The sequence below is a fragment of the Trichosurus vulpecula genome, chromosome 4, assembly GCF_011100635.1.
Source record: "Trichosurus vulpecula isolate mTriVul1 chromosome 4, mTriVul1.pri, whole genome shotgun sequence".
In the NCBI taxonomy this organism is placed as follows: Eukaryota; Metazoa; Chordata; class Mammalia; order Diprotodontia; family Phalangeridae; genus Trichosurus; species Trichosurus vulpecula.
Window position 1 is genome coordinate 239,067,489 of NC_050576.1, and position 144,179 is coordinate 239,211,667.

Consider the following 144,179-nt stretch of genomic DNA (forward strand, 5'->3'; position numbering starts at 1 on the left):
ATCTATCTATCTATCTATCCATCTATCTAAAATTGTATTTGAACCACAATTCTGTGGAGTTGGTAAATGTTCTTTTTATAGGTGAGGAAAGTGAGGTTCAATAATTTTCAGTAACTTGCCCATGCTCAGACAGCATGTGTTAGGTAGTGGTTTTAGATCTAAATCTTCTTGCCTCTGACTATGGCAAGTCCAGCAAACACAATTAATATGAATGCTAATTTCCTGGGTGCTGATCACCCTCCCACTCTGGAATAGACAGGAGGGCCAGTTCCTTCACAGATAGTCTTAAATTGCTTATGTGGGCAACTCAGCTGGGATGGAAGGAGGACCCCACTGTTTTCTTGCCTCCTTCCTTGGACCATTAATGAAGCCTTATAATGCTAGTCTTCCTGAATCATAAATACCCTTCCCTCTGTCTCTCAGTGGTATCATCATCCAATCTGTAACAGTGGAAGGCAGCTGGAAAAATACCTATGACTTTTCCCCCTTCTCTTGAACTTTTAGACATTTTAACCTTAATCTGTGAACAGTGGGTATATTTCCTTTTTGTTGTCTTACTCATTGGTAACTGGAATAGTGCGACTCTTAGGTCAGACTGTAGAATCTTTAATTTGGCAAATCATAGCCAAATAGGTTTCTTAAGCACATGATTGGACTTTCAAGTAAATAATAGATTCCTGTAGAAAAAATAATGGATACAAGTGCTACCACTTCTATTAATTACCTTTTTGAACCTGAGCAAGCAATGTCATCTTTGATTCTCTGTTTATATATAAAAAGGTCATTAAACTTGGTCTTTTCTAGGACCTCTTCAAATTTTAACATTCTATGATCCTGTTGATATTAACGCATGCACATGTACACATTTGTGCATCTATATATGTGCATATATGTGTACATATAGAGACAGATAATCACAGAGAGACAGATAGAGAGACAGAGACAGATGGACAGAGAGAGATGAAAGATACCCAAGAGTCATGATTTCTTCACTTTTTGTCCTATCATTGCCTCCTGTGAACACTGGATAAAGCCTCCAGACCCCTTCTCAGAATAATATTTTTAAAGGCATAAAATACATAGGATTACAAAAGAAACCAATTATATCAAAATGAAGTTATAAAAATGTTTTTAAAAACAAGTTACAGACTCTGGCTTATAAATAGCCAATTTTTTTCCAACCTCCAAATAGTGCATTATAATAATTTGTGTATTAATTGTATTGCCCTCCTAGAGTAGAAGTGTGTGAAAATCAGAGATCAATAACATTTAAAATCTCTCTCTCTTTCCATATATACACATGCATGCATACATGTATATCTACATATGTGTGTATAATATATGTACTCATATATGTGTATATATGTGTGTACACAGATTTTTTCATACAAAGTGATCTGATTCATGAAAAGTAAACTAAAGATGAAAAAATGTCCTCTATAAATGCAAATAGTCAGCTCTTATGAAAATCTGTTTTTGCAAAACTCTTGTGACTGAGAAGGTAAATTACTTGCCTAGGGTTACACGGTTTCTATCAGAGGTGGTACTTGAAACCCAGTCCTGATTTTTAGACATGTTTTCTACACCATGCTGCCTTTTTTCTTTGAACATAGTTAATATTTAAGACTCCTTTGTTTAGCTGCTCAAGGAGCAAAATAAGGAACAAAAAAGTTATTTTTAATATGCAACATGTCTTTTCTAGTTCTAAAATTCTATGATTCCTTCTAAAATACAGGCAATATAATTAGAACACTGGAGGTTATAGTTGTATTTTTTAAACTATTATAGCCTTGCTGGTAAAACTTGCTCCTCTCAAGAATGAAGATGGGAATCTGCATTATTGAAACTTATGGCTAATCAAATTGAACTCATAACCATTTATTGACTGAAATCTTAGTATTTCCTCTTGTAAAATTATGTAGACTTTAGCACCTCAGATAGTTTGATGGTTTCTTCCTCTTCCGGGCCACTAAACACCATTCAGTTATTTGCATTAATTTACAAGGCTCTGCCACTGTGTGTGTGTGTGTGTGTGTGTGTGTCTGTGTCTGTGTGTGTGTGTCTGTGTGTGTGTTTCTGTGTGTATATATGTGTGTATGTAGGGAGAGTAAGAATGGAGAAGTTATACATATGTGTGTTTATATTTATATTTGTATATAAAACCAATCAATCTACAAAAAAACAGGTTGTTTCCTAGAAGTAGATACTCTGCTAAGCTCTGGGAATACACAAATAAAAGTGAAACAAGTCCCTACTCTCAAAAAATTGTATTCTAATGATTGGAAAACCCACATGTTATGTTGTGTTCTACCAGATATTAAAGGATCTAGATGATGATCTTTGGGACGCTGGAGAGGGAGCTCATTTAGAGAAGAGAATAGGTAAGAATCAAGAATTACAAAGGTTCGGAAGGCGTGTGTGGGTTGTGGTTTTGTCATTGTTCTGAGAACCCACAATAATAAAATTACAGTTCAAACAAAATAATGAGTAAATTTTGAAGGCTTAGGCTTTAATAACTTATTAAAAACAATAATCATTGTTGCTGGTATGATAATTGTGTGTATTCTAGTCTTTCAAAGATACTAGGAATTTGGCGGGGGAGGTGTTATCATTTTTTACTGGTTAACATCAAACAAATGACCAGATAAATTAGTCAGATAAAGGCATAATGATGTTGTAAAAAGAATGATACATTTGCAATAAAAATCATAGCTCCACTACTTTACTATTCCTGAGAACTAGGGTAAATATTTTCTTCTCTCTGGGCTTTAGCTTCTTCCACTGTAAAATGAGGTATTGTCCTAAATTATCTTTAAATTTCCTTCAATCTCTCAACCCTTTAAAAAGAGATTCTTGAAAGACAAGATCTAAATTTAGAGAGCTAATATAAAGTTGGACATGATTGTACATGCCTAGAGTCTTTACTGCTGTAGAAGCAGAGATTGCTGGGTAGTTGGAGCTTTGGAGTTCTGAGACTAAAGGAAATCTACACTAAGTCCACCACCAATATGACTCCATGGGTATTGGGAGAGGGCAACTGGCTGCTTAAGGAGGGGAAAAACAGCCCAGACAAAAAAAATAGAGCAGGTCAAAGTTTCTGTGCCAATCAGTAGTAGGATTGAAGTCTTGAGAGACCACTACTCTTCCAGCCTAGGCAAGACAGGGAGATGCAGTCTAAAAAAAGAAAAGTAAAAAAAAAACTAATAAAAATAAAATCAGTACTTTTCAGTATGGTAGAGAAATTTTTGTCAAAAGACTGCAAATGTAATTTCTAAAAAGTTTAAAAGGCTTTCGGGTAGAGGAATTTTAAATAGCTAAAGGTTGAAATTTGCCTACAAATTCATGGTCAAGCTTTAATGTGTACATTTCACTTTGGCCTGTCGAGTGGATTGTTTCCTGAAACAAAAGGTAAAGTATGAAGAGAAAATGTGAAGAATCAATACTGTCCTCTTGGCATTTGGGTTCAGCTATAAAACAGCTTCCTTTTGAGGCTCACAAGTAAGCTACCAGCCCATTTTCCTTGATCCACAGGAATAGGAACATTCCTGAAAGGCTAGGCCTATTAATTAGAGACCTGCACAGCTCTGCCTCTTGCTTGTATAATCATTAAATTGATTTCTCCAGTCCATCATATAACTGTTCCAGCGACGGAATCCTGCTTTCCATTCACGCTCGGCTTCATCAATATTTCCTGTAAAACATGAAATGGGTTGGATTAATCTACATTTGAATTGATAGTTACATTAATTGAAAAAAAATTTTCATTACAAATGCTATTTTCTCTAGTTACACTGCATGACAGATCCTTGTTTTGTTTATTTAGGGTTATTTCTTTCTTCTTCCCTTTAAGTTGTCAGTATTTCAACTTTTAAGATGTAACTTTTGCCTGGGAGTTTCTTTCAAAGAAAATGATCATCTTCAATAAGACAAATTTTACCTTTTAAAATTTTAAGGGAAACAAAAAGATTTTGTATTTTTGTTTTAAAAAAGTAAAGATAATGTTTAGAAATCCCCAGTCTTTCATTATCCTTAGATTCTTTAAAAGAAAAAAAATACATAAATATAACAAGTCTCTTCAATGGTGAAGGTATATAATTATAATTCTATATGGTTAATGTATAGGTTAAGTTAAAAGGAACTAAATGTTTTCAAGGATGGCTTCTTTTCTTATCAAGGATACATATTTATATGCCAAATCCTGAATTGTAATTAAAATTGTTACCTTTTAGTACTTCTGAGCATCCACAAAGATTCTCAGTTTATTGGCATAGACACATATAAAGATCTACATTAAAGTAGCCTTTATATTCATTCATTCAGTTCCTTCATCAAACATTTACTTACTTCCTAGTAGGTAGAGGACATTGTTCTAGATTCTGGGGATACATGGACAAAAGCAAACCATCCTGAACTTCAAAACATTTATGATCTATATCTTATTTTAAATAGTATATTATTTTTCACCACTTACATGTTAAGAAAATTTTTAGCATTCATTTTTACAAAATTTTGAGTTCCAAATTTTTTTCTTCTGCCTTCCCTCCCTTCCTCTCTTCTGAAAATGATAGGCAGTTTGATATAGTTTATACGTATGTCATTATGTGAAAATATTTCCATATTAGTCACAGATGTGAAAGAAGAAACATATCAGGAGAAAAAAAACAAGAAAAAATAAAGTAAGTGGAAAAAATTGCTTCAGTAAGCATCCGGAGTCGATCAGTCCTTTATCTGGATATAGATAGTATTTTCCTTCATGAGTTCTTTGTACTTATTTGTGATCACTGTGTTGCTGAGAAGAGTGGAGTCATGCATAGTTGATCATAACACAATGTTGCTGATACTGTGTACAATGTTTTCCTGGTTCTGCCCATTTCACTTTGCACCAGTTCATACAAGTCTTTCCAGGTTTTTCTGAAATCTGCCTGTTCATTTCCTATTGCACAATAGTATTCCATTACATTTATATACCACAGCTTATTTAGCCATTCCCCAATTGTTGGGCATCCACTCACTTTCCAATGTTTTGCCCCTGCAAAAAGGGCTTTTATGAATATTTTTGCACTTGTAGGTCCTTTTCCATTTTTAATGATCTCTTTGTGATACATATCTAGCAGTGGTATTACTGGATCAACAGTTTGGTTGCCCTTTGGGCATAGTCCCAAAATGCTCTCCAGAATGGTTGGATCAGCTCATAACTCTACCAACAGTGCATTAGTGTCACAGTTTTCCCACATCTTCTCCAACATTTATCATTTTCCTTTTCTGTCATATTAGCCAATCTGATAGATATGAGGTGATATTTTAGAGTTGTTTTCAATTGCATTTTTGTAATCACATGCCCATAGATAGCTTTGATTTCTTTTTCTGAAAATCACTTGTTCATATTCTTTGACCATTTATTAATTGGGGAATTGTAGGGAGTTAGTGCCGACCCAGGGGCTGCTCGGACCCAAGCACTTGGCCTGTTTCCTGGGTAAAACCAGACAGGCTCAGTAGGAGTTGGAACGGTAGGTGCCCAGAGGAAAGACCCCCTCCCACTCTGGTAGCCATCCTTTCTCATGCAGGCAGAGTCCATTCACCAAGGACTCACAAGCCCAGTAGGAGGAACCCAGCTGGCCATTACCTAATGCTCTTGAACCAGTGCCTAACACAACAATGCTTTGATACTTTACTTACTGCAACATCTTTGATACTTTACAAGGGCATCCTGCCTTGTGCCTCATATAGTTCATATCAGCTGGCTACATGCCTGAGCCTTCCCATGCCTCCATAGATACTGTAGGACAGCACCCTGCTTTGTTCCCATACTCCCATGGAAACTACCTTACTACAGCCCTAGTTTTTCCCATATGCTTGTAGGCAACATAGTTTACAATAATCCAGATTCTTCTCACCAGATATCGATCTTCCCATGCTCTCATCTCCTCACCTCTTGAACACCTGCTTCTGCTTATGTAGTGCAAAAACCTATAAAACTGGATAATGTCTGCCAATAAATCGGAGTTGCATCTTCCCTGACTCTCGCCTCATCATTGTGTACTGAGATAGGGATACTTGCTGGTCAAGGACCCCTAACAGGGAACGGTTCGCATTCTTGTGAATTTTACTCAGTTCTCTATACGTTTGAGAAATGAGGCCTTTATCAGAGATATTTGCTGAAAAATTGTTTCCCACATTTCTCCTTTACTTCTAATCTGGGTTGCATTGGTTTTGTTTGTACAAAAGTTTTTAATTTAATATAATCAAAATTATCTATTTTACATTTTGCAATGCTCTCTAGCTATTGTTCAGTCATGAATTTTCCCCTTCCTATAGATCTGTCAGGTAGACTATTCCTTGCTCTTCTAATTTGCTTATGGCATCACCCTTTATGTCTATATCATGACGAAGGTCTGTCATATTAAACTTTTCTAATACTCTATTTTTTCTCCTTAGTTTCTTTCTTGTTTATTTTTGACTGGATTTATCTGGTTTTGAGAGAGGACAGGTGAGGCTCCCTAGTAGTTTAGTTTTGCTGTCTATTTCTTCTTGTAACTCACTTAACTTCTCCTTTAAGATTTTGGATACTATACCACTTGGTCCGTATATGTTTAGTTTGGATATTGCTTCATTGTCTATGGTACATTTTAGCAAGATGTAGTTTCCTTCCTTACCTCTTTTAATTAGGTGTATTTTTTGTTTTTACTTTGAGATCTGGATTGCTCCCCCTGTTTTGTTTTCTTTTTTTTTTACTTCAGCTGAGGCATAATAGATTCTATTCTAGCCCCTTATCTTCGCTCTCTGTGTGTCTCTCTGCTTCAAGTGTGTTTCTTGTAAACAACATATTGTAGGATTCTGGTTTTTTATCTACTCTGCCATCCACTTCCATTTTTGTGGGAGAGTTCATCCCATTCACATTATAGTTATGTTTACTACCTGTGCATTTCCCTTCATCCTATTCTATCTCATGTCTGTCCTCTCTACCTTGAAACCTTTCCCTCCTCACCCATGCTTTGCTTCTGTTTATGACCTCCACTGATCTGCCCTCCATTCTGTTATGGTCTATCCTAATGAAATTCCATGTTGGGTTTTTGTTCTGCTTCAATTTATCTTAAATTTATAAAACAAAGCTATGGCTCATTTTAATGAATCAACAAAGTATCAAACATATGTCCAGTACCTATAGCACATGGTATTTATGGTTTTATCCACATAGACAGTTTTATAAGTCAAAGTTTGTTATTACAAATCTGGGACAATTTATATTTATTGAAGACAATTTCTGGAACCCTAACTGTGAATGTATATATGCATGCATATATATGTATATATAAACACATACCACACATATATATGTATGCCTGTTTTTGAAATGCTCCCTGCTCTCATCCAGGAGATCTTTCCTTTTTTTCTCTTTTTGCTGTATCCATACAACATTCTATTTATCCAAATATCTATCTACCTGTCTCTTACAAGAATCATTTTTGCAAGCTGGTGAAGCCTACGTACCACTTATCATAAGGATACTTGTCAAGGATAAAACAAAACTGATAGGATTATAAAGGAAATCAATTTTGGTGCAATAAATTTACCAAAATATTACCAAAATGATTTATAGCCCCCAAGTGAAGAATTCTTGCTCTAATCCAATTTTTCCTTTTAAAGATAGGGAAACTCAAATCTAGTGAATTTCAATGGCTTGGCCAAAGCCACAAATAGCATAGCAGGTATTCAAGCCCAGGACCTCAGAGTCCCCTTCTGGCTTACATTTTGTTTTGCTTTTCATTTGAGATGCTATTGTGTTTAACTTCTTTCCTTCAGAGTTGTATATTGTCCTTAAAGAAGACTGGCTAGAGCATCATGCTGGCTCCTATGATTCAATTCAATTCAAAAAACATTTTAATTGCCTCCTATACACTAGGTCCTGTGCTTCATGCTAGTTTTATAAAGTGTATTGGACTCAGGAAAAAGAACCAAAAAACCAAAATAAACAAAAACACCTCATGTAGGAGGTGATTTCTTGCTCTGAACCTTAGAAGTTTCTGAGATATATGGAGGGGAAGATGATATCAAGGACTGACCCTGAGCAAAATTATCAAAGCAAGAAAGGTAATATCATATATAGAAAATGTCAGGCAGGCCAGTTAGGCTCTACTGTGCAGTACGTGAGAAGTAACATGAACTCAATCTAGCAAGATAGACTTCAGAGAGATAATGAATGTTGAGAAATGCCAAGAACGTTGGTTTTTAGACTCACAGTGAACCATGAGAGCTTCAGGAAGAAGAGAATGATATTGTTTATCCTGTGCTTTAAGAATACGAATTTAGCACATATTCTGAGGGGAGAGTGAAGACAAGAAACTTAGAGGTAGGGAAACCAATTAGTGGGCTAACATAATGGTCCAGATAATAGATGATGAGTTCCTTAAAGTCCCAGCTAAAATCCCATTTCTCAGAGAACTCTTTCCCAATCCCTCTTAATTTTGTCTTTCCTCTTTCCTATTTATCAAGTACGTAGCTTATTTGTACATAAATTTGTTTGTTGTTTTCCCCCATTTGATTGTGAGCATCTTGAAGACAGGGATTACCTTTGGCCTCTTTTGAACATATTTAATCATATATACAGGCATATAACTTGCATGTGTACTATATATACTTGTAATTCATGTTATTATATGCTGCATATGTAGTATATGAGAACCAGCATGTTATAGTAGAGAGGAAACCTCAGGACCAGGAAGACCTGGGATTTAAGTCCTACCTCAGACACATACTTATTGTGTGATCCTGGGTGAGTCACTTGAACTCTGAGTTCTCCACTCAACTCTCTCAGACTGCAGGTTAATGGGAAGTTTTCTTTTCTAGGAGAAGCTCATACCAATACAATAGCAATGGGAGCAAAGGCTTACACCTTATTGTATGGCATCTTTCCATCTATAAACAGGAACAGATCTAGAAGTAGCTACTAAGGTTTCCTTTGTAAATATGTAGCTAGTGATCTCCATATAAGACGGATTGATAGGTAGGAAGAAAGAGACACAGAGAGATGGAGAGAGAGACACACATGCACAGGGAAAAAAAACAATATACTTAAGTAGTAAACCAAAGTATTAAAATTTCGAATGAGTCCTAGGTTATCAGACACCTAATTAAAATATGTTTGGGCATGAATGGGTATGAATGAAAAGACTTTTTAAAAATCCTTAGGATTTTCCATGTATTATGCTAAGCCCTGGAGATGCAAATTCCATAGTGTTCAACGTGAGGCAGTTACTACCTTCTAGCAGATTACATTCTAATAGAGGGAAATAATGAAGGTGGGGATTTCTGTCTGGGGAGTCACAGTGATGGTGATGTATAAAAATGTGTAGAGAAGATAAATGTCATGAATAATGGTAATCTTGAATTGCATTCCTGGTACATTTCTTCATAATGTTATTGCTGCTCAGTTAGATGTAGCTGGTTATCTCCCTGGCATAAGTATTTATCTCTCTGAATTACATATCCTAAGCCATACTCACTCCTTCTGGTGGAAGCACGTTCTTTTCAAACAGGAACTGTTTTTAGGGGAAGGGAGAAAAGAGTGGAATGAACAATTATATGGTACCTACTATGTGCCAGGCACTGTCCTAAAGGCTTTACAAACATTGTCTGATGTGACCCTCACAAGTAGGTGCTATTATTATCTGCATTTTGCAGTTGAGGAAATTGAGGCAAGCACAGGTCAACTGAAGTGTTCAAGGTTACAAAGCTAGTGTTTGAGGTCACATTTGAACACAGGTCTTCCTGACTCTAGGACAAGAATTCTAATCACTGTGTTACCTAGCTGCCTCTAGCTGTGTTTTGTATCTCCAGCATTGAGCACAATGTCTTATTTCTAGTAAACTCTTAATAAATGCTGATTTGATTATATAGAATGGAATGGAAATGATTGTGAGAAGTTTGGACATTAATAAACATTTTAGCAGGCCTAGCTATTCCATTACCTCCCCCATGAAATTATGGGGCTAAACTAGAATTACTAAATAGAATAATATTCCTGGCATACTTGCACAGTCCTTAGATTGGTAGTTGAGGATTTTCTTCAGATGTTATTCTTTGGAAAATCTCTTTGATGAATCAGAAATGTCAGGGGGATTTATTTGTTGCTTTGACTGCAATCAAGCTATACTCAAATTAGAATAGATTGGTTTAAAGCTGGTGTTGTTTAAATAATAAATAAATCATTTTTATATTTAATAAGTCTTCAGTTTTTAGTGTATTTAAAGTAGAAGCATTCAGTGTTAGTGGAACTGTGTACAAATATTTGAGGGTTGTTATACGATGGAGTTTTTTTTTTCCAGGGAGGAAGGCAAGGCAGTTAGGATCAAGTGACTTGCCCCAGGTAGCACAGTTAGTAAGTGTAAAGTGTCTGAGGCCAGATTTGAAATCAGGTCTTCCAGACTCCATGGCTGGCGCTCTACAAGGTCTTCCTAAAGTCTGGATATAGGCAATTGATGGCAATGTGGAATTATTGCATCGAAGTCACATGAGTCTTGCCAAGCGCATCAACCTTTGCATCACAAAATGATGGAAATCATATTGAAGATGTTATTTGTTAATATTCCAATTGAACAAAAATTTCATTTCTTGAAAATATGCATTTTGCCTATGTGTCCAGACTTTAGGAAAACCTTGTATTCATTGTATCACCTAGCTGCCCCTGCCCCCATGATGGACTTTCAAAAGAAGAAATTTGTTTGTACTTTATTAAAAATTCTGTTCTTTGCGAATGGTCAAGAAATATGCATATATTCCTCCAGAATGAATAAACATTGGGCTTACTGTTCCAGTTTGACTATCTCACCTGTGATACTTGAGTTTCATATGTCCCTTTAAGAAAAGCCTGAAATTAAGGCCTTGAAGAGAATAAAATCATTTGCCTCTTTGCCAAATGAGAGACAATTTGAGGATCTGGACCATGACTAGTATTATTTAGAAAGAAGGCACCTGGTTATGAATTCCTTTCCTTGACGTGATTATAGTTTAACAATCAGAGTCACTAATGCAATGATTCCTGATTAGCCGTTCAGGCAAGTGTTACATTTCCTCCTGGATGGCTCATATTCAGATGTTTATGAGCTCTAGTGCTTTGAAAGTAGGCCTTCCCAAATGTTTTATAAACCTGAGTTCTTCCTTTATCTATAAACGTCCACTCAAGAAGCCATTGATCTGTGTAATTAATTATGAAACGTTGAAATCCCAGCCAGTAAAGAAACCAAAGGAAGAAAACATGCAAGGGGACAATCAGAAATTTCAAAGTCACAGTAAATGAATAGAGACAGGAAAATAAGAGTTTGAGTACTGAGGAATGCATTTCTATTTATCTACATATGTCATATTATGTTACACTAGGTTTTATCACATATATGTATGTATGTATGTTTGTATATGTATGTACGTATATAGCAATTGCACGGCAGTGTGGGGTAGTGGATAGAGAACCAAGAAGACCTAGATTCTATTCCTGCTTCTGATATATTCTACCATGTGAGCCTGAGTAAGCTATTTAAAATTTTAGTGCTACAAGCAAAAATTCTAAGACCATATATTGCAGAAAAGGTGATAATCTGCTTTGGTAGGAGGAGGTTTTGTGTGTGTGTGTGTGTGTGTGTGTGTGTGTCCAAAAACACCTTAGAGAGGTACCTCATGAAATGTGTCAGTTGTCAAGCATGTGGCACATGATCAAGGCCTGAAAAATTCCTGAGTGCCTCAGAACTAGATTAAGAACGGAATTGGGAGATATTTGACAAAATAAATACAACCCAATACAACACATGATTTTCTAAGCTGATATGGGGGTGGTGGGATCATTATCTCAGTTTAGTAAGCTCTGTCTCTATTTGAGTTTGACAGCAGTAATCTATGCCTAGGGTACATGTGTTTAATTTTTTTCCTTACAAGTAGCTTTTGGCTGAGGAGAGGGTAGAGAGACTAGCCAGTCATTGCAGACCTCAGAGGAATGGAAGGGGTGGCACCAATGAAGACAGAGAATGATAAATGTATGCTTTGTCTGTTTCATAGTTTTAACTTGGGCTGGCTGTAAGCATTGCAACAGGTTCCTCTTGGATCTTTCCTATTTTTGAGAAGGTTTAGGGATAGAGGTGAGGGAGTGATAACTATATCATCTAGAAATGGTTTGCTTAATATACTAATTTAAGCTGTTAATATTAAATGATAATGTTAAAAATGCTAAACCATGTGAGGTATTTTCTCTACACAGGCATTAGAAGAGATCATGTTTTAGTCCAATTTGCTTAGAAATGTGAATCTCCAGAAGTATTTATTCCATTCTTTCAGAGAAATCAACACTATGCTTGAAGAGCCACAGAACAGAGGAATATTACTCTAGCCCATTAACCATGCTCCCTGGTAGGAATCATGGAATGGATGCTGTACACAGATAATTGTTATTTTGCGTTGGCAAGGAAAAAAAATCATCGTACAACCTCTGCTGGTCACTGGAACAATCTCCTCAACATATATCCTTGAAGGAACTGAAATCAGCTGAAGGAAGCTTAAAATTTAATATTGGGAAGATTCACCTCTTCTTCTGTGACTTCTTCATCTTCTATTATCTGGTACTATTTGTTCAGGTTGGTTGCAGTCTTGCCAAAGTCCTCATTTTTTAAGCAAATCAGTTTCAGCACCTAAGTCACATGCCTATATCCAAAACCATATGCATTGGTTTAATGCCCCCCCAAAAGAAAACTTGCCACCCCTCTCTATCTCCCTGTTTCTTTTGATTTTTATCTTATTCCTCAGGATGAAAATTAATATTCATTCTTGGCTGAAGTCATGGGCTGAAATCCTATCTTCTATGCACACTTAGCCGGGAGACTCTGGGCAAGTCACCAAATTATTCTTAGCTTCAATTTCCTCATTTGTAAAATGATGAGGATAGTGACTGTAGTATCTGACTTAAAGAAGGGTAATGATAATAAGTCTAAATTGAAATAACATCCATAAAGTACTTTGCTAGCCATAAAGTTCTTGATAAAATATTAGATATATTTGATGATGTGTGCCCCTGCTGGAATAGATAGCTATTTCTCTGAGGAAAGAGATAAGAGGAGAAATGATAGGCATATAATGAGTACTACATATCCACTAGCCTATCAAATGTGAAGGCAAAGGTCAAAGAGCAGCTATGGAGTATAGGAAAGAGAGGAAAATATTACACGGGACTCCAGGGAGTTTTCCTAAAGTACTCAAATTTCTGTATTTGGAATCAGTTTCCCATAGTGTGAATCGATTTCCCTTATTGGAAGTTAACCATTAATTAGGAGTTTAACAATAAGGGTTTGGTGGATAATGATTAGAGAATGATTCTGTCAATGGATATGATTCCATTATCACAAAAATAATAGAATGAAAATGTGTTAATTTTATTGACAGGCAAACATTGCAGTGATTTACAAAAATTAAAAACATGCACACCAGACAATTTATACATAATAGTCATTTAATTAATTTTATTTCACTAACATCTCCTTTGAAAGGAATACTTTGGGTAAATTATTTGGATGGATTGGTGATTGAAAAATATATTAAGGTTGAATTAAAAGAAGTTTAAATAATATGAGCTTATATAGTTAAAACAAATTCTGTCATCCATTGACACCTGGATGCATATTATCAAGTTTTAAGTTGCAGAACAATCTAAGTTGGATGAATAAATCACTTCCTGACTCTAAGGTTTCTTAAACATTGAAAGGAGATTCTATTTCAGAATAGATTGGATAGTTGAGAGAGTTGAGACACATACTACCTTTAAACATATGGCTTGTAGATCATCTTTCCTTCCTTTCCTTTGACAGATGTGAATCTGAGAGGTATTAGTATCTATTTATAGCTGACTCAGTTATCCAACAGTAGATTTATCTGCCTTCTATCTTATTGCTGGTGACTTGGAGCCTCTGGCCTACCATTTTTATAGGTAACATCAGCTTTGAGATGGGGGTGTTTAGGTCAAAAAGATGTCACTTGAGTATTTGTCTTACTTATTGCAATTGTTATATATTCATACTCTATGACTATCGATAAAGATATGGAAGTGACCTTAAAGGTCATCGAGTGCAACCCTCTCACCCTATAGCTTAGGAACCTGAGTCCTAGAGAGCTAAAATGATCGGATCAAAGTCAAATGAAGAATAAATGGCATCATCAGGTTTTGAATCCAAGATCCTCTGATTTCCAAAGCCACACTTACTCTCATGTTATGTTATGCTTTACCTAAATAAACCATCATTTACATGCATGATATTTAAGGGCAATTGATGCCAGTTCACATGGGGCTAGACAGAAGAGGACTCAAGAGTTTTATTCACCAGAAAACCCTGAATTTATCTATTTGAGATAAATGAGCATCCTTTCATCTCTCCATTCTTCCCCCAGCCAGAAGGGATAAAAATTAGAGTTGGAACTAAGAATCACAGCTCTCTATTCCTTTCTATCAAATTCACAAAACCTTTTTACAAAATTCCTGAATGGTCATAGAATCGTAGGACCACAGAAGTCGAATGGAGCTCAGAAGCCAGAAAGACTTGACCAAAACTCTGTTTCACATGTAAACAAACATGCACGCACATGCACACATGCCTATAAGATATTTTGTTAAAATAATTTCTCATATTCTGTGAGGTGTGGTAGTAACCTACTTGTTTACCTGTTGTAAGCCTGCTGTTTACCCTTTAGTAGCTATATTTCCAGGATAGAGATTAACACCAAAAATATGATACAAATGTCTATGTTTCTCTGAGACTCTTTTCCTATATTCTGAAGACATAGCACACATTTGTATCTTTAGTTTACCTTTTTACTACTTTTTTTGTGACAGATGAGAGATAACAGTCCTTGATGGACTAATGTTCTCCTAAATTAGGTGAATTATTTTTTTCTGTTTTCTAGCCATCCAAAATGAGTTGAGAATAATGAATATTTTTATGACATAAAGGCATACCTTTACTAAGCAGTCATAAAAGAAAATTGTCTGTCTAAGAAAAGGGAGTTTCCTTACCTTATAATTAACTATGTGCTATTCATTTGTATTTGTTCTCTCTATATTTCTTCTGTTTAAGCATATACATGAGCCCATGGTCTCCTCCTGCTGGAATATAAGCTCCTCATGAGTGAGGATTTTCATTCATTTTATTTGTATTCCCAACACTTAGCACAAGGTTTGGAACATAGCAGGCATTTAATAAAATACTTATTGATGGATCCATATATGTCTGCCTACCTCTGTATCTGTCTGGGTCTATCATCTATCAATCACTATCTCTCTATCATATATCTATGTTTGTATCTTCTATTGTAATGGTTGATTCAGAACAAGTGGTTAGTGATGCAATAAATGTCTCTACATCTCTTGGCAGGTCCAGTGCATTGCCTCATTGTTATTCATGCCCAGAAGACACACCAGGCAGGCCTGTTCTGCCAAGAGATGCAGCAGGCCATCTATTGATATCTACTATGTCACAGAACATTTGGTAACACTCAGTACACTTGTATATCAGAGACATTGCCCCAACAGATGGAGTACACAAATATAATTTTCATGAGTAATGCATGATGATCAAAAAGCATATTAATCAATAACATGTTGTTCTGAAATGTCCACATTTTGACTGAAATTGACCCAAATTTATTTATTTTAAAAAAAAATAATCTGCCACATTTGTGGAATCATCCACACAGTCAAACCATGACAGGGAATCATGACAAAAAGATGATGAAGACAAAGGTTGAAATTGAGGAAGCACTTGAGTATAGAAAGAAAACAGATTCTAGCAATGTCATTTTTTTGTAAGAATGCTGATGAGAGGCAACTTACATGGTGCAAACAGCTGGGTGACTTTAAAATCAGATGATAATCTTCATGGGAAAGTCATAATTCTCAAAGAATAGCAAAGCAAAATTTTATTAGTTTGACAATGAAAATAGAATAGGGGCACTTTCTCACTAATGATGGACATGTGACTAAAAATGATAACAAAAACCAACAACCAACCAAAATTTTATTGTATTAATCACCATGGTATTGGTTTAGTTACTTAATTAAATACTAAATAATTCACATGTTGGTAAAAGAGCCTTCCACTAAAGTCTTCCTGTGACCTCTCCTTGTTTCATGAGGTGCTATTATGTTCTCAAAAGCTATGCCAGTGAAGATTTGTTCTCAGTATAGACATGGCACAGGTATATCATAAAAGGACCAAATATATAGAGCTGCAATTAAATCAAAATTAAATTTGTCTTGTCCCCCCATTTTTCCCAGGTATGTTAACTGAATTGCTCAAGACCACTCTAGAAGATTCTACCAAACTGGAAGGGTTTTGAGGACAGGTCTGGTGCTATAACCAATATCTCTTGTTTTAGGACTAGACTAAGTAAGTTTCAAGAGGTTCAAAACCAGGTGAGCAGCACTGTGGCACATTTTTTGGACATAGAAACTATCAAGGACTCCTTGAGGGATCAGAACTGGTAGAGGGAAAACCAACAGTAGGAAAAACACACAGACTTGAAGTTTCTTTTATGTATTGAAAAATTCAATGTGTCTTTAATATAAACTAAAATCTATATATTCATTTATAAATTGGGACCCACATGCCAGGGTTTCAGGAAGGGTATATATCATTTCACATTAGATTTTTTTATGGAAGGCTGGATTTGTAAATTTCTGAAACAACAATGCTGTGTGCAATAGCATGGTCATCAAAATCAATTCTGAAAATATAGTCACATAAAAATGTATATTAAAATTGAATATCACATAACACATTGGTTGTTTTAGTAATGTATTTCATGAATTGAAAGTAAAATATCCCATTAATAGCAAGAAGTGAAATTTAATATCATAGAGTTAATAATGAGTAAACATGATTCCTCACCTGACATTTCCAAAACTTTGGGAAAAAATATTTTCCAGAAGCGGCATTGCTGGGCACGCAATTTTGCATATATTTTTGGTGATTCCGTGTTCAGTGTAAGATATTTTTGTTCTGTGGCACCAAAGACTGGCCATTTAGTTCCATTATTTTGAGTCCCATTTGGGTCTCTAAATAATAAAAGAGAGAGAATTATTTTAACAAAAGTATCTTTAGCAAGAACAATAAAGTTTCTATATTACATCAGAAAAAATAGTTCAAAGGGGAAAATACAGTTCTTTTGTCTACATTACTCAACATTGTCTACATTATCCAATGAAGAATTGCATAGATGATTTTACTCAACGGAAATGGAAGATTATATTGAGACATTACTAATATAATCTTAGCCAACTTTCATTCAAGTTGATAAAAAAAAACAAGAAAACATAAACAAGAATGTAATAAATATCTTATTTTAAAATTCATTTTCATCTGCATCTTTAAACTCTGTTTTTACCTAGCTATCATCTATCTAATCTACATATAAATTCATGAGAATCTTCTTCTCCATCCAACCATCTTTCTCTTCCTCTTTATCTTCATCATCATCATCATCATCATCATCATTATCATCATCATCATCATCAAAAATCTACTTGTACCTGTGTATGTGCATATCATTGAATCAAAATTATTTGGTAGCACCTCTCTTCCTACCACTATTTATTAGCGTTATATTCATTTACCTTCTCAATTTGACTTGGAATGACCTTTAGAGCTTTATCTCCCTCTACTTTACTTCATTCATTCTAAGTGGCCACCTGACTGGGCTATGCAGCTTATCCTCTCCTTCCCCAGCTGTTTCTTGTTTCTAGACTTTTATACTAGACAATTTCCAAGCTAAAAATGAGTTTCTCATTTATTCTGCCACTCATCCCTGATTCTTGAAATCTTTCTCTTTTTTAAAGCTCAGATCAGCTACAATCCATTCCCTATTTTTTTCTTGATTATTTCCCTTACTTCCACCTCCTGCTTCCCTACTAGAGCCCCAAATCCAAAATGGAAGTTATCTCTTCATGTCTCTTCTCTTAAAATTTTCCCATTCTTCTTTATACTTCCAATAATTCAAATTGTGTGATAGTTACAGGGGAAGTAGGATGGTAGCATAGATAAGCATCCTGAAAGCCAGGAAGACCTGGTTTCCAGTCCTGCCCCTCTCATGTACTTGATTATATACCTATATAAGTTGTTAACCTTGCAATGATCCAACCAACCGTATAATACTCTCTGTAGCAGAGAAATTATTGCATTGCATGGAAAGCATTTTCTACGGTTTCTTTTTCTTAATCTATACCATGAAATCTATGCCAGCCCATAACCCTGTTCTCTAGTATAACTATTTATGTATTTCTTTCACATTCCACATTAATTGATGCTGATAAAAGTAGCATAAAATGATACCAAATGATTACATCATAAAGATTTCAAAAAATTCTGTGCCCTCAGGATGCCAACTAGAGGAGTAGGACAAAAGCTCATAGTTATAATTATTTGAGTAGAGTGGAGAAACCAACATCTTGGAATTTATAAACAACAACAACTCAGATATGAATCCTGACTTTAAATTCATTAACTGACTGATCTCAGGCAAATTGCTTGATATGTTTGGGCCTCAGTTTGCTTAAGGTATTAGATCTAAAATCCTCCCCTATTCTTAAATTTGACTCAGTTACCAAACAATTACCAAGCAACCTCTATGTGTCAGGCCCTGTTGTAAGTTCTGGAACCACCATCAACATCCTCTTCCTCCTCCTCCTATTTTAGGGGGCAATTATGCTAAAAGTACTTCAGCAGAGAAGAAGATGGAATGAAGAAAAAAGTAATTTCAAATATTTGGAGCCAAAGGGATTTAGATGTCAATTAGTTTAGTCTCATTTTACAGATGAGGAAGGGATTAAGTGATCCTCCCTTCCCACCCCCCCACCCATGATCACAGAGGTAAATGGCAGGTCTGGGATTTGAACCTGGATCCTTTGATTCTAATTCCCTTTAGACCATACTAGCCAGTATCTTTCATGCCTGACTCTCAATAGAGAATTTTGTTACCAGCCATGAAAATTGGTCATTTTGAGTATCCTCATACTCAAATTCAGAAGATCCAACAGAGAAATAGCCCCTTGAAGGCCTGGTTGCTTTTCCATTGAGATTAGCTGATTTAATAGGAATTAATCACTCTTCTAACTGCAGCATTTGTAGCAAAGACAGTGTCATTCCAGGATAGAAACATTGTGCTTCAGGGTATGCCCTGATTACTACATTAGGTCAGAAAGAAAATTCCTCCCACCTGTCACAGACAACACCCTCATCTAGGTGAATTATATCTTCTTGTGCTTTCCTTTTTAAAGGCTCAGAAACCATTGAATGCAGCTGCTGGAAGCCGAGAATTATATCTGGAAGAACCATGGGCGAGATACACTGCAACGATTCTTATGGGCTTAAATTGCCCACCTTCATCCTAATTTCCCTCTAATTAACTTATGGTGCCACTTTCCCATAACATTCATTTGTGGATTCTGATAATGGTAATTTAAAGCAGAGTTGACTTGTGTTTCAGTTCAAGATCAGAGTGCTAATGGTGCTGTCAGTATTCATTTCACAAACATTGGGCTATGAATAACTCCTGACATTCCAAATTGTGGTCCTGAGATAAGAAAATGCCTCTGCCTACAGATGCAAATATAGATTTCAAATAAAATGGGAGGAGGGAGGTGAAGACACAATCAGAGCAATGGAGCATCTTGATTTACAACTTAGGGAAATCTCTAGAGAATTGAATGTCATACCCAGAAAAAAAATACTCTACTTATCAAGATCAATTAAAATTTATTGACATATAATTCAGCCCCCAGATAGATAATCCTAAAAGCCTACTCATAGTCTGAGAAATATAATGAGAACAGGCTACATCTGCTGATATATTTTATTTTCTTGAATCTTTTACTGTTCTTGTTGCAGGAGATTTCAGAATAACAATCCTTTTGTTTTGACCACTGAGTTCGATTTTCAACTCCATGGGATTATAAAGAAACTAGAAGCTAGAACATTCAAATGTTGATTTAGGCAGTCCTGAAAACTTTTAGGACACAACCAATCTAAATGCCACCTCACCAAATGGGCATTTTTCAATTCTCTATTTTAGAAAATCACTCACTCATTATTGAAGTCTTGCTGTCACATTTTCTTGTAAAATGAAGAAAAACTTTTCTTGTATTTGAGAGTGAGGATCACCCTGATTGCTGTTAAGGAAAAAGAACCTTTCAATTTATGCATCAGACCCAAGTTGGTGTCAGAACTTGGGAATGTGGCCACTAAATCTTGATTTCTTAAAAAAAAGTTCCTAGCAATGAGTGCTGGGAGTCTATCCCTTCTAGTGGATCATGTGAATTCCTGGTTAGGATTGAAAAAAACATTCAATTTGCCTCAAAGTTGTGACAAGGGAAAAGATATAGATAGTTTGAAAGCAAGAGTCAGACTACAACCCTTTCATGGCAATTTACTTGACTTTTTTGAACCACAGTCCTTTTATTTGTAATATGAAATAATTCTACCTATAATCCTTAATTTTGTTCAATTGTTATGAAATTTAGACAGTGAACAAGTAGTACATGTTAAGCTTCAATGTGCTTTCTCTCATTCCTCCTTCCCTCCCTCCTTCCCTCCTTCCCTCCTTCCCTCCTCCCTCCCTCCCTCCTTCTTCCTTCCTTCCTTCCTTCCTTCCTTCCTTCCTTCCTTCCTTCCTTCCTCCCTTCCTTTTTGATGATGGGAGAAACATTGGTTTATTTGTAGGCATTGGGAAAACAGTCAGTAGACAAAAAGACGTTGAAGATTAAGGAAAGGATAGGAATGATAGAGATGGAAATCTGCTGGAGAAAATCCTTTGGAATGTGATAATTTGCATATGTAGATGCAGAATAACTGTAATATACATACACATGTACAAGTATATGTACATATGTCTATATATACATATATATATATATATGTATATATGCCTTGCCATCATTAATGTACTATAACATACTGTTATGGTAAAGTAGAAAGTTTTTTTAAACCTTTAAATAGAGTAAAAAAATCTATCATTCAAGACAATAGACAACAGCAAATTTCACACTTTCAGAGAATGAGTTCCCAGTTTTTGTTAGAAAGTTGATTCTCCGCTTTGAGTACTAGGCCTTTCATTACAAGTATTTTTGCCTTAGTTTTGTGAGACTTGCCATTGGGGACTTTCAATATGTGCCTTGTAAATACTTCTCCATATTTCTAGAGTTTCTTATATATCAATGATGAGGAATATTATACTTTTTCTAATGTAGAGCTCATTTTCTACAGCAAAAATATATGATATATGTACATACATATCTGTAATATGGGAAAGAGGTATATACATATTATATACATGTAGACAGGTGATAATTTACACATACACACAAAACAAAGGAAGCATGGCATAATGGGTACAAATTTGGCCTTGGAATCAGGCAGGAAGGCCTGAGTTCATTCCTGTCTCTGATATATTTTAGCTGTGTGACTCTGGGGAAAGTCACTTACAATCTCAGCAACATAGGCAGATGGAAATCTTCATTGCTAGAGGGAATTTCCTCCTTTGTAGTTCTCACCCTAATGACATCACAGGTAGAGATAAATATATAGATTTGTGTTGGTGTGTATTAGCTACCACGGGTTCAATTGTTATATCTATACATCTGTCTTCAGAGTCTACATTTTGGGCCCATATCCTCTCTTGGTTATAGTTCAATGTCATCAATTATTAACTAAAAATATCCCTAGGGAGGCTTCTTAGGCATCTGGAACTCCTGTACAAAATGTAATACCTTACCTTTCCACCAAAAGCCACAGCTCATCTCTGCTTCTTTATGTCAGCCTCCCAGACATCTAGGATCACAATCTCAGAATCATCTTGGACTCTTCCTGCTCCTTAACCCTCATCCATATTGAATCAATTGTATGATGGTGGGAGGGAAGGAGTCCATATCAGAATCTCTTCAATCCTATTTCTACAGCTTCTCTCTCAATGTATTTCCTTCTCTTCCAGTCTAGGTTGTTATAATCTTTCCCTTAGACTATTGCCAGAGGTTCATAAGTTGTTTCCATGCCTTCAAATTCTCCCCTCTCCATTTCATTATCTACCTTAATGCCAAATCATTTCTGAAACATCATTTCCCTCACCGACTGAAGAATACAATTGGTTCTCTGTTGTTGCTAAATGACAATATGTGTTCCTGTCCTAGGACCTTCACAATGTGTCTTTCCAGACTTATATCCCATGATTCTCCAACCCCTACTATGATCCATCCAAAGTGGATTACTTGTCTTTTTCTTTCCCCTCAATCAATAAATATTCATTACATACATATAATGTGCCAGGCACTATACTACATACTGGGGATACAAAAAAGGGTTGAGACAGTCCCTGACTTCAAGAAGCTCACAATCTAATTGTATCATACTTAGTATATCTTTACCCAATTTTAGACTTTTACATGGGTGCTTTCCAACTCCTGGAATGCTCTCCCTCCTGACCTCTGCTTCTTAGAATCTCTAGCCACATTTTATATTCAGCTGCCAAAAGACTGGCTAGATTTCCTATTTCAAACTTCTCAGAAGTTGTGACAACCAGTCACACAAGATGGACCCACATGGATAGATTGTAATCTGCCTAATCTATTGAAAAAAAAAAACCATCAATGATATTAGAGTTGTATAAGTGAGTACTGCTTCAATGCAAATTCTTGCTATATGGCAAAATCAGAAATGAAAATTTTTATTAGAAAATTGAGGAGGCAGTATATGTGAAATTGTCCATGATCTCATCAGCCTATGGAAATGGAGTTCAAACATTGAGACTTTATGCTACTATAGAAATTCCCCGCCCTATCCTTGACTTAGTAAGTGAGGTCTTAGTTATTGCCTGAGGTAAACAGAGGTTAAGTCACATGCCCAGGGTCAGGAAGCTAGTAAGTATCTGAGGCTGTATTTGAATTTAGGTCTTCCTCACTTTGGGGCTCAGTCTTCTATCCACTAGACCATCTAGGTGCTTGTAGTAAGTCAGTCAAAATATTTCCAGTGCTTGTTAGAATCCAGGAACTGCACTAAGTGCTAGTGATGTAAAGAATGGAAGGAACAAACCAACCAATCAAAGCAGTCTCTAATGGAGCAAAAACTTATTGAGGGAAATTAAATATTCTCAAACTTCCTGGGATCTTTTGGAGTCTGTCCAACTGGGAGCTTTCTTAATTTAAATAATGATTACTGTCATTTAAATGGCCATTTAAGGATTGTGACATGCTTATAGATGTTAACTCATTTAAATATCACCACAACCATGTGAGGTAAGTTTTATTATGATTATCCTTGTCTTATAGATGAGGAATCTGAAGCTCAGAGTCTTGGAGTAAGTTGTAGTGGTGACACTGGGAAAAAAAATAAAAAAGAAAGTAAGATGCAGTATTTGAACCAATTTCTTCTTGACTCCAATGCCAGTACTGTACCCAGTATATAATGCTACTCTAAGATAAATGCTCTGATACCTTTGATTTTGCTTACACAGTCAGAAAAGGTGATATTGTTTGTTTTTAATTAAAACAGAAAGGGTAATTTGTGTGTGTGTGTGTGTGTGTGTGTGTGTGTGTATGTGTGTATAGGGGGAGGAATTGAACTCATTTTCTAGGTTTGGAAACATACTCCTGTGCACATGTCTTCTGTAATTTATAATATTAATTACTTGGGACCAGTGAAAATTTAAGTAACTGACCCAGGTGGCACAGTCATTATGAGTCAGAGGCTATATTTGTACCAAAGGCTTCCTTTCAATGCAATCCTTTTACCCCTCCCTAATCAATTTACTATCTCTCTCAACATGTGGCATCTGTCATCACAGAGGATTTTCCAAACTTTTGATCCATGCTCAACATTCCCATAGATTCCTATCTCTTCACTATCTCATCTGAGCACCTTACTCATATTGCACTATAAATATTGAGGCCATTCATGGAGTGTTATCTCTTCTTGCCTCCATGTCACCTCACACCAGTCAGATTGCTAGCCTATGTCCTCTTTCATTCCTGACTTTTAAGAACAGCCCTTTTCCTCACCAAGGCAAGTCCCGCTACAGGCACAAGTGATCCCATGTCATCCCATCTTCTCTAGCAGATTTCCCCTCTTTTATCCTCCTCTCTCATAAATAATCAGTCTTTCTTTGACTACCAAATATCCTCTGCTGCCTACAGTATGCCTATGTCTTCTCCTTCTGAAAAGCAAAAACAAAAATAAAAAATAAAACAAATTAGAAAGAAACCCTTCCACCACAACAAAACCCTGGCTAGGTGTTGTTACAGATCTCTCCCCCATTTGGTGAATAAAGTCTTTAAGAAGACCATCCATGATTGGTGCCTCTAATCCCTTTCTTTTCACTCATTTCTTAAATATTTGTAATTTTGCTACTAATCTTTGTCTTTTTACTGAAACTATTTTCCCTCAAAGTTCCCAACGTTCTCTTAATTACTAAATCTAGTGGATTTCTCTAAATACCTACTCTTCAACCTCTTCTCCTTTACACTCTTCTCTCTAGGTTTTCTAGGATACTGCTCTGTCCTGGCCTTCCAACTATTTGTCTGACTACTTCTCAGTCTCCTTTGCTGAATATTCATCTTGGCCAAAATCTTTAATTAAGACTTCTCCCAAAGGTCTGACCTGGGACCACTTATGTTCTCCCTTTATACCATCTCAGTTATCAGTCTCATCAACTCTGATAGATTCGATTACTATCTCTCTGCTGATGATCCTCAGATCTATTTACTCAGCCTTAATCAGTCTTATGATCTCTGGTCTTAAATCACCAAATGCCTATTAGACACCTCAAACTCATCCTTCTAAAGATATCTGAATCTCAACAGTCCAAAACTAAACTCTATCTTTTCCCCAAAACCCTCCCCTCTCCCTACCTTTTGAATTGTTCTTGAAATTACTACCATCCTCCCAGTCATCAGATGCTGAACATCGGTGTCATCCTTGACTACTCAATTTCTTCCAATTATATTTTCATAGCAGCATTTGTATATGTCAATATTTCTTTTCTTTGACATTGCTACCACCCTAATACAGTGCCTCATAATCTCATGCCTTGATTATTGTGGTAGCCTTCTGATGGGTCTCCCCATTCAAGACTCAACTACCCTAAAATATCTTCTATTCTGTCAGATTCTTCTTCCTGAACTGCAGATTCACCAAGTCACTTCCCACTCCTCTTAATGAATGCAAGTGCTTCTGTATTACCTCTGGGATAAAACATAAAAGCTCTTTATTATTTAAAGCACTCAATAACCTGTCCCCTTCTATTTTCCATCATCTTACATCTTATTCTACTCTTGGTACTTTATGATCCAGTGACATTGACCTCTGTGCTGTTCCTACTACAAGACATTCCATCTCTTTTGTCCATGCCTTTTCAGTGTCTTTCCTCTATACCTGAAATAGGCACCTTTAACATCATCTCTGCTTCCTAGCTTCCCCGGCTTTCTGCAAGTCTCAGCTAAAGTTTCACATTTGCTGGTCTCCTTCAATGTCAGTAGTACCTTCCTTCTGCTATTACCTCAAATTTGCATTTTATGTAATCATTTGCATGCTGTTTCCCTCCTTAGAATGTTAGTTCATATGGATAGTTGTATTTCTTTTTTTTTTTTGCTTTTCTTTGTAACCCTAACACTTAACACAGTGACTGGTACATAGTATGTGCTTCATAAATGCTTTGGATTGACTCCTTGATTCCCGCTTCCCAGAGCAGCCCTCTTTCGAGTCTGCCATGTAGCCTCCCTAGAGAAGCAGAGCACAGAGATATCGACTCTGGTTTTATTTGCAAATCACTGTCTAAAGTTTGATTGATTACTTTTTTGAAACTTCTCATACTGAAATTTAACATTTTTTCACTAACTTTTAAGATGAATCTTCAGAGATGTATGAAATGACTTTTTTTCAGAAATAATTGAATATATGGCTCTCCCCCAACTCTCTTTTCCCAGATTCTTTTATGAAACATAAATATCCATGTGACATCATATGCTCAAGATCTTGAGTGTTTGCATTCCCCAAATCATTGGGATCCAATATTATTTACATCAGGCTTTCATTTATCTCAGAAGAGCAATCTTCTAAAGCTCACTGTAAAAGTGCCATGTTGGATGGATATCTTTCAATATTATGCTTGTTTCAAATCATTTCAGTGTGCATTGTGCTGTGCAAGGTTTTACTGCATTAGAACAGAGGGAATTAATGGCGGGGTTTTATTTCCCCTCCTTCCTTTTAAGATGTAAAACACAGAAAACAAATGTCTCACTGCCAAAGTTTCAGAATGCTGAATGTATGAGCTACTTACATAAAGTGAGTTAGGAAGGGAAATGAAACAAGCATTTATATAGGACCTCCAATGTGTCAAACACTGTGCTAAGCACTACACATACACACATGTGTGTATGTGTGTATATACATGTATGTATGTATCATTTGATCCACACAACAATCCAGGGAGGTAGGTGTTATTATTATTCTTATTTTATAATTGAGGAAAGGGAGGCAAATAGAGCTTAACTGAATTGCCTGAGGTCAGACACTGACTCCAGGCTCAGAGCTATGTGCTGTCTGTATATTTGAAGAAATTTTATTAGTTCTTTGGGGATTTGATTTAAAGCTCTGATGTAGTAATTGAGAAAACCCACAAAGTCACTGATATTTACTACAGCATCCCAGCCTTCATTTCATCCAATCTAAAATAGTTTGACTACCCAGTCTGTCATTTGCTACTTAAGTATCCTTGGAAAAATCACTTTACTTTTTGTGCATTATTTTCCTCATTTGTAAAACAAGGCTGTTTAACTTGGTAGTCTGAGTTCTCTCCTGGATCTTAATCTAGAGTTATATGTTTCCGTGAATAACAGCACAACCCTGTACCCAATCTAAAAATGCCCTCCTTCAGAGTAGAGGTGATTTCATCCTGTGTCTGTATTACTAGTGCCTATCACCATTTCTTCTACACAACATAGTAGACCTGTTGAATTGGTTTGCATCTTAACTCTATCTTCAGTGTAGCCCTTAGGAATATATTTGTGAAAAATTCCCCTTATATTAGAAAGATGGAATTACATAACTATGGAACCCAGGAAAAAGATAAATATAATTCTACACAGAGTCTTGCCTTGTAAGTTACTTATTAGCAATTCTGATATTATTTGATGCAAGGCCCTTAATACGAAATGTTCACCAGTACGCCTTGATCTTCTCTTGGCATTTATACCATGTGGAGGAAGGAAGAAAGACTAGTATAGAGGGGTAGAGAAAGGGAGGGAGGGGAGTAAAGGGAGAGAATTATAATTACAGTTAATTTTCTTGTATTCCTACATGCTGAAAAATACCTCCATGACATCTTTTACTTAATCAACATTTTTTCCCTAGGCAATAATCCACTGTCACTGACTAATAGAAGTTCTAAGATTTCACTGGCTGCACCATCCTGTCATTCAAAAAAATCACTGGAGATGACTTTATTGGATTCAGAAAGAAATCATGTGTGAGCCAAGTCCGTATAGGAGTAAAGGAACCAGTTTTCATGATTTCATACCTCCTAGATGAGGTCAGTATAGGTAGAAAAATCCCTGACTTCCTAGGGGAATATATTTTATCCAAAATTCAATTTTGAATCATACTGAATGCAGAAGAGGATTTGTAAGTAAGTTAGACAAGTACATGTAAAGTTTGAGCTCAGAAGAATTGAAACCTGTGCTCTCTTCTGACCTTCATTTGATTAAGAGTAAAACCAAATGGGGACATCAATGGCTAACTCATAGCAGAGGAGAAAAAAAAATGAAACAAGACATTTTTGCCAAGTAAGGACAAGCAGATTTTATTTCAGTTAAATGCTCAAAGAATGAGGGAATAGATTTCCCTGCCAACTATTATCTAACTTTAAAAAAAGACTGGAAACCATATTTATAGGAAGCATGAAGACTATGGAATAACATTATAGGATGAGCACCCAGAAAAGGGCATTTATGCTAAATTATAATTAGAAATGCCACTATGGAAAACAAAAGCCCCAACATGATGAATATATGGCTGGTTGAAGGCATAGCATAAATACCTGAAATTCCCCTAATGTTAAAGGAAACCTTTAACCAGTAAATGCACCATGCTCACAGAACGAGGCCTTAGATGAAGGAAATGATAATCATGTGGAATATATGGCGGTATTTGTTGACAAAGATAAAACTTTCAGGGTGTTTTCTCCTCTTTTGGGTTCCTCATTGGAGGCAAGCTCAACATATTCCTGAAATACTTATCAGGCAGACAATATATTCAAGGCATTTTACTAAGCACAGGAGATTCTAAAATAAACACACAGAGTTGTAATCTTATCAATGTGCTTGCTTCTTGAAATAATGCGGATTGCTCCCCATCCAAGCCTGCCCATCCTGTTTAACTCAAATCCATGGCTTCCTCCAAGTTCATTACAAAATACCAACTCATTATGTTAGTGTCACTGGTCTGACTGCACAGTGGAAGCTGCATCATGAAATACTTTCCAATCATCAATGAATTGCTTTGAGTCTGCTAAAATATAACTGTGTGTGTGCATGTATGCGTGTGCGTGTGCGTGTGTGTGTGTGTGTGTGTGTGTGTCTTTGTAAGGGCAGATAGGCCTTTTTGTATGCATTATTATTTAGTGCTCATGCATACATCATTTTGCTATTCTTTCAATGAAAGCCTTATTAATACATAGCCCTGAGGGTTCTTTAGAGTCTTTGTATAGTTTCATTCTTTACTATTGATTCTTACTCACTACCATATCATCATCTTTTTCCCAACTTAGCATTGAAATCATGGAGTGGAATAAGTTGATTTAATCTAAATAGTTTTGTTCAAAAGCTTTTCCTTTTCTTTTCCTTTTTCAAATATCTCTACTTTTTCATGAACTATAGCAGATGCTGGTGAATGAGCAAGCATGGTGTCTTTTTGTAAATACTTAGCACACAATATGAAACGATCAAACCTCCAATGCAACATTTTTTTTCCTGATTTGGGACACACAGAAAAAAGCAAATCTCTAGCTCTTTTTTTTCTCTTCCAAGAAAACATGCATTTTATCCTTTAATTTTCCTGTAACTTTCTTCTTTCTTCTGGTTGGAAATATGGCTTCTGATATCAATTTGTACTACTATTATCAAATGATAGAGTTGATAATGGATATCGTTGTACTATGCCTGATCTTAGTGGAAATTATTCTAGTTTACTCAGACAAATGTAATTATAACCCTTAATTTTAGATATAAACAATTTTTCATGCTAATGAAGTCCTACATATTCATATATTTCCTGGTGTTTTTAAGAGAGATGGGTGATTTATCAAACAACTTTTCTACTATAGATATATCATATGACTTTTGTCATTCCAATTATGAATATGGTTATATATTACATATGTTTACATGTATATATGTATATTTTTATTAATATTAATCCTACTTTGTATTCCTGGTATAAATGAATAAGTGTTTAAATATCTGCTGTGCATCAAGCATAATTGTGTTTTTTATAAATATTATTTAATAGTCATAACCTGAAAAATAGAAGTTGTTATATCCCCATTATATATTTAATGAAACTGAGGTCATCAAAAGCTAATTTGTATAGGTCAAACAGCTAGTCAGTGTCTGAAACCAGATTTGAATTTCTGTTTTTCTGACTTCAGTCCCAGCACTCCACTTGTGGTTCCACCTAGATTTCTCAAAGCAAGATAAATCATTGTCAAATATTGTTATTGCCTCTTTATTAATAATTTATTATAAATGTGGGCATCATTGTTCATTAGGGATACTCAATTATAGTCTTCTTTCCCTCTTTTAGAAAACAAAATTACGTCTTTGTCATAGCAATAATTTGGTGCAATCTGATATTTTCTTATTTTGGCAAATAGTTTGCACAATAGGAATTAATTCTTTTGTGAATGTTTCATAGAATTCACTTGCAAATCTATCTGATCTTAGTGCTTTATTCTTTGGGAATCAATGCATAGCTCATTCTATTTCTCTTTTTTTCCCCTGAGACTGGCAGTTTAAATTTGCTATTTCTGATTCTGTTATTCCTGATATTTTGTTCTTAAGTATCCAATTCATTGTTCTTAAGTATCCAATTCATTTAATTACAATGAACTCTTTACTGGTTACAGAAAAGAATGATCTTTTGTTTAAACCCTTTGACCTCTCGGAAGTATTTGGCAATTTTAGCCAGCTATTCCTCTTGGATTTTCTCTTCTCTTTTACACTTTTCTTTCTTGGTTCTCTTACAACTTATATGACCATGCTTGATTCTCTTTTTACAAAAGATTCATATTATTACCTCTAAATGTGAGTGTTCCCTAAGGATTTTTTTTGTCTTTCTCTCATTCACTCCCCCCCACATTCACACACATAAACACATATATGCACATATTCTCTTGTTGACATCTTCAGTTCACATGCACTTATAGCTCTATGCAGATGTCTGTCAGATCTATATTTCCAACTTTATTCTTTTTTGAGCTTCCTGTTTCACCAAGTATCAGAAAAATCCAACTGAATGTCCTGTATATAACCCACAATTAAAACACCCACAACTGAATTTACTCTCCTTCCCAAAATCCTTCCTTTTCTGAATTTTTCTGTTACTGTTAGGGTACTACAATCCCTTAAGGTACTCAGATTTTGACCTTGGGGCCATCCTCACATCCTCACTCTCACTCACTACGCATATTTAATCATTTGACAAATTTGGTATTTTTTCCTCCATATCCTCTTTTGCTTTGGTCCCCTTCTATCTACTTACCTAGGCACTACTTTCATTCAGACTCATGACCTCTTAATGGGACAGTTGAAATAGGTCCCTGAATAATCCTCATGCATCAAGTATTTTGCCATTCCAATTCATTTCCCATATAGGTACCAAAGTGATTTTCCCAAAGTGTAGGTCACCCTCCTACACAACACATGGCAAGGTTTCCCTATTATTTCTATGTACCAAAAAACCCCAAACAACTCATTTTGCCATTTAAAGACATTTATGACACTTCCCCATTCCACCTTTCCAGCTTTATTATACATTATTCTTTCATGTACCCTACAATGCAGCGAAACTGACATCTTAATGTTTCTCTCCAGACCCTGTTTATCCCTATATCTTTACACTGGATATCCCAAATCCCTGGAATTCACTCTTACTTTAACTCCTTTTATTAGATTCTTTAGTTTCTTTCAAGGTTTAGCTCAAATTCTATCCTCTACCTGAGGCCTTTCCTGATTGTTGCTACTAGCCACCAGTGTCATTTCTCCATTCAAATTATCTATCTATCTATCTATGTGTTTATGTGAAGGACGTAGCTGCATATATACATTTCCCTTTCCCTAGTTAACTTATAATTACCTTCAACATATGGTTTCTTTTTCTCTGTTGTTGTTGTTTTTCTTTGAATCTCTAAGACATAACACAGTGCTTAATTGTTAAGTGCTAATGGTTGATTTTCTTTTTTTGCAAGCATATCATGATTGCCATGATTCAATGTCATTACTTGTATGACTTCTTACTGCTTTTGAAACAAGATCCTCTGAGTGTAAGAACCAACAACTAAGTTAATATCTGTAGATCTAAATTTTTTGAGGGTTTTATTAAAATCTTTTTTGCTATCTGTTAAAATTTAAGGACCTCTCAGAATAATGTTTTTACATCTATAAAACATATCAGATTACAAAGGAAACCAATTGAAGTGTAGTTATGAAAATATATTTTTCAAAGTCATGAGTACCCAGAAATCTATTCAGGGAGAGGTCTGTCTATCCCAGATAAAGAAAGCCACTGGTAGATGTTCTTGGAACTCTGTGAGTCTTAGCATACTTTGACCCATTTTCTACCACTCTGGTATCACAAGAAAAGTGGGATAGAGCAACATAGGACAGAGGAACATTTTGTATTTTGCTTTGTTTCATGAATTGCCATAGACCATTGGTGTTGAGTAAGGAGCCTTTCCAAACCTAGGTTATCCTTGTAAAGTCAACAGAATGTGTGTCTGGGCCAATATTAGAGGCATTTTCAAAATGTTAAGATTTGCCAAAGGTTGCCCTGTAAAGCCATAGCATTTAATAACTCAGGGGTAATATCATACCACTATAAGGAGTCATTGTAGGATGTTATGGATGATACAAAGTCACAAAAAGGATTACATGCCATCTTGAGGTTGACATAGTATTGATTTTTCCCAAAGAAATTCCTTTTATTTCTTAACAAGACAAAATTCATTCTTGTAAGAATCTTTAAAGATTCATTAGTGTTTGGACTTTTTTTTTGTTAAAGAATTCTCTTAGATACATGAGCAGAAGTGTTGGATGTAACCAGAAGAACATATTATTCCTCTGTAAACAATTTCCATTTAATAATTAAATTAACCTAGAACATTATCCCTTGTCCCTCATGCTGAAATGGTATAGATGTGACAAATAAAGGTTCTTTTTACGTTTATGAGAAACAAAAATAAATGATAGCTTTTTGCATTAAGTAGTACCTATAATGCTTTCCTCTGTTCTTTTTTTTTTTGAGAGGGAGACCTTTATTAACAGGAGAGTGAAGTGTAGCACCTAACATTTTCATAATATTTAAAAAGTAACAAACTGGGTTAGACACTAAACCACTTCAGCGTATGGTATGAAATATTTTGGTGTTTTTGCATTAGTCAGGCAAACACATCCAGATGTCTCCCATAATTTCTAAAGGCCACGATGCATTATGTGTATACCTATTTTAATTTTTCTAGTCACAGCACAGTAACTGCCAGCAATTGGATGGAAGTGTGTGATTCCCAGAGGGCCTCCCACCTCACAGTGAATAGGAAGATATAAATGAATCTCTGCCATGATGCTGCTGGGGCATTTATTTTAATAAGTGGCAGATTTGCCATTAACTATTGATTAAGGAAAGCTTCCCAAACTAAAACTATTGGGCTCCTTTCCAAATTCTTCTAAACTCTAGTAGCCTTACACTTTTTTCTTGTAAACCTCACTATTTGGTGCCATAAGGTTGATGGCAGGAAGCCCTTTGCTTCAGGAATGAGATATTTGAATGCCAAGGAAAACAGTCCTGGAAATCCTTTTATAGCAGCAGGCAAAACAACTAAAAATAGAATGTTTTAGCATACACTTTGAAATGAGAAAAGAATCAGGAAAACAAATAAAAGAGAGAATGGCAACTGACTCAAAGGATTGTCTATGTATCTCAAGGGTGCGTGTTGACATCTCATTTGTTTATATTTCTTTGCTATCACAGAGAGAATGAGCTGAATTATAAAAAAAACATTAGTTTTCTAGGTACTATCTTCAACTTATGCTTTTGTAGATTGTAACACAGCATACCAGTTTAAATCAGGTTTTTGACATAAGCTTATACTAGGGTTGCTTGCTCTGACACTATCTTCTAATAGTGTAGACATTTAAGTAGCTCTGGGAGACATTTAAGCAGCTTTCATTCTTCATGCCACAAAACTATCCAGCAGTGGAATGTACTCCCTCAGCAGATAGTGGGGTTTCATTTACTTAGAGCTTTGATGACAATTTATTAGGAATGTTTAAAAAGAGATCCTTGGACATGTATAGGTTAGTATATAAGGAACTCCCCTGTTTTTAAAAAAAAAAGTCTCTTTGTCAATGAAGGCTGTCATTGAAACGAGTATGATTGCCTAAGTCACATACCGAGACCTTATGGCTCAAAGGTTGGGGAAGGAGGAGGGAAGGTTTAATCACGATATTCTTGGGCTTGAGGCTGGCTTTCTATCTAATTTGTTATAGTGCATCCTATGTAGATGCTTAATAAACACTTATTGATTTCCATTGAAAGTGAAAACAGAGGATGTGGTATGTGAAAACACTATTCTATTATATTAAAATAGCTGCAAAATTTAGGGGTAGAGCCAAATATTAGTTTCCCATAGTAATCCCTTATTGATGGATACTTCAAGAATTCATCCAAACCAGGGATGAGGAACCTGTGGCCTCAAGGCCACATGTGACTCTCTAGTTCCTCAAGTGCAGCCCTTTGACTGAATCCTTAAAGTTTGGATTCATTCAAAGGGCCACACTTTGGGACCCAGAGGGCCACATGTGGCCTTGAAGCTGCAGGTTCCCCACCCCTGATCCAAACCTTCTTTATACTTTACTATATTTTTGATCATGTAACATTTTATAAAGGTGGGGCAAGTAATGTTATGTAGACTGTCCATTGTATACATTTGATGATTACTACCCAATCCATAAAGTTAAACTTTTATTTATCCTCAAACAATTTGAAAAACAAATGGGTGGGGGGAGTGAGTCCTTAGCTCTAATTATACTTTTAGATGTTATGGTAACTGTTCACATTCCATTTCAATCACCTCTCCATTCAAGTTTGACATTTCTATATTGAAAAAATGATCTTCTTGGAAGAAACCTGATCCATCCTTTTAAGCAGTTGGATTCTTTCTTCTCTGAGTCTTTCTCTTTGTGCTTTTATCTTTCATATATCATCTGAATTATGAGTGGACCACAAGTGTATACAAGCATAGGATTTATATGCTTTCTATTTGACTTGTTACATATTCATGGCAATGACTATTAATGTGTTTGCCATATGTGGTCATTGTCTTTAGAGAATAGTCTACAAAATCCTACATAACTTTTAATAGGAAAATCTTTGAATATCCTACAGTCATTTAAAAATTACTCTTGACTCTTGATTTAAAAAAAAGTAACAGTGAAACTCTGGGATACTGAAAACGGACTTTTCTGTTTTTTCTTGGATAAAATCTTGCTAACTTTTAAAACATTGACAGAAAACCAAGAAGACCTACCTGACTGAACTTGATAGTCCTCACAGAAGCCAAATCTAGTCCAGGTAACTCCATCCAGATTCCTTGTTGTTGACAACACTTACATTTATAGCATTCGAATGAGAGACTTATTATAATGAAGTAAATTATTAGATTCTACTTCATTTATTTCTAAGGTTCCTTTCAGCTTTAGAATTGTATGATTCTTTTTGAAGTCATAAGTAAAATTGACTAAAATATATATGTGTGCATAATTCAGGGGACAATATAAAGCAACAATATTTAGTACTTCCCATAAATGAACTATTTGGAAGACAGTGTGTGAAATAATAAATAAATGAGATAGTAAGTAGCTCACACTGATGAAACTTCACACTGAACTTCCTTCTAATTTCAAAGTTAAATATTAAACCAAAAAAATCAAAAACCTTATTTCTTAACCCAGGGAATATTTGATAGCAAATGTATACATCTGATAAAAAAATGCACATTTTAATTGTAACTTTGGTAAACTGCAGGTTAAACATATGAAACTAATCAATACCCCAACAAACATGACAGTGCTCAAAACCCTACAGTATTTAATGAAGACATACTCTTCCTTTTTTCTTCTTCTTAATATCAGGACATTTATTTATTGCTAATCCTTTGGCACTTCTTCAATGTTTGTTATTCTTTCAAAGATACTGAAAATGGCCCAATAGTTGCATAGGCTATATCTACAAACTAGAACTAGTTTTTAAAGGGCTGAATCTGTATGCAAGAAAACCTGGGTTCAAATCTGAATCTGATACAATCCATGTGACCATGTATAATTCTTTTAAGCTCTCTCAGGCTAATTTCATCACTGATAAAATGAGGATACAAACACTTACAGAAGTCTTGTTTTGTGGTTCAAATTTCATATATATATATTTCTATACAAATATGTGTGTACATACACCTATGTATGCACCCACATATACATATTTCCTTGCAGAGGCTAAAGTGTTAAAAGACTATTGTTGTTATTATTACAAAGCATGTAGGTTACACAATTTTTTTTTAAGATACACTGAATCAAAGCAGATCATCAATGGAATGTGATGAAGCCCTGAGTCACCATGAAAGTCATTTTATGTTAAAATCTATTTTAAATAATAATTGTGGAACTTTACTTCAAGTTTTAATATTTATGGAACACTTTACATATATTATCCCAGGAGGCTTAATGTATGGAGTAGTGAGTTTACAATCAGAGAGATTTCACTCCTCATCTTGAATCACTTACTAGCTGTGTCACCCTTGCTAAGTCACCTACCCTCTCTCAGACTCATTTTCCTCATCTGTAAAATGTGGAAAACAATAGCATCTAAATCCTATGTTTATTATGAGGATCAAATGAGATAACATACATTTCTTTGCTAACCTGAAAGTAGTATGTAAACGCTAACTATTATTATTATCTGTTGACTATTTTATGGAAAGGAGTGATGAAGACAGTAAACTGTTCAAGATGTATGTAGGGGTACACCAATATTCATCTACTTGAGCCTTGGGAAGACAATCCAAATACATTTTTGTGATAGCTTCCAAAAAAAGAGGAATTAATAAATTCAGACCAAAGTGTCTTGTTATCTCTGTCTCTGTCTCCCTGTCTCTCTCTCTCTCTCTCTCTCTCTCTCTCTCTCTCTCTCTCTCTCTCTCTCTCTCTCTCTCTCAAATTGTAGAATAGGTAGTCATTTTTTAAAAAATTTCTTTCCTTCAAATGTCCCCATGAGTGGGATTTTTGCTTTGCCTTGGCCAATGTGTTCTCTGCCCCTTGTGGGTATTGGGAGGATATAATGGAGCTTTTTCATTTGCTGTAGGGGGAAGAAAATTAAGAGAAAAAATTGTGTGAGAGTACCTCCCTCTTAGGGTGATCCTCCTCTTCTTAAACAAGTTTCTTTCCACCACTTAAAACTGTGTACATGGCTCAGACTTTTTTATAGTCATGGATCTGGAGTTGCTTATTATTTTCTCAGCTTTAGGGGAACTAGGAAATGAGCATCAAAAAAAATCTCTTTGGTTCATCTTGAGTTCCTAGCTACAGGAAATTCCTCTAGTAAAGAGTATATACTGCTGCTGCAAGAATCTGTTTCTTTCCATTAGTTAACTACTCTACCATTTTGTTCCCCTCCCACAGAAAGGAACATACACACACACACACACACACACACACACACACACACACACACACACATCCACGATACAATGAATAAACACGCTAGTTTGGAGAAACCGATTTTTTTAAAAACAAGTGGCAAGAATAACAAAACCAAACATATCTTTACTTTTTCTTTTCTTTTTTTGAGGGGGGAAGGCAGGGCAATTGGGGTTAAGTGACTTGCCCAAGGTCACACAGCTAGTAAATCTCAAGTGTCTGAGGCTGGATTTGAACTCAGGTTCTCCTGCCTCAAGGGCTGGTGCTCTACTCACTGCACCATTGCTGTCCCCCAAATACATCTTTAAAAGAAATAAGGATGGGAAGTAAGTTCAAGGTGAGAGAATAACAAGAAGGTAGGAGACAGAAGGAATAAATTGTCTTTCTTCAGCAAAAAGGGACAGCTAAGTCACTTCAAGGGATATTACCCACAATCCAGGAAAAGGCAGCAGTGGGGCATAGATGGACCCAAGAGCTCTCCCCATTTCTCTCAATCAGGTCTTGCACAAGCTAAATATTATCCATCCTCTGGTTGCCCAGGTGATGGAAGCCACTTGGTCTTCATGGTCTTGGCAGAAGAGGCTATGGCTCCCCAGATAGTACACCTCCTATCTTGCCCTTTGTTAGTCAATCCCTCTTCTCTGCTCTTAGCAGATGGGAAGGTGAGCGTTCCATAATAGTCTCTCTAAGGCTCAGTTAGTTAAATATTGATGATACAACACTATTACAAAAGTGAAAGATAATGCAAGAAAAAAATCAGAATCAAAATTGAGAGGCAGTCAATAAAGAAAAAGCACAAAATAAAGATCAATGGATTCATATAGTTCAACGGTTAGAACTAACCCTAGAAAAATTAATCTCTCAATATCCCCAGCTTTATCTCTCTCTCTCTCTCTCTCTCTCTCTCTCTCTCTCTCTCTCTCTCATACACACACACACACACACACACACACACACACACACACACACTAGGAGGAAATTGATGCAAATAGTTAGAATAAGTAATGACCATTTGAGGCTGATGAGGAAATATTTACACACCATGAAGTTTTCCTTGAGAATTTTCACTCACACAATTTTCATGTATGCTCTTTTTCCCACCATTTTCCTTTGCTCTTCTAAGCAAAGGAAATGAATAATCCTTCAGGGAGCAGAGTTGCACAAAGTGCTAAGTATTTCTAGCATCTGATTTTAGGGAATTGTGAGGAGTATAAGGCAAATAATTAGTTCAGGATTTACATTCACACTTTGTTATTTTTTTCATCTATTTGAATTCTATCAGATGTTACCTTTGACGAGAGATTCATGGCTATCAAAACCAACTGTAGCTGTGCATATCATGGCTCCAAATGAATGTGTCCTATTGAGAAATAGCTTCCATAAATTAAGACTCAATATATTTACATATGTTCAAAATAAATGCCAATAGATTTTTACTAAGAGTCATTCCCAAGGTATTGAAGTGGGATCTGCTTAATCTAAATCCTCCCTGACACACAATGAGAACTTGAAAAAATACTTATTAGTTGACTGTATTAAGCTTTTCTCAAGTTAAATTTCCTGTAGTTATTGTACTTCAAGAGTGAAAAAGATTCAGGGACCATTCAGATCTACCCCTGTTTGGGCAAGAACACATACCATTTGTGTAGCATTTTACATGTATTATATAAATAAGCAAACTGATGAGTTCAAATGTTCCTTCCTGCTCCAAATCTGCAATTCAAAGTCTCATTTGAGCCTCACATAATGAACTGAAGCAATCTATATTTATCAAATTAATAAAAGAGACTCAAAGTCATAAAGTGACGTTCATTATGACACGCAACATGTATCAGAGACAGGATTTGAACGCATTTCTTGACTCCATTTCTATCATCCTACTGGTAAATGATCCACATGAGGCCTTCCTTATCCATACCAATATTGATAACTCTTCTCTCTCTAGGAGTCTTGCTCTATTTAATGCCTTGGATGCTTATAAGAAGCTTATTTAATGTTGTTTTATGTTGTTATCATTATATTATAAATGTCCCAACAAAATTATAAAGTCCCTGATGGAAGGAATTAAGTCTTTGAATTTGTGATAGCAGTGTACAACCTCTTCTACCTGGGATAGGGACTAGATGTGTAAATTCATTGGTATACAGAACTTCTGCATGAAGAAAATCCATATATGAATGCAGATTTTCACTTTTTCTGCACTTATCATCTTACAGATTTGTGTGGACCATTGAGAGGTTAAGTGACTTGCCCGTCATCAGATAATCTTTATGTGTCTGAGGTAAGATTCAACCTAATTCTTCCTGGATATGAGGGAAGCAATATATCTATTATCTCATCTTGCCACTTTCTACATGACAAACTTTCAAATATTCATAGCTATAATATTCTTTCTAACCATTTTCATTTCTAGGCTTGACATCCTTCTAATGACACCTTTATGGAATGATCTTGAGTCCCTTCACATGATCTGCCTCAGTTATTGGTATTCTGATAATGCTGAACTAACTATATATTTGCTTTATATATACTGAGGTTTTACTTCTCTTTGAATATATTGTTTCCCTGTAGCACTATGTATGCTCCTAGAGGAAAAGAACTATTTTGTTTGTGTCTTCGTATCTCTAGCACCTAACACAGTGCCTGGTCCTTAGCAGGCAGAGAGAGACAAAGTATTGGTGAATTGTATGAAATGGAATATAATGATATAAATCTGTAGGATGTCAAGCCAGCCTTGACCCCCTCATCCCCATGGTGAAATAGGCCCACAAGAAATAATATCACTACTTTTTGGGAAACTATTTAAAACTCCTTTAGACGATCTATTTGTATTTGTCATTTTAAAATGTCATCTTCTTTAGAAGACACAAAGTAGAAAGGACTTTCCATAAGCATTCATATCATTGTATTAGAGAGATCAACATGATGATTGAATCAGAAATTCAAATAATGAGGTAATTGATTGTGTTTAGCTCATAATAATTGCAGTTTATTCTCATTTATGTCTGAAGACAAGTTGAAAGATTGGGTGATTCATAATTTTCATCTGTTTCAGTGATTAATTTGTACCCTCTTTATGACCATCCTGATTGATTACAAAAACACATGGTCATTAAGATGGCAATAAAACAAAAAGCTCAAACTAATTTGACTGAAATGGTGTCAATTTATATAGAATCAACTATAGAATATGAAGAAAAATGCTAGAGACAAAAGGACTAGAAAAGAAAACATTTATTCCCTTAAAATACCATTTCTTTTGTATTTTCATCATTATCATGGGGAGTTGAGGAGGGGAGTATCTGAATTCAATCGGATGAGTGTCCCAATTAATCTGATGAGCCTCACATAGCCAAGGATGAGATTAAGGATCCAGAATCTGGAGAAATATTGAGTACCAATCCCCATGGAGGAGTGTATGTCCACTGGCACCATGATTAAAGGATATAGAAAACTCTGGTAACTGGAGCTATCTTGTAAGGCATTGATTGCTTGGGACTTGGGGAGGAGGGAATCAAAGTCAAAGAATAGCTCTCTCCATGGTCCTTAAAAGTATACTATTAGTCCAGTTTGTCTCTTGCTTTCTTGTTCAGAGGTCAGATCAGTGTACCCCTGAGTGGAATTGCATTGAGAAATAGGATAGGAAAGTAAATTTAGACCCATCAACAGTTTTCTCTCCTACGGTTCATGTTCTTTATGCTTGGGGTGAAATCGTGTGGCAGACTTAGATGTTCTTGACAAAAGACCAATACATGTTCAATGTTTATGAAGCACAGATGCCTGGATCTCAGAGAAGTCAGAGAAGAGTGAATTCCAATGCTTCTCTTTTCTTGCAAAGTCACTCCTAGATTAAGAGTTTCCAAGTTTGAAAGTATGGGGACCTGACCTCAAAGAGAACACAGAAGAGTTCTTCTACAGGGTCCTCTTGAAAAAAGGAATTAAGCAGATAATTCTTTCCCTACATGGAGAACACTGACAACTCTAAAAGTTACTTAGAGACCACAGCACTAATCAGAAGGGTTTTGCTTGTTCAGTAGCCCCCAAAGTATATTTACTTTCCATCACAGTCTAAACCATCTAGGTGGTACAGTAGATAGACTCTTTTACTTCAAATTAGCAGGAGCTGAGTTCAAATCCAGCCTCAGATATACACTTGTTGAGAGATTCTGGGTAAGTTATATAACAACTTCAAGCCTTAGTTTCCTCATAAGTAAAATAGAGAAAATAATTACCTCTTTCTCATGTGGTTGTTGTGAGTATCAAATGAAAATACATATGTATAGTGCTTCCCCAAATGCAAAAGCAGTATATAAATGTTGCCTTCCTCCTCCTCCTCCTCTTCCTCCTCATTATGCCACAGGATGGTACAAATAATTTGAAGAACATTGTATAGGACTCATAGGGAAGAAAGTCAGACCAGCACCTCAAAACTTTACCTGGCTCATAAGCACAAATTTAGTTCACTTTTGAAGGTAGCTGCTGGGCAAACTGAGTGCTTCATTGAGTCATGGGACCCATTTAATATATCTGGAGCTATCTAAACATGAAATATAAAAAGTATGCAATAGAAAATATTTCTGGAGCAAATCTCAGTGGAGGCAATGAATCAGAGAGAAAACCACCCTCTTGGAGTCATCCAAATCTATATCAATATTAATTTGAATAAGCCCCAAATTTAGGGACACTGCATACCATGGATTACACACATCGACTTTTTTCCTTAGTGTGAGGGGAATTAGCAAGCTTAGAGTATACTATTGAAATCTGTTTTCTTTTTAGTGAAATGATGCCGAGCTATAAATTATGCATTATTTCCAAATTTAAATCTGTAAATAATGGGTCTGTGTTAACTCCACTCCTCAAAAAGCTCTAGTGACTGCTTATTGCTTTTATGATAGAATGTGTATGGGAACCTCCATACCCAGGATTACTTTCCAAGTCCAACTCACATTAGTGGTGCCAATCCCCAGCATACATTCATTCCCACGCACGCACACATACACACACACACACACACACACACACAATTTGTCAGTCATTTTTTGGTCATATTCAACTCTTTCTGATCCCATTTAAGGTATTCTTCAGAAAAATAAAGGAATGATTTGTCATTTCCTTCTTAAACTCATTTTCCATATGTGGAAACTGAGGCAAACAGGGTTAAGTGACTTTCCCAGGGTCACACAGCTAATAAATGTCTGAGGCTAGATTTGAACTCAGGAAGGAGAATCTTCCTTATTCCATGTCCAACACTCTGTCCACCTCACCCCCCCCCCCACAAGTTTTTTCAACAAATCCTAATACTTTGAATTATATAATTTCACCCAATTTCAATTCCTCACTCTATGGTTAGCAATCTTGCTGTCATCTAGTTCAGGGCGTCTCAAAACATTTTTAACTCTTGACCCCTTCAGGGCTTCTTAAACTGTAGCTCATGACACCACATGGAGTTGTATAGTTTATGCTTTTGATTGAGTTAATAGAGAAAGCAAGCAAAAGTCTCTGATTGGTTGATGTCACATATATTGGTATAGGTTGAATCAAAAGCCTATTCTCACCTAATAAAGGTATTAGGTTGTAAAGTATGTGGTTAATTAGAGATATTATGTATTTATGTAAATATGTATGTATGCATGTATGTAGGTATGCATGCATGTATGTATTTCTTCCCTCCTATATGTAAACTCAACTATTTCACATTTAAATTCCTTCATAATCTAGTTCCAGTTAATCTTATCTTGTTCCTCCTCATTCAATCATTCCAGCTAAATCTCTATACAGTTGCATCTTATATGACATAACATTTCTTTTTTCCATGCCTTTGTCCTGGATTATCTGCCATGCCTCAACTCTTCGCTTCCAACACTTTGACTTAGAATACAAAATTTCCTAAAGGCAAATGGAAATCACTATCAATCTTATAGCCACTTAGATGATGCAGTGGATAGAGCACCAGGCTGGAAGTCATGAACACCTGAATTCAAATCTGATCTCAGACAACTATTAGTTGTGTGACCATGGGAAAGTCACTTAACACTGCCTCAGCTTCCTCATCGATAAATTGACCAGAAGAAGGAATTGTCAAATTTCATTACCTTTGTGAATAAAAACCCAAATGGAGTCACAAAATGTCAGACACTACTAAAATTTGACTGAACAACAGCAATCTCTCCTATACAAATGACTGAAGGTCAAAGTGGAAAGAACCCTGGATTTGGAGTCCTAGGATGTGCATTCAAATCTTGCCTCTATCATTTGCTCTGTGAACCTCTTGGAGTCTTAGTTTCCTAAGCTGGAAAATAAATGAGTTGAAATGTGCCCTTCTAGATATAATTATATGTCTGGATGTCTCTTCAAACATCCAGATGCTCACGCCTTACACTTATGACCCAACTGACTTTTTCTTTTTTTTGCTTACTTATTTGTGTATACACACACACACATGTTTATATATGTATATATATGTATATATATATATATATATATACATACACACACACACACACACACACGCACACACACACACACACACTATATACACACTATTTTTCTCCTAGAGACTCCAAGTTCCTGAAGGGTAGGAATCATTCTTCGCATGCCTGTGTGTGTGTGTGTGTGTGTGCGCGCACGCGTCCTTAGTCCCAGCACAATGTCTAAGTAATATCAAATAAATCCTTATTGACTAAATTAATAAATATTATAATACTATATTTTTAAAAAATCTAGTGAATTATGGAAGGTATTCAGGTGCCTCTCACTGTAAGGAAAATCAATAGAGATAAAAGTCCTCCCCTAATACTAAGCATATGTTTATTGTTTGTTTGTTTCCCCTGCATCTGCAGCTACCATTCTCAATAAAGTCCATGTACTTTGTTTCTGCCAACTTGAATAGATTCTTAATTTCATACTAAGATAAAATTCATTTGCGTATAGAAAACTTGGTCCAATTTCAGCTTAAACAGGGTCCACAGTGGTGTTTGGATACATTTAGAAGATGGCTTCTGATTCACTGCCACAACCAAACAGTACCATTGTGTAGTAAGACATGGATTACTAAGTGGAGACTCAGAAGCTGAAGGTATGACAAATTCTGATGACAAAACTTATATTTTCTATTCCTAAATTATCCAGTGAATTCTTCAAATTTGTATTTGACTATCAATTTTAAAACAGCACAGATTTTTGGTTAAGAAATATAAAATATGGATTATGCTACAGGATCTGGTTGCCTTTAGGAAATTTTGTGGAGTTTTTTACATTCCCTTATTTGTTGCAATGATCTGCTTCCTTTTAAAATGAACTATAGCCTTGCCCTTAATTTGGATATATATATTTTAAAATATTCAATTAAGATTTTCTAGAATTAAGAGAGACACAATTTCTTACTGTATTTTTTCTAGCATATGAGATAACTGATAATAAGCCACACCCAGGGAATTACTGAATACATTTCCAAAATGTCATTTAAATGTGCTCTCAAATATATCAGACACATCAAATACGGAGTGTGGAAGGGTAATCAGTACCATTTTAAAGAGCATTTTAGAAATAGGCCAAAGATAACTAAGGAAAACAAAATATGATTTTTTTTCTGGTGATAAAGTTAGTAAAAGGAAGCATATGCATTCTAAATAAAATCTTCTTAAATTAATGTGACCATGTATAATGGAGACAAATAACTGGCTTTAGCTTGAGAATGAAGGACAAATGTTGCCTGTTCTAACTTTCCTCCTTCAAGTTTGCTAATTGCCTCCATGAGGCTTGCTGAACCTCTGAGGTATTTTGCATGATGTTGGTGTTACCTGCCAAGGATATGATGGGAGTTGAAATGAATTCCTCAGAACTCCCCTGACACTGCTTGCAGCTTAATGCTAGGGACATGAAATTATCTTGCTCCCATCATGCATGTGTCTCTAGCACAAGATCCATATCAAAATTAGCATAACATTTTACCTAACCACAAAGAAGTATTAGCCAATCCTGGAGGGCTTGTGCTCATTGTGTTTCATGTTTGTACTGATTAGTCTTTTTGTAACGTCAGGTATAATGGTTGAACTCAGCAATTAAGAATAATCTAATGATTTGTTCTCTTGGTTCAGCAAACATGAAATTTTCAATATAAAAAGAAGAAAAGAATAGATGAATAAATAGGAGAAATTTAAAATGTATTCCTTCATCCATTGGACTTGTGATTTTATCAGCACTGGGAAATTCCAGTGAAAAAACCCCTTCTAATGCCAATCAGCAACTCTTCTGTAATTTGTAATCTTCAATTTGTGACTTGGAGTGATGACAGATTGAGTTACTAACTCAGGATTATAGAGATTGAGTTACTACCTCAGCATTACAGAGCTCTAACTCAGATTAGAAGAAGTATATGAACCAACATGTCTTCAAAGTTATTGTTCAATGCAGTGTCTTTCAACCTTGAAAATTATATTTAACAAATTTTAAGTGTCTAGAAATATGACAGGGAAGGGATGGGCCCCTTGTATAATCAATTTATATGTGTTTAGATAGTTCAATCCATGTCTCCAAGGAAGACAAAACTTCTGTGGTCTCCTGATTTTTCTACAATGAAAAAATAACTGGCACTTTTTCCCCCTATGACATTAAGCTAATATAAACAATCATGCATTGGATGCCAGTACAAGAAAAGCAGCCGCACCAAATCTCTGTACATGTTCCATTTTCAGTCTCTATGACAGCTTGTCAGTTTGTGAGCCAGGACCTCAAACATGTGCCAAGTGTGTGTATTGAGATACCAACTTCTTATGTAATGTACCAGTTCTCAGTTTAAAATACCTGCTAGATACTGATCATTATTTGGTAATATAACAATGAGTGATGGACACATATTTGTCTTTGCAACAATCAATCACCAAAATGACTATCATTATAGATAGACTTGTAGGGCATCTAGGTGGCATAGTGGTGACACAGGCATTACAGGGCTGGGCTTGGAGTCAGGAAGACTCATCTTCCTGAGTTCATATGTGGCCTCAGACACTTACTAGCTGTGTGATCCTGGGCAAGTCACTTAATCGTGTTTGCCTCAATTTCCTTATCTATAAAATGAGGTAGAAAAGGAAATGGCAAACTGTTCCAGTATCTTTGCCAAGAAACCGCCAAATGGGGTTACAATGAATTGGACAGGGCTGAAATGACTGAACAACAACAATATAGAGACATAAAAAACCCAACAAATGAACTAGGATATATGTATTCATGTATGTGTGTGTGTGTATGTGTGCGTGTACATGCACACACACATATATATGTATATGTATAACTACAGATATGCATGAATTAATGAAAACAGCTACAATATATGAAGAACAATATCCTAAGCACTGATGACACTAACTGAAAATTATTTGCATCCATCTTCTCAAAGAGCTTACCTTCTTGTAGGGGTGATAATATATATAGGAGGTTTCCATTTCAGATCAACAACTCAGAATCCTGAAAAGCCTTAGGCATAGTTGTTGTTGTGTTTGTCCTTCATTTTTGAAGAGGACCATGACATCAGGGGAATGATGACATTACTTGCAGTTGACTTGGATTTGAGTGAGGGAGAATTATGCAAGGTCACCAGCCTCACCTTCTTGTACAGAGCCATCTGGATCCAGTGACCTGATATTCAACAGGATGACTGGAGGTGACCCAGGATGCAATGGGAGACCCTGGCCCTTTTAAGGCACAGACCTTTTCATGTACTCACTTAACATGAGGTAGTGCCCAGTAAACCACCAGATACTGCAGTCCTCATTTAAAGGAGAAATAGTTTTGGTGAAATACACCACCCTTGTCATCACTGCAACTGCTCACCATGTGCCAGCAAAAGGCATGAAAGCCCTAGGAATGATAGCACCCACCAGATGCCCAGTCTGATTTCCATGCGCTGATCATCATAAATGTGAGTTGAGAAGTAGTAGTCAACATGATGACAATGGTTTTATTTTCCTGGGATGTACTGTCTTGTTATCCTATATTCAGGGTGCCTTGCTGCATCAGCTAGGATGGCTTACTTGCATAAAAGGAGAAGGTTGTTGCCAGTTGATAGGGATGGCTGGACCATTGTCCATAGGAATTGCTTCCCAGGTTGATGACTTGAAAAGGGGGAATATGGGATAGCCAGTGGTTTAGGGCATGCCACGATTTACAGGATTTTAAGAACTAGCTGCCTATTTGGTGGAAATTAGTCAGCGGTTGCTGTTTTAGTTGTGAGGAAGGTAGACTTTCTACATAGTGATTGCTGTTAGGCCCTGGCCTATAGGAAGGACAAGGACAATGCTCATGCTCTCTCTCTCTCTCTCTCTCTCTCTCTCTCTCTCTCTCTCTCTCTCTCTCTCTCTCCCCCTCCACACACACACACACACACATACACACACACATCTGAATACATCACCTCCTCTGCTTGCCATTCAAAACACTTCATAACCTAGACCTTTTCAGTCTTCTTACATCTTACTTCCCAAATACTCTTCCATCCATTGACATTGGCTTCTTGGCCATATCTTGAAAATAAGGTACTCCATCTCTTGGCTATGGGTATTTTCTCTGACTGTACCTCCTGCCTTAATTCTCTCCTTCTTCTGCTCTGAATACTGACCACCCTGGCTTCCATTATGTTCCAACTAAAATGCTGTCTTCTACAGGAAGCCTTCCCTAACTCCTCTTAATTCCAGGTCTTTCCCTCTTAATTATTTCCTATTTACCCTGTACATACCACTCTTTGTCTATTTGCTTACATGTTGTCTTTCCCATCAGACTATTAGGTTCTTGAGGGAAGATTGTCTTTTGCCTCTTTTTGTGTCCTCAGAGTACACACTTAATAAATATTTAATGAGTTTAATTGAATTGAAAAGATAGCAGGTACCTGTTAGATTTTTATATACAAGTTGATGGCTAAAATACTTAAACTCATATCTGCCTTTGTTCAAACATGTGATTTCATATTTAGGTAAATTCTAGTAAAGTAACTTCTATCACTGTTGATCAATAATGATCACCAACATTTCTAAAACCAATAGGAGTACAGAGAGGTTGAGTTACTTGTCCACAGTCACACAACCAGTATCAGAGGAAAGACTTGAACTCAGATCATTCTGACTCTAACATCATCTTTTATCCACTATGTTACATTCACTCTCATCTTATCTATGCTTACATATATATGTATGCATACATGTGTAATACAAACACACATGTATATGTGTGTATATACATATATATGTATATATGTATGTATGTATGTATATGTATATGTGCATATGTGTGTGTGTATACATATATGCATTTTGGGAGAAAGTATTCATACCATTGCCAACTGTGATATCAGGATAGTTTTATGTAATCAAGACCAGTATTGAACTCTACATTCTCCATGAGTATCAAGATGCAAGATAGAATTTTACTAGAATATCTAACCATGCCAACTAGACAATAACAAAATTTCAATATGTCTTGAGGTCACAATATAATCCAATTGTTTGCCATAGAACATAAAATAATATGTAAGACAACATTAAGATTTATTCACTGATTGAAAAGAAGAAAAATGTCCCTAAGAGATCTGACCACAGCTAGTCAGTAATGATGTGTAGCCACAGCCTAAAACTCTTCTGTTATCATAGGGTATGATACATGTCTGTTGATAGTCACCCATCTGACTTATCTCCTATGGAGAAAGCAATGTTGAATGGAAACCAAATGTTCTTTTGCATTCAAAATCTGATGAAAAGTCCACCTACCACCCACACCCAAACACTCACACCCACACACACAGACACACACACAGACTTAGGAGTTACAGACATGATTCCCACATTCTGAAGAGAGATGTTTCTGGTTTTTTTAATATTCAATATTTTTAAAATTTTGAAAGTATCTTTATTTCAACTATTTGTTGTGAAAATTTGTTTCATTGACTCTGCTTCATAGTTGGTCTCAAAATGAGCTATGGGGAAATAATTAGAGAGAAGTCTAGATTTGATCTAACAATAGAGTTGATTGCTCAGAGAGTACATCATGCATCTGAGATCCCTTGAACTTTGCTCATTATCTCTATAAGGGGAAAAAGAGCCTAACTTGGCATGGCTTATGGAGTTTGAATCCAAAGTGTTAATATTCTTTCAGGAAAGAATGCAGTGTTTGTAAATCACAGGTTTTGTTTCTTTGTTTTCTTCTGTTTTTCACTCTGCCTAGTTTCATGGGTTGTAAAACAATGAGGAAAAATGTATGAATCAAGAAATAAAGTTTCAAACCATCCATGAGTTAGTGGAGAGATGGAGAGTAGGTACAAGTGGGTTGTAGCATATCACTAGTAAAAAAAATATACTTAGAAAAATCATAAAAAAATGTTGTTCAAATAAAACAGTGGCTATACAAGGAAGCAGGGCAGACAGACAACAAAGGAAATCCTGTGTGATTCATTGGAACTTACACAATATCCAGAGATCACAGAATCTTAGCTGTGGAGCTGGAAGGTACGTCCAAGCTCATTAAGCCCAATCCCATTTATACTTTTATTGTTTTTTTTTTTTAAATAAAGAATCTGGCTTATTCAGAGTAACTTTCCCAAGGTCCCATAACTTGTTTGTGGCCAATGCAGGATCTCAAAGTAGGTCCTAGAATTGTCGATTCTCAGTGGAGGAATTACAGGAGGATATAAACATGAATCAAACTGGATAAAAAGAAGTATATAAGTTGTGATCTGGAAGGAATAACCTCATTAGTGAGGTCAAAGGTCACTTGATGCATGAAAGTATCTTGTTTTTTTATTGATAGATACCCCTGAATTTTTTTAAAAGTATAGGTAAAAGATCCAACTCCAATCTGTGATCACAGTGATGTGGGCATCCCCTTTAGTGATGCAGAAACAGATATTAACCTTTCTGTTCTCCCCCTGTCCTGTTTGAGGACAAAGCAAATTAGTGAAGCTTCCAGAACACTAAATGTTGATAGCATATGTTAAATATCATAGGACATTTTAACTAATTAACATCTGGACTAATTACTGCTTAACATAGTGGAGATTTTCCCTGGCTTCTCTGAATGTCTCAAGTATACTAATCAGTTATTCAAAACAAAACAGAAACCACAAAACTATACCCTAATGGGCATAGTGAAAACAGGATGAGACAATAACCCTCATCAAACTCTCCAGGAGAATGGGTTCAAATTCCAGAGAGACTAGGACCTACGGGCTCAGTTCTTTGTCCTGTTGTAATTCTGTCAGTACTTTTATTATAAATAAGCCATGATTGGACATGTTAGTATATTATTTATTGGTAGAACTCGATATAGTCAAATGCATTTCAAAGTCCTAAATAGTAGCATGAGGAAATTAGGTAGGATAAAACCAGAGCTAGAGCAGAATGGAACATATGAACCAGTTTTATAGTAGTACAATTCTGATTGAAACACATGACACAAGTGGACCTTCCTTTCTGTTTTGTTTTGTATTGTTTTTGTTTTGTTCTTTTAACATCTTGAAAATGCCATTCTAGCTTGGTTAGAACAAACTTCAATATGTCAAGGACTGTTCATTTCAAAGATGAATGCATTCCCCCCAATGATGTAGAAAGTCTTTCAGAATTGTTATATCAGAAAAATGCCCACCCCACCCCTTCAACAAACAAAGATTGAAAGAGTGTGTTTAAAGTCAATTAGGATAAAACTTGAATGATAGACATAGAGAAAATCACCAGGAATGTCTATGAATCCCCCTAATTTCAGCAGATTGACCAGAGTTTGCAAGGGGTCTAGCATCATCATTAATCCAACTATTTTGAAGAATGATTTTGAACTATGCCCAAATGGCTGTAAAGGGCTTTGACCCAATAAAGGAACTGCTAGGTCTATACATCAAAGAGGTCAAAGAAAAAGGGAAAGGATCCATATATACAAAGCAAGTTATAGCAGCCCTTTTTGTGGTGGCAAAGAATCAGCAACTGAGAGAATGCCTATCAAATGATGAATGGTTGCATGAGTTATGGTATATGATTGTGATAGGATTCTATTATATTGTAAGAAATGAAGAAGAGAATGATTTCAGAAAAACCTGAGAAGACACGTGAAATGAATAAAAGTAAAGAGAGTAGAACCAAAGGAACAATGTACTCACTAACAAAAGTTATCCATAATAGTTCAAAGGACTTATGTTTTGCTATCTGCCTCCAGAAAGAGAAATGATGAGCTCACTGTAGAGTGAAACATATTTTTTCTCTTTTTTTATTTTTCTTGGATCTTTTCCCCCCACAACATAGATTGTGTAGAAGTATGTATTATATAATTTCTTATGTATAATGGATGTAATATTTCTTGCTTTATCAATGCGGTAGAGAAAAGCAGAAAAATTGGAACTGAAAACTTTAGAAAATATTTTTTAATTTAAATGAACCTACGATCTCTTTAACATTAAAATGAAGCAACAGATAATAATTGTTTGTATATTAGATAAAGGTATAGTTTAAAAATATGCATTTTGTAGTTCTGTACGTAACTTGAATTTTTTAAATATGTAGGGCATCTATTTCTCTAAATCAAGTTGCTTTATTTAACAAAATCACACAGATAAAAATGGTTCGTTTACGGATTTGTTATCCGATCTCTTTTGTATATCCAAGGATCTCATTGAGAACACCTTATTGTGTTCAGGAATTAAATGCAAAGTAAATAACATCATGGTGAGACACACAAAGCATCTATCTAGCAATAAACATTTCTCTTCTTTCTTGGATTTTGTGTAGATCATTCTCCATGACAGCTTTGAATGAATTTTGAGAACGTTTGTCTCCATGTTTTATGCTTTAATTGTTATCACTAAAGAGAGGATTGTTGAAAAAAAATATAGATTTGTTGAGTCTATCAAAGAATCTATTGTGAATTTAGAATATATTGGAGGAGGAGAGCCTTTAAGATATATCATGTGATTGTAAGGGCTTCAAACTGAACTATTGGAACATCTAAAAGACTTTTAACAATGTGAAGTAGGTAAAAAATAAAGACTTTGATAATTGTTTCATTTCTTAGAAAGCTCTGACAGATGTAAAGCAATTATCAGAAGATGGAAACCAAATGCACCCAAAGACCATTTAAATTATTTGATGTTTGACTGCACTGCTGAACATCAAAACATATCAGCCAAGATTAATACAACATTAGAATATAATCTTATTTGTAAAACATTATAGAGAAGTATATTAGAACAAAACAAAGCCAAAAAAAAAAACAAACAACCAAAAAAACCCTAACATCTTGAAAAAACATGATAAGCCTTCAGAAATTTTACTTGTGACACATCTAAATCAGATAACATTCAGAATATTTGTAGATAAACCTAGAAGGAGATTTTGGAATTGGGGGTCTTTACATTATAGAATGATAAATGTACTGAGTCATGATAACTATTTTAAGTATTTAAAGGTCAGTGGTCCAAAATAGATGGAACTTGGACTAAGAGAATACTGTTAAGACCATATAGTAACGGCTGAAAAAGAGACAAATCTAGTCTTAATGGAAGAGAAGTGGGGACTACCTCAGTTAGAGTTATCCAAAAGTGGAAAGGTATGCCTTTGGAATTAGCTATTTCTCTCTTAATCCATCCATGACTGGATGGTAATTTGAGCTTGTGTTAAAGAATTATTCTTGTGGCATGTTTTAACTAGATGCCTACTGAGGCCTCTTCCAACTCTCTCATTCTAAAATGCTGTGTTGTCAAAGCACTGTGAAATAAGATAGATCTTTCCAGTTTATTTTAAATAAACTAGATTTATTATTTATTACAATGAAGCTATCATATATAGATGTTATTCTGAGGAAATGGAAATGACGCTAAGAACAATGAATTTAAAAAGGGTGGCTGGGTATAACCAAAAACAGACAAACAATCAATGTTGTTGGTGGTGTGATTTCCAGGGTCCTCAGGAAATGTGATTTCAAGATATCTCAAAGGGGAGATTTGAAAAGAATGGACAATATCATGAACAGTATTGTCTCAAGGTGACCATGAAGAAAGCAGTAGCTACTAACTCATACCTCTGTGTGTGTATCTGTGTGTGTGTGTGCGTGTGTGTGCGTATGTGTGTGTGTGTGTGTGTGTGTGTGTGTGTGTGTGTATTTCTTATCTTTGTACAAGGGTGTGGTGAAGAAAGAACAGGATTTGTAATAAGAAGAAATGAGTTCAAACCCTTCCTCTGGAATTGCAAATTTTTGTAACCATCGGAGGAAAATTGTAGACTTCTTGGGTGTCAATTTCCTAATTTGTTATATTGGATAGCAGTGTGTCATAGGGAGTAAGCAGGAATCTGGCAACATGACCCTGAATAGGTCATTTTACCTGTCAGTGCCCCATGAAACTAAGGGTATGATTTTTCCCTGCCTTAGAAGAGGAAGTTCCTCATTGGAAATTCCATAAATCAATGTAATGGGGGGGTGAAGAGAGAGAGAAAGAGAGAGAGAGAGAGAGAGAGAGAGAGAGAGAGAGAGAGAGAGAGATGCATGCATTTTTTTGGGTGGGGCACAATGCTATAGTAGAAAGTGTTGGAGTCAGGATAGCTATCCTGACTCCAAATCCGATCTTTTTTTTCTTTAACTTACACCTTAAATTCTTAATCTTCAAAATAATAATGGTAGTGCATATTCCACAGAGTTTAGGGGGGACATTCACATGTCAGAAAGGCAAGGAAATCTCATCCTATTAGTTTCCTTTTCTGGTTTGCATTTGCTTTAGATAACCATGGGAGTTGTCTACTAAATTTATCAGAGTACATATGCCCTGGGATTTATTTTATTCTATTAATTTATTTTACTCTTTTTCTACATTTAAAAAAACATAATTAAATTGACTGGATTAGAAGATCACTAAATTCCTTTCTAGTTCTTAGTTTATGTTCTCATGATGGCAATACATTCATTCATTAAAATTTCCATGTAAATGTCAGCTATTATCATGCATCATACCTACCTCATATTTCTACATAATTTTTGAATTTGCAAAGCACTTTCCTCATACCAAGCTTGCTACTTAAATAGGAATAGTGAACAGACCTGAGATTTCACTGATATAAGATGCTCATTGATAAGGAAAGTCCATTTCCTAATGCTGGGTGTCACCTTCTCTCTACCTTAGACATTTAGTTGCTTAGAGCACAGAGTTGCTTGCCCAGGACCCCTCAGCCAATGTATATAAGAAGGAGACCTTGAATCTGTGTCATCCTTTTTCTAAAGCCATCCCCCTCTACCACTACTTCTTATTATGTAAGAATAGTTACAGATGGGGAAATCAAGGTTCAGAGAGGTTCTGTGATTTGCTAATGGTCACATAGCTAGTAAGTATCAGAGGCAGGATTTGTACTTCAATTTCTCAAACAAAAACAAAAAAAATGAAATCAAATGTTGTGTGTCTAATACACTACACACACTGATCTAGCTGCTGGTGATAAAAAGAAAAGAATGAAACGAACATTACTTTCCATTAAACTGCCATGATATCCCCATTATAAGTACAGACACTGCTCTAAAGAAATAAATAAAATGATGTTAATGACAATATGTCAGCATTCTGCAAATACCACAATCCCATCTTAGAAATTTATACTTTATGCATTTCCAGTGTGATTAGCAACATCCAAAGCCAAAGTATCAGCTTGGCTACTAGGGCATTTCATGTCCTTGAAGTTATTGACATTTTCATAATCCCTGTCTTGCTCTGCTGATTAGTGAATGGTGTTTCTGAAGTAAATGTGTGACACCTCTGTTGTTCTAGGGACCAAGATATATTTTTTCTTTATTTTTCAGTAACCTCTATCAGAAGGGATGATTAATTCACAAAATCCTAATATAATAGAGTCAGACACAGAAGGGACCATAAAAGTCGTCTGATCCAAACCTTTCATTTTCCCAGTTCAACAAACTGCAAGCCAGAAAGGTCGGAACTTGTCAAAAATTTACAGCTGAGATTGAAACAGGATTTGGCCTCTATTTCTCTGACTCTAGATCTGGGACTGGGGTACTGAGGTGAGTTGGTAGAGACATGATAATTGTAAAGCATCTTTTTCAGTTATAAGTATCTTGAAATGAAATTTGTGATAGCAAAGAACAAAATGGAAACATAAAATTCATTTGAGGATTTATGTAAATAAAATTTTTTCTAGGTATTATTGCTTAAAAAAACAAAGTTCCTCCACCTTTCCCTTACAGTAATGTCTTTAATCTCATACACAAGTACAGATTTCTGAGCTTAAATTTTTCTAAAGTATTTAACTCTCAGAGGTTTCCTTTAAAAGGAAACTAAACTCCCAATTCATAAACAAAGAGAGCTTGCCAAAGAAGGAGGAAGCCTCTGGCACATAAAAACAGTATTGAAGTTGCCAGTATTTGAGTCTGGGAAAGTCCCTTTGAATACCTAAGGGAATTGACATTGTGCTTTCTACTTTTAAAATGATTTTTTCAACATCCACTACCTATCATATTTTCAGGACTCCTCTTCTTCCAACAGTTTCGAACCTCAACTATTAAATTGTGAGTTCCCAGAGGGCCATTCTTGGCCAAAGGAAGAATTTAATAAATGCTAGTTGACTGACTGACGACAAGGCACAGCAATAGCTAGGAGCTTTGAGTCGTATGAAGAAGTAGAGAATATTATCTAAGGAATGAAAGATCATATGATCTAAAAGAGAAAAAAAAGAATATAATGGGGGGGGGGGAAGTTATCCACAATCCTTTATTAGATATAAGAGTTGAATCAAGGAGCTATAAAAACCTGTAGAAAAATTGAAGACACTTAGGTAACTGAAAATTTCTGCCTTATATAATTTCCATTATTTCATTTCTAGTAATGAAACAGATGACAAACATTGAGAATTCAAAAGATTATGAAAAGGAAATGGTCATTTAAAGACAGGAATTTGGGAAAAGACCTTTTTGTGTTTGATAGAATGAATCCAACAAGAAGATACTTATACTAAGACAAGCCATATATTTTTAATGTCATTCATTATGACCATCCTAACAAATGTATCTAACTCCAACAGTATCTAACAGAAAGTACAAAAAGTTTTCAGGACCTACCTAAAAGTGGATACACAGAAGTTTTTGTCATAGTTAAATATCACAATAGGAAATAGCTCTATTGAGGGATATCCATGAGCACAAGTATTAAACACCACCATGGCAGAAACAAGTAAAAATAGCTATCAATGAATGTCTGCCAAAGTATTAAAACATCACACACATATGTGTTACACACACATGTGCTTGTGTATACAGTCTACACTTTTGCAGTGGAAAAAAATAAATGTTAAATTGACTGATCAAAAAGAACACATGCATAAGTATGTCTCTGTGTGCGTGAGTATACACGCATATACATACACATGTATAAAGATATCTTGAAAGTTAAAGTATACGATAAATTCTAGATGACTTTAATCAGAAATATAAAACAAAAGTACATTGTAAAAAAGAGAATCAAGGGATAAGAAAAAGACAAATTCATCAACAATCCAAAACTTTCCAAAAGAGGATTGAGAGGTAAAGAAAACAGAGATGAGAGCAAACCAGGAAGGATGGCCTCTCCCTCTCTGCCACTTGGCTCTTCCATTGTCTACCTATCTGTCTAACATGGCATAATGACATTGCCTCTGGATTCAGAGGACCTGGGTTCAAATTTCGCCTCTGCCTTATACTATGTTTGTGACCTCAAGCAAGTCACTGGACCTGCCTAGGCTTTAGTTTCTTCATCTTTAAAATGACAGGATTAGAGTAAATGGTCATTGAGGACATTTCCAGCACTAGGTCAATGAGTCATCCTAATCACTCGTAATCTGGGAAATCAGCAAAGTAAGTGTATTAGAAATATGTATAAATTAATAATCAATAGTTCCATATTATACGGCAAGAGATGCCTCTCATCACTCACAAAGGGAACTTTATTTCAGGAATTCAGATATTTTCTGCTTATATTTTCATTCTTGTAGATTGATAGAGAGCTTGGAAGGGAGGAATAGCATGGCATCTAATCAAATTCCTTCATTTTGCATATTGGTAAAATAATGTCCAGGGGCAGCTAGGTGGCACAGCGCGTAGGGTTCTGGGCCTGGAATCCAGAAGACTTATCTTCCTGAGTTTAAATCTGTCCTCAGACACTTAGTACCTAAGAAACTCTGGAATAGTCACCTAATCCTATTTGCCTCGATTTTCTCATTTGTAAAATGAACTGGAGAAAGAAATGGCCACTTTCGTCTTTGCCATGAAAACCCCAAACGGTTACAAAAAATCAGACTTCACTGAAACAACCGAACAGCAACAATACCACAAAATGAAGCCCAAAGCTGGCAAATGAATGTGCCACAATGTTTCTAAGTGACTTAGAGATAGAAATTATGTATCATGATCCAAAGTCAAGATCTGCTACTATATTTTACTGTCTTTCATAGATAAGATCGATCTGCAATACTTTGTTGCATCTCAGCTGCTGCTTGTGCTAAATTTGGCCTAACAATTAACGCCAAGAAAACGCAGGTGCTCGATCATTTAGCACCACAGCATCCATATGTGGAACCATCGAATTACAGCAAGTGGAGAAGTTCGGAATGCTGTAGATAAATTCACTTACCTTGGTAGTATAATTTCCAGAGATGTACATATTGATAATGAAGTTGACACATACATTTCCACAGCTAGCTCAGTGTTTGGGAGGCTCCGAAGGAAAGTATGTGAGAGAAGAGGTATTAGATTGACTATTAAACTGAAGAGAGGCTGTACTAACCTCATTGTTACATGCCTGTAAAACCTGAGCAGTGTACCAGCCCCGTGCCAGGAAACTGAATGTCTTCCATTTGAATTGTCTTAGGAAGATCCTGAAGATCTTCTGGCAGGATAAGATACCAGACACTGAGTTACTTTCTCGAACTAAACTGACAAGCATTCAAATTCCTCTTCAGAGAGTGCAACTCTGATGGGCTGGCCGTGCTGTTTGAATACAAAATGTATGCTTGCCAAAAAGACTATTTTGTAGGGAACTCACTCAGGGCAAGCGTTCACATGGTGGTCAGAAGAAACAATACAAGGAAATGCTCAAGGACTCGCTTAGGAACTTTGGAATTGATTGTGTGACATGGTAGACCCTGGCACAGGACCATTGAGCATGGCATGCCCTTATCAGAGAAGGTTCCCTGCTCTATGAGCAAAGCAGAATTGAAACAGCTCAAAGGAAATGCAGGATGAGGAATTTTAGAGAACCCACCCCAAATGTTCACAAGGACTATTTGTGCCTGACCTGTGGAAGAGCATTCCGAGCTCATACTGGTCTGATCAGCCACAGTCTGACACACTGAAACTTGACTCTAGCATAGAGACATCATTTTGGTCCTCTTAGAGAATGAAGGACAACAACCAATTATCCAACCAATCTGTCAAAAGCTAATCAGTCAACATGCATTTAATTAGCACCTACTATGTCCCAGGCTTTATGTGATTTTGCATCTGGGATATAAAATCAAAAGTGGAAAAGTGTCTCCTTGCAAGGAGTTTATATTCTGTCAGGGGAGACAATGAAAATAAATAGAAGAGACAGACAGAGATAGGGAGAGAGGAGGAGAAAAGAGAGGGAGAGGAGAGAGACAACGAGAAGAAAAATGGAAAGGGAGAGTAGGGAGGCAGCAAAGAAGGCAGGGAGAGAGAGAAAGAGAGGCAAAGAGGAAAAAAGAGGGAGAGAGAGAGGAGAGAGAGGAAGCAGAGAAGGGAAAGAGGGGAAGAGACAGAGAGAGAAGACATGCAGAAAAAAGACACAGAAACAGACAAAAAGAGACAGAGAAAGAGAGAAGAGAGACAGAGAAAAGACAGAGATCGAAAGAGAGACAGAGATTAGAAATGAAGATGGGGCAGCTAGGTGGTGCAGTGAGTAGAGCACCGGCCCTGGAGTCAGGAGGACCTGAGTTCAAATCCGACCTCAGATACTTGACACATTTACTAGCTGTGCGACCTTGGGCAAGTCACTTAACCCCAATTGCCCTGCCTTCTCTCCTCCAAAAAAAAAAAAAAAAAGAAATGAAGATAAACATAGATGGCATATAGCTCTATATCTACAATATATCTATCTATATATGTATGTATACATATATATGTTATCTCTCTCCACACACATATGTATGTATATGTGTGCATATATATGCATGTATATATATATGTATATATACATATATATTCCATTTAACTGAACCTTTCATAATCCAACTCTCTTCCCTCTTCTTAACTTAATCTTGTATTACATAATAAGCTTCTGTAAAGTCAAGTTGATTTGATTCTTTCTCTTTTCTAAATGACATCATATACAAGAGTCATAAGTACACATAATGGACTTTGAGGCTGTCTATACCTTGCTGATTTATTAATTTTGGCCAATTCATATTTATCTCTAGTCTTGGAGCAAAGATAATTACAAATATAACTCCTTACTGGCTACTTATCTAAATAACAGTTTAAACTCTAAAGGTAAGTGAATTTCCCAGTATGGGGAATTTATTATCCTTTACTTAGTGGATATATTTGTCTATGCGTAAACTAATAATGCTAGTCCCTTTACAATAAATCTGCAAAAAAGATTGTGACAGCTTTATTGTCTCTATTATGTTAAAAACAGAAGGATGGGCCAAAGGTGCTGATGTTCAGAAAGAGGAAGAACACTTTTCTGTATTTTATATTTGATAGGAGTTGATTTTTTAATAGAAGGTACTTGGATAGAAATGACCCCTTAACTGATAAACTTGAGCAAGTAAATATTTCTTTTAACCTTGATAATGTAATGATTTGTATAATTTGATTAAATATACTTTTATTGTCAAATCCATCATGGAGGTGATTTGACATTTGATTACAGAAGTTTTTATTGATATAGCGGTCCATAGCCACAGAACTAGAAGAATCCTTAAAGATTATATGACCAAACCCTGTTTTTAATCAAATGATGAAACAAAAATTCTGAAAGGGAAGGGGCTGGTCTAAGGTCACTCAAGTAGGAGGTTTAAGACCTGCATGTTCTGATGTCATATTTCATTCCATGGCTCAGCATCTACTATGACTTTGGCAGTATTGATTCCGAAGTGAATAGTTTTTATTTTAGGGTTGAAAATTAATTTTAAATGCAGTAAATAGACTGTGACACTTTATGGGGTTAGCATAAAGAAGCAAAGCTAGAAGTATGCAATATCAGTCCATACCTTAGAGGAATATGTTGTGAAAGAGCTGAGCAGGTAAATCTCCAAATTATCTTCAAATAAATAGCAAATCACATGAATACATTCTGTTTGTGCTGTCCTAGTGTGCTTCTCATCTGTGATAGCCTAATTTTGTTACTTCCTGTTTTACAATAATGGGCATTAGAATTTAAGATCAAATACACACTGGGGTATTTTATCTTCCTCAAGAGAGATAGTATCACTTAGTGTAGAGACCGTAGTATATATTTGGTATCACTAAGATCTGACTCTTCATATCAGAATGATTATAGGTAAATCACTTAACCTCCCAGCCTCAGTTTACTTCTCCATTAAATGGAGGTAATGCATCTTGTAACTACTTCAAAATACTGTTTTGAAGCTCAAATGAGATGATGGATAAATAAGTAGGTAGGTAAATAAATAGAAAGATAGATAGCTGGATAGTTAGATAATCTACATCTAAACCTAATCTTTCCTCTGTATGTATATTTATATATCACTTTGTAAACTATAAGTGCTAAATAGCTCTTTCTCTAATTCTGCAGCCTTGGGAAAGTTCATCGAACTTTCAGTTTTCACACTCCTCATCTGTAAAGTGAGGGGGTCTGAGACTGGACTGATAACCTCCAAGGACTTGTCTGTCTCTGAATCTGTGACGTTATCATCATAAAGTGAAATATCAATTCTTACCATTCTTCCTCGTTTTTATCTTTGGGGGCTCCAATTTTCTCATCTCTTTCTACAGTGATTTAGGTAAAAAAATCAGCATTTCTCAGCAGCATGAAATGCCAATATGTATTGGTGTATATATGTGTACACACACACACACACACACATATATATATATACATACATATATACACATATACATATACATACATATACATATATATATACACATATACATATGTACAGTAGACATTTTCTGTGTCTATTCCCCTAAAAAGAACTAGCCTAGCTACTTTCTGTTGATCGTGAATTATCCTCTGATGTTATTCTAACTTTCAGCCCAATATCACTAACAGACACCCATTGTCTTCCTTCTTTTTTTGTCTTTGTTCATGTTAAATTAGGAAAAAAGGATACTGATTTCATTATGGTCACTGAATTAATTCCAAAGGGTATTTTTCCATGCTTGACCCTCATCCAAAGGATTCAGATTTTCCAGTTAAGTTAATAAGCATGAGGCATAGAATCAGAGAGTAAGAGATTTTTTTCCCTTTACTATGGAAACTACTTGAAATATTATCTGACAGATAACCTAATTATAGTCCTGATAATAATTAGACTTGATGTCCAGATGACAATCGTTCACAAGCTCCAACTTGCCCATAGACCTCTCATTTTCTAATTTTAGCCTGACTATACTTTGCTCTTTGTAGCTTCTGCACATATGATTTCAAGCATTCTAAAATTACCAACATGGAAGTCAATCTATTTCCTAAGCATCCAGTTTAAAAATTGCTGGGTAAACAATGCATAAAAATATCATGTCCTTATGAACTGGAGCTATCATTGGGGTGGAGCCTCACTGTAGCTGAAGCCATCTTACAGAGAGTTCCCATGAAATGGAATGATTCAAGGATTTAGCATTTATTAAATGTGCAAGACAAATTCAAAAGTGAGACAGCCTTCAAGGAGCACACATTCTAAAGGAGGGTATAATACATATAGAGAAAGGGTGATTAGGGAATTTAGTTTGGATATATGGAGTCATTAAGATGCTGAATGAAGCCATATAGCATTCAATTCTTTTTATAGTGTGAGAGCAAGAGGTAGAGAGGGGAGGGATAATTATGCATGCAACAGAAGGGAGGATGGTAACATGCTGAGGTAGGGCATGGTTTCTGGGTAGATGCTAAGATATTCCATGAGGGCAGGGGCTGGCAAGATATAAAGGGTTAGGTGAATTTTACACTCAGCTACCAATCAGGACAGTTGAGCCCCAGCAGCTGAGTTGTTATGTGAATAACCCTACAAAAAGGATTTCTAAAACATATTCTTTTTTTTCTTTTTATATTTTTATATGAACTTTTATATTTAATTTATTTAATATATTTAGTTTTCAGCATTGATTTTCACAAGAGTTTGAATTACAAATATTCTCCCCCTTTCTACCCTCCTGCCCACTCCAAGATGGCATATACTCTGTTTGCCCCGTTCCTCAGTCAGCCCTCCCATCTGTCACCCCACTCCCCTCCCATCCCCCTTTCCCTTCTTCTCTTGTAGGGCAAGATAAATTTCTATGCCCCATTGCCTGTGTATCTTATTTCCTAGTTGCATACAAAAACTTTTTTTTGTTGTTTTTGAAAGTCTGTTTTTAAAACTTTGAGTTCCAAATTCTCTCCCCTCTTCCCTCCCTGCCCACCCTCCCTAAGAAGGCAAGCAATTCAACATAGGCCACATGTGTATCATTATGTAAAACCCTTCCACAATACTCATGTTGTGAAAGATTAACTATGTTTTGCTCCTTCCTAACCAATCCTCGTTTATTGAATTTTCTCCCTTGACCCTGTCCCTTTTCGAAAGTGTTTGTTTTTGATTACCTCCTCCCCCATCTGCCCTCCCTTCTATCATCCCCCTTTTTTATCTTCTTCAACCTTCTTTCCTGTGGGGTAAGATACCCAATTGAATGTGTATGGTATTCCCTCCTCAGGTCAAATCCAATGAGAGCAAGATTTACTCATTCCTCCTCACCTGCCCCTTCTTCCCTTCTTATAGAACCGCTTTTTCTTGCCACTTTTATGTGAGATAATTCGCGCTTTCTATCTCTCCCTTTCTCCCTCTCTCAATATATTCCTCTCTTATCCCTTAATTTGATTTTATTTTTTTTAGATATCATCCCTTCATATTCAACTCTCCCTGTGCCCTCTGTGTGTGTGTATATTTATATGTATATACATATATACCTACATAGACACACATATATGTATATATATATGCATACATACATACATATATATGTATGTATATTCCTTTCAGCTACCCTAATACATGTATGTGTATATATATATATATATAAACACACACACATACACACACACACATATATATATGTATATCTATATGTCTCTCTCTGTGTGTGTGTATAGATAGATAGATAGATAGATAGATAGATAGATAGATATATGCATATTCCATTCAGCTACCCTAATACTGAGGTCTCATGAATTACACACTACAACTTTCTATGTAGGAATATAAACAAAACAGTTCAACTTTGGCAAGTCCCTTATGATTTCTCTTTCTTCTGCACCTTTTCGTACTTCTCTTGATTCTTGTGTTTGGAAGTCAAATTTTCTTTTCAGCTCTGGTCTTTCACTGAGAAAGCTTGCAAGTCCTCTATTTTATTGAAAATCCATATTTTGCCTTGGAGCATGATACCCAGTTTTGCTGGGTAGGTGATTCTTGGTTTTAATCCTAGCTCCATTGACCTCCAGGATATTGTATGCCAAGCCCTTCGATCCCTTAATGTAGAAGTTGCTAGATCTTGTATTATTCTGATTGTTTTTCCACAATACTCAAATTGTTTCTTTCTGGCTGCTTGCAGTATTTTCTCCTTGATCTGGGAGCTCTGGAATGTGGCAACAATATTGGTAGGAGTTTTCTTTTTGGGATCTTTTTGAGGAGGCAATAGGTGGATTCTTTCAATTTCTATTTTACCCTCTGGCTCTAGAATATCAGGGCTGTTCTCCTTGATAATTTCTTGCAAGATGATATCTAGGCTCTTTTTTTGATCATGGCTTTTAGGTAGTCTAATAATTTTTAAAATGTCTCTCCTGGATCTATTTTCCAGGTCAGTGGTTTTTCTAATGAGATATTTGACATTGTCTTCCACTTTTTCATTCCTTTGGTTCTGTTTGATAATATCTTGATTTCTCATAAAGTCACTAGCTTCCACTTGCTCCAATCTAATTTTTAAAGTAGTATTTTCTTCAGTGGTCTTTTGGACCTCCTTTTCCATTTGGCTAATTCTGCCTTTCAAGGCATTCTTTTCCTCATTGGCTTTTTGGAGCTCTTTTGGCATTTGAGTTAGTCCATTTTTTAAGGTGTTGTTTTGTTCAGTATTTTTTGGGTCTCCTTTAGCAAGTCATTGACTTGTTTTTCATTGTTTTCTCCCTTCATTCTCATTTCTCTTCCAAATTTTTCCTCTACTTCTTTAACTTGCTTTTCCAAATCCTTTTTGACCTCTGCCATGGCCTGAGACCAGTTCATGATTTTCTTGGAGGCTTTTGATGTAGGCTCTTTGACTTTGTTGACTTCTTCTGGCTGTATATTTTGGTCTTCTTTGTCACCAAAGAAAGATTCTGAAGTGTGAGTGTGAATCTGAGTCTGTTTTCGCTTCATGGCCATGTTCCCAGACAACTTACTTGACCCTTGAGTTTTTTGTCGGGCTATGACTGCTTGTAAAGAGTACTTTGTCCCAAGCTTGAGGGGCTGTGCTGTTGTTTTCAGAGCTATTTCTATACAGCCAGCTCTGCCACACCATCACTCCTCCTTCCCCAAGCATCGCCAGCCCGGACCTGACTCAGATCTTAAGCAGGTTCAGCACTCCTGCTCTGATCTGCCATTTAATTCCTCCCACCAGGTGGTCCTGGGGCCAGAAGCAACTGCAGCTGTAGTTCTGTAGCTGCACCATCCCTATTGCCTCTGGGGAGGTGGTTGAACTGCGAACTCCTATCACTCTGTCCCCTTCAGCTTTTTCCACTAACCTTCTCTGTTGGCTTTGGTGTTTGTGGTTTGAGAAGTCTGGTAACTGCCACAGCTCACTGATTCAGGGTGCTAGGGCCCACTCCACTGGCTCCTGGTCTGGTTGGTCCTGCCGCAGCCCACACTGGGTTCTGCTCCCCTCTGCTCCCAGCTCTGTTCGTGATAGACCTTACCCAGAGATCATCCATGCTGTCTTGGGGTGGAGCTCTGCTTCCCTCTACTATTTCGTGCGTTTTTCCAGTCTTCTCTGTTGTCTTTGGTGTTTGTGGGTTGAGAAGTCTGGTAAGTGCCACAACTCACTGATTCATGGCACTAGGGCCCTCTCCACCTGGCTCCAGGTCTGGTTGGTCCTGCTGCCACCCACGCTGAGTTCTGCTCCACTCAGCTCCCAGCTCTGTGCATGATAGACTTTACCCTGCAACCATCCGGGCTGTCCTGGGCTGCAGCCCTGATTCCCTCTGCTATTTTGTGGGTTCTGCAGTTCTAGAGTTTGTTCAGAGCCATTTTTTATATCAAAGGCAGTTCTCAGGGGAAGTTTTATATCTCTAAATAATTACATGAATAAAATAGATAAAAAGGATATCAACGAATTGGGCACACAACTTAAAAAGCTAGAAAAAGAACAAATTGAAAATCCCCAATTAAATATCAAATTAGAAATGTTGAAAATCAAAGGAGAGATTAATACAATTGAAATCAAGAAAACTATAAAATTAACAAATAAACTAAGATCTGGTTTTATGGAAAAACCAATTAAATTGATAAATCTTTGGTCAATTTGATTTTAAAAAAGGAAGAAGGAAACCAAATTACCATTATCAAAAATGAAAATGGAGAAGTCACCTCTAATAAAAAGGAAATAAAAAAAATAATTAGGAATTATTTTGCCCAATTGTATACCCATAAATTTGACAACTGTAGGGAAATGGATGAATATTTACAAAAATATAAACTGCCCAGATTAACAGAAGAGGAAATAAAATGCCTAAAATCCTCATCTCACAAAACAAAATTGAGCAAGCCATCAATGTACTGCCTAGGAAAAAATCTTCAGGGCCAGATGGTTTTACATGTGAATCCTATCAAAGATTTAAAGAAAAATTAATTTCCATACTTTATAGACTGGGAAAATAGGTGAAGAAAGAGTTCTACCAAATTCTTTTTATGACACAAATTTGGTACTACTACCCAAACCAGGAAGAGTCAAAACAGAGAAAGAAAATTATAGACCAATTTCCCTAATGAATATTGATAAAAAATTTTAAATGAAATATTAGCAAAAAGATTGCAGCAACTTATCATGATTATAATACACTATGATTGGTAGGATTTATTCCAGGAATGCAAGGCTGGTTCAATATTAGGAAAACTATCAGCGTAATTGTGTATATCAACAACAAAATAAGCCTAAATCATATGATCATCTCAATATACGTACATAAAACCTTTGAGAAAATACAACACCCATTCCTATTAAAAACAATAGAAAGCATAGGAATGAACAGAGCCTTCCTTAGAATTATAAATAGTATCTACGTAAAACCATCAAGCAGAATTATATGTAATGGGGATAAGTTAGATGCATTTCCAATAAGGTCAGGGGTGAAAAAAGGCTATCCATTATCACCCCTATTATTAAATTTGGTACTAGAAATGTTAGCTGTAGCAATAAGAGAAGAAAAAGAAATTGAAGGAATTAGAACAGGCAACGAAGAAACTAAATTATCACTTTTTGCAGATGATATGATGATTTATGTAGAGAATCCTAGAGAATCAAGTGAAAAACTACTTGAAACAACAAACCATTTTAGTGAAGTCGCAGGATATAAAATAAACCCACATAAATCCTCGGCATTCCTATACATTACTAACAAAACCCAACAGCAAGAGATAGAAAGAGAAATTCCATTTAATGTTACCATAGATGCTATAAAATATTTGGGATTCAACCTGCCAAGACAAACCCAGGGCTTAAATGAACATAATTATGAAACACTTCTCACAAAAATAAAGTCAGATCTAAATAAATGGAAAAAAAGTCAGATGCTCATGGTTAGGCCGAGCTAATATAATAAAATCAACAATTGTACCTAAATTAATTTACTTATTAAGTGCTATACCAATCCAACTACCAAATATTATTTTATGGAGCTGAATAAATAATAACAAAATTCATCTGGAAGAACAAGAGTTCCAGAATACCTAGGGAATTAATGAAAATAAATGCTAGGGAAGGTGACCTAGTCATACCAGATATTAAACTGTACTATAAAGCAGCATTCATCAAAACTACTTGGTACTGGCTAAGAAACAGAGTGGTAGATCAGTGGAATAGGGTAGGTACATGATACGCAGTAGTCAATGGCTATAGCAATCTACTCTTTGATAAACCCAAATAATCCAGCATCTAGGCTAAGAATTCACTATTTCACAAAAACTGCTGGGGAAATTGGAAAATGATAGGGCAGAAACTGGGCATAGACCAATATCTTACACCGTATATGAAAAATAAAAAGTTCAAATGGGTTCATGATCTAGGAATAAAGACTGATACTATAAGCAATTTGGGAGAACAAAAAATAGTTTATCTACCAGATTTTTGGGAAAGCATTCATAACACAACAAGAGATAAAGAGCATTACCAAATCCTAAATGGATAATTTTGATTATGTTAAATTGAAAAGTTTTTGTATAAAAAAAACAATGCAGCAAAAATTAGGAGGGAAGTAGAAAAGTAGGAGAAAATCTTTACAATCAGTGTCTCTGATAAAATCCTCCTCTCTAAAATATACAGGGAATTGAGCCAAATTTATAGGAATAAAAGTCATTCCCCAATTGAAAAATGGTCAAAGGATATGAACACACAGTTTTCAGAGGAAGAAATTAAAGATATTTATAGGTATATGAAAAAAATGTTCTAAATCACTATTGATTAGAGAAATGCAAATCAACAAACTCTTAGGTACCACATCTCTCCTGTCAGATTGGCTAACATGACAAAGTAGGAAAATGATAAATGCTGGAGAGGATGTGGGAAAATTGGAACACTGTTACATTGTTGGTGGAGTTGTGAACTGATCCAGCAATTCCGGAACACAATTTGGAACTATGCCCAAAGGGCTATAAAAGTGTGAATAACCTTAGTCCCAGCAATACCACTTATAGGGCTGTATCCCAAAGAGATCACACAATTGGGAAAGGGATCCTTATGTACAAAAACATTTATAGCAGCCCTTTTTGTGGTAGCAAAGAATTGGAAATCAAGGGGATGCCCATCAACTGTGAAATGGCTGAACAAGTTGTGGTATATGAATATAATGGAATACTATTGTGCTATAAGAAATGGGGAAGATACAGACTTCATAAAAATCTGGAAAGACCTACATCATATGATGATGATTGAGCAGAGCAGAACCAGACGAACATTGTACACAACCACAGATATATTCATTCTGTGATGACTAACTTTGATAATCTTGGCTTTTCTCAGCACTACAAGGTTCAAAAGACTCCAAAAGACTCATGATGGAAAGAGCTATCTACATCCAGAAAAAGAACTACAGAGTCTGAATGCAGATTGAGGGAAACTATTTGCTCTCTCTCTTTTTTTCTTTTTTCTTTTGTTTTGTTTCTTCTTTCTCATGATTCCTTCCATTTGTCATAATTCTCCTTTACAACTTGACTATTGTGTAAATAGGTTTAATCCGAAGGTATATGTAGGAGATATATCAGATTCCATGCTGTCTTGGGAGGGGGAGGGAGGAGCCAGGGGAGGGAGGGGAAGAAAATCTGGAACTCAAAAACCTGCAGAACTGAGTGTTGTAAAGTAAAAACAAAAAAAATCTTAATTAAAAAGTTCTTTAATAAAAAAGTTTTCTATGCCAGTGGAATCCAAGGTCCAAGCTCTATTCCTAAATTCAATTATTTCTTGAGCAACAATATTTTGGGCATTGGTACAATTGAGAGAAGAAAGGCCTTCTAGTCTAAAAGCTTCACATCAAGCCTTTCAAGTAATTGGAATTATTAGGAAACCATCTCAGTGCTAAGACCAGAGTTCCACTGACATTTTCTCTCTTTTCTGCTACTTAAGAAAACTATCTGATTTTAAATTACTTAGGAGAGACCTCTCCAAAAAGAAAAGAAAAGATGGTGAATTAATGCATTCTGATTTCAAGGGCTTAACAGTATACATAAAATCAAGTGATGAATTTGCAGGGAATGGAAACCATGTCTGGCTGCTAAATATCAAATCTCATTTCCATTTAAACATGCCAATATATTTATCAATATTTTGGTAAGTTTATTTTTACACTTATAAACATTGAATCTATTATTTCACTTGCAACACTATGGGAAAATAAAAATTTGCCCTTATGACTCATAATAGTTTTCCTAGAAATTCAAGACATTGCTTTCTCTTTGGAAAAGTTCTAAGGACTTTATATTCAGATTTTTCAGGGTTATATACCGTTACCTGAAAAGGTCAGACTTTTAGAAATTAGTATTCTGTATTTCTGGCTCTTGGAAATAATATAGTGAATGGATGTGATTACTTTATACATGGCACACATTTTTAAAGTTTCCATCTGACTCGGCCTCAGAGATATTTGGAAAAGGAAGTCATGGCAATAGAGGTTATCTAGCCCAGGGGTGGGGAACCTGTGTCCTCAAGGCCCACATGTGGCCTTCTAGGTCCTCAGGCGAGGCCTTTTGACTGAGTTCAAGTTTTACAGAACAAATCTCTTTTATTAAGGGGATTTGTTCTGTGAAGTTCGTATTCAATCAAAGGGCCTCACTTGTGCACTTAGAGGGTCACGTGTGACCTTGTGGCTGCAGGTTCCCCACCCCTAGTGTAGTATAATCAAATCTGAACAAAAATAAATCCTTTAAAACAACCCCAATAAATGGTCGTCTAGCCTTTGTTTTATGATCTCCATGGAGGGAGAAGTAACTTTTTCTCAAGATAGTACATTCTACTTTGGGATAAAATTGTTAAAAACTCATGGGTTACATCAACTTGAAATGTTCCAGTTTGCAACTTCTATTCATTGTTCCTAGATCTCTCTCCCACAGCTAAGCACAAATAGTCAAATCCCTCTTTCCAATGATACCTGGTTGTCCTTCTCTGGCCATTCTCCCTCTTATTAATGTCTGTTCTATGATTTGGCAACCAAAATGGAAAATGATACTCAAGAGCTTGTCTGAGCAGGATAGAATAGTGTGGGATAATCATTTTCTTATTCCTGGCTGGTACTTTTTTACATAGTTGAAATTCCCATTTTCTTTTAGGGAAGAGCTATGCCATGGTTGATTCATACTGAGTTTGCTGTTCCTAAAATTCCTAGATTCTTTTAGACAAACTGCTGTGTAGCCTTGCCTCCCAAGTCCTATACTGGTGAAGCTGATATTGTGCATTAAAATATGAGACTTTATATCTATCCTATTTTCATTTGATGTTACTCAATTTGGCCTAGTGTTATCACCTGTCAAGAAAAAGTGGAATCCTGATTTTGTTTTCTAATATTTAGCTATGCATATGAAGTAATAGCTTATTAGTGGCATATTATCTTGCTATTGATCCTCAGCAGCTAAATAAATGATAGGTGTCCTTATTTTATGATAAAGATGACTTACATTAAAATCTGGGAATGTTAGTCACAATTTTTTTTTACTTTATAAATTTTGTCCATCCTGATAAAATTCTTTGGCAAATTAAGGAAATACAAAGGAAACATTATGTGTATACACACATATATGTATGTGTACATATATACACACATATATGTATGTGTACATATATACACACATACGCATGCACAGGTGCACATGTTTATATATATATATATATATCCATGTGTACACACACACACACATATATATATATATATACACATATATACATATACTTATATATGTCTGTGTTTGTGTGTATGGAAGCAATATTTATCATCATATAACAAGACTCTCTAGAATAGAGAGTTTGTTTATAAACTGTTAAAGAGATTCCAAACTACAGATGATGAAGAAGAATACCCACTCCATAATACAGAGGGGATAGATTATATGTAGAAAGAGACAAACATTTTTGACCATGGTTAACACGGACATTTATTTTGCCTGATAATCCTTCTTGTTAAAAGCCTTTTTTGTTAGGCTCTCCCCCAAGGTGGGGGTTGAAGAAGTGGGATACAGAAAATATTAAAAGCTTATTAATTTTAAAAAATAGAGTCTTATGGGACATAACATAGAACAGTGGAATATTGAACTTGGAGGAAGAAGGCCTACAATGGAATCCTAACGAAAAGTTTCTTCATATATTTCGGGGCTTTGGTTTTCTTATGTGAAAAATGAGGGTCCTAGGATTGATGATTTGCAAGGTGTATTCCAACTCTAAACTCATGATCTTCTGACAGGCTAATATGTTTGCTATCATGTAATGATGTTCTGATATTCAGAGAAAAAAAAGATCCCTTGAACAAAGTTTGACCCAACATAGTTATCAAATATATTGTTCTGGTACTAGATTGTGGCACTTCATTGATTTCACAGACTTTAACAATATTATTGTGCTCTAGGTTACAGTTGGACCTTGTAAATTTTCACTCACAATGCTTGGCTTATAACATGGATGTGGAATTTGGAATAGATAGATGGCTGGGTCAGGAGTCAGGAAGACCTGAGTTCTAGTTTGACTTCATACACTTACTAGTTGTTTCACCCTTGGCAAGTCATTTAACTTTGGTTTGCTTCAGTTTATTCAACTCTAAAATAGGATTAATAACATTACCTTTTTTACAGGGTTGTTATGAGAGTCAAATAGGAAAATGTTTATCATATTTATAATAATATTTATATAAATATAGGTATTTATATACACGTTTATTTCCTTCCCTTCCATACTTCATACTTTACAGCTGAGTTTCTTCCTATCATGCAATAGCCAATGAAATAACACATCCTCCATGAAACCTAAGGCAACCCTAATTCATGTAGAGAGAGACCTGCCCACAGACAGGCCAAGAAGAACTATGCATCATCCTACATCCTTAATTGTACTGTATACCACAATTAAAGAGTTAGTATGGTGCAGTGGAAAGAAAGCTGGGTCTGGTGCAAAGTATATGGTTTTGAATCACAATTCTGCCAGTCACTGTCTGTGTGACCAAGGTCAGAAGACTTGAGTTCTGTTGTCTTCAGTTTCATTATATCTAATGCAGAAAACATGATTTAATGTGAATGGAAAAAAATAATTTTAATAATGAATGTATGATACTAATACTGACCAAGCTTGCCTCAAGAGACAAGAAAATACACAGTGGGTAGAAAGGTATAGGTATGGAACAAGTGTATACTGCCAGTTTTAGGTGATATATTGGTTGGTTTTACTGCAGTGTTTCATTGATACACAAACATATATGTGTGTGTGTATATATATATATATATATTATACACACATATATGTGTGTGTGTATGTATATGTATATGTGTGTATATATATATATATATGCATATATATATTTATTTATTCATTTATTTATTTGTTAATTTCTTATATGGGGACGGGTTTCTGGATAGGGGAGTAGGGAGGGATATATCTTGAGATAAATGTGATATATAAACTTTATTTTAAATGCAAGCATTAGATTAGAAAGCTTTTAGTTTTCATCATTAAATCCATGATTAGTGTTATTCAGTCATTTCAGTCATGTCCAACTTTTTGTGATCCCATTTGGAGTTTTCTTGGCAAAGATACTGGAGTGGTTTACCATTTCCTTCTTCAGCTCATTTGACAGATGAAGAACTGAGGCAGTTAAGTGACTTGGCCAGGGTCACACGAATAAGTGTCTGGGGACACATTTGAACTCAAGTCTTTCTGATTCCAAGGATGAAGTTTTATTTACTGCATCACTCGATATTATTAGCTTGTTTTTAGTATTCTCAGTTGCATAAGAAATTTGAGCCACTCTACATTTTTGAGTATTATATCTTTTTTTAAGCTAGCCTTTATAAATTGCTATGGATAAAGTTGTCCAAATGTCCTGGGGCATGAGAATGGCATATCTTGGATATAGGTAGGCAAAACCTTGGCTGTTAGGACATTAACCATGAATTGCAACACTGAGAGGACACTGCAGTTTAGTGAAACTGTGAAGTATTTAGAGTAATGAGATATTTACAATCAGCTCCTTCCTCAGACACATGCTGGGGGTTTGTTCCTGGGCAAAAATGATTTAAGATCTGAGTTAGGAAATGAGGCTAATAATTGCACCAACCTCACAGAGTTGCTGTGAGACCCAAATAAAATGTTAAAAATGCTTGGTGATCCTTCAAATTCTATTCCAGTGTCAGTTGCTCTTGTTAGTAGGAGTAGATCTTGTTTCACAAAAGACTAAGTTGAATTAATTAACTTAGGAACGGTATGACCCCCAATCATAAACAGGTGTATTGGCAACCAAGATGAGCTTTTAGCATTTATTCAACCAAGCGCCCTTGAAGAGTTTGGCAATTGTTTCTTTGGTTAAAGTAGGAGTCCTTTATGACCTCCTTGCATCAAGGGAAAGCCTAGTTTACATGGGTTTGAGTGACATGTTTGTGACATCAGAGGCTTTTAGACCACATTGGTTTAAGTCGTATTTTTGTGATGCTTTTACGACATGTGGGTGAGTGGCATGTATGACTCACCTTTGACCCTGAACAAGATATATAAACTCAGAGGTTGGCTTTCTCCTTTGGAGCTCTGAGTCATAGCAGGAGTGGTGCATGACTCTGGGCCAGCCATTGTTATGAGCTCCCCGGCTTTGGAGAAAACTCAGATGTTGATGCTTCTCCAGTAACTGTATATTGTGATTTTGTCAGACTGATATCTATCTGTTGATTCATGTCTATTTGCTCTGTAGCTCAGGGTGCTGGTTTTTCCTCCTGAGCTGAGTGAATGATATTTGCATGTTGGATTAAAAGAATATTGTTAACCCCCTTAATGCTACTTTCCTTAGTAAAGCAGATCAAAAGAACCTGTGCTTGCAGCGTTCTTGTTGCTGGGTTCTGTTGGTTTTTCACCCCCATAGCAATTGCTACCTGACTTGTTGCACCAACAGGGTAGGCAATTGCCTACTTGGAGTGAGTCTAAGCATACCAGTGAGATTCTGATTGCAAGAAAAAGATTCCTGACCATAACAGTGCAGGCTCTGGGACCACTCAAGCACAGTTACCTAAGTTCCCCTAGGCAAAATTATAAAGAGAATTAAAAGAGTCAGTAAAGACAGCTTTGCCCTATGAAAGCTAGATTGTAGAAGATGGAGGCTGGAAAGCAGGGACTTGCATAGGGCTCTCCCCCAGCACCCTCCAAACACCAATAAAAATGGCTCTGAACAAATTCAAGAACTGTAGAATCCAGGAAATACCAGAGGGAAGCAGGGCTCCAGCACAGGACAGCCTGGATGGTCGCTGAGTAAGCTCTATCACACATGGAGCTCAGAGCAGAGTAGAGAAGAGCCCAGAGTGGGCTGTGTCTGGACCAATCAGATTGGGAGTCAGGCACAACAGGCCCTAGCATCCTGAATCAGATAGCTGTGGCACTTATCAGACTTCTCAACCCACAAACACCAGAGACAAGAGAGAAGGGTAGTGGGAAAAGCTGTGGGGACAGAGTTAAAGGAGTTCATGGTTCAGCCACTGCACCATGGGCAACAGGGGTGGTACAGCTACAGAACTACAGCTGCAGTTGCTTCTGGCCCCAGGTCCATCTGGTGGGAGGAATTAAGTGGCGGATCTGAGAGAGAGTGCAGCACTGGTCCAGGTTGGCAGTTATTGGGGGAGGAGGAGTGCTGGTGTGGCAGAGCTTGCTGTGTAGAAATAGCTCTGAAAACAACAGTGCAGACCCTCAAGCTTGGAACAAAGTACTCTCTACTCTGCAAGCAGTCATAGCCCAACAAAAATTCAAGGGTCAGGTAAGTTGGCTGGGAACATGGCCATGAAGCGAAAATAGACTCAGATTCACACTCACACTTCAGAATCTTTCTTTGGTGACAAAGAAGACCAAAAAATACAGCCAGAAAAAATCAACAAAGTCAAAGAGCCTACATCAAAAACCTCCAAGAAAAACATGAACTAGTCTTAGGACATGGCAGAGCTCAAAAAGGATTTGGAAAAGCAAGTTAGAGAAGTAGAGGAAAAATTTGGAAGAGAAATGAGAATGATGTGAGAAAACCATGAAAAACACATCAATGACTTGCTAATACTGAAGAAAATAACACCTTGAAAAAAGACTAACTCAAATGGCAAAAGAGCTCCAAAAAGCCAATGAGGAGAAGAATGCCTTGTAAGGCAGAATTAGCCAAATGGAAAAGGAGGTCCAAAAGACCACTGAGGAAAATACTACCTTAAAAATTAGATTGGAGCAAGTGGAAGCCAGTGACTTTATGAGAAATCAAGATATTATAAAACAGACCAAAGGAATGAAAAAGTGAAAGACAATGTCAAATATCTCATTGGAAAAACCACTGACCTGGAAAATAGATCTTGGGGAGATAATTTGAAAATTATTGGACTACCTTAAAGCTGTGATCAAAAAAAGAGCCTAGATAACATCTTTCAAGAAATTATCAAGGAGAACTGCCCTGATATTCTAGAGCCAGAGGGTAAAACAGAAATTGAAAGAATCCACACATTGCCTCCTCAAAATGATCTCAAAAAGAAAACTCCCAGGAATATTGTTGCCAAATTCTAGAGCTCCCAGATCAAGGAGAAAATACTGCAAGCAGCTAGAAAGAAACAATTTGAGTATTGTGGAAACACAATCAGGATAACACAAGATCTAGCAGCTTCTACATTAAGGGATCGAAGGGCTTGGAATATGATATTCTGGAGGTCAATGGAGCTAGGATTAAAACCTAGAATCACCTACCCAGAAAAACTGAGTATCATGCTCCAAGGCAAAATATGGATTTTCAATAAAATAGAGGACTTTCAAGCTTTCTCTGTGAAAAGACCAGAGCTGAATAGAAAATTTAACTTTCAAACACAAGAATCAAGAGAAGCATGAAAAGGTAAACAAGAAAGAGAAATCATAAGGGACTTACTAAAGTTGAACTGTTTTGTTTACATTCCTACATGGAAAGATGATGTGTATAATTCGTGAGACCTCAGTATTAGGGTAGCTGAAGGGAATATACATATACATACATACATATATATCTATCTATCTATCTATCTACATATATATATATACATACATATATCTATATATCTATATCTATCTATCTACATATATATATATATATATATATATATATATATATATATATATATATATATATATATATATATACATATATATATATACAGAGGGCACAGGGTGAGTTGAATATGAAGGGATGATACCTAAAAACATAAAATAAAATTAAGGGATGAGAGAGGAATATATTGAGAGAAGGAGAAAGGGAGAGATAGAATGGGGTAAATTATCTCACATAAAAGTGGCAAGAAAAATCAGTTCTTCTGGGAGGGAACAGGGGGTAGGTGAGGGGGAATGAGTGAATCTTGCTCTCATCAGATTTGACCTGAGGAGGGAATACCATACACACTCAATTGGGTATCTTACCCCACAGGAAAGAAGGATGAAGAAGATAAAAAAGGCAGGGGGAAGATAGAAAGGAAGGCAGATAGGTGGAGGAGGCAATCAAAAGTAAACACTTTTGAAGAGGGAAAAGGTCAAGGGAGAAAATTGGATAAAGCAGGATAGGATAGGAAGGAGCAAAATATAGTTAGTCTTTCACAACATGAGTGTTGTGGAAGGGTTTTACCTAATGATACACATGTGGCCTATGTTGAATTGCTTGCCTTCTTAGGGAGGGTGGGTGGGGAGGGAAGAAGGGAGAGAATTTGGAACTCAGAGTTTTAAAAGAAGATGTTAAAAAATGTTTTTGCATAAAACTAGGAAATAAGATGTATAGGCAATGAGGCATAAGCATCTATCTTGCCCTACAAGAAAGTAAGGAAAAAGAGGATGGGAGGGTAGTGGGGTGACAGAAGGGAGGGCTGACTGGGGAATGGGACAATCAGGATACATGCCATTTTAGAGGGTGGGAGGGTAGAAATGGGGAGAAAATTTGTAATTCAAACTCTTGTGAAAATTAATGCTGAAAACTAAAAATATTAAATAAATAAATAATGATTTGAAAAAAATAAAAAAAAGAAAGCTATAGTGCAAAGATAAGGAGAAGTCCTCAGCAGGCAGACATGTTAGCAGAATCGGTATCTCAGAAGAGAGGCACCACAGGGTAGAGGGAAAGGCTAGATTGGGAATCAGGGGAATTGAGATTCCCAGCTCTGTCTCTTCACTTTGGAGTAATCCTGGGTAAGTCACTTCCCTACTTGGGACCTCAGGTCCTCATGTATAAAATGAAAGCATTCAGTTTGGTGGCCTCACAAGTTCTAAATCTATGATAGTGTGAAGGACAGAAGTAGGGTTAAGTGAACCACAAAGATGACAGTAGCAAAGGGACCAGGGTGTGCATGGAGGGGATTAAATTGATTGTAATTTATATGCAAACACATAAAGAATATATCCGTCAGACACCCTTGCAATTATCACTCAACATCCCTGAAGGGTGGAGTTGGTCTGACCCTCTAACAGTTGGGCCTGGAATTCTGCAAACTCTACCAAAGTTTTTCAAGCTTCGTGGAACTCACAGGGCCTCTGACCATAATCACTGTTCCATGCGTTTGGTGCAGATGTCTCAAAATTATTATATGTTACATTATATAGCCTACTTTGGTATATAACATAGTTATATACATACATTCTAATATTTCAAAAGATCCATTATTTCCTCAGCATGGATATTTAGAATAAGCTCCCTATTATGGTGGAAAGAGCAGTGATTCTGGAGGCTGAGACTACAAGTGCTACTTAATGTTCATTACTTTGGGCAAGTCATTGAACCATTTTGGGTCACAACTTCTTCACATGGAAATCGAGAGGAGTAAATATTCTCCTGAGTGTGGCATGCCATCTCCCATTTCAACCCATTTGCAAAGATCTCATTAGCTAGGTTAAACTTCTCAGTCCCTTCTGCCTTTGAAAGCTTTCTCTTCTTCCAAAACTCAAGTCTAGGGGCCAGCTTTTTTTTCACAAGCTCTCCCTGACTCCTCTAGTCATATCTGTTCCCTCCTATATCAAATTTTCCTTGAGAAATTTTATCAAATCTCCTTTTCCATCCTTCATCCTAGAGTAGTTTATGTATGTTCATAATTACAGTATACATGAGTAATACATGAGTCCATGTATATGTTATCTCTCTGTTCCTATTGAATGCAAATCCTTGATGGAATTAGGTATATATATATATATATATATATATATATATATATATATATATATATATACACACACACACATATATATACATACACACACATACATACATATATATACACACACATCATATACACATATATATACACATACACACATTTATACATCTATACACGTATATGTGGGTTTGTACACATATATTCATATATATATACGCACATAAATGCATAAATATGTGCACCCAGTACCTTGCATATAATAATAGCTATATTTATATAGCAGTTTAAGGTTACCAAATTACAACAATTATCTCAGTTCATGAATACAACAACACTGTAAAAATAATATTGTTATTACTCATATTTTGCAGATAGACAAATTGAGGCTTGAAAGGTCTAAAGAAGAGGCATTTGATAGTACTGATGTATTCTGCCTTTGACAGGGCTCATCTCCAGTATTATTTTATGCTCTGTTGACCACAGCTTAAAAATATTGATAAACTGGAGAATATCTAGAGGAAGGTAGCCAGTAAGGTGAAGTGACTTCAGTTATGTTACATGAAGATTGGTTTAAAGACTTGGTGAAGAGAAGACTCACAGGAGGAGGTATTGGCATCATAGCTGTCTCCAAGCATTTGAAGTATTCTCTTTTTTGGCAGAGAACAGAACCAAGAGAAAGAGGTGAAAGTTACAAAGTGGCTACCTTAGCCCTGATGCAAAAAAGTTCTACCAATTAGAGCTCTCCAAAGGTGGAAGAATTTGTTCAGAGGTGGCAGGCTCCTCTCTCCTTTGGTCAACTTCCAGCAGAGGTTAGATGACCACTTGGTACATATATTATAGTAGATATTCCTTTTGTACACAGTTGAAATAGATGGATGCAAAAGTCCCTTATCCCTCTCAAAAACTGACATTGTGACAATGCTTGGCATATAATAGGCACAGAATAAAAGATTTTTTGATTTAATTAAATTTCAACTTGATTGAATAGATTGGATTGATAGATAAGATCGCTTCCAGTTCTAAAAGCTATACTGCTTTCAAAAGTGGTATAACTACCTTAGACACAGCTAAGATCACACTGTCTCCTAAATGGATTTGGGGGGGGGGGTGGTGAGAGAGGGAGGAGGAGAGAGGAAAAGAGAGAAGGAGGAGGGAGGGGGAAGAGGGGAGAGAGAGAAAGATATATAGAGAGAAACACACACAGAGAGAGAGAGAGAGAGAGAGAGAGAGAGAGAGAGAGAGAGAGAGAGAGAGAGAGAGAGAATGAGAATATTTGTGTATTAGGGCAAGAGGAACAGGGACTTCATAATCATGAGGTTTCTTGGCCAGGTAATAACTTTGGCAGAAACAGAGACTTTGCACTGAACCTTGGGAGATCTGCACAGAAATTTCCAAGTTTAGATTCCATTTAACATTTTCCAAAAATGACTTCCCTGCTAAGGAAAGCATCTTTAAAAGCTTAGAAGGCTTCTTGGACATGGACCAGTTCCTACAAAAGCAATAGTCAGTATAAATGAATGAGAAACACAAGGATTAAGATCCCTCTAAAAATACATGAATTTAAAGCTTAAAGAGAACAAAAACCCAAGTAAAAATGTTGCTCTCAGCAGTGTTCGAAAATTCTTCATTTTTTCCTAAATAAAGAAGACTAGCTACTTTTTGTCCCTATTACTATTTGCTGACTGTGAGGCCATATCAGATTTTGTGATGTGGTTACTGCTATAAAACTCACTTATCTGGGAAAACTTCATTATTATGTCATGGCTCAAGGGCCTTTGTCATGTCACAAGATTCTGTGGGCCATAATGAGTTGAAAGGTGGCCTCAAAATCAGGAAGACCTATTTCAGATCTCACCTTGGGACACATTTAACTCTGGGAAAAATCACTTAAACTTTCTGGGCTCTAGGTCTAGGCCCCTCTCTGAACTGGGGTGGGGAACCTGAGGCCTTGAGGCCACATGTGGCCTTCTAGGTCCTTGGGTGCAGTCTATCGACTTAGTCAAAATTTTACAGAACAAGTCCTTTTATTAAGGGGATTTGTCCTGAGAAGTTTGGATTCAGTCAAAGGGCCACATTTAAGGGCCTAGAGGGCCACAGTTTCCCTACCCCTGCAAGACCATAAATTGCCAAAAAAAAACCACACCAAAGAAAGAAAGGTAAAGGTCAAGAGTCATCCATATCCCCTTAAGGAATTTACAGCAACACTATTATTATTGATATAGAATTTATCAAAATTACTTCCCATATATTTTACTCTATTAAACATTTTGGTGAAAAACCTATCACGACAATGCTAATTATTTTTCTTCTCTAACTCTGACACTTTATGCAACAGAAAGTACAGAAGATTAAAATCAGACAACAAGGGTCCAGGCCTGATTCTTCACTCAGTGTCATGTTCATGACTCTCAGTTTCTGAATACATACAATGGGGATAATAACCCCTCTCTATCTCCAGGGGTTGTTCTGAGCACCAAATGAAAATATAAGTGAAAATGAGTCCAGACAAGATATTGGCAACTTGGGAGAAATGAATAAGCTTATGACTTGAAAACAGAAGGCCCAAGTTTCAGGTTCCTCATTTGTAAAAAGATAATATTTAATTCTCTGCTGTCCTGGGATAATATGAGGAGAGTAACATGTAAATGCTATATAAATTTAAATTATTATTATCATCATTTTCTGCTTAATTCCTTTGTAAACAACAGAGACAGATCAACATTATAGACAGTTTAATAATATGAACTGAGTAAGTACTGGTCCCTTGTCAGTGGGGATATAAATTATTATTCTTAATTGACTGGACTCATTACTTTATACTTAGTGCCTAAAATATAAATCTTATTTTCCAACCTGCTTAGAAAGCACCTAAATATTGATCAGGGGCGGAGCCAAGATGGCAGCTGGAAAGCAGGGACTAGCATGAGCTCCCTGCCTAGTCCCTCCAAAAACCTATAAAAATGGCTCTGAACCAATTCTAGAACTGCAGAACCCACAAAACAGCAGAGGGAAGCAGGGCTCCAGCCCAGGACAGCCTGGATGGTCTCTGGGTGGGGTCTATCCCACACGGAGCTGGGAGCTGGGAGCAGAGCAGAGCCGAGCGTGAGCAGCGTGGACCAACCAGACCAGGAGCCTGGCAGAGCGGGCCCTAGCGCCCTGAATCAGTGAGCTGCAGCAGTTACCAGCCTTCTCAACCCACAAACACCAAAGACAACAGAGAAGGTTAGTGGTAAAAGCTGCGGAAGTGGAAGGAGTTCAAGGTTTGGCCACCGCCCCGGGGGCAGTGGAGGTGGGGCATCTACAGAAGTACAGCTGCAGTTGCTTCTGGCCCCAGGCCCACCTGGTAGGAGGAATCAAGTGGCAGATCAGAGCGGGAGTGCACAGCCTGCTGAAGATCTAAGCCGAGTCCAGGTTGGGAGTTCCTGGGGAAGGAGGAGTGCTGGTGTGACAGAGCTGACGCATCCCCCCCAAACATGGAACATAGAACTTTACAAGCAGTCATACCCCGCTGAAAAACTCAAGGGTCAAGTTAATTGGTTGGGAATATGGCCAGACAGCGAAAACACACCCAGATTCAGTCTCAGACTTTGGATTCTTTCTTTGGTGACAAAGAAGACCAAAACATACAACCTAAAGAAGTCAATAAAGTGCAAGAGCCTACACCAAAAGCCTCCAAGAAAAACATGAACTGGTCCCAGGCCAAGGAAGAGCTCAAAAAGGATTTGGAAAAGCAAGTTAGAGAAGGAGAGGAAAAATCGGGAAGAGAAATGAGAAGGATGTGAGAAAACCATGAAAAACAAGTCAATGACTTGCTAAAGGAGACCCAAAAATATACTGAAAAATACACTGAAGAAAACAATACCATAAAAAATAGACTAACTCAAATGGCAAAAGAGCTCCAAAAAGCCAATGAGGAGAAGAATGCCTTGAAAGGCAGAATTGGCCAAATGAAAAAGGAGGTCCAACGGACCACTGAAGAAAATACTACCTTAAAAATGAGATTGGAGCAAGTGGAAGCCAGTGACTTTATGAGAAATCAAGATATTATCAAACAGAACCAAAGGAATGAAAAAATGGAAGACAATGTGAAATACCTCATTGGAAAAACCATTGACCTGGAAAATAGATCCAGGAGAAATAATTTAAAAATTATTGGACTACATGAAAGCCATGATCAAAAAAAGAGCCTAGATATCATCTTTCAAGAAATTATCAAGGAGAACTGCCCTGATATTCTAGAGCCACAGGGGAAAATAGAAATTGAAAGAATCCATCGATTGCCTCCTCAAATAGATCCCAAAAAGAAATCTCCTAGGAATATTGTTGCCAAATTCCAGAGCTCCCAGATCAAGAAGAAAATACTGCAAGCAGCCAGAAAGAAACAATTTGAGTATTGTGGAAACCCAATCAGAATAACCCAAGATCTGGCAGCTTCTACATTAAGAGATCGAAGGGCTTTGTAATACGATATTCCGGAGGTCAATGGAGCTAGCATTAAAACCTAGAATCACCTACCCAGCAAAACTGAGTATCATGCTCCGAGGCAAAATATGGATTTTCAATAAAATAGAGGACATTCAAGCTTTCTCAGTGAAAAGACCACAGCTGAAAAGAAAATTTGACTTTCAAACACAAGAATCAAGAGAAGTACGAAAAGGTAATCAAGAAAAAGAACAAGAAAAAGAAATTGCAAGGGACTTACTAAAGTTGAACTGTTTTGTTTACATTCCTACATGGAAAGATGATGTGTATGATTCATGAGACCTCAGTATTAGGGTAGCTGAAGGGAATATTCATGTATGTATGTATGTATATATATATATATATATATATATATATATATATATATATATATGAACATATATGTGTGTGTGTGTGTGCATATATATATAAAGAGAGAGAGAGGAGGGAGGGAGGGAGGGAGACACAGGGTGAGTTGAGGATGAAGGGAAGATAACGAAAAGAAATAAAATCAAATTAAGGGATGAGAGAGGAATATATTGAGAAAGGGAGATAGGGAGAGAGAATGGGGTGGATTATCTCGCATAAAGGTGGCAAGAGGAAGCAGTTCTGTGGGAGGAGGGGAGAGGGCAGTTGAGGGGGGAATGAGTGAATCTTGCTCTCATCAAATTTGGCCCGAGAAGGGAATACCTTACATACTCAATTGGGTATCTTACCCCACAGGAAAGAAGAGGGAAGAAGATAAAAATAGGGGGGGATGATGGAGGGGAGGGCAGATGTGGGTGGAGGGAATTAAAAACAAACACTTTGCAAAGGGGACAGGGTCAAGGGAGAAAATACAATAAGGGGGGATGGGTTGGAAAGGAGCAAAATATAGTTAGTCTTTTACAACATGAGTATTGTGGATGGGTTATACATAATGATACACATGTGGCCTATGTTGAATTACTTAACTTCTTAGGGAGGGTGGGTGGGAAGGGAAGAGGGGAGAGAATTTGGAACTCAAAGTTTTAAAAACAGATGTTCAAAAACAACAAAAAAAAGTTTTTGCACACAACTAGAAAATAAGATACACAGGCAATGCGCATTGAAATTTATCTTGCCCTACAAGAAAGGAAGGGAAAAGTGGATGGGAGGGGAGTGGGGTGACAGAAGGAAGGGCTGAATGGGGAACAGGGCAAACAGAATATATGTCATCTTGGAGTGGGTGGGAGGGTAGAAATGGGGAGAAAATTTATAATTCAAACTCTTGTGAAAATCAATGCTGAAAAGTAAATGTGTTAAATAAATAAATTTAATAAAAAAAAGAAAGCACTTAAATATAACTTCAAGTAATAAGGAATGAATAAATGACTGTAAAAGAAAACCATGGGACAAAACAATCTAGTGTAAATAGCAGGCATCTTGGAGAAACAAGTTGACTCTCTGGCTATATTTTTTCTTTTCATTCCAATAAGAAAGGAGGAGGAACCAAACCCTTCTAGATCATATCATCCCTTCTGGTTAAAGGTCTCTCTTCTGAATATCCTTCCCTCTTAAGGGTAAGGGCAAAGACTTGCTGACTCTGGGTAGTACTTTGAGCTCTCCTCTTGGCTTCCCTCCACTTTTCTTCTTGGTAGTAAGAGATTGGAGATATCAGCCACTCCCCAGTACAAAGATCTGGCCCTCAAACCTTTGTCTCCCATGAGACACACCCAAAATTATAGGAGTAAAAGATCATGGGTTTGTTTAACCAGATGGGCAGAAAAAAGTCCCTAGATATGGAAAGACTCCTTCCCATGCTCTTTAGAGTAAGTCATCAGATTTTTAATAAAATGAAAGGTAAATAATTTAGCTCATACGATTAGATAAGAAATTTCTCTCCTCTTCATGTTGGAAAGAGCCTGGGATCTCTGCCCTAAAACAGAAATAAAACTTCTTAGCCAGGTTTCTTAAGAAGAACTATAGAAGCCCAAACTATTCCCCCTGCTCCTACTCTCAGACCTTCAACAAAATATATGAAAAGAGATGCATCCTTATGATTAGACTAATCTTGTTTTGTGTAAAATCAGGATACTGATGAATGAAACCAATCATAACATAAGAAAAGATGCCTTAAGAGATGCCAGTTTACCAACCTGCAAGTGTGTGTGTGGTGGGGTGGGGATGGGGGTGGGGGTGGGGTTAGAGAGAAGCTTTTTACAAACTCCCTCCAGAGAAATTCCAGAGGAATAATCAGAATTCCTTGTTAGGAAGAGTAGCATAAGTACACTGCCGTAAGCCCAGAGGTTTAGTCCAAAGCCCTGATGTCCAATTGTAATTTTGTGAATTACCCTGGCTTCTTGGTGATCTTTCCCAGTTCTATTCCCAGGATTGGGGTCAAGAAAAACCCAGTAAGCTAGTGTTGCTCAGCATTCACATTTAAGATTTTTGAGATATTCTGTAACCTTGTATAGTCTGGTCCCCAAATGGATACACATTCCTCACATCTATTTTAGGGCTAGAAAAGTACCAATAATGACGATACAGATTACCACTCTTGCTCATGGCAGAGATAGAATATGTTCCAATAGGATGCAATAGTTGAAAGAAAAAAAAAATTAAAAAAATGAGGATTAAGTTCCAATGCTTCAAATCAGAAACTAACATTCATTTAGATACATACTGCATTCCAAAGAAGAATGGGAAAAGCTATCAACAGGTATATACCACTGGGCTTATTCATTATTCCTGAGTATAGTTTAATCAAAAGAGCATAAAATCATACAAGGTCAGAAAACACATGAATTCAAGCAACAATTTTTGGACCAAAAAAAAGATGAAGCAGTTTGATGACTCATGCAAATGTGTGCTTAGAAACAGAGAAGTTTGCAATAGTTAGTTAGCATTATGTCAATGCTACCAGAAATCTTGGAAAGTTTTTTAAGGATCCCCGATTTAGAGACATGTATAAATTCTGCAAAGAAAAGGTTGAAACTGTGTGACATATCACTGACAGCTGCAAACATTTAGCACCTACCAGAAATGTAGCATGAAATTAAACTTCATAAGAAAATAGAAGACAAACCCCTGTACTTAAAGAACACAAAATATCTTTGAGAATTTGATAAGAAAATTGTACTAGAATCAAGTCATTATCGTAGAGAAAATGTGAAATGGAATGAAGTGTATTCAAAATTTAGGGTTCAAGAGGAAGAAGTAAAATCAGGTAACAACAGGCTTATATATCATATCTATCACTATTTATGACTATATCTATATCTAGGTAGAAATACGATGGATGGATGGATAGGTGAGAGAGAGAGAAATAGTTTAGGTAGATATCCTTTCCCCATTGTCTAAACTAATACTGAAGTTTTACTAAAGATGCTGTCAGTGAGCTCAGTGAAAATAAGTTAATATCCCAACATTTTTATTCAATTACATAATGTGGTTATTGTATACACCTGTGAAATAGTCAGGTCAGAAGAACACAGCAGGATAGTGATTTTTTTCCTAGGACTGTTTCTGTCAGAATACAATGAAAAATTTGAGAAATGTAAGATGAATACTGAGTATAACAATAATTTGTTACTAAATGATTAGATTATTAATAGATTTTATATATATATATATATGTATATATATATATATATATATACAGAGAGATGAATAGATAGATAGCTAGATAGATAGGTACATGGATAGCTGATAAATAAATTAAGACAGTGCAAATGACAAAAAAGAACAAATACTTTCAGTATTTGTTGAGCCAAAATGAACAGTCCGTATAATAAGGCCTATCCAAGTACAAAGATAGGATGCATCAGGGTAGATAGATAACATTGTGCTTGAACCTACTCCTCTCCCTTTCCTTCCTCCAAGTCTAGTCTTCTTTCTACTCTTCCACACTGCATTTCAGGTCCTTTCCAACTCTTAGATACTGTTACTCTAAGCCTTTCCTCTTGTTTTCATGGTGCCTGTGACTTTGATGTGTGCTTCCAGAATGCCAAACATATTGTAACGGATAAGCATTTATTCAAGTACCTTGGAAGGATCTTAAACTAAGGGCTGGAATGATGAAATAACTTCCTGACTGATTCCTCTGATTCCAGATCACTCAATCGCCTTACCACAGAATAAAGTCCTCTTTGCAGGGCGAGACAGCACAAGACAAAGAGTAGAAGCAGGAATATCTTTGGAAGACAGTGAGAAAAATGGAGGGTTTCTCTTGAGTGATAGTGGGATGTAAATTTAGATGGATGTCCTGGGGATAGTTTGTTGATGGTCCTGGATGCCAGGCTATGGAATTTGTGTCATAACCTTTGGGCTCTGGGCAATGGCTAAAGATGACTTTATGTCTTCCAAAGTCATGAAAGGAAAACAATTAGAAAGGATCATGGACTCTTAGAGATATATGGGACCTTAGAATCTTTCTAGTCCAACTCATATCCAAACAAATATTCTTTTAACGTGTAAAAGTCCTTTATGATCTTAATCTATGATCCTATGAACTACACCTTCAACAAGGGACCATTCAGCATTTGTCTGAAGAGCTTCAATGAAGAGGAACTCATAGGAAGTATTTTATTGTTAAGAGGTGTTTTGTGATATGAAGTCTAAATTTGCACTTTCTAACCATTCTCCTTATTCTGTCTTATGGAGGCAAGTGGAAGAAGCCTGACCCTTCTTCTCCAATACAGCCTCTAAAATATTTAAGACAAGTTTCAGTCTCTGTCTCCCCAACTCCCATACATTTTCTTTTCTAAGCTGAACATCTCTAGTTTTGTCAACTGATACTTATATAGGCAAGAATTGTTTCCTGTTCATTATCTATTCTATGCCATTTTCCTCTTGACACTTTCCAAGTTATCCAACTCTTTTCTGAAATGTGATATCGAGGGTAGAACACAGTTCTCCATATTTATCTGAGGATCATCTCCCAAGTCCTAGGTTCTGTACCTTTCTTAATGAAGTCTAAGCATTTTTAGCTTTTTTGGCTTCTATACTACTTGGTCAATTAATCTTGAGCTTTCTTCCGTCTACATATTTCTAATTTCTCTACTTAATTCCTTCACATGTCTGTGTCAAGATGAAAATCCCATCTGTTTCAAATGCAGATCCCTGTAACCATTGACTGATGGAAGTTTCCAAATGCCCAAAGTATCTTCTTTCACTTTGCGATTATAAGGTGGCAATGGCAGAATCCATGGGACCTGAAAAACAAGACAAGGAACCCTACCCTTACCCATTCCACTACTTGGCAGGCCCACAAACAGATCTGTGGCTACTCTGGAGGAAAAAAAGGAGGAGGAAAAGATGAAAAAGATGGAGGAAGAGGAGGAGGAGGAGGGAGAGACTTACCCATATTTTGCAAAACTGGCCCAGTTCTTCATAATGGAGCGACTCAGAATTTCCTCTGCTTTAGTGTAATTAATTCTTCTTTCCAGAGGTAAGCCAAAGACAAATTCAATTTCATAACCATGCATGACTCCCATCCATTCAGGCCATGCAGTTTTGGATGACCGATGCTCGAAGTAGTAGAAAAAAGCTTTATTCCCTAGTTCAGAGACTCTTTTGGTAAACTCCAAAGCAGGACATATAATATTATAATCTCCAATGATATCATCCATGGCATCACGAAAATTATCAGCAGTCTGGTTATCTGACCAACCAGTGTAGTGAAACTCTATGGATTCCACTGCCAGTTCACTCACTCCTGGGAAAAACTCTTTTATCCCCTCTTGGAATTCCTTTTGACTTATCATACTACTGTTATCTTTGCTGAAACCTGGAGCCCCATAGACCAAAAAGTATGTCCCTTCATCTTTGTTAACTCCCACTAATATCTGTGTTTGTTTAAAATGACCCTGCTGTATGAGGCTGTCTGGCACGTCTGTGAGAAAATCACCATCCACAGTTGGGCAAAAGTTGATTTTTAGGAGAGAACCAGAGGAGAAAGTGAGATTCACATGACCCAGTATTTCCTGAGGATTTTTATTTCGAAGACATTTAATTAGCTCAGTCTCATTTTCTCTAAAACAACTAAGGGATTTTGCCAAATCCAATGTTCTGTTCCTGGCCTCTGAAGGAGACATTACTGCCCATGGGGCATTAGCAGACCCACTTTGAAGAATGGCTCTTGTAAATAATGAGTGACTTTTAGGAGAAAGAATATGAAAACTGACTGAAGCAGCCCCTGCACTCTCTCCAAACAGAGTTACACTTTTAGAATTCCCACCAAAATTTGCTATATTTTCCTGGACCCACTGAAGAGCTAATTGTTGATCGAATAATCCCATGTTTCCTGGGGCCTCTGAATTCCCTGGTAAAGCCAAAAATCCAAGGGCACCCACCCTATAGTTCATTGAAACCACAATTACTCTTTCAACCCTAGCCAGAAACTTGCCATCATAAACTGGTAAAGATGATGTCCCAGACTGAAAACTGCCCCCATAGATCCAGACCATGACTGTAGCATTTTTGGGTTTGGGAGCTGGAACCCAAACATTAAGATACAAACAGTCTTCACTAAGTTCAGTGTTTGGATTCCACATCTCAGATCCTGGAAACCCAGGAAAACTATCATCAATGTTTTGATAGCAAGAGTTGGAATATTTGGTGGCATCCCAAATATGAGACCATTTGCTCCGGGGATGTGGTTTTTGGAATCGAAGATGACCAATGGGAGGCTCTCCATAGGGAATACCAAGAAATGCTGTCACTGTGCCCCCAAGAACTGGGAGTTGCAGTCCTTTGATTTTACCTTTCTTGGTTGTAATAATGATATTTTCTTCAGTCTCAAACATCTTGATAAATGTGCAGAGTAGAAGAAAACAAAGAAGAAATGAGAGGGGTACACTGGGTCCATTGCTGTTCATCCTGATGTCTGAAATGCAATAAATAAAACATTTATTAAATTATTTAAATTAAAAGAAGAGATTAACATATTTCTGTTTGTTATTTATTGGGAACATGACATAAACTAGATACCTATGATCCAACTAAAATCCTCCTCAGTAAATTAGTTGGGCAGCAAGAGTTTTCTTACTCCCTACTGCACAAAAGCTCTGAATGATTACAGTTGATAAAAGGTGAAATGGGCTGCCTATGAATTGAGTTTAAAATAAAACTACACATTAATGTAGATTTAGAACTGGATATTAAAAGAGGGAATTGTGGTTTAGGTAAGGGGAAGAATATATGGTATCTTTAATCTATTTCAAATTTGGAATTCTGATTCAAATTTTTGTCCTCTGGTAGTAGATTTTGCATATATGGTGTGTGTGTATGTGTGTGTGAAACTGGCTAGTTGTTGAGGAGGAAAGGCTGGCCTTTTTCCTACTCTTTTCCGAAAATATCCATGTACAGAATTAATTTCTAAATCCTGTGAGAAGTGAGGTGAGAGTTTAGGGAAAGGGTTTCTGGGAACGCAATGGAATAAACCAAAATAAGAAGCTGCCCCTCCCAATGTGCTTTCTGAAACTTGGACTGTCCTACTGCTAATTTTGTAGGACCAGCAAAAGGCAAAATTGTGGAATGATAACAAGGAGGAAGAAGAAGAGGAAGACTAAGATGAGGAGCACAAGGAAGAGAAGGATGAAAACTTATCATTCAAATGGTACCTTCAGGTTTACGAAATGTTTACATTCCAAACTTCACTGGAACTTCACCACAAAGTAGTGAAATAGTTACTGTAGGCATTATCATTCCCATTAAATGTGGAAACTGAGACACAGAGAAGTTAAGTGATAAACTTATTCTCTGAACTAGCAAATGTAAGCAAACGACTACCTTGAAGTGCCAACAATCTTTCTTTTTTTGTGTCTGTTTCTCTCTACTCATCCTACTTAAGTACTCAGTGTTTCATCCCCCTTTCACAAAAAGCTGCTAAGAAAGGACTGAATAAATTAAATCACATTAGGGACATCCTAGTGCTTAACACTATGCTTCCTCAAAGCTTCAATCATTATGCCAGGTGCTAAATTAGCTCATGTTACTGGTTTATTTATCACAGGATAAGGAATTGAGACAGGCTATTACTCTAAAAGGCATTGGAATTTTCATGGAAGAAAATAACCTCAAGAAAAAGTAAGACATCTGTCCATTTTTCCAGTACAAGGGCCCAAAGACTTTTGGAGGGGCTGGTTGAACTGGAGGTGTTTCTGAAAGTTCACCATGTAGGCAAAAAGTTACTTTTCCCATGGGTAAGCTTTCATATCAACATATAAGGGCTAGAAATGCACTTCAGTCAGAAATTATTCTCAAAGATCATTAGAGAGGCAGGATGTCCTGGTGAATTGGTGTTATGTATAAAGATCCAAAGGGCAGCTAGGTTGCTCAGTGAATAGAGCCTTGGAATCATGAAGACTAATCTACCTGAGTTCAAATCTGGACTCACACACTTCCTAGCCGTGTGCCTCTGGGCAAGTTACTTAACCCTGTTTGCCTCAGTTCTTAATCTGTAAAGTAGGCTGGAGAAAGAAATGGCAAACCACTCTAGTATACTTGCCGAGAAAACTCCAATAGAGGTTACAAAGAGTCAGACAACAACAATACAAAGATCACAACAGAAGTTATAAATGGAGGAAAAGTCTTTGCTAAAAAATATATTTAGAAAAGCCTTGAGTGTTCAGTCAAAAAAATAACAAATGAAGACAGAAAACCTTAATGATAAAAGTTGTGAATGAGAAAGAAGAAATACCAACTAGCTCTAAGACACATACTTTAAGTCACACTCCCCTAAATTCTCAAGGTGAGGAGAAAAATAGCAATGTATAAATTCAATAAATCTCTTAGAGAGAGCCAATATGACGTAGTTGATAAAGTTCCAGACTTTCACTCAGGAAGTCCTGGGTTCAAGCCTGACTATACCACATACTAAATGTGTGGCCAACATCAAGTGTGCCCAAAATTAAATTCCCCATGACCTATATTTTAGGAGTTAAACTAAAGAATACAAAAAAGAAAAAAAAATAAAGAGAACAAATAAAACTCATCACCCCAAGATGGAACAAGCCTGAAGTATGGGAGAAAAAAAACAAACTTACAACTATTTTTCTCTAGTAAGTGCTTAAGGAGAGTAAAAAAAATCTAGTAGTAACAATTTTTGAGAAAATTCAGTAATATAAAATAATCTCACTTACTATAAAATAAACTGATAAAAACTTTCCTTGATTTAAAAAGTCTAAATTCAAGAATAGAAATATGTATCAAGAAATCTGGACAAGATTTAGAAAGTGAATAACAAACTATGCCCCATCTGCCCCTCAAAATTAAGAAGGTGTGTTTGTATGTGATAAATTAGGTTAGTGTCACATATATATATATATATATATATATATATACTATATATATATATATATATATATACACACACACATATATATGTCTCTGTATATATTTAAAATTTTTATTTTTGACTTCTTTAAAAATCATATAAATTTCCTTCCCCTCCTCCTACTCAGAGAATGATGCTTTTTATAAGATGGTCATTTAATAATCTGACAGATACAATTATATGTGATCCCTATGGTAAAAGGTAACATTAGATTTTACTGGGGATCCTAGCACCACAACAAGGCAGGCATTCCTTTGCATATATTATGTCTGATTTAGACTGTTATAGAGTCAGGCCTCAGACAATGTCTTCACTGCCATGATTTCATTAAATAAGTCCTGTTTAATTCAATGGTGTGATTCTTTTCCATTCTTTAAGAGAAGGGCTGTGTATGTGTGTGGAGGTGGGGGATAAATAATGGAAGTTATACCTCTGAGAAAGCCACTTATATGCACTTTTGTGAATTTGATTAATCTTTTTTTTGGGGGGGGGAGGGAGATTAAGTCCTATTTCTAATAGAAACCTACATTTAATTTTGCAAAGGATTGTAGAAGTCATAAAATCTAATTTCTGTATTTTCTAGAAGAAAAAAAATTAAGGTTGCAGAAATTATATATATATATATATATATATATATATATATATATATGTATATATATATGTGTATATATATGTATATATATGTATGTATATTCCCTTCAGCTACCCTAATACTGTGGTCTCATGAATTACACACATCATTCCATGTAGGAATGTAAACAAAACAGTTCAACTTTAGTAAGTTCCTTATGATTTCTCTTTCTGGTTTACCTTTTCATGCTTCTCTTGATTCCTGTGTTTGAAAATCAAATTTTCTATTCAGCTCTGGTCTTTTCCCTGAGAAAGCTTGAAAGTCCTCCATTTTATGGAAAGTCCATAATTTGCCTTGAAGCATTTTGTTCAGTTTTGCTGGGTAGGTGATTCTTGGTTTTAATCCTAGCTCCATTGGCCTCCAGAATATCATATTCCAAGCCCATCAATACGTTAACATGGAAGCAGCTACATCTTGTATTATCCTGATTCTGTTTCCACAATACTCAAATTGTTTCTTTCTGGCTGCTTGCAGTATTTTCTCCTTGATCTGGGAGCTCTGGAATTTGGTGACAATATTCCTAGGAGTTTTCTTTTGGGGATCTTTTTGAGGAGGCAATCGATGGATTCTTTCAATTTCTATTTTACCCTGTGGCTCTAGAATATCAGGGCAGTTCTCCTTGATAATTTCTTGAAAGATGATATCTAGGCTCTTTTTTGATCATGGCTTTCATGTAGTCCAATAATTTTTAAATTGTCTCTCCTGGATCTATTTTCCAGGTCAGTGGTTTTTCTAATGAGATATTTGACATTGTCTTCCACTTTTTAATTCCTTTGGTTCTGTTTTATAATATCTTGATTTCTCATAAAGTCACTAGCTTCCACTTGCTCCAATCTAATTTTTTAGGTAGTATTTTCTTCTGTGGTCTTTTGGACCTCCTTTTCCATTTGGCTAATTCTGCCTTGCAAGGCATTTTTCTCCTCATTGGCTTTTTCGAGCTCTTTTGCCATTTGAGATAGTCTATTTAAGGTGTTATTTTCTTCAGCATTTTTTGGGTCTCCTTTAGCAAGTCATTGACTTGTTTTTCATGATTTTCTTGCATTGCTCTCATTTCTCTTCCCAATTTTTCCTCTACTTCTCTTACTTGCTTTTCCAAATCCTTTTTGAGCTCTTCCTTGGCCTGAGACCAATTCATATTTTTCTTGGAGGCTTTTGATGTAGGCTCTTTGACTTTGTTGACTTCTTCTGGCTGTATGTTTTGGTCTTCTTTATCACCAAAAAAAGATTACAAAATGTGAGTCTGAATCTGGGTCTGTTTTCACTGCCTGGCCGTGTTCCCAGCTAACTACTTTCCCCTTGAGCTTTTTGTAAAGGTATGACTGCTTGTAGAGAGTACTTTGTCCCAAGGTTTAGCGGCCTTGTGCTACTGTTTTCAGAGCTATTTCTACACAGCAAGCTCTGCTACAACAGTGCTCCTCCTCCCCCTAGAACCGCCAATCCAGACCACGATTCAGATCCAAACAGGCTCTGCAGTGCTGCTCTGATCTGCCACTTAATTTCTTCCTCCTGTTCGTCCTGGGGCCAGAAGTAACTGCATCTGGAAGCAGCCCCAGATCTGCACCACTTCTGTACCCCTGGGGCCAGGGCCAACTGTTCACTCCTTTCACTCTGTCCTAGCAGGTTTTCCCATTAACCTTCTCTGTTGTGTTTGGCATTTGTGGGTTGAGAAGTCAGGTAACTGCCACAGCTCAATTATTCAGGGTCCTGTGGCCCATACAGGGCCTGTTCTGCCCTGCTCCTGTTATGGTTGGTCCTGGCACAGGCTATGCTGGGCTCTGCTCTGTTTCACTCCCAGCTCCGTGTGATAGACCCTTCCCCGTGACCATGCAGGCTTTCCTGGGCTACAGCCCTGCTTCCCTCTCTGATTTTCTAGGTTCTACAGTTCTAGAATTTGTTCAGAGCCATTTTTATAGTGTTTAGATGGACCTGGGTGGGGAGCTCATGCAAGTCCTTGCTTTCCAGCCTCCATCTTGGCTCCGCTCCCCCATCTTAAAAGTTTTTACATATGTAGCTGTCTTCATTTCTGACTGCATTTCACAGTAATAATTCTTATCTGATAAAATCTGCAAACACTTGCAAAGATTTTGGTCTCACTATTACCAGATTTTAATTTCTCCCCAATTTCTTGGGTGTGCTACATTATCCAGAATCTTATTCCAGGAAATTATTTGTACACACATGCACTAAGCTTTTGTCTTTTTGGACAATTTATCTTTGACCTTTAGCCTTATAACTAATGTTGCTGTTAGTCTATATTCAAATTACTGATGATATATTTACTGATTATCTGTTCAGCAAATAGTTTCATTCCCCTGTCATACAACCCACTGAGAAGAGAGATCTAGTATATATAACAAGGCTATATACAGAACAATAATATAAGCAGAGTGACTGCTGCTACATTCCAAAGCAGGAAAATTTAAAGTGTACCTCCCATATCAGATGAGAATTCATTCCTTCACTGTCCAACTCCTCCCCTCCAACATCCCCACCCCATCCTAAGGACCTTTTCTTTTCTTCAAAGAGTCTCTCCCTTGAAAAATTCCCTGTATGGTGGTGCTTTGTAAAAGTGGAAATATCTCATGATCTCATTCCCATCTTTTCTCTGGGCTACCCTTCCTCTTGAGGTCCTTTAAAATCCTGGGCCTTCTTTATGATCAGCAGACTTAGAAACTTTTAAGTTTCCATGTATTTGGATATCCTCCTACTTCTGTCATGTTATAGGTGAGCTTTGATGCCTCCACCTCCCAAATACACACAAATGCACATGCCTCTGGTGCAAAATGTGTTAGCTGCAGTTATGATCATATAACAAATATACATATACAAATATACTACAGGGTCAGACTTTCTTTTTAATTACAAAAACATATATTGCCACTATCAATATCATATTAAACCTATGAATTTATTTGAAGAATATAACAACTCAATAATGTGACATTCTTTTGGATTCCATATTCTCACAATTTTATTGGTAGCTTTGCTATTCAGGACAATTGCAATGATTGTCTTGATTTTAAGGCAAGAAAAATGTTGACACATTTAATTGATTCAGAAAAAAATATAAGAACAAGAGATAACAATTATTTTAAATGATTAAAATGATTAATAAATGATGAATCTAGAATTTGAGTGATGTGAAAATACTCAACTGCTCAAGCTATCTCCATTTTCTCCATTGACATTTGGGTTCAGACAGTGTATGCTCACTTTAAATAAACTATTCTTTTGAAAAGAGAAGCACTTCTGTCCTAAGAAGGAGAGAGGCTGATACTCTTGGCAAATATAACTGCAAGTATAAACTCAGGCAATTCAGCTTGTTTATTTCATCATCCCAGATATGAGAAAAAAGAAAGAAAATGAGGGAAGTAAGGGACATGGCAAAGTGGAAAGAAGAGCAGAGGAAAAGAAAAGGAGGAAATGGGGAAAATATATGGCATCATCTTTCTGTCAAAGACATGGGGAGATAAAAATTAAAAATAGTAATTCAACTGTGAAACTTGGAAAGATTAGAAAGTGATCTAACTTATGAGAAAGGAAACTGGTACCAGAAATTTTCCTTACTTTAAGTTTCTCTCAGAATCAAATCTGGCAACAAGTATCAAACTCTCTAGGATAGATTTGCAGAAATAACATTAATAATCATATTAACAATGATTATATTAATTATGTAATACATATTATATAGCTAATTATATAATATAATATTTTATATTATGCATCATAAAATTAGCATATAATCCATCACAAAAATGTGCTTAATAAATGTAGCTAGGGTAGTGTCATTTAATATATACACATGTATATGTATATATATACACATACATACATATATACATACATAGTAAATATATGTGTGTTTACCTTTCTCCTTTATCTTCATAGATAACCTTTCCTTATAACAGAAAAAAAGGGAGGAAAATCATTCAGCAAACTAATCAAGCTGTTGAAAAAATTGGCATTCCTCACTTGCCTCTTACTGATTACTTCTAGCCATGGACAGTAGAAAAGTAGCTTATTTATAACCCTCTCTAAAGTGACATCAACATAACCCAAGGCAACCGGGAGAGAACAACCTTCAAAAGAACAGAGCAAGGAGGCACATCAGAGGTCTTCAAGTTCTACCATGTCATTTGGCAGATGAGGAAACAGGCCTAGTGAGGTTAAGTAACTTACCTTAAGAGGTTACCCCCTTACAAGAGACAGGATAAGAAGCCAAACCTACTCTCCAAAACTTTACACTGCCGATCAGTGCTCTTTCCACTCTCTAACTACCTGTATGATTCTCCCTGAAATGGAAAATTTACAAGGTTGGAAGCTGGCTCCTGGGCTTAAACCTCAGGTCTCTGACACTATATCAGGGATGTTGGAGAAGTTATGCAACCTCTCTGGGTCTCAAAATTCTTATCTCTAGGGGCAGCTAGGTGGCACAGTGGATAGATCACTGTTCCTGGAGTCAAGAAGACCTGAGTTGAAATCCTCATTCATTTCCCTGTGAACTATGTGGTTCTAGACAAGCTGCTTGAACCCTAGATTCCTCACCCAATTTCCTCTTGTAAAATGGGGATAAAAATCATACCTATTATAAAGGCTCTTGTGAGGGCTGAATGACGTATTTATAAAAAGCTTTACAAACCTAAAAGCACTACGTAAATACAAATCGCTATTATTATTAGCACAGTCCCTGGTATACAGCAGGAATTTAATGAATGCTTACTGAATTGGATATGACATTTAGCCCAAAGATGAATTTTTTGAAACATTTTAGAACACATGAAATTGGGCAAAATGGAACAGATCTTATGTGGGGTCAGTGGGAAGGGTTGCACTGATCTTTGAAATCAGGAATTGGTCCACAGCTGTCTTATATGAAAATAAAATGCTGACCCAACATCAGTAGCAGTTCATAGGTGATGTGAATAAATGTTCACTTTTTAAAGGGAGTTTAGGTTTTAAATCTTTGAAACAAAGAAAATCTTCAGGGTAAAAGACTTTTGTGGTATTTGCTTTTTAGTGGCTAACCATCTAACTAAAGGTTATCAATAATATTCAAGTATATTTCAGCATAAGAAGTGAAGGATTAAAAAAAGTTAAGGTACTGAATTTGCTTATGTCATGATTGATAATAGATAAGAGACTGATAACTATGTAAAAATCCTCACTACTACTGGACACAAGGCAATAATTCAAGGACAGACAACTCTGTGACTCTAGTTAGGAAATTCCTCACATTCTCTCCTCATTGATCATTCAGAAATACTCCATTCTGTTTCCTAAAATCCCTTTGACAGTCCTGTACTTATCCCTGAATTTAATAATCATTGATACATATATAGTATATATATATATATGTATATAATGTATATCAGTTATAGTACAAACTCAACCCAAATGAGCTTGTCAAGGTAATAGAAAGCATTACCAAAATGAACATCATGGATTTCTGTCCAAGTAAGGAAATCAATAAAACCTTAGCAGTGTTACAGAACCAATCATCCATAAGTGTAACTTCAACCAATTCTCCCCTTTCATTCAAACTCCAGGTTAGCTCATTTTAAAGAAGAAAAGCCAGAAGATACAAAAACCATTAGGTTTCACTAAAGTAGGAAGTGGCTAAATATGGATTAATTTCAAAATACTAAAGCTAAGTCAATAGGTAACTATCTAATTTTTTTTTTTAAAAAGGTAAATATACACACAAGAAAAGTCAATGATCACCACTGTTAAACTTCACAAAGTGGTGAATAAGCATTAAATGAATTTAGAACACAAGCCCATCATACTCAGAGTGTAATATAAAAAGGGATGAAAAGTACACATAAGCAAAAAAAATCCTTTTTCAATTAGAAAACAAAGTTTACACAAACACTTCCTCTACCCACCAGTGCAGACAAACTCACGTAGACTGAAATCCCTGAAGGCTAAAAAGCGTTCATCCACACTCCTTCCAGCCTCATCTGTCCCCCTCCAGCATCACAGACATACATGGCAAAATGTAGATGTAGATCATAATCCCTAAACAGCTTCCTTGCCACTTCCCTGGAATCCTGCTCCATACATACAGAATGACTTACCCTGTTCCCCAGTCACAGAGATGATAAAGTTTGTAAGGACTCGGGATCACTTACTATTTCAGTGGAATGCAGCCTGCAGCTGCTGCTCCTAGCTTGGGAATTGGACAACCCCTAATCAACTGTTACTGACACAAAGCTCGCGAGACTTGGCAGCAGCAACCTGATCTGGAGGCAGCCCGTTCTTAGATTCTGACATCTGTTCCAAGGCTAATGGTATAGTGGGAACAATGAGCAAGATCCTTATAGGGATCCTGTGAGCCTATCTGGAAGGGAAAATACAAAGACTTCTTAGAAAAAAGCTACAATTTGGCAACAATAGAAGTCGTTCATGGAGCTAAGAAACTATACTATTTTTTAACCCCCTAATATCTGGGGTAAAGCTGTTTCACTATTTTTTGTCCTAGATTTAAAACATTACAGGATGTTCAAAGTAGACACAGGTGTTTCATTTCCAGGTAGTTTCAGCCACTCCCTGCCCCTTATGGGGCTGTATTCCTTGAAATCCCAGGTGGTGAAAATGAAACCAGGATGGCCCAGATGCCCTCAGTGGCTGCCAGGCAGCTCCCACCCCCACCAATTATAAAGACTTCCATATTAGCTGCATGGTGATTAATGGCCCTTTGGTATTAAGAAAATATTTTGTCATTGTCGCAATTTTGTCAGACCTCCTAAAGAAACAGTAGGATATTCACAGTTACTAAGTGAATTCGGACATTCACAATTACTAAGTGAATTCGGACTGTATAGACAGCCAAGCTAGATATATTCCCTCAGCTGCCTGGTTGATTAAACAGCTCCTACCCATGATCTCTTTATCTATAGTTTAAAACTCGTTGGTTTGTAAGTGAGGAATTCATTTGTGAAAACTCACTTCACAGAAGAAAATCAGAAACTCCTCTGTGATTGTAGTGATAGAGCCCTGTCTTCAGGCAATGGAAGGTTAAGTGTTTTGGCCAATGTATGTGTCAAAAGCAAAATTAGAGCCTGGCCTTTGTGAATCAATGCTATGAGAGAGAGAGAGAGAGGGAGGGAGAGTTACTAGGTGTGTGTGTGTGTGTGTGTGTGTGTGTGTGTGTGTGTGTAGTGTGCAGTATATCCAATAATTGTACTTTGGGGATTATTCCCAGAGAGAGTCATCTGAAAAGGGGAAAATAAGAATAAACAAAAATGTAGCCATTTATTGTTATAGGAGAATTATTTTAAATTGCACAAAAAAAGCCAAAATCCTAGAGGTGACCTAAATTTTTAACAACTGGAGAATGATTAAAGAAATCATGATACATCAATGTCATGGGTGACTCTAAGGCAATTAAGACTGGCAAGGGCAATAAATCAAATTGGAAAAATAGAACCAGGAAAATAGAGTGCAAGCTTGCTCTTGCTGGGTTGCATCTAATCCTTAGAAGAGGGAACAATGGATGAGAAGGAAATACCTCAGAATTGTGTTGAAGACATAAAACCAAAATGAAGAGCCCCAAACTCAAAGGAATATTTGGCTACACTGAACAAAGCACATGACTCAGGACACAGAAGAGAGATGCCCAGAAGGGCTTCCAGCTGGGCTCTGGTCAGTGATCATTTGGAGTGCTGTGGGCAATTTTGGATGCCACTTTTTAGGAAGAATATTGATAAATAAAAAGATTGGTAGATAAGGATGAGAAAGGTGGGAAGGGTCTGTGGATCATTGTTTATAAAGATCAGTGAAAGTGTCTGTGTATGTCAGTGGAGAAGAAAAGACTATGAAGTACTATAAGAATGATGAACTGATTGACTTGAGAAAAAACATAGAAAGACTTGGACATATTCAAGAAGATGCTATCCACCTCCAGAGTAAGAACTCATAATTAGAAGTACATGCAGTATGGTTTTACATATATTTGTATATGTATATATGTGAGTGTATATGTAAATATTATATGTAATGTTTATATATAATCCTTTTTATACACATATACATAAGTACATACACACATGCATACATATACACACATATATGTATATATGTGTGTGGTGCTAACGTGATCAAAGATCTTACCCATCCATTCAATAGGCCTCAGGTGGAGCTAAATAAGGGAAACTAGATTAGGAGAGATCTGTTTGTTGGAAGGCCCATTTGCTAAGTGGGTGCTAAGCCCCAGGGCCCCAAACAAGGTATATATATTCTGTGGGTAGTCATTAAGCTGAGACTAGAGAGCTGTGGAAACTATAGAGTAGCAGAGATGGGAGAGCTGTGAGGAGGAGGAGGAGGAGAAGGAAGAAATATTGGGTAAGTTACTAATTTTTCTGTCCCAATTTATTCTTCTATAAAATCTATCTATCTAATTCAGGGGTTCTTAACCTGGAGTCCATGAACTTTTGTTTTTAATATTTTGATAACTATATTTCAAAAAATTGGTTTAAATTTTGATCCTATGTGTATAATTCTATATAATCTATTATGTTATGAATTAAATTGCATAGTTTTCACCAGATTCCTCAAAGGGTTACTGTGACCAGAATGGCCTTTGTTTTCTTTGAAATACTCAGCTTACCTCATTGAGCCTTGTGGGGTGCTGGGGCTTCTGTTCCACGGCAGGAAGCCCGGAGACCATGCCTGGAAGCAGAGAACTTCCTGTGTGATGAGTCATGGGGCTGGCTGAGGGGAGGTGTTGATTCCAGAGCCACGCCCTACTGGGTGTTAACCTAGCGGAAGGGGTCAACTCAAGAACCAAGCACCTGGTCATTCAGGTGGTGCTTGATGATGTCAAAAACTCTATAAGGGGGGAGAAGATGGCTTGAAGACTCTCTTTCCTTTTCCGGTTGGTGCAGGAGCAGTGGCAAGCATGACTCTGGGCCAGCCCTTGCTCTCGGGCTGAGCCCAGATGTTGGTAACTATGAATTTTATTGGGTCTGTCTGTTGATATTTGTAATTTGTTTGTATTTTCGTTTTGAGGTTCGGGATGCTGGTTCATTTCCCCTGAACTAAATGAATGTTCTGAACCTCAGGGTGCTGGCTTTTTCCCCTGAAGTAAGTGAATGAATCTGTATTTGGTCTGTCTCTTGATGCTTGTCTCTTTGCTCCTCTGAACTAACTGAATGCTAACTGAATGCTGGCATTTTCCCCTGAACTAAATGAATGTTGTCTGTATGCTAACTGAATGCTGGATTAAAGTAAGCTGGTCAACCCCTTCACCATGCTTTCCTTGTTTAAGCAGATAAAAAGAACCTGTGCTTTCCCAGCACCCTCCTGCCTGCCGGCAGCCTCCTGGGTGCTGGCTGTGGGGGAATCTTATGCCCTGACAGGAACTGCTAGCAGGAGCTGCTAGCTGGATTGTTAAAACACTGGTGAAGTTCATCAGTATTGTACATTAGTTTCATGATGGCAAGATTGCATGATTTCTGGATAATGGACACTGTTTTTGTGCTTTTCTATTTAACAATGCAGTGAAGCAAAGCTGTGTGCTTGCTCCCACGTTTTTAGCATGACGTTTTCAGTGATATCAGATGCCTTCAGTGAGGCAAAAATGGAATCAAAGTTAGCTACTACAATAACAGCAAATTGCTTGTCTTGAAAAGCCTACCAGCCAAGATTAAAATAGAGGGAGACCTAATGCACATCTTTTTATTTGCAGATGATTGTGCACTCAATGCAACCTCTGATGCTGAGATGCAACAAAGTATGGATTGATTCATTGCTCCTTGTGTTAATTTTGGCCAAACAATGAGCAGTAAGGAAACAGGTTCTCCACCAGTCAACACATGCATACATGGAATTATTGGTTACTGCAAATGGAGACATTTTGAATAATGTGTATAAGGTCACTTATCTTGCCAGTATACTTTCCAGGGATGCACACATAGATGATGAGGTTGATGCTTACATTGCCAGAGCTAGTTCACTGTTTGGGGGGCTCCAAGGGGAAGTGGAAGAGAGAAGAAGTATTAAGCTGCTTTCCAAATTGGAGGTCTACAGAGCCATTTTACTGACATCTTTGTTGTATGCCTGTGAAACCTGGACAATATAACAGCTCCATTTCAGGAAACTGAATTTCTTCCATTTGAATTATCTTAGGAAGATTCTAAAGATCACCTGCAAGATAAGGTACTGGACATTGAAGTAAGTTCTAGAGCCAAACTGCTAAGAATTCAAACTATACTGCAGAGAGAATAACTCAGATTGGCTGACCATATTTTTCAAAGTATACCAAAAATATGTTTGCCTAAAAGACTGTTTTATGGAACTTGCACAAGGCAAATACTCACATGGTGGTCAGAAGAAGCAATACAAGGACACTCTCAAGGTCTCTCTGAATTAGAATTGATTGTGGGACATAGGAGACACTGGCACAGGAATGTACGGTATGGAGTATCTGCATCAAAGAAGGTTCTGTGCTTTGTGAGAAAAGCAGAATTGCAATAGTTCAAAAGAAATATTAGATATGCAAATTTAGTGAAATCCCTATTGCAAATGTTCATATAGACTCTTTGTGCTTGACCTGTGGTAGAGTGTTCTGAGCTCATATTTGTCAGATCAACGACAATAAGACACACTGTACCTTAATGGCATCATATTAATGTCATTTTGGTCCCCTTCAAATATGAAGGACAACAATAACCATGTATAAATATATGTACTTATATATGTACATGTATATATACACACATATATCTGCATAGAGATATATACATATATGTCTTTGTATGTATACACATGTATATACACACATATATACATACATATATACATATATGATTGATTTCAATATGTGGTTACAAAGATAATGAGCTTTGATGTTTGGCTAAATATGAAAATTTGTAGGTTCTTCCCCCATTAAGCAGTCTGCATTTGGTTATCCACAATGAAAAGAATCCTATTGCCTATGTTGCTATCAGGCGCTCTATCTCTGGTCTAATACTCACTTATTACTACTCCTAAAGTAATCCAGTTTCCATCTGAATTTGCTGACAAACTATTCAGGATTAATATCAGCTGGCCCCTACATTAAGAAACTGATACCTTCTGTGTGTCTGTTTGCAGTTTACAGTTGCTGATTTAAAGAAGTCAAAGGGGTTTCTTGAAAAAAATGGATCACCTGCCATTCTGGAGAACAATTTGGAACTATGCCCAAAGGGTTATAAAAATATTCATACCCTTTGACCCAGCAATACCACTTCTAGTTTTGTATCCCAAAGAGATCACACAAGTAGGGAAAGGTCCCATACATACAAAAAATATTTATAGTGGCTCTTTTTGTAGTAGCGGATAATTGGAAATCAAGGGAATGCCCAGCATTTAGGGAATGGCAGAACAAGTTGTGGTATATGAAGGTAATGAAATACTATTGTGCTATAAGAAATGGGGATGATACGGATTCATAACAACCTTGAAAAAATACAGAATATAATAGCTGAGTGAGTGGAGCAGAACCAGGAGAAAATTATACACAACCACAGGTATATGGATTCTGTGATGACTAACCCTGATAGACTTTGCTCTTCTCAGCAACACAAGGTGCAAAGACAACTCCAAAGGACTCATGATAGAGAACGCTATCTACATCCAGAGAAAGAACTATGGAGTCTGAATGCAGATTGAGGCACACTTTATGCTTGCCTTTTTCCCTTTTTTTCTCTTTTGTTTTTGTTTTGGGGTTTGGGTTTTTTTTTTGGTTCTGTTTCCTTTTTCTCATGATTAATTCCATTGGTCATAATTCTTCACAACTTGACTAGTGTATAAATTAATTCAATGCGAAGTTATACGTGGAAGTTATATGGGATTCCATGCCATTGGGGCGGTGGGAAGAAAATCTGGAACTCAAAATTATGTAGAACCGAGTGTTGTAAACTAAAAATAAAAACAAAATCTCAAATCACATAACTAAGATACAATGTGATATTTTTTTTTAATTCCATGACTAAAGGCACAATACTAAGCCTTTGGAAATTATAGACCAGGGAGAATCATCTTTAAGTTTTGAAATGATTGAAAATTTAATCCATAATAGAGTGAAATTTAGCTAAGTATTCATTTTATCTGTGCTACAGTAGCATAATCAGCTAAATAATTATTAATCAAGTTATGCCTCAGTTTGATCCAGAGACTAGTACAGCATCTGGTGCAGAGGTGGCACTTAATAAATCAGAGAATTTGGGGATAGAATGTTAGATTTAGAGTCAGATGGGACCTCAAAAGCCATGTATTTCCACACTCATCCACAAGTGAAAAGGGAAATTGAAACAGATTTGTTAAGTTAGCTGCCCCTGGTACCACTACAACTAAATACCTAACACAGGATTTAAGCTTAGGTCTTCCTGACTTGTTTATTGAATGACTGACTGATTTTTCTCCTTCCTAAACAGTATTTTAAAATTATCTTTCCCTATTAACCACTGCCATTATTTGTTTATTTTTTTTGCATTGACTTAGAAACTTCATACTGACTACATTTCTACACGTACAGATTCATGAGTCATACTTCTGACTGTAAGAAGCTACCTTAAAGGGGGGAAGAGAATAAATATTTATTAAGCACCCACTCTGTGTCAGGTATTGTCCTAAGCACTTTTTAAAATATTAGTTGTTCCTGACAATAACCCTGCACAACAGGTGCTATTATGATCATTATTTGTTAGTTGGAGAAACTGAGGCAAAGAGAGGTTAAGTGATTTGATCAGTGTCATAAATCTAGTAAATATCTGAAGCCAGATTTGACTTTAAGTCTTCCTGACTCTTAGCCTTCTATCCACTGTGCTATCTAAATGTCTTAAGAACAGAAATGTTCATAACCCATGTTCAATTTGCCTTTGCTTGTGTCTGAGTGCACTCCGATGACACAGCTATCCTATCTCATTCAATGTTTGCTTCCAAAACAACAATATAATACAATGCTGGTCCTTCTGGAAGGAGAGAGGAGGACAAGAACACTTCTTGAGTAACGCAATATGGCCTTGTGCAGTAAAGCTAAGAAGAATATTCTAACGTTTTGAACTGCTCATCCAAATTACTGGTATGCAGTCTAATAATGATACTGAAAGAAAAAAAATGTAACTATACAAACATATCCTTAGTGAGTTATAATTTAGGAGAACTCAGATTGTTTGGTAAAGAATTTTGTATGCCATTGCCCTGCTACTTCACTTTAGCCCATGGAACCTGGAGAATGGCTAAATATTATGTAGTATGTGAAAGTAATTGAATAATAATATATTGTAAGAAATGTGGAAGAAGATAATATGACAGAGTAGATAACATATAAGCAGGAATTTGGGTTCAAATCTCTTCTCTGACAGATATTAATTATGGGACTCTGGGCAAGTCACATAACCTACTTGTGCCCCAGAGTATGACTGGAAAAACAGTTGCAGATCTGCAATGGTAGGAGTAGGCATCTAGGTGGCACAGTGAATAGAGCTCTGGTACAGGAGGACCAGAGTTCAAATCTACCTTTAGACTAACTGTATAATCCTGGGCAAGTCACTTAATCCTGTTTGGCTCCGTTTTCTCATCTGTAAAATGACCTGGAAAAGGAAATGGCAAACCACTATGGTATCTTTGCCAAGAAAAGTCCATTTGATGTCACAGAGTGTTTGATATGACTGAAAGGATTCAACAACAACAATTGATAGGAGTATCTTTGCATTAAGCTCCTTACTAGTCTGGCAACACAGAAATACACCCATACACCCATGCATGCAGACATATTTTTAAGTATTGTATATACAAATGTTCAGAAACATGAAGAGAGAGAGAGAGAGAGAGAGAGAGAGAGAGAGAGAGAGAGAGAGAGAGAGAGAGAGAGAAGAGAGAGAGAGAGAAAGAGAGGTGAGAGAGAGAGAGAGACATAGACGAGAGAGAGAGAGCAGAGAGAGAGAGAGACAGAGAGAGAGAGACAGAGAGAGAGACAGAGAGAGAGAGAGAGGGAGAGAGAGAGAGAGAGAATGAGAATATTTGTGTATTAGGGCAAGAGGAGCAGGGACTTCATAATCATGAGGTTCTCATTCTCTTGGTTCTATGTTGTATCTATTGTACCACCTCACATATAACTTCAAAGTGAAGATCATACTAAAGTTTTGTTTTTTTTTAGTGTTTCGTCTTCTGCCTATAGATACAAATTAAATATTTTTACACTAGCAGCTTAATTTTTATGTATTTGTATAAGATCTTACCTTGTTTCTAATAAAATGCTTTTCTTAAATACTTATCCTGAAAAAAAGATGTTTGCTGTTTACTTGGAAATCAAACCATCAAGGTTAACAAGGGCTTAGAAGAGTTTGAGAAGCAAGGAAATGGCCTCAGTGAGTGTAGACAGCCTTCTCAAGGAATTGAGCTGGTTGAGCTATCAATGATGTCTAGTAGGGATTATATGACAAGGGCACTTTTTTATTTACTTTAAAGAATAGGGAGACATGTACAAGTTCATAGGCAACAGAGGAAAAAAAATCAAATATTGAGGTAGAGATTGAAGATTAACGAAAGATTGGCTTTGATAAAAGCAGTAATCCACTAGAGACGATAGTAATGGATGGTACTAATGGTAGATCTAGGGATTTTTGCTTTGACAACAAAGTCACCTCTTTGTGATGAAGATGAAGGATGAGGTAGAGCTGGGGAAATGCCTGAGTGGAAGAAGATGAGGAGAAGGAAACAAGAAGGACATGTAAGAAAAGTGCCCCATTTATGGACATGAAATAGGACACAAGGTTCTCAGCCAAGTGGTTAGAGCAGGAAGTGCTTTGGGAGGCTTGAAGAGGGTTAAGAAAGTTTGAAAATGTCACTGTGTATAACACTTCGGGGGGCAGAACCAAGATGGTGGCTGGAAAGCAGGGACTAGCATGAGCTCCCCACCAAGTTCCTCCAAAAATCTATAAAAAATAGCTCTGAACCAATTCTAGAACTACAGAACCCACAAAATACCAGAGGGTAGCAGGGCTCCAGCCCAGGACAGCCTGGATGGTTGCTGGGTGAGGTCTATCATACACGGACCTGGGACCGGAGCAGAGCAGAGCCCAATGTGGGCCGCATGGACCAACCAGACCAGGAGCCAGGCATAGTGGGTCCTAGCACCCTGATGCAGTGAGCTGTGGCAGTTGCCAGACTTCTCAACCCACAAACACCAAAGACAACAAAGAAGAACTGCAGAACCCACAAAATAGTGGAGGGAAGCAGGGCTGTAGCCCAGGACAGCCTGGATTGTCTCTGGGTGAAGTCTATCACGCACGGAGCTGGGAGCGGAGGGAAGCACAACCCAGCCTGGGCGGCGGCAGGACCAACCAGACAGGGAACCAGGAGGAGTGGGCCCTAGCGCCCTGAATCAGTGAGCTACAGCAGTTACCAGACTTCTCAACCCACAAACACCAAAGAAAACAGAGAAGGTTAGTGGGAAAAGCTGCTGGGGACAGGGTGATAGAGCTCGTGGTTCAGCCACTGCCCTGGGGGCAGCAGAGGTGGGGCAGCTACAGAACTACAGCTGTAGTTGCTTCAGGCCCCAGGCCCACCTGGTGGGAGGAATTAAGTGGCTGATCAGAGCAGGAATGCAGAGCCTGCTGAAGATCTAAGTCCAGTCTGGGTAGGGGGTTCTTGGGGAAGGAGGAGTGCTGGTGTGGCAGAGCTGGCTGTATAGAAATAGCTCTGAAAATTGATTAATATAAAGTCTTATACATAGGTTCAAAAATCAATTGCAGGAGTATACGTGAAAGGTGCGGCTACATAGTTAATGTATAAATGATTTGGGTTTTTTAAATGTTCTGAGTCATCAGTATGATGTGGCTGCCAAAAAAATGCCATCTTAGGCTGATTTCTAGCAGAAGCACATTATTTTTGGGAGAAAATAATGGAGGTGGAGGTTATGTCTCAGTAGGGGGTGAGTGGAGCATGGATTTACCAAAAGAAAGGATTGAGAAGCATTAACAACAGAAGATAAGTGGGAGTTGATCACCAGGTAAGCCAAGTTAAAGGGAATACATTGTGAAATCATGGGAAATGAAAAGAAACAACAAAATAGGAAAGCTGATCTGAGTCAGAGAGACTCTTCAGAAAGAATGATATCTGCACTCATTTTTGTGATTCCCCTTCGTGTGCTTGCCAGCCACTCAGCACTTGAACTGAAAGGGGAATGTGAGTTAGATTCTTCTGCTGCATTAATAGTAGATATTTTAAGGTCTGATTCAGCACTCTTAACCTTGATTATTTCATGAACCCCTTTGGCCATCTGATTAAACCTGTGGACCTTGATATCGGCCAATGGTAGTATCCAGGAACTGGAATATAGTGATTATGTGTGATCTAGCAGTGGGTTTGACAACTATAGTGATTTCAAAGTTGTTGTTTAATCTATTAGTCATGCATAATTCTTCATAACCCCATTTGGGGTTCTCTTGGCAAAACAACTAGTAAATATCTGAGATAAGATTAGAACTCAGGTCCTTTTTTTGTCAGTTTGTTATTATTTAGTATTTTCAGTTTTTGACATTGATTTCCATAAGATTTTGAGTTACAAATTTTCTCCCCATTTCCACCCACTCCCACCCCAAGGTGGTATATATTCTGATTGCCCATTTCCCCAGTCCACCCTTCCTTCTATAGCCCTACTCCCCCCACCCACTTTATCCTCTTTCCCCTTACTTTCTTGCAGGGCAAGATAAATTTCTATACTCCATTGCCTGTATTTCTTATTTCCCAGTTGCATATAAAAACAACTTTTTTATACATTTGTTTTTTAGAACTTTGAGTTCCAAATTCTCTCCCTTCTTCCCTCTCACCCACACTCTTGGAGAACACAAGCACTTCAACATAGGCCACACATGTATCGTTAGGCAAAACACTTCCATAATAGTCATGTCGTGAAAGACTAAGTATATTTCCCTCCATCCTATCCTGTCTCCCTTTATTCAGTTTTCTCCCTTGACCCTGTCCCTTTTCAAACATGTTTGCTTTTGACTGCCTCCTCCCCCAATCTGCCCTCCCTTTCATCATCCCTCCCCTCTTATCCCCCCCCCCCACTTTCCTGTAGGATAAGATACCGAAGTAAGTGTGTTATTCCCTCCTAAAGTCAAATCTACTGAGAGCAAGATTCACTCATTCCCTTTCACCTGCCCCCTCTTCCATTCCATTATAACTTCTTTTTCTTGCCACTTTTATATGAGAAAATTTAATCCATTCTATCTCTCCCTTTCTCCTTCTCTCAATATATTCCTCTCACCCCTTTATTATTTTGACATTCATGCCTTCACGTTCAACTCACCCTGTGCCGTCTATCCTATATCTATCTATTTATCTATCTGTATGTATGCTTATTCCCTTCGACTACCCTAATACTGAGAAAGACCTCATGAGTTACAAATATCATCTTTCCATGTAGAAATGTAAACAAAATGGTTCAACTTTAGTAAGTCCCTTGTGATTTCTCTTTCCTGCTTACCTTTTCATGCTTCTCTTGATTCTTGTTTTTGGAAGTCAAATTTTCTATTCAGCTCTGGTCTTTTCATCCAGAAAGCCTGAAAGTCCTTTATTTTTATTGAAAGTCCATATTTGTCATGGAGTATTATACTGAGTTTTGCTGGGTAGGTGATTTTTGGTTTTATTCCTAGCTCCTTTGACCTCAAGAAAATCATATTCCAAGCCCTTTGATCCTTAATGTAGATGCTGGTAGATCTTGTATTATTCTGATTGTCTTTCCACAATACTCGAATTGTTTCTTTCTGGATGCTTACAAAATTTTCTCCTTCACCTGGAAACTCTGGAATTTGGCTACAATAGTCCTATGGAGTTTTTTGGGGGAGGGATCTTTTTCAAGAGATGATTGGTGGATTCCTTTCGATTTCTATTATACCCTCTGGTTCTAGAATGTCAGGGCAGTTTTCCTTGAGAATTTCTGAAAGATGATGTCTAGGCTCTTTTTTTGATCATGGCTTTCAGGTAGTCCAATAATTTTTAAATTATCTCTCCTGGATCTATTCTGTAGGTCAGTAGTTTTTCCAATGAGATATTTTACATTATCTTCCACCTTTTCATTCTTTCGGTTCTGTTTTATAGTTTCTTGATTTCTCATAAAGTCACTAGTTTCCACTTGCTCCAATCTAATTTTTAAGGTAATATTTTCTTCAGTGGTCTTTTGGACCTTTTTTTTACATTTAGATAATTCTGCCTTTTAAGGCATTCTTCTCTTCATTGGCTTTTTGGAGCTCTTTTGCTATTTGGGTTAGTCTATTTTTAAGGTGTTATTTTCTTGAGTCATTTAGTTGTTTTTCATGATTTTCTTACATCACTCTCATTTCCCTTGACAATTTTTCCTCTTCTTCTCTTGATTTTCCAAATCTTTTTTGAGCTCTTCCATGACCTGAGACCAATTCGTATTTTTCTTGGAGGCTTCTGATGTAGGCTCTTTGACTTCACTTCTTCAGGATGTATGTTTTGATCTTCTTTGTCACCAAAAGTAGATTCTATAGTCTGAGTACGAGCCCTTTTACACTGCTTGCTCATTTTCCCAGCCAATTACTTGACTTTTGAGCTTGTCATCAGGGTATGAGTGCTTTCATAGTAGAGAATGCTTTGTTCCAATCTTCAGGGGTTTTGTGCTGCTGTTTTCGGAGCTACTTCTATTTTGAGGTGGTATTATACTCCTCTTCTGGCCTGTGCTCTGGGCTGTGAGTGTGAAAACTCCTTTCTGCCATGTAACATCCAGGAGGACTCCCTCTCCACAGTCACTGCAATGTCTGTCACACCAGTGCTCCTCCTCCCCTGAGAACCAACTACGACTGCAACCCAGATCTAAGCAGGGCAAAGCAAGAGAACCCTGCCCCTGTGCCAGCAAAGTTCTCCCTGTACTCCCACTCTGATCCATCACTTGATTCCTCCCACCATATGGACCAGGGGCTCTGGAAGCAGCTGCTGTTGGAGCTCTGGAAGCAACAGCCAGATTTTCCCTTCCACTGCCCCTGTGCTGGGGCCAGACAATGCACTTCTCTCACCCAGATCCAGCAGTTTTCCCACTGACCTGTTTCAGTTCTCTTTGGTGTTTGTGAGTTGAGAATTCTGGTAACTGCCACAGTTCAGTGATTCAGGGCCCTGAGGCCTTTTGCCAGGTGTACTACACCAGCCTGGTCTGTCCTGGTGTGGCCCATGCTGGGCTGTGCTCCACTCCCAGCAAGATGATATAGACCCTTCCAAGAGATCATCAAGGCAGTCTTGGGCTGGAGACTTGTTTCTCTCTGTTATTGTGTGGGTTCTGTAGCTCTAGAATTTGTTTAGAGTCATTTTTACAGGTATTTGGAGGGGCTTGGGGGAGAGCTTAAGCGAGTCCCTATTTTCAAGCAGCCATCTTGGCTCCACACCCTAGATGCCACAATTTCAAAGTAGTAGTGAGCAAAAGGAAGGGAAAAAAATGAAGGACAAACTTATTCACCATCAAAACATGTACCAGGAACTTTCTAAGTCCAAGAGATGCTAAATTTAAAATGTGGCCATTCCTGTCCTCAAGGAACTTATTTTCATGTATTGGGGGAGATGAAACATTACTGAAAGTGGTAGCCTGGGATATGAGTGTCTTGGGAGTCTCAGGAATGGAAAGATGATACACAGATCACCACCTTTCCAGGAAAAATGATATTATATTCATTACCATCACCATCAACATAATTTTCATTACCAATGACAACAATAACATTTACTATATGCTTAATAAGTGGCAAATATTATCCTAAAAGCTGCAGTATTAATTTGATTACTGAAACCAGAATAATGAATATAAAGCAGATGTGGGGGAATACACATGTTCATCACTGCAGGGCAGTTGGAAAGAGGTCCAAAGTGGTTGAGTGAAAGGGATATGAAGAGCCACTTCTGGTTAAATAGGAAACCACTATACTTGGATTCTAATTTTAGATTAGGTGACGTATATAATTTTTCTAAGTCTCATTATCCTTATCTATAAGATTGAAAACTCTTCATCTATTAAATGGAAAGTGGATATCTCATAGACATCTCAAACTCAACATTTTTCTCCAAAACCTTCCCTCTTCCTAACTCCCCTATGTTGTCCTTTGTTCTTGAAGAGGACCAAAATGACATTAATAATTTTGGGTCAAGGTATGGTATGTCTGACTGTGGTTGATAAAACCAATATCAGTTCAGAAGGCTCTCCCTATAGACCAGGCAAAAAGAGTTCATATGCACATTTGGAGTGGAGATGTCTCTAACTTGGGGCATCTCACATTTATTTTGAGCTACTACAATTCTCTTTTACTCATAGATCACAGCGACTTCTTTGATGGAGACACACAAGTCTGAGCAGTCCTGTGCTAATGTCTCCCATATGTAATAATCTATTCCAAAGGTCAACGGTAACATGAAATAGTTGGTGCCTTTGGCTCATGCATCAATTGGATTCAAGTGAGACAGATTTGCTTTAAGTCACTGGCCTTGCTCTCTCATCCAGAGTCATTGGACTACAGTGGAAGGACCAAAATCAAGATGATTGGCAATTGTCCAGTATACAATGGATGACCTTGGCTTCTTTGATGCCTAAGTAGGCTCTAACCACTGCAAAGCATTTGCTTCAGTTGTATTTGCCCATTCTATTTGGGGGAAGTCTTTTATGCAGGGAAACACACCCCAACTCATTGATGAATTGGAAACACCTCCATTACCCTCAACGTAATTTAACTTGTTGGCTAAAATGGTTTACTGGAGTGTGGCCACTGTGCAGACTACTGCTTCTGGGAGACACAGATGAAAGCTGCGTGAATCAGGTGAACACAAAAGGTGGAAAGCAGCCCTGAAAAGGCTTCAGCAGCCCTCACATCAGAGGTACTAATTTTCCCTGTACACCTGTATTATTTCCCTATTACTTCCTTATTACCAATGAGGTAAACATCATCCTCCCAGTCATTGAGGCTGACAACTGGGACATATCCTTATCTTGCTCTGTCTACATCTCTCTCCCTCTCTTTTCCTCGCTGCCATTCCCTATCCCTCTCTCTTATTCAAGTCCTGACAATTCTATGTTCACAACATCTATTGTACATGCACACTGTCTCTTCTCTTACACTTTTTTCTACCCTGTTGCAAACTCTCATCACCTGATCTCTGGACTTTTGCAATAGCCTCTCTGGCCATTCACCTTACTTTAAGTCCTTCTCTACTACAATCCATTCTCCCCTTAGCTATTAAAGTGATTGCCCTAAAGCTCACCACTCTCCCATTCAATAAGTTCCAGAGGCTCCCTATGACCTTGAGGATTAAATCTAAAATGTTCTGTTTAACTTTTAAAACTCTTCATAAACTGGACAACATTTTTGGTCTTCTTACCTGTTACTCTATGTACTTTGGCCTTCATGCTATTACTTACATCTACCTTCTGAATCCCTATATTTTTAATCCCTGTTCCCCATGACTATAGTTATCTGTCCTTATTTGCAGTTATTGGCTTCCTTCAAGTCTCAACTAAAATCCCCTTTGTTCAAGAAGCCTTTACTCATCCTCCTCAATGCTAGCTGCTTTGCTTTATGATTACCTTTTATTTTCCTCTATATATTTTGCTTTTATATAATTGCTTTTGATCTCCCCCCATTAGAATATGAATTGCTGGCTTTTAACATATCTTCAGAGTGCATCACAGTGTCTGACATCTAGTACACACTAAATAAATCTTGATAAATTCACTTGAAACATATTTATCCTGTCTCACAAGGTTACACACGGAAGAGCATTTTTCAAATTATTAGGCATATATAAATGTGAGCTTCTATTGTGGTTGTTGCATTTTTGAGACGGGATATAGATTTAGTTCTGGTGACAATATCAGAGTTCATCTAGTTCCACTTCATCATCTTACATGACGATGTAAGAAAACTGAGGTTGGACTAAATGAAGTGACCTTTCCAAAATCACATGTGTAGCAAGTATAAGAACGAGGATTAAAACCCAGGGCCTGTGACTCCAAATCTCCTATTCCTGTGTACCCTTTGTATATTTCCATTGATAATGAGTGAACTCAAGTGATTTAATGCAAGGAACAACTGAAATATTTAAATAATTTGCCCTGGAGACAAAAGGATTTGGGGAGGTTTTTTTTTTCTTCAAATACTTGAAATGTATCATGTGAAAGAGAAATTGAAGTTTTACTGTCAACTAAAGAGGACAGAATTAGGGCCACTGAGAAAAGTTTTAGGGGAACAAAGTTTGGATCCGCATGATTATGAAATTTATTTTAAAATGATCAATCACAGGGCAATACTCATAATGTAATGAGCTCCCTAAAACTGGAGGGATTTAAGTAGAGGGTGGATGACCTTCTGTCAGAAATGTTGTAGAAGGGTTTCTGTCTTGGCAGGAGACTTAGTTGGAGTAGAGGACTTCTGAAGTTTCTTTCAGATCTAGGATGCCCTAATTACATGGTTCTTTCTCTTTTGGAATAGATGATAAAATGATGATGGTTGGAGGATTTAGGTGAATAATTCTTCCTATATCCATACTTCATTGAATTAGGGCTCTCATTAGTGTGGCTACTCCCTTTACCAGTGCAGATTGTGGCACCTTAATTTCCTGTAATTTTCCTTATAAATGCTTGTAAGACATCTATCCAAGGGATTGGAACCTTTTCTTTAGATCTTTGACTAGCCGGTGGGGATGAGTGCAATATATGGGATCTTCCCTTCAATTAGATAAGGACGAGTTGCCCACCCCACAAACAGTGGAACATAATTGTATAACAAGAGTGTATTACTATTTTTTGAGGGGGTAGGCAGGGCAATTGGGGTTAAGTGACTTGCCCAAGGTCACACAGCTAGTAAGTGTGTCAAGTGTCTGAGGCCATATTTTAACTCAGGTCCTCCTGACTCCAAGACTTGTGCTCTACTCACTGCACCACCTAGCTGCCCCAGTGTATGACTATTAATGCAAAATATTACACATCCATTGGCTGCCACTTCTGCAAAGGTTAAAAGAGATACACTTTCCCAACTCATCTCTGGGGTCACACTAGGTCATTAGAGTTGCACAGCCTTCCATTTTGTTAAAAAACCCACTTTTATGATAAATGCCTATATTTCTTCCCCTAATTTTGCCTAATTTTTTGCACATATCTAGATATGATTTTAATTTCAAAGATATCACATTTTAGGGGTTCATCCTGGATTTTGACGAATAGGGTATCTGAAAGAGTCCATTAAAAATGCTAGTGAGTTTGTCTTCAAAGGCCAGATCTACTTGCAACCTGGGAACAATCCAGCCAAATATTTCTCTTCTCTAGTACAGTACTCAGTTTCCTCATCTCTAAATTCAAGGGGTTATATCAATTGCCTTCTAAACCATACTTTCAGTTCTAAATTTTTCATTTTTTTTAAAATTTAAGAGCAATATTGCTCAACTGATAAAGAGAGAAAAATGTATGCAAAATAAAGGAAGAAATAATGATTTGTCTAAATAAATACATCTCCATTGTATGCATAAATCTCACCAAATCATAAAATGCCCTTTAAGTACTACTTTCAAAATATTCCTTAATTTGTGCTTTGTTGTCAACTCATTTTGCTCCTTAATTCCCCAATATCAATTTTTCCCTTCTGACCTAAGCTTTATATTCTGTCCATGAATTTATTTGAAAAAAACAAAAAAACCCAAGTGGCATATGTTGGTTTTGGTTTCATTAATATTTATTCTTCAAGGGAAGGGCTTGACTTGGTTTTCTAGTTTCTTAATAGTATTCCCTTAGTTCTTATCAAATGCAATTTAATGTTGGTATCTCTTTTGATGATTTTCCCTATTCAGGAAATTTTTTGTACTTCCAATTCATTATCATTAAAAAATTCCATATACTACATAAAATTAATACATTCCAGGGTCACAGAAGTTCAGAGCTAGAAGAAATTCCAAAATCTGTCTAATTTAACCTATCTCTAGGATGCACTCCACATTTTTATAATAAGTTAAGAATTGCAAATCTGAAATTTATCTGTCAGCCAACTACAAATTAACATTTATTTCCATTTCAATATTTTCCTCATTTCACTGAACTTAAGTGGATGCTGATAGACTTTTAATTGACACTCTGATATGAACAACTGTGTTATTCACTGTTTTAAGCCTCTAGTATCTTTTCACAACTACTTTGGATTTTCTCCATGCTTACGTCTCCCATAGGTTGTACTTACTGAATAGGAAACAAACTACTTCCAATTTGGGGTAGGAAAATGGTCTTGATCTTTGGAGCCCTCATGTGGTGAGCTTTATTTTTTTTAAATACTTGTACAAGTTTAGCTGACTTGGATTTTGGTGAGGGTAGTGGATGGTATATGAAATACTTCAAAATGTATGGAAAATCTAAATTGCTTTGATTTAAAAAACAAACAAACTCATACATGATTCAGTGGCTGGAATGGAAGGCAAGGAATTCTGGGTTAGTATCTTACCTCTGCCACTTACTAGATATTTTGACCCTGGGAAAATCACTTATCTGTTTGGGAGCTAGATAATTCTTCTGTGCATTGAAGAGTTTGGACTCAGTAACATCTAAGGCTTCTTCTTGCTCTAAATCTAAGATCCTATGATCCCATGTGATGTAAAGCACAGTATTTTCTTTTTCATAAAGTAACACATTCTAGTAATGATTGCAAATCTATAATAGACACTATAAGTTAGACATTATTGAGGTTTCTCTTCCTAATAGAAATAAGAATGAGAAAGAGCTCTACACTTTTGATTTCAAGACAGTGTCTAGTTTAAACTTTGACAAGATCTTAAGCAAAATAATACCTCTGAGTCACATTTTTACTATTTATAAAATGAAACTTTGATCTGTCATAGGTACCTCCCATAATTATGACAGAAATTATATTTGAAGTTTCATATGTATTGAAGATAGTCAGGGGAAGAGCTGCTGATATGCTTTGGTTGGTACCAAACCCATGGAACATACAAGACAAAGGACTCTCAAAGGCCATCCCTTGGAGCATACTTGGAGCTGATCTGAGTTTCCCTGTCCAGTCTTGGCAATATATATGTACCTTAGCAATGAAGGCTGTGCAATTTTGGATGATAAAGGGAGAGTGGTAGCTGAGCCAAGAGGTTTGGCCCCTGAGCAAGAAGAGTTTTACATGGAAAAAGAAAAGATAACAAACTATGTGCTGTCGCTCTCCTCTTCTTAATATGTTGCATAGGGCTCAGGCAGCTTGTCCTTTTGTCTTGCTATGCTTACTGCCAGGCTAGGTATGAACAGCCAGCACAGGGGCCAGTATTGGGGAAGCTTTTCTCCCCCAAAGCACCAAAGAAAGACTTAACTATCTTCTGAGTTCTATACACTCACCTACTTCAAAGCCAGGCACATGTTGGAGTTTCTGTAAATGCTTCTTAAAATGAAAATGCATATGTCTTGTCAGTTTAGGCAGCATGAGGTACTTTAGCATTTATTAATTATTTTCAAAATTTGTCAATTCCAGCTTTAACATTTAGAGCCTTGCATTATAACTCAGACAGGTCTCAAGTAACATTCCTCTTTTTAGAATAGGTCACAATTGTGATGCAGAATTATCTTCTCCTGAATTAAACATTTCCCATTTTCTTGACACCTATCAAATAGACCCAGATACAAAACTTTCAGACATGTGAGACTAGAATCAAAGCAGCTAGTTCATGGTGTGACTTAGAAGACATTTCATTTTCAGGATCTAGTTGAAGGCTTGGCATCCCCTCCAATTCCTTGTACTCTGAGTTTCTCACTGAACTTGGTCCAACAATTTTCCTACCACTCCTATGAATCTTGTAGTGCTCCCTTTTTAGTAACCTCTTTAACTTCAGACTCTAAACATTCCTTTCAGTTTCCCACAAAACTTAAAACAATCACCTTGACCTTCACATCATTTCAAGATATCTTTTTAGTACTGACAAAAAATGCACCCACTCTGATGGGGATGGGATCTGAACCTCCAAAAGGAAAAGACCATGTCTTTTGGATCTGGACCTCAAAAAGGAAAAATCTCTGGACTTTCCCACATGACCCAGGTCCCTGGCATTTACTTGGGGCAATCAGCCCTTCCCAGTTAATTAACTGCCCTTTCATTGTCTGTACCTGGACTCACCCTAGACCACCATTCTCTTAATTCCATCTAGACCCATTCTCTGTTGCTACAGTCTTGTGTATATGAGATGCATCTTGCCTCCATTATGGTGTTCAGATTCCTTAAGAGTCTGTCCAATATTCAGATTCCTTAAGATTCTAGCCAATATGGTGGAATTTTAGAATCACAACCACTCTCAATCTGTGTTCTAATAAACCTTGTCTTTGGCTGAAAGAAGGCTTGGGTCAAATTCATTTGGGCAGGATCCATATGTTGCTATTGTGGGGTTCCAGCACTACTAAACCTCATCAACTTTGCACACACTTCCTATCTGTCTCCCAACTTCTAGCCCCTTTCCACTCCCCCACCCTAGATTACACTGGATTAGCCTTCGAGTCAGCTAGTCAGGTCAAGCAGGATGCATCATAGGCCTACTATGTGCCACGCTCTGGGGTCACAAAGAAAGGGGAAAAAAGCCTATCCCTCTTCATAGTTTAAGGAGGGAAACAACAGGTAAACAACAATGTACAAAAACAATATATACAAGATAAACTGTGGATAATTCAGAGGAAAGGCAACAAAATTATGGCTGATTGTGGAGGAAAAAAAACTTCTTTGCAGAAGGTGCAACTAGTTGAGACTTGAAAGGAAGCCTGGAGACAACACTCCTAATCATTAAATGCTTATTATATTTTTTTCTCATTCTCAATCAGTCAACTGGTACTTATTAAACATTATGTGCCAGGGACTGTTTTAGATATCAGATATATGAGTACAAAGAATGACACCCCTGTAACACAATCCTAATGAGTTTACATTCTAGTTGGGGAGAGTGAAATTAATAATAATTGTAATATTGATAATAATACCTACAGTAATAATTGTCAGTATTCTTCTACTTATTATTTTATAGCTTCATGTTTTGCAAAACACATCACATGTAATCTCATTAGATTTTTATAATGACCATGAGAGGTAAATTATATTATTTTCCCCATTTTATAGATGAGACTAAGTCTGAGAGAGGTTAAGTGACTTGGATGTGGTCAAAAATCTAGTAAATGTCTGAAGTTCCCTTTGAAATTAGAGTTTCTTGATTTTAATCCAACACTCTATCCACTGTACCATGTACCTATCTACTATCCTAGCTATAAATATAAACCACATAAACCTTAAACTTAATAAATGTAGATATTAATAAAATATTTATTAATTAATGAAATTAACAAATATAAATGTGTACAAATAGTTACAACAAAGAATTTTGGGATGAAGGTCTCTGGCTGTTGGGGAGATTAGATAAAATTTCATGAAGAAAATATTGTTAGCTATTCATCTTAAAGGAAACGAGGGACTTTATAAAGCAGAGGTTAGGAAGGAGTGCGTTTTCAGCATGGGGGAAGGGCCCCTGAAAAGGATTGTCTCCAGTAAAGAACAGAGAGAAGGACAGTTTGACTTGATAGCAGAGTTTGAGAAGCAGAATAATATCCAAATGAAGAAGTAGGTCTGGACCATGTAGTAAAGGACTTTAAAAATTATACAGAGGATGTTATATTTTATCCTAGAGCTAATAGAAAGCCTCTTAAGTTGGTTGAGTAGGGGAATCACATAATCAGACATACACTTAAGGAAAATTACTTTGTCACAAGTTTTAGAAGGTATTAGAGTGGTGAGAAGCTTAAGGAGAGTATGGGAATAAGAGGCCATAGAGCAGATCTATGCAAATAATGATAAGGGCTGAGTCAAGATGGTAACTGTGTTAGTGTAAAGAAGGGATTATATGTGAGAGATATTGTGATGGTTTAAAATGAAAGATTTGACAGCTGGTTGAATATGATGAGGGAGAGTGAGGAGTTAAGGATAATATTTATATTATGAACCTGATTAACTAGAAGAATGATATTGCTTTTAACAAAAATAGTGATATTTGGAATATGAGAGGTTTTAAGGTGAATACTAATGAGATTAGTTTTAGATATTCTAAATTTGAGATGTCTCTGGGATATTCTCTTTGAAATTTCTAATAAATTGTTGATGTGGGACTGGAGCTCAGAGGAGAAATGGGATCTAGATACATACATCCATGAGTCATTGATTAGAGATTACTAAATCAGATAATAAGGTTATTGAGAAATTTTTAGAGGTATAGAATGTGTAGAAAAAGGAAAATATGATAAAAATATGGGGTACATACACAGGGCATGTGATATGGATGAGGAGGTTATACAGTTATCAAGTGTAGTAAACCTGGTTGAGAAGAATGAGGCCTGATAAAAGACTATTTAATTTGAAAATTAACAGCATCAAGATTAACAGAATAGTTTTAGTTGAGTGACTAGGTCAGTAGTCAGATTGAAAGGCTTGAGGAGTGAATAAAAATAGATAGTGAAAACAAAGAGTTTAGGTAGCTTTTGCTGGTAGAATCATTGTGAAAGGGAAGAAATATGAGATTATAACTTGAGGCCCAGGCAGAGACTAGAGATAACCTCTCTCTCTCTCTCTCTCTCTCTCTCTCTCTCTCTCTCTCTCTCTCTCTCTCTCTCTCTCTCTCTCAGAGGTTCAGGCATATTTGAAGGTGGTAGGGATGGAAACAGTAGACAAAAAGAGTTTGAAAATCTGAGAGGGGAGAGCATTCAGGATGCAATGTACTAGAGAAGGTAGGATGAAATGGGATCAAGTGCATATGCAGGAGGTCTGGGCTTGATAAGAAGAAAGCCTATCTCTGTCAGAAACTAGGGGAAATAAGAAGAAGGGGAGATATTATTTTAAGGGATTTTTTGAGATGAAAGGGAGAAGCAGGAGCTCATGTTTAATGGCCTTAATTTTCTCTATAAAGTGAAAGACAAATTCCTCAGTTAAGATGTAGGGTGAAGGGAGGTGTAGGAGGCTTCATCTGGTATGGTGGATACTCCATTGCACCTGATGACCTCCCCTCTATATTTTAATGGATGGGCTTACTGGCAATTCTCATCCTATCCTTCTGACTGCCCCTTTATTAGCTACATACTCTTATTTTCTCCCAAACATGAGCATAGCCCATTTTTAAGCTCCTGCATTATTACACTTTATTACCATTGTTTTATTTTTCACTACCACCCATATTCAGAGAGCTTGGGAAAGGTAACTGGGAAATTATCAAATCTTGTAGTCTTCTTTCAGTGATCCTTCTGATGTATTCCACATTATTGACCACACTGTTCTCCTAAATACTCTCTGCTATCTAGATTTGTATGACACTGTTTTTTTATTAGCTTCATATTGTAAATATTTATTCTTACTAACCAGATGTTAATATATGCACATAAGGTGTTCAGAGAAAACTAGCACCTCTGGTGAGAGGGCTTGCTGAGCCTTTTTCAGGGCTCTTCCTCCACCTCTGGTGTCTACCTTCACCAGGTTCTCACCTGTGGCTCCAAGAAACTATAGCATGAACAGCAGCCACACTCCACTAAAACCTTCTCAGCAGAAAGGCTGAATCAGATCTAAGGTGACTGACTGGCCTTAAACCCATCTATGAGTTAGGGGGATGTCTACCCCAACCATGTGAAGACTTCCCCTGGTGAAATGGATGGATCAGAACAATTCGTTGTTCAAGGCAGTTGAAGCAGGTGCTGTGCAGAGCATAGAGCTTGGTCAGACATGAAAGGTGCCAAGGTGTTCCACTATTTCTCAAACCCATCTCCAGTCATCTTTTTTCTTGCCACTAGATTTTGATAACTCCAGAGGAGAGAATGAGGCTGACTACTTTGACCCACTCTGCCTCACACATAAATCCGGTTCATGGGCAAGGCAAAACATCAGCCTTGATGTCACTGGTCCTCTTCAAAAAATCGATGAATAACAGCATCTACCATTCTTTTTCTTCTGAAGGACTCAAATTTATTAGTTTTCTCTTAATATAGTGCCTGGGGGCACTAGTTACCTCTTTATAGATATGTAATCTTTGTTAGAATAAAATTTCATTCCACTAGCATTTATTAAGTACTATCTGTATATACAAGACACCACGCTAAGCACTGTAGAGACAAAAATATTATGAAGCTTACATTTCACTTGGAGGCAAATTTGGAAACTGAAAAGCAATACTAGTTTGAGAATAGAGGGAACATTAACAATGGTTATAATTAGCATTACTCATAATAATAATAATAATATCAATATTGGCTATTTTGACTAACATTAATATTTGCATAATATTAACATTTGCAAAAAAAGTTTTCAAGTATTATCACTTCTTATTCTCATGACTACACTTTGTTATATGTTTTATTATAGTCCCTATTTTAGAGATAAGAAAATGGGGTTAAAATAAGTCACCTGAATTGCATAGGGTCACAGAGCTGGTAATTGCAACCCAGATCTTCCTGACTCCGTGTTTCATGGTCTATCTGCTGTAACACTGAGCAGTCTCCAGATTAAATTAAAATAAATTGAATGACTAAATACCTTAGAATTATTTCTATATTTCTTCAATTATGGTCTATAATATATTTTATTTAATAATTTATTATACTTCTATAAATACACATTGTCTCCCTGATAGAATACAAGCTCCTTGAGGGCAAGGAGCTATTTAATTTTTGTCTTTGTTTCGTCAATGCCTTTCACATCATAGATAATAAATCTTTTTCATTGCTCTAGAAGAGGGTTCCAATTTTTTTTCATATAATGAAGCCTTTCACATTCTGGTGAACCTATAGATTTCTCAGAACAATGGTTCTAAATGCACAGGATTAAAAAGAAAACCAGTTTCATTGAAACAAAGATAATGTTCCACCTAATTTCACAATCTACACAATATCTACTCATGAAAGAATTAAGAACCCTTGATCTAAAGTTACTCAATCAGGAATACTGTTAAGATAATTATAAATATATCATTGTATCATTTTCCAAGGTTGCCCTGTTTTCATATTTAGAGGTTTATCTAATATCTATGTGAAAAATATCAACCTGTACTTCCTACACTATTGACTCAATAATTTTCTCTAGCTAGGTAATATAATGGACAGAATACTATAGCTGGAGTTAGGGGGACCTGAGGTCAAATTCTAGCTCAGACTCTACCTAGCTATGTGACCCTAGGCAAGTCACATAACAGTCTCATGTTCCTCATCTATAAAATCAGGTTAATAATAACACCTACCCTGATAAATGTGGTAAGAATAAAATCAAATGAAAAAAATATATTAAACAAGTTTATAGACCATAAAGTACCATATAAATATTAGCCAATTTTTTTCTCTCTGTGTATAGGAAGTCAGAAAAAAGCATCTCAATAATTAATATGCACTTAAAAAACTTTGCAAAGGTATAAGTTAATAATTTTTTCCATGTTAAAAATTTGAGACAATCTTGGAGAGGTCAGGAAAAATACAATCCTAATTGAGAGACAAAAGATCACTTCAATAAATGCTAGGAAATTATCCATGTTGCTTCCCTCTTCCTTCCCATAGAAAACAGGTCATATTCTTCCCTCTCCAGTGAAAGTGATTCACTCTGTCTTTTTTTTATCTTATTATCCACCCTAGCCCAAACAGTGTCTTCAGGGTATCTATAATTTACTGTTTTCCCTTGGAAAAGTTAAGAGGGTATACCTGTAATAAAGATCAGTTGCTTTTAGCTATACTCTGGACTGATATAAAAATGTATATTGGTCATTTTCCTTGCTTCTGATAAGAAAGTCATTCCTTACACAGTATATTAAATGACTTCTCTGATGTCACTGGGGCTCACTCAATGTCTCATGTGGTTTGGAGTCAATTTCCCACACTTCTTGCTCATCTAGTTGATTATCATTATTGCTTTGCAATGAGTACCTTTTATTTTTTTTTTCCTAGAGGGCACATTTGATTCCATCGACATTCAGTATCATTTAAAATACATAAAGCCCTAAGAAAAAATGTCCACCAATACCTGTATACTTGTTGTTAATATAAAAAAAGTTTCTCTTCATAATAAAATAAAACTCATCTCAAGAACCCTGAAAACCTTAATATTTTGGTATGGGGTGGGAAATGAAGAATATAGAAAATAGTCTCAATCTGGCATGTTTCATAATATAATAGATTTAGAACTAGAATAAATAAATAAAATACTCATTAAGTGTTAAGTGCAAATTGCTGTGAAAATTCTAGTTCAAATTCTAACGGAAGACATAGCTATATAGGAGATTTCAGCATGAAGTCACATGGAAAGGTATTAGAGTACAGAGTCAGAAGAAATGGTAATAGCTTTTATTTAATGTAATTTCTGCTTGCTTGTTGTCCTTCATCCTCAAAGAGTACCAGATGATATCATTATGCTGGGGTCAAGGTACATTGTGTCCAACTGTGGCGGATCACACACCTAGTAAATATCAAAAATAATATGCAAACCTAGATATACCTGACTCTAAGTCCAGTGCTGTAGTTACTTACCCCAGAGTCATTGTTTCTGCTAACACTTTTAAACATAGTAAATTTGAGCATTACCACAAGACTCACGCTTTCTAGTAAGTTGAACTATGGTGAGAACCGGAATTGTCATTGTACTTGACTTTGACTCTTGTATCTACCATTTACTACTGATATGACCTAAGTCAAGTCACCTACATCTTTCTACCTTAGTTTCCTCACCATGTTAAAAATGAAGGGGTCTGGGAGAAGATGATGTCTACGGTCCCTTTGAACTTTAAATACATCATCATATTAGCATTAAGGACAGCTTATTTTCAACATTTGGAAATATTAAATACAATAACTATAGACTGGAAAGTTATTGACCTTAGCTGCCTTGACATACCTGGATATCGGCATGAAATCAACTTTATCTTGAAAATATTTTGTTTTGTTTTTCACAGAAGGCACTACCATTCTATGACTGTGTACAAGTGAATTGTGACCATGACCATCTCTTTACAGGCATTTGTGCAAATTTCCTAGACTTGTACCATGGCTCCTCCATATTGAGCAATTCATCATACTGGCATCTGTTTGAAAAATGCATTGGCCAACATGGGTGGATTATCAGGAAAATAAATTCGTTTATGTCATTATGTAAATGATTTGATGCTGTTGAAGATATATGCATGTGTATTCTTCATAGACCATTAAATTTTAAAGCTAGAATCACAGTACAAAAACAGGATGGACATTGAAAATAAATAATATGTGAACTAAGGCAATTGTTCTCAATTGAGATACTACCCAAACAACCAGTTGATTTTGTTAATTCAGGCCAAAATTTTTGATGATGGTGAGAGAAACATGATTAAAATCTATTTAGCAACCTATACACAACAAATGCCCTGTTGTTTGACTGAATTTTCTCATATAAAATAGTCTTATTAATGTTATCAAGACATAACATTAATTTATTACTTACATAGAATATCTCTGATTCCAATGATCTCTCTTGACTCATTATTACATGTGATAATTACTTTGTTTATATTCTAAGAAGTGAGTTTGAGGGAGAGATAGGTTAAGTCTTCTCTGCAAGCCACATAATAAATAAGAGACAATGGTGGAAATGAAATGGAGATCACCTGGCCTCTGAATTACTCTATTTCACATTCATTTGGGAAAAGGGTCATTCATAACTAGAACCACAAAATGTTACACCAACAGAGGACATGAGAACTCATCTAGTCCATTCATGTTTTTTTTTTCATATGCTATATTTTAGCCAAGTGAAATAAAATGACTTGCCCATGGTCATTGAGCTACATGTTGTTATAGCCTGCATGTCTGTTATATTATTTATTAATATAATATTAATAATGTTATAATACAGTATATTATTTTAATATATAATATCAATAAAATAATACTAATACAATATAATATTAGTAATATTATAATATTGAATTTAGATTTGTTTCATAAACTGTTATGGCTCTATCATCTTTTTTCACATTTAAAAACCATGCGAATGTAATTTATTATGTAAAATTTATAACTATTTTTAAACAAAAATATGCCATCACATAATTTATATTGACTATCTACACACATACGTTACTACCTGATGCCTCATAATGCTTTCAAGTGAATTCTATTTATTAAAGGCAATAGAAGCAAAATATAAATGGTTGCACTATTTGCTATGCTAACAAAGGCTTCAGACAACATCTTCATGATGAACTGAGTCTCCTCCCTGTTGGCAGCCTAGCTAAGAATGGGATGGCTTGTCCTTAAAAAGTTGGCCTGTGACTACCCATGAACTAAAAAAAAAACATAACAAAACAACAACAACATCAATCAAAAAAAAAAACCTAAAACTAAAAAACACACCCTGTCAATGCAATTTCCTTTTACTTGAATGCAGAGAAGTGGAATGAAAAGAGGACAGAAAAATTAAGAATTAGGTCTTCCACCATCTGCAAACATTAACTTAACTACTGGTACTCTGAATCCATGTTTTTTTTTTACTCTTTGTGTGTGTGTGTGTGTGTGTGTGTGTGTGTGTGTGTGTGTCCTCAGGCCCTTTGTCAGTCTTGTGAAGTCTATGAACTCCTACTCAGAACAATGTCTTTAATGCGAAAAGAAAATTGATAGTCTGACAAAGGAAATCAAATATATTGATAGATGGTTTTATATGATATAAATATGCATACATACCTACAAGTATGAATAAATGAATGTAGAATACATATTCAATATATAGTATTATGTGTAATATTATTACACAGGTTATTATATCATAATATTTGATAATATCATATATAAATATAATATATTATGTGCCATGTCATATCATTATAATATATGATAAAAGATAATATATAATGATATACATTCAATATAATAAATGATAGTATAATATACATTATATTGTATTATATTAATATGCATGCATATATGTGTGCACATATGTAGGTGTCCTGTATGTCTTTATATAACTCTATTAAGTTTATGGAATGAAAGTTAAGTTCTCTTACTCTAAGTGTAAGTTTTCCCCCACTCTTGAACCTCAGGAACAACAACAACATAAAAACAAAAATAAACTATTAAAAAATAGCACTACTTCAATATTTACAATCTTTGAATAAATGGAAGTTTAATGCGAAAATGAGTTGTAACTCCATGTGTAGGTGTCTCAAAGTATCTACATGGATAGACCATAAAAGAAGTGCATGTAGCTACTGATGTCAGTTTGCTGCACAAGGCAATAAGGAATTTAGTTTTTTGGGGGCCCTTGGTCATCCTGCTCTACATTGCTCATATAGAGGACATAGAAACAACTGCTATGAATCTAATTATAGTTTCTGTCCCCAAAAGTCTTTTAGAGATAAAGAGATAGAGAAATCTTAACAAGATCCAGAAAATACTTTGATACTTGAGCATGCAAAAGTGAAAGTAGGTACAGGAGAAGAAGATAAAACATATATTGGAATATTTGGATCAGAACTGAGAAACAAAAGTCCAAGGTCTTATAGATTACTCAGAAATATATACTTATATATCATTAATACATTCTTCTAGGACAGAGTCAAAAGGCAGTGCCTATGAAAAGCAATGTCCAATATTACACATAATCAACAGACACATACACAAAGGACAAGAAATGACTAATGGAGGCATATAGGAACCAATTTACTAGGTGCAGTCTGTTAAGGACCAAGGGCAAAAACAACATCTATAACAAGGTGACATGTAAACAGTTGAGACATCCTCAAATGGATATATTTTTAAAAAGATATTTACAATGAAGGGGGAGAAGTGGGAAAAAAAAAACAAAGATATTAAACTTGACTATCACCATTTTCCAGAAATATTTAAGTGCTGTTAAAGATTCATCACAAGAAAGAGCTCAAAACATCTCAGAAGCTGCTGTTACCTCCAAGTACTTGATGTACTTGTCACGTAGAGGAAGGTGATATTAGTTGATAAAATGTACCTCTTTATAAAACATTATGGAAAAGTATATTGGAGTCCAGATTAACAGAAAAGGAAGTAAAATACCTTAATAACCCGATCTCAGAAAAAGAAATTGAGCAAGCCATCAATGAACTCCCTAGGAAAGAATCTCCAGGGCCAGATGGTTTTACATGTGAATTTTATCAAACATTTAAAGACCAATTAATTCCTATACTTTATAGACTATTTGGCAAAATAGGTGAAGGAGTCCTACCAAATTCCTTTTATGAAACAAATATGGTACTAATACCCAAACCAGAAAGAGTCAAAAAAGAAAAAGAAAGTTATAGACCAATTTCCCTAACAAATATTGATGCAAAAATTTTAAATAAAATATTAGCAAAAAGATTGTAGCAAATTATGCTGAGAATAATACACTCTGACCAGGTAGGATTTACTCCAGTAATGCAAGGCTGGTTCACTATTAGGAAAACTACCAGAATAATTGATTATATAAACAACAAAACTAGCAGAAACCATATGATAATCTCAATAGATGCAGAAAAAGCCTTTGACAAAATGCAACACCCATTCCTATTAAAACACTAGAAAGCATAGGAATAAGTGGAGCTTTCCTTAAAATTATAAATAGCATCTACCTAAAACCAGCAACAAGCATTTTTTGTAATGGGGATAAGCTAGATGCATTCCCAATAAGATCAGGGGTGAAACAAGGATGTCCATTATCACCCCTACTATTCAATCTGGTACTAGAAATGTTAGTTGTAGGAATGAGAAGAAAAAGAAATTGAAAGAATTAGAACAGGCAAAGAAGAAACTAAATTATCACCTTTCGCAGATGATATGATGATTTACTTAGAGAATCCTAGAGAATCAAGTAAAAAACTACTTGAAATAATAAACAACTTTAGCAAAGTTGCAGGATATAAAATAAACCCACATAAATCCTCAACATTCCTATACATTACTAAGAAAGCCCAATAGCAAGAGCTAGAAAGAGAAATTCCATTCAAAGTTACTGTAGATATTATAAAATATTTGGGAGTCTATCTGCCAAGACAAATGCGGGGTCTATATGAACATAATTATGGAACACTTTTCATGCAAATAAAGTGAGATCTAACTAAATGGAAAAATATGATTTGCTCATGGTTAGGCTGAAACAATATAATAAAAATGACAATTTTACCTAAATTAATCTATCTATTCTGTGCCATACCAATTGAACAACCAAAAAATTATTTCACAGAGCTGGATAAAAATAATAACAAAATTCATCTGGAAGAACAAGAGGTCTAGAATATTTAAGGTATTAATGAAAAGAAATGGTAGGGAAGGTGGCCTAGCCATACCAGACATAAAAGTGTACTATAGAGCAGCAGTCATCAAAACTACCTGGTACTGGCTAAGAAACAGAGTTGTGGATCATTGGAATAGGATAGGTACACAAGATGCAGAAGTCAATGACCAAAGCAATCTACTCTTTGATAAACCCAAAGAATTCAGCTTCTGGGCTAAGAATTCACTATTTCACAAAAACTGCTGGGAAAATTGGAAAATGGTAGGGCAGACACTGGGTGTAGACCAATGTCTTACAACATATACCAAAATAAAGTCAAATGGATTCATGATTTAGGAATAAAGGCTGATACTATAAGCAATTTGGGAGAGCAGGAAATAGGTTGCCTATTCTATTTATGGAAAAGCAAAAAATTCATGACACGACAAGAGATAGAGAGCATTACAAAATGTAAAATGGATAATTTTCATTATGTTAAATTGAGATGTTTTTGTATAAACAGAGCCAATGCAAAAAATACTAGGAGGGAAGCAGAAAATTGGGAGAAAATCTTTACAACCAGCATCTCTGATAAAGCTCTCATCTCTAAAATATACAGGGAACTGAGCTAAATTTATAGGAATAAAAGTCATTCCCCAATTGAAAAATGGTCAAAGGATATGAACACAGAGTTTTCAGAGGAAGAAATTAAAGATATCTATAGACATATAAAAAAAATGCTCTCAATCACTACTGATTAAGGAAATGCAAATCCAAACAACTCTTAGGTACCATATCTCTCCTGTCAGATTGGCTAAAATGACAAAACAGGAAAATGATAAATGCTGGAGAGGATGTGGGAAAATTGGAACACTGTTACATTGCTGGTTGAGTAGTGAACTGATCTAGCCATTCTGGAGAGCAATTTGGAACTATGCCCAAAGAGAAATAAAAATGTCCATACCCTTTGACCCTGCAATACCTCTTTTTTGCTTGTATCCCAAAGAGATTACACAAGAGGGAGAAGGACTCATAGGTACAAAAATATTTATAGTGGCTATTTTTGTAGTAGCAAAGAATTGGAAATCAAGGGATGCCCATTAATTGGGGAATGAATGGCTGAACAAGCTGTGGTATATGAAGGTAATGGAATACTATTGTGCTATAAGAAATGGGGATCATTCAGACTTCATGACCTGGCAAAATGTACGTGATATAATGCTGAGTGAGTGGAGCAGAATCAGGAGAACATTATACACAACCACAGATATATGGATTCTGTGATGACTAACCCTGATAGACTTTGTTCTTCTCAGCAATACAAGGTGCAAAGACAACTCCAAAGGATTCATGCTGGAGGATGCTATCTACATCCAAGAAAGAAATATGGAGTCTGAATGCAGATTAAGGCACACCTTATGCTTGCCTTTTTTGTTTTTTTTTCTCTTTTGTTTTTGGGTTTTTTTTTTTTGGTTCTGTTTCTTTTCTCTCATGATTCATTCTATTGGTCATAATTCTTCTTTACAACTTGACTATTGTGTAAATAAGTTCAATGTGAAGTTATATGTAGAAGATATATCGGATTCCATGCCGTCTTGCACGGGACGGGGAGGGAGGGGAGGGGAGAAAATCTAGAACTCAAAAATATGTAGAACCAAGTGTTGTAAACTAAAACTAGAATAAAAATATCTCAAAAAAAGCCAAAACACACACACACACACACAACACCCTTGTATACTTGAATTCAATCGCAAATCATTTTAATTCAATAGAATGACCAGGATATTTTCCCCTCTAAACAATTAATAACTTTGAATAAGTTTTAAAAAAATCAGCTCACCTTACTTGTTATCATGACACCTGGGAACTCAAGTATAATTTGAATTCTAAAATTATTTAGGATGCAAAGAAAAGAATACGTTTTGAGTGGTATTAGCAACTGGTAATTTAGACAATGGACCACAGAAAAGAAAAACACTTTCTCTAAAGGAATTGCTTACGGAAGTTGGACCATATCAGTATATAACTTTTGATATTGTCAAATTTTCCATTTATGAGAAATAAAAAAAGAAACTATTTGTTAATTCATATGTCATGTGGTACAAGGAGAATATTTATTGAGTGCTTTTAAGTGCTTCAAGATAGGTTACTGCACTGCATAGAATGCAAGTTACTTATTTTTAGCGATGCTTTTAGGTACATTAAATTACTGCATTATATATTCAACTTTCTTTGAAACTGATCCTATGTGAAACATCACATGTTATTGTCTTAATAACTCACATGAGTTTTGACTGGCTAATGAGCTTGGGAAGCAATAAAAATGTGACCCCTCTGATTCATTGTGATGAGGAGGTGACCCCAGATTTAGCTCGTACTGCTCCCTTCTCTGTGCTTCAACCTGCAACAAAAATGACTTCTTGTGTACCTTTATATCTGCCTCCATTCACTTTCTCACACTATTTCTTACTTTTCGAACCTTTTATCTTCCTATATAAAGAAGGATAGAGAATGTTAGACTAAGATTGTATAAGATCTGAGGTCAAACATGTTTTAGATACTAGCTGTCTGACTTTGGGAAAGCCACCTTATGTGCGTCTGCCTCAGATTCTCATCTCTGGAAAGGGATATAATATATAATATTCCCTAACTAATTCGGTTGATGTAAGGATTAAAAAAAGATAACCTATGTAAAACTCTTTGCAAAATTAGAAGTATTATATAAACACTACCTATTTTCATTGCTAGTAAATGATTTCCTGTATCTATTGCATGCACAACTTATTACAGGAAGTCTTTTTATGATTCTTTTGGTTGAAGTAGAAGGAAATGCTAGACTATAAAGAAATCTGACTCTGGATGTGCAAGAGCTGGCTTCAATTTCCAACCCTTATAGACATTTACTTGTATGATTCTAGTCATCACTTAAACTCCTGGGATTCTTGTATTTCATCTATAAAATCAGCACTCTGAATTGCATGGCCTCTGAATTATTTTTCTAGCTCTCAATCTCTAATCCTATGATCTGCAATAATATGAATAACCTTCCCCTCCTTGAGTTTCACTTTAACACTTGAATGAGTCCCAGATTTATGCTCCAAATAGATATTTATCTGTTTTTGAGCCAATAAATCAATGTTTGTTAAACACTTAATACATACTAGTAGAAAAGGATCATCTAACATTCCTCAAACTCATTTTCTGTGAGAAATAGTTGTTCTCTGTCCCAGAACCTTGACTGGGGAATAAGGTCAATAGATTAAGCAAAGGTATAAATTACATGTGAATAATTCCTAGGAATGCTTATTGAATTAGTAGATCAAAGGTATGAACTTGGTGAGAGTAATTCTTAGACTCCTCAATTGAATCAAACAATAGATCATATACCAAGCAATACATTTTGGGACAAGATCTAGAATTCCATAATGCCATATGGATCTCTAGGGTGGTGATCAGACAATTCATTCATTTCAAAATAGTGTTAAATGCCTAGCCAGCACAGAAACTGAATAAGATGAATTTTGAATCACCCAAAGTCACTCAGATGGTAAGTATCAGAGGGAACATCCAAGTCCAAATGTCTTCTTACTCTTTTTGCATCACAATAATATATGACAGTCCTGCTCTCCTCCCCTGCCAATATTTCTAAAGATATAATATCAATGAGAATCGCATATTATCTTGGTAAAAATTCTGTTTATATAATTTGGTGCACCTGGAAGAAGTATCACTCACAATTCCTAATTTTAATATTTTACTATTTTTGAAGCTTAAAAAACCCTAGATGATCCTAAGCATTTCTGGCAATTTGCCTACACAATTTTGCTCTGTGAATTAAATAGCTTTTAGAGGTACAAGATATAGCTTTAGAGGTATGAAAATATGAGAAACTAGCCAAGAGATCAGTTTTTTCTGCTTTTACTACAGATCAGGCAAAATAATTTAATTCGAGTATTTGAGAGAGGGGGGAGAGAACTTCTAGCATGAGATGGAAGATAATACGTTTCACAGTGAAGTCAATAGCTATGAAAAGGGGGCTGTAATCTATTGTAAATGCTGACATAGCATAATGACATGAATAGTATTTATATAAAATATGAAAGTAATAAATGTCCAGATTACATGACAGCAGTGTACATGCCTGTTCTTTTGATGCTGAAGAGAAATTCTCATTTTTTTTGCTTAGATTGGCAGCTGTCCCCAAATTACAATGTCAGATGTTTACTGAGTTACTCGTTCTGAATGACCCAACTCTGCCAAGTAGTTTTGGTTGGGGATTTGTCCCTGTAAGTGATAATAATCTTTGCAATTCTCCAAGAAGTAAAAAAAAAAAATAAAGGAAAAGAAAAAAAATGCTCTATTTGTGAAGATTGATTCAATCATGAGAATTTGGTATTAGTTTTCCCAAAGCCAGTAGTAATATACTGCCTAGTTTTCCTTTCTTCAAATCACAGAATCTCAGAGTAGTAGAAGATGTGGAAGGACATTTAGTTTGTCAATCAATCAATAAACAAGCATTAATCAATCAATTAATTAATCAATTAATACACTTTGCTAGGCACTAGGGTACAAAGACAAATAAGACAAAATCTTTACTGCAGGAAGTTCCAGTCTAACAAGGGTCGTAACATGTGTGTGTTATGTATGTATGTATGTATGTATGTATATATATACCCACAAACACATATTTGTATGTATTTGTGTGTGTACATGTATATGTGTGTATGTATGCACATATATGCATATATACATATCCATGCACATACATACACACAAGAAATAGAACATAATTTTTAGGAGAAGGCAATACATCTAGGAGGAATATGAAAAGTTTCAATTAGCTTTTAGAATTTTAGCTGAGCTTTGAAATATGCTAGGAAATAGAAGAGGTGAAACTGAGGAGGTAGTAGATTCTATGCTTGGGGAACTAGTGTCAAGTCAAGGATAAAGCATATGGAGTACTATATCAGGGACAGTAAGAAAATAAGATTGCCGACCATAGTGTGATAGTTGAAAGTGAGGCTTTACCAAACAAGCCAATTCCAAATAGAGGATTTGATAAAAGATCCTGCAGGTATTATGGAACCATTTGAGATTTTGTATGTGGAAGTGACTGGGGCAGAGCTGTGTTTTATAAAAATCAGTTTGGTAAGTATCTGGATTATGAATTGGAGTGGAAAGGGGCTTGATGCAGGAAGAACCAATGGGAAGCTAATGCAATCATCCTGAAGAGGAGTGGTAAGAGCAGAAAGCAAAGTGATGGTTATGTGATTGGACAGAAGGGGATATTACATGAAGGATATATGAAGGCAGAAATGACAACATGTAGCCATCAATGTGATATGGCAGAGAGTGGAAATGCAGGGATAACACTGGGATTAAATACTTGAATGACTTGAATGTAATTGTGTGCTCAGGAGAGATAGGGAAATTTGAAAGGGAGTAGATGAAAAGTAATACTATTTTACTATTTTAAAATACTATTTTAGATAGTGAGTTTGAAATATATGCAGTTGTCTAGGTCCAAACCCAATATATTCAAAAGATAATTTGAGATGTGTGACTTATGCTCAGAGGAAAGGATACAGTAATGGGGCAGAGCCCAAATGGTGGTTGGAAAGCAGGGACTCACTTAAGCTCTCCCCCAAGTCCCTCCAAACACCTGTAAAATGTCTCTGAACAAATTCTAGAGCTGTGGAACCCAGAAAATAGCAGAGAGAAGCAGGTCTCCAGCCCAGGAGAGCCTGAATGGTCACTGGTAAGGGTCTATCCCATGATGCTGGAAGCAGAGCACAGCCCAGGATGGGCCAATCCAGTACCAACCAGACTGGGGATTGGGCAGAGAAGGCCTTAGGGCCCTGAATCACTGAACTGTGGCAGTTACGAGACATCTCAATCCACAAACGCCAAAGATCATGGAAAAGGTTAGCGGGAAAACTGCTGGATCGGGGCAAGAGGGGTCCAGCCCCAACCCTTGAGTGGCAGAGGTGGTGCAGTATAGTGGCAGCCTCAGTAGGAAGCTCCTGCAGCTGCTTACAGAGATCAAGCTGTGACTGCTTCCAACCCCAGGCTCATGTGGTAGGAGGAATCAAGCTGCAGATCAGAGCAGGAGTACAGGGATTGCTTTGCTGGCACAGAGGCAGGGTTCTCTTGCTTTGCACTGCTTGGATCTGGGTCATGGATCTGGTTGGTGGTTCTTGGAGGAGGAGGAGTGCTGCTTTGAGAGAACTTGTGGTACCAGTGGAGTAGAAGTAGCTCTGAAAACAGCAGCGCAGCTCCTAAAACTTGGGACAAAGTATCTCTCCTCAACAAGCAGTCACACTCTAATAAAAAGCTCAAGGCTCAGGTAATTGGCTGGGAACAAGACCAGACAGAAAAAACAGACTCAGATTTAGACTCATACTATAGAATTTTCTTTTGGTGACAAAGAACATCAAAACATACAGCCAGAAGAAGTCAACAAAGTCAAAGAGCCTACATCAAAAACCTCCAAGAAAAATATGAACTGGTCTCAAGCCATGGAAGAGTTCAAAAGGATTTGGAAAATCAAGAGAAGTAGAGGAAAAATTGTCAAGAGAAATGAGAGTGATGCAATAAAATCATGAAAAACAAATCAACAACTTGATAAAGGAGACCAAAAAACACTGAAGAAAATAACACCTTAAAAATAGACTAACTCAAATGGCAAAAGAGCTCCAAAAAGCCAATGAGGAGAAGAATGCCTTGAAGGGCAGAATTATCCAATTGGAAAAAGGAGGTCCAAAAGGCCACTGAAGAAAATACCACGTTAAAAAATTTATTGAAGCAAGTGGAAGCTAGTGACTTTATGAGAAATCAAGAAATTATGAAACAGATACAATGGAATGAAAAAAATGGAAGACAATGTGAAATATCTCATTGGAAAAACCACTGACCTGGAGAATAGATCTAGAAGAGATAATTTAAAAATTATTGGACTACCTGAAAGTCATGATGAAGAAGGGACCCTAAACATCATCTTTCAAGAAATTATCAAGGAAAACTGCCGTGATATTCTAGAACCAGAGGGTAAAATAGAAATTGAAAGAATCCACTGATCGCCTCCTGGAAAATGATCCCAAAAAGGAAACTCCAAGGAATATTGTAGCCAAATTCCAGAGTACCCAGTTTAAGGAGAAAATACTGCAAGCAGTCATAATGAAACAATTTGAGTATTGTGGAAACACAATCAGGATAACACAAAATCTAGCAGCCTCTATATTAAGGAATCAAAGGGCTTAGAATATGATATTCTGGAGGTCAAACGGGCTAGAATTAAAACCAAGAATCACCTACCAAGCAAAACTGGGTATAATGCTTCAAGGCAAAATATAGATTTTCAATAAAATAGAGGACTTTTAAGCTTTCTCAATAAAAAGACTGGAGCTGAATAGAAAATCTGACTTTCAAATACAAGAATCAAGAGAAGCATGAAAAGGTAAACAGGAAAGAGAAATCATAATAGACTTACTAAGGTTGAATTGTTTTGTTTACATTCCTGCATGGAAAGATGATGTGTGTAATTCATGAGACCTTTCTCAGTATTAGGGTAGTTGAAGGGATATATATATATATATATATATATATATATATATATATATATATACAGAGGGCACAGGATGAGTTGAATATGAAGGGATGATATCTAAAAAATAAAATAAAATGGAGGACTGAGAGAAGAATATATTGAGAGAGGGAGAAAGGGAGAGATAGAATGGGGTAAATTATCTTACATAAACATGGCAAGAAAAAGCAGTTCTGTTGGAAAGGAAGAGTGGGCAGGTGAGGGGGAATGAGTGAGTCTTGCTCTCATCAGATTTTACTTGAGGAAGGAATAACATACACACTCAATTGGGTATCTTACCCATAGGAAAGTAGGGGGAGGGGGATAAAAAGGTCAGATGATAGAAGGGAAGTCAGACAGGAGGAAGAGGTAATCAAAGTACACACATTTGAAAAGCAACAGGGTCAAGGAAGAAAACTGAATGAATTGGGACAGGATAGGATGGAGAGAAATATAGTTAGTCTGTCGCAACATGATTATTGTGGAAGTGTTTTGCATAACGATACTTGTGTGGCCTATGTTGAATTGCTTGATTTATTAGGGAGAGTGGGTGGGAAGGGAAGAAGGGAGAGAATTTGAAACTCAAAGTTTTAAGAGCAGATGCTCAAAAAAAGTTGTTTTTGCATGAAACTTGGAAACAAGATATATAGAGAATGGTGCATAGAGTTCTACCTTGCCCTACAAGAAGGTAAGTGGAAAGCAGATGGGGGGCAGTGGGGCGACAGAAGAAAGGCTGAATGGGGAACAGGGCAATCAGTATTTATGCCATCTTGGAATGGGAGGGTGGGTAGAAATGGGGAGAAAATTTGTAACTCAAAATCTTGTGGAAATCAATGTTGAAAACTAAAAATATTAAATAATAACATATGGGGAAAAAGAAGGTATACTGTTAAATGTACGTAAAGCTGGGTGTCATCTATGCAGCCATATTAAATAAGCCCATGTAAATTCATGAACTCATCAGGACAGCATAGGAAAATGAGAGAAGAGGGCCCAGGACAGAGCATTGGTTTTAACTCCCAGTCCAACCTACACCTGAACAAGAATTTTTCTGTTTCCTGAAACTAAACCAGTAAGTGATCATATATGCTATATTTGAAGGAAGAGGACCATACGACTATACAAGGGAGCCCATTTTGTGTAGTTATAAGTTCTGGGATTAACAATTTAAAACATAATATTAAGATTTTGGCAACTGGTCCCATCACTTCCTGGAAAATAGAGGAAGAAGAAATTGAAGCAGTGTCAGATTTTATATTCTTGTGCTCAATGATTACTGTAGATAGTGACTGCAGCCACAAAACTAAAACAAAGGAAAACCAAAACAAAACAACAACAACAACAAAACACTTGCTTTTTGGATGGAAAGCATACTAAAACACAGAAATAGCACCTTGCTGAGAAAAGTCCCCCTAATCAAAGCTACACTCTTTCCAGTAGCAATGTATGGTTGTAAAGGCTGAACTACAAAGAAAGCTAAGCACTGCAGAATCAAAGCTTTTTAATTACCCTTCTGGAGAAGACATTTAAGTCCCTTGGAAGCAAGGGTATCAATTTGGTCACTACTTAAAGAAACTGTTTTGGACTATTTCCAGGAAGGTCAAATACTGAAGCTGAAGCTTAAATATTTATTCGTATAATACGAAGACAGGACTCATTGGAAAACACCTTAATGTTAGAAAAGATTAAAGACAAAAGTAGAATCAAATGCAGTGGATAAAATTGGTAGTGTCATGTAAACAGCAAACATGAATTTGGACAAATGTTGAGAGATGATGGAGAATAGAAGGCCCTCCTATGCTATAGTCCATGGAGTCAGAAAGAGTTGGACATGCCTGAATGTCTCAACAACCACAAAACTATAAGGATGTTTTTTTCTTACCTCATACTAAGATTTTAGATTTGAATATCACACCAAATACAAAACAAATATTAGGTAGAAGAATACAAATTAGAAAGGGAGGAAACTTGCAGTAGAAGGAATCAGTGAAACTTTGTTAGAAGTCTTCTATATCAACTGTACTTTGAAGGAAGTGAGAGATTCAGTGAAGTGGAAACAAAGAGAGAGTACATCACAGGCATGAAGGGCAACTTATGCAAAGTCACAGAGACAGATCAAATTCTGAAGGATAGTAGAACTGATGAGTTCCTGCTTTATCCTAGATGGAATAGGGAGACAGTAGAGTTTGTTAAGTAGGGAGTGACTACTTTGGAGTCTATTTAGAAGGTGGATTATATTTGAGAGAAACCCAAGGCAAGGAGACCAAATAGGAAGTCATTTCGATAGCCCAGGATTGTTGGAAAAGTGGAATGTTCTGGTTATTTGAGCATTTGGTTAACTCAAAGATAAATAATATTCAATATCCTAGAATAAAATACAGTGTAAACATTAGGGCCATGTTGAGAATCCGACCATCTTTCACAGATATTCTAGAAGCTATTTTTATATCTCGGAGAGTTATGGGATCATACAAATGGGACTCCAATTCTGTTAAAACAACGATTTAATTAGTGTTTTTGCTGTTGAGAGTACAATTAGACAAATCAACTCTTGATTTAGTTTATGCTATGATATATATTACGTAAGTTCTCAGGAATGTTTTAAATAGTTTACTCATACATACATATGCACATATATACATACATATTCATATATGCATATATTTATTCATTCATGTAATTTTTTATTTGCTTACTGACCATGATATTTCAGCAAAACCTAAGATAGATCAAAGAAATGAATGTTCTTTTGAAGTTCATAATCATGGCACAAGGACTTAGTTTAGGGCTTAGCTAATAACAATTCAAACTTTCATCAGTTATACATTTCAACTTTACATGTTCATACATGTACAGATATATATCCATATTTCTAAATATGGACAAAAGAATTCTTTAACATAATGTTAATAAAAATAAATTCTGAGTCTACCATTTTATTCATTTAAATTAATTCCAGTTAATATATTTTCTCCTAAAGTAAATCTGCTTTAATTTTTTTTTGTGTTGTGCTTTTCCAATTTTCTTGTATCTGGGCACTGTCAAAGGTATACTTGCTAGAAATATAATAAAGAAATTGCCAATCTTTCACAAATCTGTGGAAAATAAAACCAAACATCTTCACAGTCACAGAATAGAGTGAAAAATATAATATATGTGCCTACTGTCTTAATTCCTCATTTATGTATAAAAAAGCATATGAATCTGTAATGCACATTTCAGCTCTAAAATCTCCCCTCCAGCAAGGTACTCCTTAGGCTTATAGAAAGATCATGTGAGATACAGTGAAATTCATGGATGCTCCACAAAGATAGCTTTTTTTTCCCTCACTATATTTCACTCTAAGGTATCCAGCAACATTATGAAGTAATTCCTAGGCTGAGTTCAAATAGAAGGGGATCTTTAATAAATAATGGGCTTTTCTAGATGTTTTTGTTGTAAATGACGATTGTGATGAATTCACCAGTTGTAATGATACCTTGTGTGTTTTTCTTATGACTTCAGGCCATTACAGCGACAGTTACAGCGACAGTTGGAGCCAGAGGCAGTTACAGAGGCAGTTACGGCAGTTACGTCAGTTACAGCCACAGCCACAGACACAGCTGAAGCAGGAGCTGCCAGTAGCAGAGCTGACCTACGGGAGAAAGCTGAACAAAGACTTCAGGCCAGTGGGTAATCTTATTACCATAGAGGGGGAAACATGATTTTGCTTTACGCAATCATGCTTCTCTGTAGCCTCCTGGTTACTCTTTCAAGGCGTACTTATTGGGCCTGGAAGCTTTTGATCAATATATCAAAATGGGGTTGCTGGTTCATGGGTTGGTTACTGTGGAGCCTAAATAAATGTTTTGATTCTTCTGCCTTCTACTTTGAGAGTTTCTTATATCCGGCGGTTCCGAACGTTTCAGACATGTTTATGATCCTCTTTGAGATTATAAACTCTGCCCTCCTAATACAGAGCCATAATAATTAAAGGAATTTAACTAAAATACATCAATATTATAAATGGGAAAAAGGAATGTATACAAAGAAAGAGAAAAAAAGGGAGAAATAGAGAAAAAGAAAAAAATTGTGCTGGGTTTTATTACAGAAATTATACAATGCTTTCTCTCTTACATAAAATCCATCTTTTTAATCCAAGTATTCCTTTTAGTAATTTTATATTTCTAAAAATCATAGAATAGCAATAATTACAAATATTCAAATTTTTAGATGACTCAGGATATAATGTAGAGGCTTATATTGGAAATGGTAGGCTGCAGCATATTTCTAATGATTATTTCAACAAAAAATGGCATAAAGTTGCTCATCAAAGAAAGTACCAGATAATGAGTTAGAATGAAAGAGAAACATCTTAGTGTTGTTCTGGTGGCAACTGGATGTTAAAATACCAGCAAAAAGTTTTCAAGTGTGCTGAATGGGTCCTCTGTAAGAGACATAATGGCAAACAAGGGCAATGGTGGTAAAACAATGTATAAGCAGAGACAGAGAGAGGCCTTCAGCTAACACCTGTCAAAACTAGTCTCTTAAGGAAGGAAGAAAAGGTAGTAGAGAACACTTTAAAAAGAACATTTAATCCCCAACAAGTTTCTCTCCTTTTCCCCTCCCCCCTACAATGAATGGAGAAGCTGGCGAACTTCGGAGGTTCATATGACAGCCCATGTTACCATCAGAATCCAAGCAGCATCCCTCAAAGAGTTGATGGCTGTGAATCTAGAATCAAGGAAAAACTGGAAGCATATCATGGATGCATCAAGAGTGTAATTAAAAACTGTGCCATAGCTAAAGGGAACTTCCTGAATATCCCAGGAAGTTGGGAAAAGAAATGTGATCACCTTTGAGCTGAGAGTTATCCTTCTGTCACACTTTGGCTTAAATGTACTTTACTCTATGAATATACAAAATATATACCTTCTCTATGAGTACATACTGTAAGTACTGGTAAGGGAATGTATTACATATTTTTTTGAATGAATGTTTTGTATTAACTAATATTACTAAGCCATTTACATCAATCTACCTTTCTAAAAGATACTTAAGTCTGGCTGACTAAATGCTATCAATTGATAATCATGATGGGGAAGCAAATTAGCATGTGATTGTTAATAATAGCACTAGAAAAGACAACCCCCAAACCCTCAGGGCAAACCATAGAATGCTGAGGGGATGTAATTGCTACTCTCTCGGGATGCAATTAGTCAGAGTGAGTGGGATTTATGGTCGTTACCTCAGAACATGTTATAATTTTATATTTATAAGGCTCTATGAGTATGGATGGATAAACTTCCAAACATTGATAAAAGTATAGATTTTAAACATTATTTATATTTATCCCAATATTTCATGTTGTTAGTGATATATAGATACATTGATTGTTGTGAAAGATAATCCATATTGCTATTTAATTTATCACATAATATTTGACCTTATTTGTGATAAAGTTTCACTTTCTGGTTTCTTTTTCTTGTGCCCTAGTTATATCACTAGAATTTCTAGAATCATGTCAAGAGAAACAATTAGTGGCTAATTTTGTTTTATCCTTGAATGAAAATGCTACTTAGGTCACTATTTCCACATAACACTGGTCCCTGTATTAAAATAAACACTTCTCTACATTAGAACATGTTTCCTTTACTAAGCATTTTAGAATAGTTAACATAAAATAATATTTCCCTAAAGGTTTTCTTTGGCATGTATTTGTAAAATAAGATGTTTTTACTGGATTTATGAATTATACGGTACTAATAGATGTACTTGGTGTTCATATTATCCCTATTTTATATGTAGCAACTTTCTTTTAATATTTAATTATATTATATATATATATATATATATATATATCATATCTACCACATTTGGAGATTAAGATCATAAATTTTATGGGGAAAGCTAGGCAGACTGTTGTTTTTCTCTGCTTTTGAAAATAATTACATAATTTAGCGATTGTTAATCGACAGGAGTCACTAGTTTATTGATCTGTTCATGTACTTTTTTGTCTTTTTGCATTCATTTAGTAGTAAATTATTAAATTTTCCTGGTATTTATTGATATGTATCTATTTCCTTTCTTGTGCATATAAAATTTTATAAATACTTTTCAATTTATTTTATATCCTTAATTTTGCATAAAAGTATATAATATTTTATCCAATGGTTTTCTTCATTATTATTCATTCTTCATGACCTCTGTGGGTATGTAATTCTTTTTCTATTTGCTAAATGTTTACAATTTAATTGTCTTTTAAAACAACATTATTTATTCTATAGGTCTTTTTATTCTGAAACCTTGGGGAAATTTCACCCTTAATTCTAATGATTCCCTTATGTGCTTTGTTTTGCTGCATTAATTTCTGATTGATTATGTTTTTTTTTGTTATAAGCAACCCAACTAGCTTTTCTTTTTTCTTTTATGAATATGCATATATCCAGGGACAGAAACTTACTTCTATCCATACCTTTCACTACTTCCCATAAATTTTGAAGTATATCATTATTAAGCTAAATATAATGTTATCACTCTTATACTTTCTTCATTGACCTAAGCATGATTTAGCAATTATTTTTAATCACTACATAAGCCTGTAAATTGAGTCACATACTCCATATAAACTATTACTTTTTATTTCACTGAAGTCTGTAAATTAAGTTTTATAGTTTTATTATTATGATTATATTTACAAGTTGTTTATGCCTT

General features: G+C 36.4%; 1 protein-coding gene across 1 annotated transcript; it reads right to left on the reverse strand.

Moving 5' to 3' along the window:
- Positions 1 to 2,250: 2,250 nt before the first annotated feature.
- On the reverse strand, positions 2,251 to 98,866 carry BCHE (butyrylcholinesterase). The gene is made up of 4 exons (XM_036753535.1): positions 98,735 to 98,866; positions 88,051 to 89,575; positions 16,911 to 17,077; positions 2,251 to 3,691 (listed from the first exon to the last, which is right to left on the reverse strand). Exons 2-4 carry the CDS (start codon positions 89,565 to 89,567, stop codon positions 3,567 to 3,569), a joined length of 1,809 nt encoding a protein of 602 aa, XP_036609430.1. The 5' UTR covers positions 89,568 to 89,575; positions 98,735 to 98,866; the 3' UTR covers positions 2,251 to 3,566.
- Positions 98,867 to 144,179: the final 45,313 nt, after the last annotated feature.

Coding starts and splice junctions, on each gene's coding strand:
- BCHE (XM_036753535.1), bottom strand. CDS start 89,567: ATGAACAGCAATGGACCCAGTGTACCCCTCTCATTTCTTCTTTGTTTT. Junction 17,078..88,050: donor GCCAGTTTTGCAAAATATGG/GTAAGTCTCTCC, acceptor TTTATTATTTAG/AGACCCAAATGGGACTCAAA. Junction 3,692..16,910: donor CAAAGTTTTGGAAATGTCAG/GTGAGGAATCAT, acceptor CATGTTTTACAG/GAAATATTGATGAAGCCGAG.